At 42.7% G+C, this 144,179-nt stretch overlaps 1 long non-coding RNA gene across 1 annotated transcript; it reads left to right on the forward strand.

Moving 5' to 3' along the window:
- Nucleotides 1-60,205: 60,205 nt before the first annotated feature.
- Nucleotides 60,206-61,703, forward strand: LOC146822809 (uncharacterized). Its single transcript, XR_014961839.1, has 5 exons — nucleotides 60,206-60,309; nucleotides 60,581-60,721; nucleotides 60,842-60,930; nucleotides 61,057-61,118; nucleotides 61,451-61,703. It is a non-coding gene; the product is annotated as an uncharacterized LOC146822809 (long non-coding RNA).
- Nucleotides 61,704-144,179: the final 82,476 nt, after the last annotated feature.

Genomic DNA, 144,179 nt, shown 5'->3' on the forward strand with positions numbered 1-144,179 from the left:
TGCACATGTTAACTCAGGCCCCGTCCCCTCCCTTCACCACTGTGTGAACATGCCCTGTGGCCGTTTTTAGTTGGGAGATTAAGTTCATTTGAATCCTGAGGGTCCCTAGGGTCCAACTAGCCCACTAGGTACTTCCAGTATGCGCCACAGAGCTGCGTTGCAGAGAGGTGTAAAAAGTGGCACAGCCTGGACCACCTCTCTGCAACGCAGCTCAGTGGAACTTACTGGAAGCACCTGGTGGGCTAGTTAGCCCCCAGGGGCCCTCAGGATTGAAGGGGAATTATTTCCCCAACTTAAAACGCGCCACAGGGCTTGTTTGCACACGTTAACTCAGGCTCCGTCCCCTCCCTTCACCACTGTGTAAACACGCCCTGTGGCCGTTTTTAGTTGGGAGATTAAGTTAATTTCAATCCTGAGGGTCCCTAGGGTCCAACTAGCCCACTAGGTACCTCCAGTATGCGCCACAGAGCTGCGTTGCAGAGAGGTGTAAAAAGTGGCACGGCCTGGACCACCTCTGTGCAACGCAGCTCAGTGGCGCTTACTGGAAGCACCTGGTGGGCTAGTTAGCCCCCAGGGGCCCTCAGGATTGAAGGGGAATTATTTCCCCAACTTAAAACGCGCCACAGGGCTTGTTTGCACACGTTAACTCAGGCCCCGTCCCCTCCCTTCACCACTGTGTAAACACGCCCTGTGGCCGTTTTTAGTTGGGAGATTAAGTTAATTTCAATCCTGAGGGTCCCTAGGGTCCAACTAGCCCACTAGGTACCTCCAGTATGCGCCACAGAGCTGCGTTGCAGAGAGGTGTAAAAAGTGGCACGGCCTGGACCACCTCTCTGCAACGCAGCTCAGTGGCACTTACTGGAAGCACCTGGTGGGCTAGTTAGCCTCCAGGGGCCCTCAGGATTGAAGGGGAATTATTTCCCCAACTTAAAACGTGCCATAGGGCGTGTTTGCACACGTCACCTCAGGCCCCGTCTCCTTCCTTCCCCACTGTGTAAACATGCCCTGTGGCCGTTTTTTAAGTTGGGAGATTAAGTCCCCTTGAATCCTGAGGATCCCTAGGGGCAAAATAGCCGACTAGGTACGTCCAGTAAGTGCCATTGCAGAGAGGTGTAAAAAGGGGCACGGCCTGCACCACCTCTCTGCAACGCAGAGCAGTGACACTTACTGGAAGCACCTGGTGGGCTAGGTGGCCCCCAGGGTCCCTCAGGATTGAAAGGGAATTATTTCCCCAACTTAAATCGCGCCACAGGGCGTGTTTGCACACGTCACCTCAGGCCCCGTCCCCTCCCTTCGCCACTGTGTAAACGCGCCTTGTGGCCGTTTTAAGTTGGGAGATTAAGTCCTCTTGAATCCTGAGGGTCCCTAGGGTCCAACTAGACCACTAGGTACCTCCAGTAAGCACCACAGAGCTGCGTTGCAGAGAGATGTAAAAAGGGGCACGGCCTAGACCACCTCTCTGCAACGCAGCGGAGTGGTACTTACTGGAAGCACCTGGTGGGCTAGTTGGCCCCCAGGGTCCCTCAGGATTAAAGGGGAATTATTTCCCCAACTTAAAACGCGCCACAGGGCTTGTTTGCACACGTTAACTCAGGCCCCGTCCCCTCCCTTCACCACTGTGTGAACATGCCCTGTGGCCGTTTTTAGTTGGGAGATTAAGTTCATTTGAATCCTGAGGGTCCCTAGGGTCCAACTAGCCCACTAGGTACTTCCAGTATGCGCCACAGAGCTGCGTTGCAGAGAGGTGTAAAAAGTGGCACAGCCTGGACCACCTCTCTGCAACGCAGCTCAGTGGAACTTACTGGAAGCACCTGATGGGCTAGTTAGCCCCCAGGGGCCCTCAGGATTGAAGGGGAATTATTTCCCCAACTTAAAACGCGCCACAGGGCTTGTTTGCACACGTTAACTCAGGCCCCGTCCCCTCCCTTCACCACTGTGTAAACACGCCCTGTGGCCGTTTTTAGTTGGGAGATTAAGTTAATTTCAATCCTGAGGGTCCCTAGGGTCCAACTAGCCCACTAGGTACCTCCAGTATGCGCCACAGAGCTGCGTTGCAGAGAGGTGTAAAAAGTGGCACGGCCTGGACCACCTCTCTGCAACGCAGCTCAGTGGCACTTACTGGAAGCACCTGGTGGGCTAGTTAGCCCCCAGGGGCCCTCAGGATTGAAGGGGAATTATTTCCCCAACTTAAAACGCGCCACAGGGCTTGTTTGCACACGTTAACTCAGGCCCCGTCCCCTCCCTTCACCACTGTGTAAACACGCCCTGTGGCCGTTTTTAGTTGGGAGATTAAGTTAATTTCAATCCTGAGGGTCCCTAGGGTCCAACTAGCCCACTAGGTACCTCCAGTATGCGCCACAGAGCTGCGTTGCAGAGAGGTGTAAAAAGTGGCACGGCCTGGACCACCTCTCTGCAACGCAGCTCAGTGGCGCTTACTGGAAGCACCTGGTGGGCTAGTTAGCCTCCAGGGGCCCTCAGGATTGAAGGGGAATTATTTCCCCAACTTAAAACGTGCCATAGGGCGTGTTTGCACACGTCACCTCAGGCCCCGTCTCCTTCCTTCCCCACTGTGTAAACATGCCCTGTGGCCGTTTTTTAAGTTGGGAGATTAAGTCCCCTTGAATCCTGAGGATCCCTAGGGGCAAAATAGCTGACTAGGTACGTCCAGTAAGCGCCATTGCAGAGAGGTGTAAAAAGGGGCACGGCCTGCACCACCTCTCTGCAACGCAGAGCAGTGACACTTACTGGAAGCACCTGGTGGGCTAGGTGGCCCCCAGGGTCCCTCAGGATTGAAAGGGAATTATTTCCCCAACTTAAATCGCGCCACAGGGTGTGTTTGCACACGTCACCTCAGGCCCCGTCCCCTCCCTTCGCCACTGTGTAAACGCGCCCTGTGGCCATTCTAAGTTGAGAGATTAAGTCCCCTTGAATCCTAAGGGTCCCTAGGGTCAAACTAGCCCACTAGGTACCTCCAGTAAGCGCCACAGAGCTGTGTTGCATAGAGGTGTAAAAAGGGGCATGGCCTCAGAACACCTGTCTGCAACGCAGCTCCCTGGCGCACACTGGAGATACCTGTTGGGCTAGTTGGCCCTCAGGGACCCTCAGTATTGAAGGGGAATTAATTCCCCAACTTACAACTGGCCAGGGGGCGCGTTTGCAGAGTGCTGCAAGGAGGGGGCGTGGCCTCCAGCACAATGCCGGTCTTTTATTTATTTTATTTTTTTAAGAAGGAGGGCTGTGTGGCCCCCCTTCTTTTTCTAATTTACTGGCCCTGGGGACCCCATCCCCCAGGGCCTGCACCCTAATTTTTTTTGTTGAAAAAAATAAATTTGGCCCTCCCAAGGCCTTAATCGGCCCCAGGGACCCCAACCCCCAGGTCATGGCTTTTTTTTAATTAAAATTATTTAGGAGGGGGCTGCGTTGCCCCCCTCCTCAGGCCACTTATGGCTCCGGGGACCCCATCCCCCGGGGCCGGCCTTTGTTTTTTATTATTTTAAAAATATATATATTTAGAGAAACACCTAAGACATGCTGGACAAACAGTATGTACCTATCACCATGACGATTTGCGTGATATTCATTAAAAGGCGACTATGCATAGAATGAATCCACATGGAATGTATTTACACCGCTAGTGAAGCTCTGACATGTCTGACGCCCTACCGTGACTAATCCCGGCGCCCCCGCCGGTGGGTACTCTCCATGTAGACACCCTTGTCGTTTATTTATACAAACATGGGTGGCTATTGACGGGCACATTTAATATAGACGCACACCAAGCCATTCAAAGGGGGTTCGACAAAAATGTTACCAAACTATGCAAGAAACCCCCCTCACGGTTAATAAAAAACACATCCACCGCCGGATGTGTAATACTTTTTATTTTACTCTCTGGAAAGGAGACGAAACTCACTTGAGAGTCACAGCGTGCTCCTGGCTGAGCCCAATGCTGTGTTACACCCGCCAGTGCCCACCGACTGCCTCACACCTCTGTGTTGTATTCCACCAGCTAGTGCATATGCTATGACACTCTCTAGCCCATGTGCACTGTAACACCACCCCGTGAATATGTCATGCCACACTTGCCTTCGCATGGGTTATATTGCCCCATCTAACGTGCCTTCCTCGATTTGTATGCTATAACGCACAGCGCTATGCCATACATATTACAATCTGGGATCCATATCTTTGTCACAGTGCATATGCAACGTTACACCACCCAGCACATATTTTATATTACAACTTTAGAGACTAGTTATGTTACACACTACTTACTGCCCTGTGCATATTACACTCCAAGGCGCATATCGCATAGCACACGCTAGTGCCTGTGCTATCTCGCGCTCTCCAATGAATCTGTCATTGCGCACAATGTATTGCATATTATATTTCACGCCCCGGTTCATCTTATATCACACTTTATGGTGTATAGTTTATACCATATACTACATCTGGTTTTCATTTTCAATCGTGCTCTCAGGACTATGTTCTATATAACACTGCGTCCACCTACCCTTTTCACAGGCATTACATTTTGCGATGGGGTGGAGGGTCAGGGGGTTTTTCTGCCAAGTGAGCCCGGAGTCACAGTCACAAACGTCCTCTTCTTCCTGAATAAAAGTGAGATTATGTGCATACTTGTTCATATTTTAAGCAGTTCGCACAGACACACATTTTAAAAACAATAAAGTTCCTAATACCCACCTTCTCTGAACAGTTAGCTTGCTGCCCCATCCACCTCCTCCCTATCCTCTGTTGTCTGAATCCATGGACTAGCCTCCTCCCTCCTGCCATGCATGGTCTGATGTGCTGCCACTGCCCTCCATTTAGCATGATGTACCAGTCCACTCCTCCTGCCCTCCATTGCTCAATTCTATGGCCCATCATTGACCTCCTGCTTAGCCTCTGTGCTTAGCTTGCTGCCCCTATTCTCCTTCCCCCTGCCCTCCGATGTCTTTGTGCATGCCCCTGCTCCATCCTTTTTGCCCACTATGTTCCATGGACCTGCCACTCCTATCTACTCTGAGTGTTCTGTTGAGCTGCCACTCCCCTCCCACCTGCCTAGCATTGTCAGATGACTGTAACTTGTCCCTGCCACCTCCACCCTGCCTGTCCACATGCCATGCCCCTATCCCCTTCCTCCTGTCCTCCATGGTCCATTTTACTGCCACACCCTTCTGCCCTCCCTGATCTGTTGTGCTGCAACTGCTCGTCCTGCCTGCCCCGCGCGGTCTGTTGTGAGGCCCCTTCCCCTGAACTCTCTTGTCTGTGCCCAGGTCCTGACCCTCCCTTCTATCCTCCATGGTCCTTTGTGCATGCCCCTGCACCCTCCTTCTTGCCCATCATAGCCATTGTGCTGCCACTAACCCTCCTGCTTGCCATGCATGGACTTCTGTGCTGCCATGGCCCCTCCCACCTTCCCTGTGTGGTCAGCTAGCTGCCCCTGACCCCCTCCCACCTTCCCTCCATGGTCTGTGTATATGCCACCATAGTCTCATTGTTGCTCTCCATGGTGTGTCTTGTTTCTAGTGCCCATCCTGCCTGACCTCCATGGTCATCTTGCTGCTCCTGCCCTGCCACCTTGCCCCCAGCCCTCTGTTTCCATGTGCAGACCCTCTATTCCCTCCCTCCTGGCTTGTCTGTTCCATTGTAATGCCCCTGATCCATCCCTCCTGCCCTTTATGGTCTGTTATGCTGCAGCTTTCTCTCCTGTCTGTCCATTATGGTCAGCTAGCTACCATTGCCTCTTTCCCATCTGTTCTCTGTTGTCCATGTGCATGGTCCTGTCCCCTCCCTATTGCTTTCTATGGATTGTTGTGCTGCACTCCCGTCCTGCATGCGCTGTGTGGTGTATTGTGCTGCTGCAAACCCTGATGCCTGCCCTGTAGGGTCAGTTTGGTGCACCTCTCCATGTCCCTCCTGTCCTCTGTTATCCAAGTCCATGTCCCTACCCCAATTCCTCCTGCCTACCATGATTCAATGTACCATACTTGCGAACATTTTGAACTTGGTAAGAGGGAGATTTTGAAAAAAAAACTGGGGTATTGATTTTCCCCTTTGAGTTACATTGAAAAAGAGGAGATTGTAGACAGGAGACAGATCAAATAAAGCCCATTTGAGCTTAAAAACATTGGAGGTTTCCTGGCTGAAATGGGTCTGTTGGCATGTATGGTTGTACTACCACTGCCTCTTCCTTCTGCCCACAATGGTCTATTATATTGCCACAGCCTCTCTTGCCAGTCCTGTATTGTTGGTTTTTTGCCCCTGCCCCCCTTTCCACTGCCTTCCATAGTCTGTTGTGCTGCCACTGCCCTTCCTGCCTGCCCAGTGTGGTCAAATTGTTGCCTCTGCACTCTCCTACCTGCCTTCAATTTTCAGAGTCCGTGCCCCTGGCCTCTGCCTCTCAACAGTATCCCAATGAACAACTAGATTGCTAACATTCTATATTTATTACAAAAGTGTGGAACGCCTAACGTCATCTTGATGTAATCAAAACTGTAATACCTAGAGTATTTCCTTTAGAAATTACATATATCAGAGGGTCTTATTTATGGTTAGCGCTGTAAAAAACTAAAATGAGGACATATTTTCAGAGTTTTCAAAATAGCGACAAAGAACTTTTAAATTTTTTGTAATCTTTATGTTTTTTTATCCAGTTGACCACATGATTAAATGTTGAACCTTGGCGAGAGCATGTGGTGTTACTTCCAGAGCTGCAGACTTTGCAACTGGGGAACCAGGTTGGAGTTTCTGTTTCAGCTCAACATTCTGTGATTGTGGTCAAATCACTTAATCTCCCCATATCTACAACCAAAATGATTTTTATCTTGTGTGATGTAACCAATGCTCATGTAAAGCATTCCAATACCTGACAAGTCTGCACTATATAAAACTGCAAATACACAAAAAATAAGTGTTTTGCACACTTCTGTCATTGGGCTACATGTGGGCTACATCTGGGTGATATTTGTGCAGCATTTAGGCTCTTTTGTCTCTGGTGGCCATCTTGGGAGATTCATTTGTTATGAAATTTCCTAATTTCCTCATTTACTGCAGTCTCCTCAGTAGGAAATGCTTTCAGTTTTTTACTTTGATTCCATCAAGAAGGTATTCAGATATGTCACACATATGTCATAAATTCTGAATGTTAGCACTCTAGTTGCTCATTAGATCACTGTAGTAAAGCTACTGCTCACCACGGAAGTCTGCTGCGGGTATTCAAAGTGCATGTTTCAGTCTGCATGTCAGAATTTGTTTATGAAATAGAAGAGGATTTGAGAAGTCAAAATGTGCCCTAATTTTTCTTTCTGCAGAACTAATCATAATTTCTATGGCAACATGAACCCCCTCATTTTGTTCCTTGGTAAATTAAATGTTTTAAGTGTTACCACTTTATTCCATTCAAGATGGCTTCAGGTGTGCCATACTTTTGTCATAAGTAAGACTGTTAGCGCTCTAGTTGTTCGTTAGAACACTGTGGGACATTCTGTCATTGGGCTATACTTGGGCTACATCTGGGTGATATTTGGGCTACATTTGGGCTCTTTTGTCTCTGGTGGGCAACTTGGGAGATTTATTTGTTATGAAGTTTCCTAATTTCCTCATTTACTGCAGTCTCCTCAGTAGGAAATACTTTCAGTTTTTTACTTGGTTCCATCAAGAAGGCATTCAGATGTGTCACACATTTGCCATAAATTCTGAATGTTAGCACTCTAGTTGCTCATTAGATCACTGTAGTAAAGCTACTGCTTACCAGGGAAGTCTGCTGCTGGTATTCAAAGTGCATGTTTCAGTCTGCATGTCAGAATTTTTTTATGACACAGAAGAGGATTTGAGAAGTCAAAATGTGCCCTAATTTTTCTTTCTGCAGCACTAATCATAATTTCTATGGCAAAATGAATCCCCTCATTGTGTTCCTTTGTAAATTAAATGTTTTAAGTGTTACCACTTTATTCCATTCAAGATGGCTTCAGGTGTGCCATACTTTTGTCATAAGTAAGACTGTTAGCGCTCTAGTTGTTCGTTAGAACACTCTGGGACATTCTGTCATTGGGCTATACTTGGGCTACATCTGGGTGATATTTGGGCTACATTTGGGCTCTTTTGTCTCTGGTGGCCAACTTGGGAGATTTATTTGTTATGAAGTTTCCTAATTTCCTCATTTACTGCAGTCTCCTCAGTAGGAAATACTTTCAGTTTTTTACTTGGTTCCATCAAGAAGGCATTCAGATGTGTCACACATTTGCCATAAATTCTGAATGTTAGCACTCTAGTTGCTCATTAGATCACTGTAGTAAAGCTACTGCTCACCAGGGAAGTATGCTGCTGGTATTGAAAGTGCAATTTTCAGTCTGCATGTCAGAATTTTTTCATGAAATAGAAGAGGATTTGAGAAGTCACTCAAAATGTGCCCTAATTTTTCTTTCTGCAGCACTAATCATACTTTCTATGGCAAAATGAACCCCCTAATTTTGTTCCTTTTTGAATTAAATGTTTTAAGAATTACCACTTTATTCCAACCAAGATGGCTTCAGGTGTGCCATACGTTTGTCATAAGTAGGACTGTTAGCGCTCTAGTTGTTCTTTAGAACACTCTGGGGAGCTGTAGTAGAACACAAAGGAATCAACTGACAGTCTCTGCCCTTATTGGATGTACATGTTTTACTGAGAATGTCAGACTTCATTCTCACATGACTGAGAAAGATAATGTGAATTTACAGAAAATATGCTCTCAGTTAGCTTATAGATCACCTTCCAAACCTCTGTGGGAAAAGCATGAGAAAATAGTTTTCTCTCAAACATGATTCATGATATCACAGCAGAAGGCTTTTTCACATGGTAAAACCACCTTAGAACACACCACAATTCCTAAAATGAGTATGGTACCATCACCAAATGATTTATAATGTAACTAAAGTCTTAAAACCTTCTATTAACTGCAATGCTTTTGAATGAGGTGCTATCATGTATATTGGTCCCAAGATGGCTGCCAACACTTCTTGGATGAAGTGCTGACAGCCAATCAGATCTCACGATGAGATGTGTGGTTAGGGTCCGCCCAGATATATATGTGATTTTACTTTTGATTTACTCAGGAACTACTGAACGGATTTACACCATTTAAGCAAAAGGCACATGCCTGACCTGAGGACTACCTCTTTGCCAAATTTCAAGTAATTCCGTTCAGCCGTTCTGGCTGTACCTTCGACTAAAGGTCCTACGGGAAAATGCATGGGGAAAACGCGTTTTGGGAGCCCCCTTTTTTCTCAGCCCCCGCTTGACGAATCACCCCGAGACTTTCAGGGTAATAGCTGAGCGGAGCGCCCCATTAGTTTTGAAAATTTCACGAAGATAAGTCAACCGGCGCCAACGTTATTCAAAATAGAATTTTCAGATTTCCTATGGTACCTCGGTCCTAACTATGACTATCTACTGGCGACAGCCAGTAGATATATATATATATATATATATATATATATATATATATATATATATATAATTCACTGAAAAAGCCATAGGTTTCACACATGTTATAGTTAGCTGTACATTTTATTGATAAAAAACCATTGAAATTCCCCCGTTATAGTTACTGTAGGCAACTATAACTCACGCGACCGTAACCCTCTGCTGATGCTAATACTGTATTTAGACACTTATTTGCCCATGTCTTCTTCCATTAAATTTAAGCTATACATATATTACAAATATTTTTTTTCCATAAAGACACATATGTCATCAGAAGAGGATTACGGTCGCGTGAGTTATAGTTGCCTACAGTAACTATAACGGGGGAATTTCATTGGTTTTTTATCAATAAAATGTACAGCTAACTATAACATGTGTGAAACCTATGGTTTTTTCAGTGAATTTGCAAGGTTTTTTAAATGCTAATTCCTAACTATAACGTGTGTGAAACCTATGGTTTTTTCAGTGAATTTGTACGGTTTTTCAAATGCTAACTTACTTTACGCCATTCGTGGCGTGCGCGCCCAGTTAACGCAGTTCGTTCTGTGCGCGCACAGTGAGCACGCTGTGCGCTTCGCTCCCCGCGCGCCCACTTTACGCAGTTAGTGCCATGCACGCACGGTGGTCACGCGGTGCGCTGCGCGCACCGCGTGCCCACATTATGCGGGATGGGCCATGTACGCACGATGCGCTTCGCGCACCGTGCGCACATGGGGGACATATTATGCGCATCGTTGTGAAATGTTTTGTTTATTATTTTCATTTATTTGATATGCCATGCACAAATGGAGCCCTTAGGGCACCATTTGCACATGGGGTGTGGAAAGTGTGGATAATTTTTTTTTTTTTTTTAAATTTTTACCGTACGCGTACGGTAAGCGTAATCGGCGATTTCCGTATATCACTGCTGGGTGATTATTATCTCAATATACTGCCCCTTTACACATTTTTGGGCTTCATTTATGCTGCCCCACTCTGAGTGCGAGAGAGAAAATGGCGGCCGCCGCTTCCTGGTTTCGGCCGATTCGAATGTTTACTAAGATCTAAGAGCCAATCAGAATCGCGCTCGCGCACGCCACCGTACGCGTACGGTAAGCGCACCGTAAGCGCACCGTAAGCTGGCTCAGAGATATATATTGATTTAAAGGCTATTTTCTCAGAATCTACTGAACAGATTTACACCAAACCTACAAAAGGCACTTCCTTGACCTGAGGACTACCTCTCTGCCAAATTTCAAGTAATTCTGTTCAGCCGTTCGGGCTGTAGCTGTGTCTAAAGGTCCTATGGAAAAATGCATGGGAAAAACGCGTTTTGGGACCCCCCTTTTATCTCAGCCCCCGCTTGACGAATCCCCCCGAGACTTTCAGGGTAGGAGCGGAGCGTAGCGCCCCACCTATTTTGAAAAATTCACGAGGATTCGTCGACCGGCGCAAAAGTTATTCAAAATAGAATGTTGCGGATTTCCTATGGAAACGTGGTCCTAACTATAACTACCTACTGGCGACCGCCAGTAGGTAATATATATATATATATATATATATATATATATATATATATATTCACTGAAAAAAACCATAGGTTTCACACACGTTATAGTTAGGAATTAGCATTTAAAAAACCTTGCAAATTCACTTAAAAAACCATAGGTTTCACACATGTTATAGTTAGCTGGACATTTCACTCGTGAAAAACCATTGACATTCCCCCGTTATAGTTAGTGCAGGCAACTATAACTCACGCGACCGCAATCCTCTGCTGATGACGTCAGATATTACATCACTGTATTTAAACACTTATTTACCCATGTCTTCTTCCATTAATTTTTAGCTATCCATATATTACAAATACTTTTTTTTCAGAAAGACACATATGTCATCAGTGATGTAATATATATATATATTATCTACTGGCGGTCGCCAGTAGATAGTTATAGTTAGGACCGTGTTTCCATAGAAATTCTCAAAATTCTATTTTGAATAACTTTGGCGCCGGTTGACGAATCCTCGCGAAATTTTCAAAACGAATGGGGCGCTCTGCTCAGCTCCTACCCTGAAAGTCTAGGGGGGATTCGTCAAGCGGGGGCTGAGAAAAAAGGGGGGTCCCAAAACGCGTTTTCCCCATGCATTTTCCCATAGCATCTTTAGTCGAAGGTACAGCCCGAACGGCTGAACAGAATTACTTGAAATTTGGCAGAGAGGTAGTCCTCAGGTCAGGGCTGTGCCTTTTGCATATATGGAGTCAATCTGTTCAGTAGTTCCTGAGAAAATTGCATTTAAAAGCACATACATATGTATACCCGCGCACCGTGCGCGCACCGTGCGCGCACCTTTACGTGCGCAAGCGTAATTCTGATTTGTGGTTACATGTCAGTCAACGTTCGAATCGGTCGAAATCAGGAAGTGTCGGCCGCCATTTTGTTTGTTTTCAGTGCGAGAGTAAAAAAGGAAGGTGGCGAACGTGAAAAGGGGGCAGGGTAGAGAGTACCTGATCCCCTAGCCTTTGTCAGGGGGTCCCTGAAGGACCCCGAAGGCAGAAAAAAACATTTTAATTATTTATTTATTTTTTTATCGCGAGGGTGCGCGCACCGTGCGCACACGGTAAAAAACAATTAAAAAAAAGTTTATTGTTAAATAAATATATAAAAAAATAATAATACGCGCGAGTTATAGTTATCTGAACTAACTATAACGGGGAATTTCATTGGTTTTTTATGAGTGAAATATCCACCTAACTATAACATGCGTGAAACCTATTGTTTTTTAAGTGAATTTGCAAGGTTTTTTAAATGCTAATTCCTAACTATAACGTGTGCGAAACCTATGGTTTTTTCAGTGAATATATATATATTCACTGAAAAAACATAGGTTTCAGACCCGATATAGTTAGGAATTAGCATTTAAAAAACCTTAGAAATTCACTGAAAAAACAATAGGTTTTAGGGTTGTTATAGTTAGCTGGACATTTCACTCGAACAAAAGCATTGAAATTCCTCCGATATAGTTAGTTGTACTAACGACATCTTGCGCGCCCGCAATCCACTGCTGATGATGTCACATATTACATCATTCATGACATGGTCAGTGGCATCACTGATGACATCTCAAATGACATCACTGATGACATCATCCAGTGAATGTGGTTTGGTTCGTTATTTAAATGTGTATTATATATATATATAGCAATTTGCATTGAAGAATGAGTGGATATATAAATATAAATATCTGGATGGAGGATTTAGTGGCAGTGTGATTGACTGTTTACTTGAATAATTTATAGTGTCTCACTAAATATATTGGATAGTGACTAAACTGTGTGAATATCTGTATCACTTTCTCAGTTGTGTAAACTGCTGCACCGGTTGGTTACTAGCTATGTGAAAGTCTATATTAGTTATTGATTAGTTAACTGAGTATTTGTATGGGAGAGTGTATGTGTGTGTGGTTCGGTGGGGGGTGTGCGACTGCCCAAAGATGTGTGAATAGTTGATTTGATAGGTATATGAAGTTAAAACTACATGTTATAACAGTTGTTTGGGTGAGTGAATATCTTTATGGGTGTGGTGATGAGCCAATATATGTCTCAATGGTACATGTCCAACAAACTAGAAAAATAAAAGCCAGTGTATGTGTCAGTTGTTGTATATAAATAAGTATACATAAGACTCAGTGATTGTATGAGTGACTGTATGGATAACTGTATACTTGTAATAGTGTTTTTATAATACTCCTCTGTACCCTCGTTCGCTGCAGACACGGCCATGTCCTCCTCGAATTTCACGCTGTTGGGTGACTTCAATATCCATTTTGATGTTAGCACCGACTGCACTGCCAACAAGCTCGTCTCTAGTCTAGCCGCGATCCAATTATGACAACTGATAAAGCCACCTACTCACGACAAAGGCCACCTGCTTGACCCAGTCTTTACCAACTGCTCCACCCTAACAGTTGGTTCCGTCACTCCCCTGCCATGGACGGATCATCATCTGATCCTCCTTAACTGGTCTTCATGGAAGGCCCCGCCGCCCCCCCCCTCCCACTACACGGAAGATGAGGAATTGGTCGAAACTTCCGCCAGAGCCGTGGTTTAGCCTTCTCTCGAATTCCAAACCTACCCTTTCCGAAAACACTGAACAAAACAGCACAATTTTCAACAAATGGCTAGAGGACTCTATTGATACCTTCCTCCCCGTAAGAAAGATCAAACTAAAAAGAGCCTGAGAAACCGCCCCCTGGTTCTCGGACAAACTCAGGGAATTGAAAGGACAGTGCAGAAAAATGGAGAGAAAGTGGCGCCTGGGATACGCCCTTATCGACAAAGAAAGATACAGAGAAAAGATTAGAGCTTATAAAACAGAAATAATTTCTGCCCAATCCACCTACTACAATGAGAAAATCATGGCAGCTAGGTCCAAACCCAAAGAAATTTATCAGGTAGTCAAAACCCTTTCCAAAATCCCCTTACCTACAATCACAACTCACGTCTCTACCTCCCACTGCAACGAATTAGCTGAGTTTTTCTTTAAAAAAATAAATATAATATATTCTTCATTCACAACCCCCAACTTAGAAGTTGTCACACCACAACCCACAAGCGCCACTGAACACCCTACGCCAGTGCACCTGAATGAATTTCCATTATTAGATCTGGAATCACTCAAATCTCTTGCTCTTCAGGTAAAATCTGGCTCTCCCCTCGACCCTGCACCCCCTAAAATGATGAATATGGCCAACCCAATCATCCTTCCTACTCTCCTGGATTTACTCAACAGCTCCATTTCATCAGGGATGGTACCCCCCGCCTGGAAACAAGCAATGGTGAAAGCATTGTTAAAAAAAACGAATCTCAATCCATCAGACCCTAATAATTACCGTCCAATTTCCTTGCTACCATGGGCAAGTAAAATTTTGGAGAAGTTCATCAATCGCCATCTCACCAACTATCTTGAGGAGAACCTCCTACTGGACGCCACCCAAACTGGGTTTCGCCCTAGACACGGCACAGAATCAGCGCTGTTAGCCTTTACGGAAGAAGCTAGGAGGATTTTGGATCGAGGAGGAACAGTGGCAGTGGTCCTCCTCGATCTAAGTGCAGCATTCGACACAGTATGCCACAAAACCCTGTTATCCCGAATCTTCGACCTTGGCATCTCAGGAAACGCCCTCGACTGGCTGAGCTCATTTCTCAGCAACAGAACCTTTCAGGTCTTTGATGGCGATTCTTACTCTATAAGCCGACTCCTAAACTGCGGCGTGCCCCAGGGCTCTTCATTGAGTCCCACGCTGTTTAATGTGTACATGAGGCCACTGGCGGGGGTCGTCCAAAAATACGGTATCAAAATCATATCGTATGCGGACGACATACAACGGGTGGTCTCCCTGACACAGAAAGACAGCGTGCTTTCTCAATCCAATCTGGTAGCATGCATGGAGGACGTCAAAAGTTGGATGACAAAGTCATCCTTAAAACTCAACGGTGATAAGACCGTGATAATGATACTCGGCCCCTCTCCCCCTACCACCTACGACCAGCTATGGCCCGCAAGTTTAGGACCAATACCAACTCCGAAGGAAGATATAAAAAGCCTAGGAGTATGGCTAGATAACAAACTCACACTAAATACTCAGGCAACAAAAACAGCTGCAACCTGCTTCGGGGTTATCCGAATGTTGAAAAAAATCCTGCCAATATTACCCTTTGAAGCCAAGCAGGTCATCATTCAGGGCCTTGTACAATCTAGGTTGGATTTTAACAATGCTCTATACTTAGGAGCCCCAGAGTATGTGTTGGAAAAACTGCAGAGGACACAGAACTGTGCTGCCCGCACCCTTCTCCAGATCCCTCGCAGACAATCAGTCAAGGCAGGGATCAGATCTCTCCACTGGCTTCCAGTCAGAGAGAGAATAAAGTTCAAAGCCCTCTGCATATCGCATCAAGCATTTCATAGAGTGAGCCCAGAGATCAATCACTCACTTCTCTCCCCTTACTGTCCCGGTAAAACCCTTCGTTCCACCAATGCATTTTTCGCCGGAGTCCCAAGAATTAAAAAAGCGAGAGCAGGTGGTAGGTCCTTTTCTTTGAATGCTGCCAAACTCTTGAACTCTCTGCCTTTTTCACTTAGATCCAACCCCACCCTTCTTCATTTCCGCAAAGAACTGAAAACATTTTTATTCAGAAACTAATCCTCTCCTGCCCCCTTTCACTAATCCCCCCTGCTCCCCCCTGGCCCCTCCTCAGAGTCTCCTTTCCACTACTAGCGCTTGGACGCCCGCGGGCAGCAGACGCGCTCTATAAAAACCCTTCACTTCACTTCACTTCACTTCATAACACACTAAGTATGAGTTATTATCGATAAGAATAGATGAAGTGGTGTTTTTATAAGTGTATAGCTAAGTAAAAGTAAGTAGGATCCATTGTTTGCATAAGTGAGTAGGATGACTTCATAAGTGATTAGGATGTGTGTTGGTGTGTAATGTCGATAGGTGTATAAGTATATTTGATAGTGTACAATTGATCATTGACAGCATGTATGAGTGAATCTATAGGTAAGTGATTAGATGTGTGTATAGATCTAGGAATCACTGAGTGGATGTTTAGAAACTTGTATTGGTGTGTCAATGGTTTTAAATCTGGCACCCTGTATTTTACAGTGAGTGATAAAAGGTTGTACTAGTGTATGATGAGGTGTATCTGATTGTCACGTGGATGATGTCATCAGTGATGTCATTTGAGATGTCATCAGTGATGTCACTGACCATGTCATGAATGATGTAATATGTGACATCATCAGCAGTGGATTGCGGGCGCGCGAGATGTAGTTAGTACAACTAACTATATCGAAGGAATTTCAATGGTTTTGTTCGAGGGAAATGTCCAGCTAACTATAACACCCCTAAAACCTATTGTTTTTTCGGTGGATTTCTAAGGTTTTTTAAATGCTAATTCCTAACTATATCAGGCGTGAAACCTATGGTTTTTTCAGTGAGAAAGGTTTTTTAATGCTAATTCCTAACTATATCAGGCCTGAAACCTATGGTTTTTTCAGTGAATTTCAAAGGTTTTTTAAATGCTAATTCCCAACTATATCAGGCCTGAAACCTATGGTTTTTTCAGTGAATTTCAAAGGTTTTGTAAAGGACAATTTTTAATGTATTATTGTTATACTGATTTTTTTTATACTGATTTACTACATTTTTTTAACTATTTATTTTTAGATATTTTTTTAATTACATTATAATTACATTATACATTACAATACAAAATATACTTTCTCAGAATTAATTACTTTAGTTTAAATGCTTTGGAAATAGGCAATAGACTTTTAAGTACAGCAGTTACAGTTGTTGCAATGGGCAACACAATTTCAAACACAATGCAACATTGAGCTCAATGTGAATTTCTAGTCAAATGCAATGTGTTACTTTATGTATTACTTTTCTAACCACAGGACTGGATCCTAGATTCAGTCCTTGGACATCTCCTGTAAACAGTTGAGTAAAAGCGTTTTGGTTACAGTAGTGATTTTTAAGGAATATTATTGTATTTTAAAAGTTGACACAGAATTTTTTTCACATAGAATCACCAATGGTATCCTATGGCAGAAAATTCACTTAGCAGGTAAGTAGTGTTATTGTTACTTTTTCTTACTCAGTGGTGGATCCTTCACTGGTGAATCTCCTGTAAACAGTTGAAAGAATGTGTTTAAGTCATACAAACGATTTTTTAGGAATATTTTTAGTTTGTGAAAATAGACACTTAGAAACTTTTCGGCTGAAAGCCACACAATGGATTCCTATGGAAGGAAATACAAGTTACTGGTAAGTACGCTTAGAATTACTTTTCAGGGTCAGTGCTGGGCTAAAAGATGCAGCACCGGGTTCTCTCTTGATAACAGGCGAGTAAATCGGAATTCGTAGTTCGACTGACTTTAGAGGAATATTTGTACGTTTCAAAAATGGACACCTAGAAACTTTTCTGCTGAAAATCACACAATGGATTCCTATGGAAGGAAATACAAGTTACTGGTAAGTACTCTTAGAATTACTTTTCAGGGTCAGTGCTGGGCTAAAAGATGCAACTCTGGGTTCACTCCTGATAACACGTGAGTAAATCGGAATTTGTAGTTCGGCTGATTTTAGAGGAATATTTGCACAATGGTGAAGGAAGGGGGCGGGGCCTGAGGTGATATGTGTGCAAACACGCCCTGTGGCGCGTTTTAAGTTGGGGAAATAATTCCTCCTCAATCCTGAGGTCCCCTGGAGGCCAACTAGTCCACCAGGTACCTCCAGTATGTGCCAGGGAGCTGGGTTGCAGAGAGGTGTTCAGAGGCCACGGCCCTTTTTACAACACTCTGCAACGCAGCTCCGTGGTGCTTACTGGAGGTACCTGGTGGAAAAGCCAACAGCAGGAAATACCATCCTGCATGCAGGGAGCTGTCACCCGAGAAGTGTGGTTAACAATATTCCCCTAGGTGAACTTCTTAGGATGAAACGCAATTGTTCCACTACCTCAGAATACAACAAGGCTATCAGTCAGGCCAAATTAAGATTTCAGAAAAGAGGCTATTGCAAAGGCATATTAGATAAAGCTGAATCCCAATGCAATGCCACAGAGAGAAAACAACTACTCGTGGACAAGGAAAAAAGTAAAGATGAGAAAATCAGGATCTTCACCAATTTCACTGAGAAATCACCACAAGTGTTTCAGATTCTCAGACGGAATTGGAAGATACTTAAATCTGATAATGTAGTGGGGAAAATATTAACTGACAATCCTTTAGTAACATATAGAAGAGGGAGTTCCCTAAAAGATCATTTGGTAAGAAGTCACTATCAACCAAAAAAGAAAAAAACAGTAGCCATCAAGGGTATTTTCCCCTGTATGAAATGCAAGGCGTGCAAAAACAGCCACAAAGTAAAAGATTACCTGATACCGGGGAAAAAGGGAAAAACCCCCATCTCCAAACTTATAAATTGTAACTCAGACTATACGGTCTACTGTTTGGTGTGCCCATGTGGCAAGCAATATGTGGGCAGTACGATCCATCCCACGAAAAAGAGAGTCCTAGAGCATCTTAGGGCAATAAACAACAGAGATCCTAACTATCCTGTTGCACGCCACTTCGAGATGGAACACAACAGTAACAGTAACCTTCTCACTTTCTTCTGCCTTGATCAGATTGTGAAATCTGAGAGGAGGGGGGATCATGTGAGAAAATTGTGCATCCTAGAATCCAAATATATTATCAAGCTCAAAACAAAAATACAGAGAGGACTTAATAATGAAGAAGAGATGTGGGTGCATATAGGCTAAAGTTTGGTTCTAGTTGGAGGCAAAAGTATGCTCTTGAGGTTTAGTTATGGTATGCTAAAATTCAGGTATGGCTATTCAGTGACTAATACTAAGCGCAACAGTTGAGAAACACTAATTGGAATGAAATATGTAGATACACACAAAGGATTGTCAATGCAATTTGTGCTTACTGTTATTAATGCCCAGAAAGCAAAATATGAAAACAGAAATAAAGAGAGAAATATGATTACGAAGTGGGCCCATACAGGGCGTAATGAGGCTAAGACGGCTTGGATAAAGATTTGAAGCATGGGAGATTTAAAAAGCGGGAGTAGAATTTCCGCTTATGATAAAGTCATGTTGATTGATGACCGTGGTGAAAAACCGTGATTAGAGAAACCATTATAAAGTGCTTGGTATAGATTGATTTTGTCCTATATTAGTAATATCAATGATGAAGAATTGTATTGGCAATACTAAATATGTTTGCTTTATCAATTGAATTGAAACCGAGTCAAATAGACCGTTATAAGATGGCCGCCACAGAAATGTAATTTCTCTCTGTGTATTCTTTCGTTTATGCTTTCTTTTGTTTTTAAGAACCACGAGTCACTTTCTATGTTCATGAATTGTACAGCACATCTTTATTTAAATTCACAAGGTAAATAATGTCGAGTTGACACTGACGAAGGCGGTCACGCCGAAACGTGTTTGTCTACTTTGATGCAGTAAAGAAACAAAATAAATTGAAGATTTTGCTTGGAAAAACGCAGATGGCTCATGAGTGCGCTCTGTTGGAAAGGCTCTATGTACTAGAGAACCTGTTGTGTGGAATATATATATATATATATATATATATAAAAATATATTCAGTTTTTGTTTTTTTCAGTTGGATTCGCGCACCCAGCGCGAATTTGGCGGAAAATATTTAAAAAATGTTTTTTTTGGTCCTTGTGGGACCCCCTGAGCAGGCCTTGGGGGTTAGGGGGTTTCTACGCTGCCCCCTTCTCTTAACTTTTATATTTTTTTTAGTGTTTTCTTGTGACTCAGTTCTACTGAGTCACAAGATGGCTGCCAACACATTTTGGTTTGGAGTGTTGGCAGCCAATCAGAATGAAGCTCGTGCTCGGAAGGGGTCGCGAATCCTTCTTGGCCATCAGATATCTATATTTTTATTTTTTTAATTTCTCAGGAACTACTGAACGGATTTACACCATTTAAAAAAAGCACGCTTTCTGAACCAAGACCTACCTTTTTTCCAAATTTGGTAAATTTCCGTTCAGCTGTTCGGGCTGTAGCTTTGTCTAAAGTTTCCTATTTAAATTAACATGGAGAAAACGTGTTTTGGAACCCCCCTTTTTTCTCTGCCCCCGCTTGACGAATCACCCTGAAACTTTCAAGACAGGAGCTGACCTGAATGAACCATTAGTTTTGAAAATTTCACGAATATTCGTCAAATAGCGCCAAAGATATTGGCAAAAAAAAAACTATGGCTAGCTACTAGCAACAGCCAGTAGGTGATAGATATACAATAAATAGATATATATTTGTTGTATTATTACAGGTAAAAAAATTATTAAATTATAAAATAAATGTAAATTATTTGCTTAGTAATATTTTTAATTAGATATATGTAAATACATTTATATATATTTCATTTTTATTATAATATTGTTCTTTTTTAATATATTTAATTTCTACTATTTACATTTTTATATATTTTAAAAAACAATCTTTTAGACAACAACATTTTTTTCCAATATTTTTGTTATTTACATGATAACTTTTGTATGCCGATATTTTCAGGTTCAATGTTTTGTCATCGAATCAAGATGTCTAAACCCATGTTTGGACTGCCGGCCAGATTAGCCGTTTTATCTTGTCTGGCGGGCTGTTCTTTGAAGTTCCCAGGGTGGTGCCTATGAAATAGGCATTGCAATTGGAATCTCAAAGGCATTACCTGCATGGCCTGGACTACTGCAGTCCATACCGTGCCAGTACTGGTGTGCATGAACACAGGGTGGCACATGTTGTGCCCCCCTCTGTACATCCACATGGTGTGAGGCACCAGGAGGCCCTGTAGGGCCTCCTTTGTTTCCTCACTGCCACAGCTCCAAGGCAGTCACATTGAAAAGTCTGGCAGTAAGGAAACTCGTAATATGCTTGGCAGGGCCGCAGCAGCCCAGCTAAGCAGATTGTGGTCTCAAGACCACCGTGCCAATGCCAGGGATCTCTGATCCTTGGCATTTGCAGTGGTCCTAGGGTGACCAGACCACCCTGGTCTTGATAGGGCAGTCACAAGACCGCCACTGCTGCACCCCTTAGAGTTTGACGTTCCGTGGACTGCCAGACTAGCAATAGGCCCTAGGTATTCATAACTGTTTGACAACATCCTGCTAAACTTTGATAAGAAAACCATTATGAAAGTTCAGTGGAAAACAACTTCCTTTGTTCGGGCAAATAAAGTATTAAGACTTTCTTGTAAAAGGTTAAGAAACTGTGTTTAGGGCTCCCAGACTTTCAATTGTACTGTTGGATCTTTCAATTAAAGAATAACAGAATGCTTCTTCTATGCCCAGATAAGACATTAGTGGTTCTTATGCTTAGTACTATGCTGGCTGACCTATCAGAGGCAGGCTTTTTTTCTGAGTTTGGGGCACCTAAGTTCTTCAAGAACGTGCAAATAAAGTGCTTTCAGTCAGTTGCTAAAGTGTGGTATGGGGTCAGGTCACTCTTGGGGTTCCTGTATTAAAGAAAATTGTCACCAGAAAGTGACTCACCAGGGACGCTAGAGTGCCTACAGGTCTGTTTAGCAAAGCCCTTCAGGGTGTGCGGTATAATAAACTTGGGGAAGTTTGTAGAAAAGGGCAGGGGCCTATCCTGGGACATTTGGATGAAGTTGACAAATGGGGTACTCTCTAGGTTTAAATTTGACTGCTGAACGCATGGGTTAGTACTCAAGGCTGGACTAAGATCAAGACATGCTCCATGGAAATGGAATTTTCACACTGGTATCAGTGTCTCCTAAAGGCAGCAGAGGACAACATGAAACCCCCACATCTCGTCTGGGACGGATACTTGACGAACATGGAGATGGAGGAATTATGGCAAGTAACTGTGAGCATGCTGTATTCTGTGATTAAATCTGCTGCACTAAGGAGGAATCACTTCTTTATCCTCCACAGAGCATACTGAACTCCTTTAAGGTTGGGCAATATTAGTGGAAATGAGGATGCAAGATGCAGAAGTTGTTGTAATCCAGATGAAGATGACATCCACATGTTCACTAGCTGCCTGAGCCTGGAAGGTTTTTTGTCAGATGTGAGTAAGAAAATCTCTGATGCCCTGGGAACATCCATAGAGGTAAGACCTGTTATGATTATGTTTGGTCTGGTTCAGCAAGAGGCAGAAGTTTGAACCCCTTCAGTATTACAATGTAAGTTGAACTTTTACCTGATCCTCTTGGCAAGGAGGGAGGTCTGCAAAAAGTGGTGCCAACCCTAAGCACCCGCCTTGTATTACTGGTGGAAGTCAGTAAGGTATTTTAAGGAGCTGGATAATAAGAGCAAGAAGGGGTCAGAGGAACAAGGGTTCTGGTACTTACTTAAATCAGATGAGAAACATCATGTCCAATTATTAAACCTCTCAAGTCTGTTAACCGCTGTGGAGGCACAGGCTAAGAATTATAGCCAACGCAAGTGACTGAAGTCACCCCCGACACAGTGGACAAGGTACAATTCAGGCTTGACGTGTGCTTTTTTGAGGTGAAATGAGGACAATAAAAAGAAAAAGGCAGGGGTCCCCATGAACACAACCACCCAAATGTATGTTTGTACAATGGGAAGCAGGCTAAAATGTTAGCGCTGCACCTGCTCCCTTTTTGTTTTGTGGAAGGAGCGGTATTTGTATTATTTGCGGTGGGTATCTGCCTGAAATGGAAGGTTTCCAGCCAGATTTATTTTGCCAGAGTTGCTGTTCCAGTGCTCCATCATGATGTGCTGCAATCCTTTTGGCCAACTATGCAGTAGAGTGCTGTTCACACTATCCCCCTGACGACAGACATGTGGACCAGTTGTCAAGCAACTGATTACATGTATATCACTGCACACTGGATATCCTTTGTGGGGGTTAGGCAACAGCTCTGTGCAGGTCTCAGCACTGAAAGAAGTTTTAAGGGCTATTGGCGGCCTGCAACAGTAGCAAATTCGCCATGGAGGACCCCATACAGCTGCAAACATTTTGGAAGAGTTAACTGCAAGGCTAGTGAATGGCTTCAACTTAGAGGTCTCAGAATTTCAGTTGTTGCCACGGACAAAGGCAGTAATATAGTGAAGGCTGTGGCAGATGGTTGATATTTCAGGGTCTTGTGTTTGGTGCATTGCATCAATCTGATTGTGCAGGACTTTCTGAAAAAAGAAGACATAGCAACATACTGGCTACCTGCCGAAGAATCGGCACTCATTTCAGTCATTCTTTTAAAGCAAAGAAGCAGTTGATGATCATTCAGGATGCTAATAGAGTACCGGTTAAAGCCCTTCTACAGGAGGTGCCAACACATTGGAACTTGACCTACTGCATGCTGGAACGTCTGTTTGAGCAGTATAGACCGATCATTGTCTACGTCCTTCAAAGAAAAGGAGATGAAAAGCATGGCAATGGAAATGGATAAAGGGGGGCTAGTTAAATGCCTGACACAAATGCTACTTCCTTTTGAGGTTTCCACATAGGAAGTCAGAAAGGAGGACAGTACAATCAGCCAAGCAATCCTGTTGAATCTTTTACAGGACCAGTTGAAAAAAGGTGCGGCGCACCATGGGGCAAAAACGGCACAGATGCGTGACGCATCTGTGCCGTAAAAGTGGCGCATTGCTGAAGTTGCGTCGCAAGTGCGACGCAGCTCCAGCAATGCTCTGGGGGGCCCTATCTTGCTAATGCTGCGCCAATCCCTACGCCTGCTTCAGGCAGGCGCAGGGTTTTGACGCAGCATGGGTCTAAAAGTGACTGAGTGAAATCTTGTAGATTTCACTCAGCCACTTTTAGGAGGCGTTCCTGCGCCGGAACACCCTCCCCTGCGCAGAAACGCCTACATGTGGCGCAGGGCTTTACAACGTGACGCATCTCCCAGATGCCTCACGTTGTAAGTACCCCGCACCATGGTGCAGGATTTGCGCCGCCGCTGCGTCACAAAAGTGACGCAACAGCGGCGTAAATGAGCCGCAAGGGGCTTGTAAATCTGCCCCAATGTTTCTAACATGTCTGATTATAGCCCACGTAAGATAGCTGTACGTTCACCCATCCAATTTTTTACAGAAATGGTGGGTGTCATCAATTATATGAAGGCTTCATCTGCTCAGCATAATGCAGACGATAAGCCCTTCCAAATGTTAAACAAGCATTGGCATAGCCAATAGGTCTCGCTTTTGGAACCTTATAAGTATTTAGTTATGCAGCTGTTGCATGGCTAAACACTTATAAGGTCCCAAAAGCGAGACCTATTGGCTATGCCAATGCTTGCTAATAAAGGTTGCAGTCTACGCATAACCGCGAGTGGACAATAAAAACCAGTGACAGATTTCCGTACAAAGAGAGCAACACAAATAACTTTCACAAACGTGGCACGGAGTAAAAGAAATAAACTTTTTGTGGCACGCACTGCCCAAGGATATTGGCTTAATCAATGCTAGGTGAAAATAAAATCTAGCGTGCAGAAAACAATAGGCTTTTCAGGTACAAAAGAATTCTCGTAGGAAGTGCTGCTTGTATGCTCTAATTTCAAATGTAGAGGTGCTTGACGTACATACACCCAGGTAACAGTTGAGAAGTTGTTGGGTGCTGAATATGTGCAACGAACGACAATACTCACCTGCAAGGATTTCCAAAGAACTAGGCATGCCATGCAGATGCATGTATTGTCCAAAGCACAGCTCATCTAAAAAGACAACACGGGTGTACCCGCTTTTGCCTGATCCATGCCTACAATTGAGTTCAAATATGCTTACTCTCCAAATTAAAATGACTTCCCCTGACCACTCGACTCACTCACCAAGAGTCTGACGAGCCAGTAACAAAAGTGTATGAAGACTGCCTCCGTGAGCAATATTTCAATAATAATGTTGTTCCTTAGACTAATGGACCATAAAACATTGACCAAAAATCTAATTCATACACTGTTTTAAAAATCAACAATAACCCTTAAAATTATGCGTGCTAAATATTACCAGCGCAACTTATTTATGATTTGAATTACAATACAAATTCGCAGCTAGAGCAATTCTCTTTGGTCCCAATGTAATAAATATGTAGATGCCCTCTGCACAGACCTTATTCCAGCTTCACTTGTGGCCAGTTTAAGATAAGTCTTTCGTGAAATGTTTGCAGATGGGCAGATAATATATAAACCAGTCTTGGGGACGGCATCTTTTGTACCGGAACTGGGGATTTCTTAACCATACATTTAAATTAAAACGATTCTCATATACAACTGGGCAGAACCTTTCCACATTTCACTGCAATCAAGGATGTGGGTAGTAATACAGATTATCAGCAATTCGGGGGCCATTTCTTCTAGAATTTAAAAACAAACGCCTGTCTTATTCAGAAGCTAACAAATATATCTGTCACAAATTATCTCGAAGTAGCTAAATATTTTAAGTGATCCTTGTTAAACTGGAATGTGCTCAACTATTTTCTTGTGGTCAAAATGTGTCTCAATGTCGTGACAGTGAGGTAATCGTAGTGACTCACTGAGTTAAAGATTCAGCACCTCGCTCAGAAAGTGCAGTAGAAATAAGTTCACGGATCTATGCGGCTCGAACATGCAAACAGTACATCGATTTGTCATCATAAAAATGGTGCAGGGCAGACCAGCATGTAAGGAAAACTAAAATCTGCAAAACATTACAAAGCAGTCCCGGGCATGTTAAAAGATTAGGGCGTCTTTACGGAGTAAAAGTTGTACCACGCCCCTTTTAAAGACTCTCCTGTCTTATGCCTGGCTAATTGCAGACACAGCTCTCATTTCAAAAGTCAGTCAAGTATTCTGAAAGGTCACAGCATTAACACAGCAGCCAATGTTGGCTACACTGTGCAGCCCCAAAAGTCTGGAAGTGCACTTGCACAACTGCCAACCAATTCCTAGTTTGCTTACAACTACATTCTACTTCGTGGACTCAAGAAGAATGAGTTCCATTTAGTGGCCAATATGGACACTCTTATATACAGTTATTTACACTGTTGCACAGCACCCAAAATAGAAACCATTACTGTAAAAAAAAAAATGCCAGCTAACCTTGGAGCTCATGAACGTTTCGGGAGTGGAGTTGGGGTCTTGGTGTGCAACAAACATGGTTCAACGATTAAGAAACTATATCTGGAGTAGCAGAAATGATTGGTGTAGACAGTGTTCCAAGATGTCAAGGTCCTGGCAGCCCATTCATTTGTTAAGGGTGATGGGTAGTTAAGCCTAGCACGCACAAACAGGATTCTGAATTGTTTCCTGTCTTAAACTGTGGAGAAGCCCTCAAATTAGGGCAGACGAGTCACTTAATGCACCATACTGTGGCCATTAGTGTCTTCTGTCATACGTGCCAAGAGGGGGTGTGTTCACAGATGATCCTGAGACTATTCAGTCACAACAAAATTATTTGCAGTGCCCCATATTGAGAACTAGACAAACCAGGTGTGATCTAGGATATTTAACTTGAATTTGGTGTATAGGAACTTTTTTCTAATCATCAGCTGGACGGAGTTCCACATTCTGGGAGCTCTTAAACACAAGCGCTCGCCAGGCAGCCGCGGCACCCGCGGGTGCCGCGATTATACCAAAAGTAAAGAAATAGATGTTTTTTCGATTTCTTTACTTTTGGTATAATCGTGGCACCCGTGCTTTACTTTTAATGTTAAAAGTAAAGCGCGGGTGACGTGATTATACCCAAAATGAAGGAAAACAAGCATTGGCAACGAAAGACATCGCGATCACGTTCGCTGTGAAAGGGAAAGTGATCGCGATGACGCGCTAGTGCTGCTGGCTGGCCTAGCGCATGGCGGCGACGTAAAGCCATATGGCTGCTTTGCGCATGTGCACCCCTCGTGCACTGTAGCTCTATGCCAGCAGTAGCACTTTGAAAAGTCCCTTACAAAATGTCTCTCCGAGCCAGTCCATGCGCTGGGCTCAGTGAGACCTAAAAACCATTAGGCTTGTGATTTTTAGAAAGTATTTGGGTGTGGAAAAATTTCATAAATCTGTCAAATAAATCCTGACCCAATAATTTCCATTCACTGGATTTTTCATATCCTAAAAGGTTAGACTAAGGAAGGCAATCTTTGGTTTGCAGAGATGCATTCTGTTTGTGTCAGCATAAAATAAGCCTTATTCTATCCTCTGTTTCTAATTGTTCACCCTAATCAATTTTGGTGAAATATATCATAAACGTGTGACAATATGTCAAGATCATTCTTTAGCACTTCTATTATTCTGGCTGCAAATTACCCCGGACTGTTTTTACCCTGGTGGTACTTGTGGTACTATTATATTCCCATAAGGACTCTCATTTTCTGAGATATGTTTGTTCTTTTTAATTGTCAAGCCTGCCTCTTTCTTCTTTTTATAATGAGCTTTTGAGTCTGAAATGTTATCTTCTTTCCACAGGCTGTGCTTGGGATCCTGAGACTGCCCCTTTTCAGTTTTTTGACGTGCATATTTGTTCATTCTGTGACACTAAGGGGCATATTTAGGACCCCCTTGCGCTGCCGCACCTTTTGTGACCACCGGCAACGCAAATCACAAAATCATGTTTAAGAGCTCACACATGGAGAAAGGCAAGATAGCTCAAATTGCTGCATTGCCTTATTCTGCATTAGGGAGACGTTCCATGGGCATTGCAGTATGTTTTTCCACGCGACACCCATGGATTTTGACCCTTCCCCAGATTTACAAAACCACGTAAACCTGGGGATGCTACAAAACCATACGCATCTGCAGGGGAGACGCAACGAGGAGAAATACCTTTATTTCTCCTCGTTTTCTACTTTTTCCATGGGTGCTGCATTCTGCAGCATATATAAAAAGAGGGAAAAGACTCCAAGGATTGTTCTTGTGCAGGAAGGTGCCCCTTTCTGCAATTAAACAATCGTGCTAACAATGCAGGCACTCTTGCACCATAGTACAGTGATGTCTGCATTGGTGGTAGGCTGCCGAAACGACGCCAGCACTGGGTTAAATGAGAGGAATGCACTGTATTAGATAAATACGGAGCATTCCTGCCCTTTCATGTTGACGTAGGGCAGTGGCGCAAGGTGTCTTGCTGCACTGCCTTACGCCAAATCCCCATAAATGAGGCACTCAGTTTAGGGCTCTCCTTCCGTCAGCAGCGTATTTCTCTGAACGTCTGCTGTCCAGTGGCGTAACGAAACTTGAGGGGGCCCCACCTGCAGAGTACGTGGAGGGGCCCCTTCCGGACTCAATCTGGAGCTCTCCAGCTCAAGTGTGGTGCTGAGGGGGGCTCCCTGGAGGTTGGGGCCCCCGCACCGCGGGGGCTTTGGTGCCTGTGTTGCGCCCCTGCTGCTGTCTGGGAATCCTGTGAGGAACGTAAAGAACAGTTTTTAGGAAAGTGACACAGAACAGGCTTTTGTACTTTATCAGTCTCTTAAATTGCAGCCACCACTGGACTTCTGCTTTCTTGAGAGAAAATGGGTTTGGCAAGTAACAAAGCTAACAGACACTGTCAGGTCAGACATTTAATTTATTGTTGTAAGTTACTGGCGCCTCTTTCCCTAAATACACAGTTATATGTAAAACTTTATGTATTGCTAATTTTAGTGCAGAATATATCTAACAATATCATTGCAGGCAAGAGAACAATGGTAGCAATCGTTAATTAGAATATAAAGTTATAAACGCAGGTAACATTATGAATAATCCCTTGGTATCTAAGTATAGCTAATTAACATATTAACACCAAAGGTCTGCATTCTCTAAGGGTTAATTATATAGATATTTGTGGGGCATACCTGAACATCATTCATAGTTTTCAATCGAAATCCATATCTGCAGGACAAGGCTACATTGTGTCCATGTGGACGATTTGCATTATCTGAGATCCAGACCATGTTTTCAGTTTTTCTTTATGTTTCATTTTCATATCAGGAGCTTTTTTCTCAGCTCTCCCTTTACTCCAGCCGTAAGCTTGAGTGTCAGTGTTAATGGATGAGCACCCAAGGCATTCCATCCTTTGATGATGCATATCTCTGAAATTATTTTAGGCAGTTCAAGTTCCTGGCAATGTGGGGGCGCACGATCAAAGCACTGGACTACAGTCAACAAGCAGCTTCAACCTGAATGGCGCTAAGAACAATTGAGGAGACCTCTTACCCATTAACTTCAAACCCCAATTAACTGCGGGAGTGGCTGCGTGCTCCTTTTGTATTTATTTAAGCATATCTAGTAATACCACTGAGTAGGGTGTACCGCATGTGGGGGCACATTTACAACAAGTAGCGATAATTATCGCTAAACACGCTCAGCGCGTTTTATTCTATCGCCAGCTATCGCTGGATCTCATCGCCAATATAGCGCTGTATTAACAACGCTTTGCACATTGGTGATATGAAATCCAGCAATAGTGGCGAAATGCAGGAATATCGCTGGAAATCCAGCGATAAAACATCAGCGAGAGTAAAATCCTTGCTGATAGGTCATGGTGGACCTAGCCCCTCAATCCACATCCCATGGACGAGATGGCTAAATCAGAATTTTTGCAGGAGTTAAATCCAGCCTTGTTAATATGGAGATGCGGAGTTAGTGAGTGTTTCACATTTAGTATTGCTAAGGTACGCCCACTTTGCCTGTCATTAGTGATAATAATCGCTGACACGCAAAGTGGAGTAAAAAGGGCTGCTAACTCAAGGAAACACGCGTTAGCGTGTCCTTGCTAATTTCGCGATATATAAATAGCCGCTTTTCGGCCAAAAACGCCCACTAAAGAGGCGGAATTGAGCTTGTTATTATGCCCCGTGATGATACCTATTTTAGCAAACATGCTTCCCTATCTACCATATTCTTCATATAGATGGCACCATTCCCAGGGGAAGGCAGATAATCAATATTGTATGTTTGTCTTTGGGCCTTGTATGATGATGGACCGCCACTAACGAGTTCGTTTTCAGAGCAATCCAGAAAAGTATTTCATCTCGCTTTGCAGGGACTTTGCCAATTTATTGTCTGCGTTTTTGTCTCATGTGTAAACGGTCAATGTGAGAGAACCGTCCCAACATTTGTCCCCGCTGCCTGTAATACATGCTCTTTAAGTCATCTATATGCAGTCACTCATTTTAGCAATAACACTTTGGCTTAACTCTTAGCAGAAATATCAGTAGAACACAGATATCTCCATATTAGTAACAATTGGGTAATACTTGTGTGATGTCCATTACGGTACTTATGGGCATATCCAGCCACGGTCGGTAGTAGGAGTAACTGCAGGGCGGTGACGTGGGGAGGGGGAGGGGGAGGGGCAGGTGGGGGGCAGTAAACTATGGATTACGAAGGTTTACAGGTAAGTTATCATATAAATTAATAAAACGAATTTCGTTGCGTGCACTGCATCGCATTTGGGGATGCAGTGCACGCAACAAAATTCGTTTTAATAATTTATATGTTAACTTACCTGTAAACCTCCGTAATCCATAGTTTACTAGCCCCCATCCTGCCCCTCCCCCTCCCCACATCACCGCCCTGCAGTTACTCCTACTACCGACCGCGGCTGGGCATATCATCAAGCGGCGGTGATAATTATCGCTGGCCGCACTCAGCCTGAAAAATGTCATCGCCGGCTATCGCTGGTAATTATCGCCATGCAAGCGCTGTATTAACAACGTATAGCGCAATGACGATAATTATTCCAGCGATAGCGGTGTTTTTCATGGAACATCGCTGGTTTTTCAGCGATGTTCCATGGAAAACGGCGATAACCTTGCTGATACGTCCCTGTGGTCGTATCAGCATAATTCACCCCCAATGGTATGTATACCTAAGTCAGCATTATTGCAGATGTTAGTTTTTGGCAAAAACCGCGATTTTCGCCAAAAACCAACGTCTGCAAAAATGCGTGGGCCTCCTTCTAAATATTGCAATGTGCACATCAGCGATAATTTACAAGGAGTACTGCCCAGTGACGCTCACTTTGCACCTCATTAGAGATGCAAAGCGAGGCGTCAGGAAAACAGGTGCTAACATGCGCTTATGCATTTTAGCATGCCTTGTAGATAGGGTGATGTCATTTTCGCTGCTTTTTGGTCTTTTAAAGCCAAAAAAGCAGCGAAATAGCCCTTGATAATATGCCCCTTAGATTTCCAGCCCCATGAACTGAGTTCCATGGAATGTTATCAGAGTCTTCTCTGACCATGACCTGGTAGATCTCCCTTGGCCCTCAGGCAACACATGTGTACCAACTCACCAGCGTGAGCGGAGAGAACAGACAAGTTATTAACCTTTTATCTCTCTCGAAAATGGGGTTGGCAAGTAATGAAGCTATCAGACACTGCCAAACACTCGATTTATCATTGTAAGGCACTGGTGCCCCTTTCCCTCAAGTGCACGACCAAAATCTCCACACAGTTATGTGTAAAGCCTTATTCAAACCCAATGTTAGTGCAGAATGTATATAACAATATTATTGCAGATATGAGAGCATATGTAGCGTTCATGGATTAGAATGTAACGTTATAAAAGCAAGTAACATATTCCATTATGAATAATCCCTTGCTATCAAGTGATAGCTAATTAACATATCAGCACTAAAAGTCTGTATTCTATGAGGGTTAATTATTTAAATATTTGCTGGGAATACCTGCACATCATTTATATTTTCCAGGCAAACACCATGTCTGCAGGAAAAAGCTAGATAGGGTCTATGTGGCCGCTTTTTTTTTTTTTTAATGGCATTGGTACTTTACAGGGAGGACTGCTCTGCTGCTTTTGAAATCTGAAGCTCCTTGTAGCGGCCACTTCATGAGGGTCACGCAATCCTCTAAGGCAATCCAATGATGGAGCTGAAGCCACATTGTACTTAAAATGGACATTATTTAATGAAAAGGACCCACTGATAGGTCCAAAGAACAGCAGACGACTGGCCAAAGCATAAAGGGGCATATTATCAAGCACGGCGTTAAAATTTTCGCCGCTTTAGCGGCACAAAACTGCTGCTAAAGCGTCGAGAATGGGCTTGATAATATGCCGCAGAGAATTCCAATAGAGCCCATGTTGACACCAGAACATGGGCTTCTATGGGAATTCTCTGCGGCATATTATCAAGCCGATTATCGCCGCTTTAGCGGCAGTTTTCTGCTGCCAAAGCGGCGAAAATTTTAACGCCGTTTCTTGATGATATGCCCCATAGTTCTAGAACTCTTACAGCACTTGATGTCATCCTGGTTCCAAAAAGGAATGTGTGTGACATTAAAGGGACAGCAAATAATACATATACTTGTGGCACATGCTACACTCCTCTCTACAGAGAGAGCTGCAAACAATTGTTTTTTACCATTTTGTAGCTTTATTATGAAAAATGTAACCTAGGGATAAATGATTTAAGGTTAACAGAAAAGTATAGAAATACCCTTACATATTTACTCTTAATTCACTATGATTTACTCTGAACATCACACATGATATAAATCTATGAATATATGAAGAAGAGGGACTCAAAAGTCAAGATACATGTGCCACACATTGGTACACAAGAATGAGCATAAATGCATAAAAACTAATTAATGATTGCAAATAAATGATGACAGGCCACTGTAAATAAAAGCAAAATATAACAGATTCTTAGTAGACGTGTAAAACAAAATGCATGAAAGAAGCGGTTGAGTAGGTTATTGGAGTAAAGATAGTTAGGGGCATATCATCAACGAGGCGATAAAAAATGATCGCCGCTTTTGCGTCCATTTTCGGACGAAAAGCGTAGATAATTTTATCGCCTAATCAGCAAGGTCACGCTATCGCGGGAAATCTCGCCTGTATTCTGAACGCCCAGCTTTGCATCTCTAATGAGATGCAAAGAGGGCGTTCCTGCCCTGACATAACTGAAGAAATGTCGCTACGCGCATTTCTCCAATTATCAATGGGCACGCTAACCTGCAGAGCGACAAGCAAAGTAGCGATAACCTCTGTTATCGCTACTTTCCTTATGCCTGCTTCAAGACTGACTTAGCCATGATATCCTATGTAAGGTTAATATCATGGCTAAATATGCCTTGCCCTATCATCAAGCTATCGCCAAACTTTGTGAGAATATCGCTGGATTTCAAACGATAATCTCACATTTGGCAGTTAGCGCTTTGACTTTTATCGCTTTTGAGAAAAGCGTTGCTAATAGCACCCTATCTCAGCGATAAAATTCCACGTTACCCGGCAATAATTATCCTAGTGCTAAGTGCGCTTAGCGATAATTATCGCTGGTCCTTGATGATATGCCCCACTTAGAGAGTCAGTTGCAAATCATATATTTGAGCATTTTGAGAAGAAGAGAAGTTGATTTACTGAATAGTAATTGGTAGGAGGAGGAGGAAGTAGTACTGTTTTTAGGAGGGTTAGAACCCATTTAGATTTGAAACAAAAGAGGAAATTGCCTATGGGGATTGAAAAGTTGAACAGGTATGGGAAGCTGTGAAGGATGTTGGGAAATAGGGCTTGCTGTTTAGGGGATTAAAGAGATCTCGGGGGCAAGATGGCTTAGCTGTCTTGACGAGTCAAATTAGTTTAATTGGAGATGTGTCTGTGTGACAATGTTGCTGGGATTGAGATAGCAACTATGATGATGGAGGCCAGGTATTCTCTTCCAGTAGATTTCTTTTGAGGAGACGTAAGTAGCATAAGTGATGGGGTTCTGAAAATAAGAGGATTGTGCAATGTCTACATCATTGCAAAGTGTATGTAGGGCTAGTTTATATTCCTATAGATTTGCAAAGCTCGTCTTATTGCATCCTTTGCACATTAGTTCCCTTATTTTCCTCTGTAGGGATCCTGATTCTTGGTGTGAATCATGGGTAAGGGTTGGATATAGTGAGAAACAAGGTTTGTAGGAGGTAACACTGTTGCTGGTCTGACACCTGAATCTGCAGAACTGGAGTGAAATCCTCATGCAAATCATGTGTAAATGGTGAGAGTTGGTCTGGGGTTTGTTCCTTGTGAAACTTGGGGAGAATTTTGGAGGGGAGATGCTGGATTAAATTTGATTTACATGTTCAGTAGGTAATCATGAGATGGAGTATGAGTTACGATCGGGTGAGTGAGATCAATATAAGTGTATATAAGTATAATATCAAGACATTTTCCTTGTGGGTGTTTGTGACTTCAAGGTGAGTGTAGACAAAAGAGAGGTCTGAGAGAAGCCGTGAGAAAAAGTATATGATGGGATTGATTGTTAAATGTTAGCTTGAAATTGTCTAGAAATATTAATGATATGACAGGAATTGCTTCTGTTGAGTTGTGGAGGAGCTTTAAGGGTTGATTAATGTTTATGCGTAATGGATATGTGTTAGATACATAAAATGTAAAAGACATTGACGTGCTTGTGCACCTAAAATCATTTCATAAATTGTTGGATAAGTAGAATCCTTAGGTGATAATTCTTGGAAAATTAAAACTCTCATAAATTTAAGTGATATCACCAAGTAGTATAAGCGAAGATTTGGTAATCCCCAACCTCCTCTATAAGTAGGAAGTGAACACCATTTAAGGGATCGCCTAGCTCTCTTATACCCCTAAAAAAATCTTGAAAATATTCTATCTATTTTGGTAAATAAAGTGGAGGGAAATAATAAAGGTATAGTTCGAAAAAAATAAAGAAATTTGGGGAAAAAGAGCATCTTAATTACATTAGTACGGCCATAAAGGGAGAGATGGAGATTATTTAGCCTTTCAAGGGATCTAGTAGTTGAGGCGAGTAGTGGATCAAAATTAAGATCAACAATATCCTCGACTTTAGCAGAAAGTGTTACACCTAAATATAAGGCCGTTGTAGCATATGTCAAGTCAGTTGATAGGCTAGCATTAGAGTGAATTATTTGTGTTTTGGCTATATTTAATTTATATCCAGAATATAAACCAAATTCCCGAGCTGCCTCTATAAGTCTTTTACGTTTTTCAGAACCAAGTTATTACAAAAAAACAAGATTTAAAGTCATATTGACCGTTTATCAGGTATGGAGACAATGTAAGAAAAGATTTTGTTTTAATAACATTACCTATTATACACCATTATATAATAATCCGATTTTGCCACCAATATTTTCAGACCAGATTCTTCAGCAATGGCAAAGATTAAATATGTTTAGTCTAGGTGATCTTTATCAAGAAGGACGATTTGTTTCATTTTTGTATGTACAACAAAATTATAATGTACCTCAAAAAGATTTTTTTAAATACTTGCAAATACGTAGTTTTTTACACACCAAGAACTTATTATACACTAATAAAATTAGGAAAATTGATATACTTGAAAGTTGTAAGAAACAAAATAGAATTGGCATAATTTATCAGACTATGCTAACCCGGATGGAAGACAATCTTGATCTATTTAATTTAAAATGGCAAAAGTATTTGGGCATAGAGTCTATTAACTTATTTGATGCTTTATATCTATCTGACTTAGTCTTAATTAATGGATCCTTAAAAAGCCAATTCTTTATGAGTATTTTTGATTTATATTATACTCCAGCTAAATTGATGAAGTGGAAAGCTAATAGGGGTGATAAATGTAGTCGATGTAATCTTCTTGGTGCAAATGCTGCTCATATGTTTTTTTTCTGTCCAAATTTAACTCAATTTATTTCCGAAATTCAAATGTTTCTCAATAATATTATGAATTCATCTGTTACTCTTTCTGCTGAATTTGTTATTTGTGGTGTCCAATCAAATCCTGTTACATTGTGGACAATTGCTGAAGAAGGCTTTTTATTTATATCTATGTCTATTTTTAGATACTGTATTACTTCCCATTGGCTAGATTCTGATCCTCCTTCATTTATTCAATGGCAATCAAAATTGTTGAACATTTATCAGTTAGAGCAAGCTGTGTATAGGTTAAAAGGGAGGAAAAAGAAAGCTTTAGGTTTAAATATTTGGGCCCCTATCAGTAACTGGATTCAGTCTTAGAAGGTTAATTTTTCTTTTTGCGTTTCTTTTTTTATTCCCTTTGTATTTCAATGCTTTTGAAATGAAATCTGGTCTGATCTTATTTAATTATGTTAATTTTTTGTTTTTTGTATGTATGATTTGTAAAGCTCGATCAATTATTCTTGCTGTTGTGAAAATTTAGTAAATAAATTAAAAAAAAAAAAAAAGGATTGATTTTGGTTTTGAGGAAGTAGCCTGGTGTGCGTGAAAAAGGCATAGTAGATCTGGAATGAGACAAGTGGTCAAAGCTTAAAATAGGGTAAGGACTTGGATGTATGGGAATTTGAGGGATACAAGGTAAACAGGGAGAAGAACTAGTATGGTAGTTGGTAGCATGTTGATATTAGGGGTAAAGTTAAGGGGATGTAGTGAAATGTTCTGTCTTTACATGAGTTTTTTTTATCTAAAGTACTACAAGAGGCTCTTTGAGTTATTAAAAACTCTAACAACAAACAGGCAATTGTGTAATATGTAGGAGAACTTAGCATAATCAGGAGCCAATTTACACATGTAAACTTAAAATATGCTGTTTTAGAGTCATTCACCTCTATTCAATCTCAGAAGTACTGGAACAGTTAGATTCTCAAGAAATACTGAGGTGCTAACTGTTGAGGAGGGTAACTACTATTGACAGTGATGACTTTCATGTTATGTTATGGTATGTTACATTATGTTATGTTTCGTTATGTTTTGCTATTTGATGTTATGTTATGTTGATTTGTATAGTGCACTAATCACCAGAGAGGGTAACCAGGTGCATGTGCAAGTGTGTAGGTGTGTTATTTCCCCCAAGGTGCTTATATGAAGATCCAAGTCTTCAGCTTCTTGTAGAATTCAAGAAGTGAGGATGATGATCTGATGTGCAGAGGGAGGTCATGCCAGGATCAACACACTGCTCCCCTACCCGCCCTGACGGTGTTGAGGGTGGGCTACTTTCTTAGTCCCTTGGGCCATAAATTGCCATGGGGAGATGGGCCACATCTCATGCCCCTCCCCCAAAATAATAAAGACATGTGTGGTGAACTCCAGATATTGAATATAAATGCAGGGACCTCCATTTTCTAAAATTCGCTCCTGCTGTACTATCGAGGGACTGCTACTTGGTAATTATAGATATTTTTTAAGTTTGGCCCAATCCACCACCCACAAGGGCTAGGGGGTCAGTTTATCTCTACCCTGCACTCTTATGTCCTTTTTTGATTACAAAAAATAAGGACAGTGAGCCAAGCAAATTAAAAAAATAAACCATTCAGGCTAGCCCAGAGGTCCTTTATTTACCATTTGGTCCCTTTGGGCCAATGGGACAAGTAGCAGTCCAGCTGGACCAAGTAATTTGATTGGCTGACATCAACATCAACAGAAATATTGCTGCAGTCGTTCGAGGACTAGGGGTCTTGGGCCCCTCATCCTGAGTTTGTGGATGAACAGTATACAAGGGGGCAGGGTAAAGGTACTCTGATTCCCTAGTCCTTGTGGTGGTATACCAGAGAGACCCCCTGCAGCCAAAATGAAAAATAAATCTTGCTGTGGGTCCCACGGTACTCCAATGGGACCCAGTGTCGTTCCATGTGGTGCAGCGAGATTCCCACTGGAGAAGTGGCGCCCCAAGACCATGTAAGCATCAACAAGTGAAGCTTGCATGGTTTCACAGTAGGACAAGTGAGAATTAATCTGTTGTATTGTGAGAGTACAGCTGTACTAAAAAAGAAATCATAAAAAAATGTGCGATGTGGATCCGTGGGTGATGTTATCAATGACATTATTTGAGATGTCATCAATGATGTCACCAATGTCATGAGTGATGTGATTTGTGAGGTCATCAGCAGTGCATGATGGGAGTGCGGCTTATTGTTAGGTGTGATAAAGTATAGCTAGTGAAATTGTGTGTTAGATATGTTGCTATTACTATTGTGTGGGGCATTGTCCAGCCAGAAAGGTGTTTCTCTTCCACCTATTTACATTTGGAAGTTTACTTACTACTGCTCAAGACGTTGTGCCAGGAAACATATCTAGATGTTCATCAAAAGGAAGAGTATTCATGATCATGATCCAACTTGAATGATCCACTTGCCGAGTAACTGTTCTCATCCTGACTTTTTATCTGTGGTTATGGATGAAGGATTGGATCTAGGATAGAGCAGTCCTATCCATTTCCTATCCTTACCAGTAGTATTGCATGGTTGACAGTGTCATAGGCCACAGCTAGATAGAGAAGCATCATGGCTGTTTTATAGTCTTCATGCATTGAGAGGAGGAGCTCCTCCCTAATGTCTTCTGTGGCTTTTTCAATACCCCTTGTGTATCTGGACATAAATTTATGGTCATGGAGGAGGTGGTTTAGTTCCATGTATTCTTGGTGCTTTTTTGTCATATCTGTTTTAAAAACATCTTTTTTATTGGTAATGTCGTAATTATTTATACACTGACAACACAATTTCCCTATCAGGGAATGTGCTGAGGAATGGGAGTTTGGAGGTGGGCTTGCAATTAGCCAGGATAATGTGTTTCACATTTTTTGAAGACAGGCAAGCTTCAGGGAATCATCTATCATGTTTGCATTATCTCAGGCAAGGACAGGGGGAAATTGCTTTAGAGAAGAGGCTCATCACAGGTCCATGTTTTAGTTGGACACATTTATTTGGCAGGCAGGCTTAGCATCTCATTGCTCTTGTGGGGATCTAAACTCTCTTCATAGATCAGTTCACTGGTTCATCAGCCTCTTCCTGACTTGTGGAGTACCAGAGCATTCTTGTTTCCTAATACCAACCAGTTTGAACAAATTAAAGCGGACAAAACAATTATTTGGTTCATACCCATACATCTAATATTACACCTGGTAGACTTTATGAATGAATTGTGCTAGTCATTGCAAAACACCTGCACCCAAAGATACAGCTGCACTTTACTCATGAGTAACCTGTAATGTTCAAAAATGCTCAAGGAGAATGCCACATGTGTGCTCTAGTAATTTCATGCAAATGGTTGACATGAATCACTGGAGGGAGATCTATTTCGGATTTAATTTAGACCCCTGAAATGGTAAACCCACTCTATCTATCAAAAGAAAGTAGGTGTTAATGCCTTTTTTATGAACTAAAATGAACAAAGAGTGACTACAGCTGTGTGACACACAGCTGCCTTTGTAAATACATACACAGTGCTTTCTATTTTTAAGACAGTAAATGTACCTGTCTCCTCGATTTTAGCTTGCTTATTCTCTGATCTCACACCTGACCAGCGGCGGCCGGCACAGGTAAACAAGGTGAGCAGGGGTGGGGTTCTCACGGGGGAAGTTGGCAGACGACGGTATAGGTATAGTCAAATAAATAAAAAATACCTATTCAGTCATCTGTCGACTTCCCCCCGCTGCGCCCTGCCCCTCCCCACTGCCCCACTGTGCTTACCTGTGCCGACAGCTGCTGCACCTGACTCCTAGATGATGTTAACTATAAGCAATGTCTCACAGTTCCTGAGATGCTATGAAATTGTGCTGATAGCAATACATTTCTGTCACATCACTCTTTGTGTTGCCTACTGGTCGGGGTCCAGAAGAACTTTGAGGACCCTTGCTATAATCTGCACTTGGGATGCCCCGCCACTCCTCTTCCCTCCACCTCTTGGTATATGCCAATCTGTAGTTGGGTGAACATTCCACAGCTGATTTCAGATGACTGGAACCTGTGATGGTGAACGGAACAAATAAAGAAGTCTCTTCACATTACTGTGCTTCGTTCTCTTCTTTGCAACACTGGCGACGAACGACCGTGTGAGGACGGTTCACCATCACCCCCATTACGTAATTCAGTGACAGCTGATACATTCAACCCTGATACAGAAAATTAGTAAGTACTTGTCTTACCTGAGACTGATGCTGCCGCTTGTGAGGATCGCTTGTATCATGATTGCTGACTGTATTTTGGAGTCATAGTGCTTGCTACTCGTCTCAAAGGAGGCACTCTTATGTTGTGCATTGGTACCTATTGCTGTGAGAAAGGATCCCAGAAGATTGCAGGTCCGCAGCAGTTAAAGGGACTTCTCTCACGTTTTTAAAGTGAAGTGCAGCTTCCACGATATTTTCGATGTAAGACTGTTGTTCACGGGGCATGATTATCCTTGCCTTGTGCCACTGATGAAAAGGAGAGTGCACTGCTGTTGGGGAGCATTCTCTGAGGAAAACTGAGGCAAACAGCTGCGGTGTGTGGAAGCCCATCTCCTCTTGAAGTGCCATTGCCTGCGGGGTGTGATTGTCTTTGCCCTGTGCCGCTGCTTGAAAAGAGGAGCGCACCGCCGTTGGGGACCATTCACTGAGGCAGACTGCTGTCGGGTGTCGAGGCTTGTCTCCCCTTGAGGAGCCATTGCTGAGCTGACATCACGGTGTGAGGGGTGCCGGCCTTGGCAGCACAGTACGCAGCAGAGTGAAAGTCTACTGTCACCAACAAAGGAACGGGTCACCGTCTGGAGCGTCGCCTCCTCACAAGATTGGCAGGCTTCGGCGCTCCTACCGCCTCTGCTCTGCTGTCTTCCGTCTTCCACCACGTAAGCTTCCTGAGGTAGGGCAGCACAGGGACGGCCTCGGTAGGCATTCCTGGGCGAGGAGGTGGGTGAGCTTAACCCTTGCATATTCATCATCAAGAATTCTTCACATGCCTGTTTCCGCCTTCCACACGCTGACAGGCACAGCTGACGCTGCATTTTTTACCCTAGTTTATTAGTCGATTGGTCCCATTACAGTGCTACATCACCTCAACCATTCCACACGTCTGTGTCCGCCTTCCACACGCTGACAGGCACAGCTGACACTGCACTTTTTCTGGCTCTTCAAATCCAGCTTTACACCACTGCTTGGCAGCCTGACTCACGCTGAAAGGCACAGCTTCAACAGAAGAGTATTTTTTCACTGCGGAGTCCATCTCTCAGCACTGTTTCTACCTTACGCTGATGGGCACAGCCTGTGGTTGCATACCATCACTGTGTGGGAGCCAGTCTCTGCAGTGGTCAACCCAGTGTTCGTGTTGTTATTTCTACATTGTCCTCCCACTTACATAGTACTGGCTAGGCATAGATAAAAATGCCCACTACAAATATGTCCCAACCACCCCCTTTCCTCAATGAAGTGGGGGAGCCCTTTTTACCGTGGAAACAATGGTTTGGACTGATGGAGTCATACCTACTCGCAATTGGTAGGGAGAGATTCTCCTCCCTGCATAAACTACATACCCTACTTCATAACTTAGGGATCGGTGGGCGCAAAACCTACGATAACATTTCAGCATCTGCAGAAGCGGATAAAGATAGTGACAATGATGACAATGTGTACTTGGTCGCAGTTAACAGACTAAAAAAGCATTTTGGTAAAACTATTAATGTTGTATTAGAAAGGCACAAGTTATTTTCTAGGGTATAGGGAAAGAATGAGAAAGTTAAAACTTACATTGCAGCTTTGAAGGGTCTGGCAAATACATGTGAGTTTGAAGCCTTACAATATTCCCTCATTAGAGATTAGTTGGTAAGATGCACCAACAACACTAAAATACAGTAGAGGCTCATAGTCGCCAATCCAGATCTTAAACAGGCCATAGAGATAGCAGTTGGAATTGAGCACACTGCAGATTGCATTGTAGCAATGAAGGAGGATGGGGACAAACACGCAGAGGTTAATGCAAGTAAACCGGAGGCCAGCAAAGAGAGCAAGAGAAAGGTAACCAATGTTCTTCCCACGGGCACCAAGCTTAAATGTTCCAGGTGCGGAAGCCCCAGTCATCTGGCTAAGTATGTAGGGTGCCAAGCCAGGTCAGTCACTTGTCACCATTGCGGAAGAAGGGGTCAGTTGGGCAGGGTCTGTAGAGACCAACGTTCCAAAGCCGTACTGTCCATTGAACAAGAACCTCCCAGAAAACAAAATATGTGTTTCAACTACAAAGCTCTGATAAAACCACTGATTTCCCTTCTTGTACCATTACTTTGGATAAGAGAGAGGTTACTGTCTTTGCAGATTCTTGCTCACCCTATACTTTGGTGGCAGCTGAGATGTTCACAAAACTGTTCCCCTCATGGCAACAAGACATGCAGGCTCCCGCCATTCATCCAGGTGGTTATAATGGTAATCCCATACCCTTGACAGGTATGACCACCATGAACATAGGATTCAAAGGGAGGAGTACTGTTGGTAAAATCTACATCACGCAGAAGGGATCCAACTTGTTGGGGTGGAAACACCAAAGAGAACTGGGTATTAAGTAAGACCCAAATAGTCCCGACCAAGTTCTTTTAGTGGATCCGTCAGTAGGGGGCACAGAGGTTTGTAATGATTTCCCATAAGTCTTTACTGATAATTTAGGGCTACTAAAAAACTACCATCACTCCATCAAGTTTAAAACCAAAGCTCCACCAGGGGCCCACAAAGTCAGGCCAATACCACACATGATGCCAACACCCCTACAAGCCGAGTTAGACAGACTTTTGTCACAAGAGGTTATTGAGCCCATAGAAAGCTCACAATGGTTGTCCCCCATAGTTCTTACCACGAAAGCGTTCAGCAAGGAGATCAGATTATGTGTTGACCTGAGGGATTTAAACGAGAACATCTGGGTGGACAGGCATCCCTTGCCTCAGATACATGAGGTTCTTACCCTTATCAAAGGTGCAAGTTGTTTCAGTCGCCTACCACCATGTAGAGCTGCACCCTGACTCCCGCCACTTATCTTGTTCATAACTCCTCTTGGGGCGTTCCAGTTCATTTGCATGCCCTTTGGGTTGGCTTCAGCAGCCGCTGCCTTCCAGAGGATCATGCAACATGTAATGAAGGATCTCCCATGCATCCTATGCTTTCAGGATGATATTCTCATTTATGGGAAAGATTTGGAAGCGCATAATACCATTCTGAAAAGTGTGTTGGCCAAACTTGAGGCAGCACGCCTAACCTTGAAGAAGGACAAGTGTCGCATAGGGGTGGTATCTGTAGAATACCTAGGCCACACTATTTCTCAAGATGGAATAAAGCCCAAGGTTGACCTGGTTGATGCCATTCAGAATACTGCGGCCCCAACCGTGTGTTGAAGACCTAAAATCATTCTTGGGTTTATCCGAGTATTATGCTAAGTTTGTCCGTAACTATGATAGTATTTTCGAGCCATTGAGAGTGTTACCCAAAGCAAGAACCCCTTTTGTGTGGAACAAAGATTGCCAGGCAGCATTAATCACAGTGAAGGAGAGCATTGCATCCGCCCCATCGTTGGGCAGATTTGATCCCACCAAAACCACTGTTCTATGCACTGACACAAGGTTTAGGTGCCAGTCTTACCCAGGTTGTCAACGGCAATGAGCAGGTGGTTGCCTTTGCTTCTCACGCCCTCAAAGGAGCGGAATCTAATTACTCCCGTGGTGGAGAAAGAGGCACTTGCTTGAGCATTGGCCATTAAACATTTCCATTTCGTTTTATGGGGTATTCCCTTCACTGTGAAGACTGATCACAAGCCCCTCATATATGCATTCACCACAAAAGGGTCAGCAAGAACCACACCAAGGATCTCAAGATGGATCTGGGACTGGAGGGGTACAATTTCACTATCAAATATATGCCAGGTACTAAAAATGTTGTAGCTGATTTTCTATCTCGCTCACCATCTGATGTTGATGATTGTGCAACCTTGGTTGAATCGAATGAAATGATACTTAAACTGACTTGCCTTAACAAAGAAGAATGGGATGAGTGCTTACATACAGATGAGGAAATTAAGGCACCTAAAGGTCTTATTATCAATGTTAGACCTGGCACCATTGGCGTGGGTCTCCCTTCCATTTTTTGCTGTCTCCTCTGTTTTTGCTGGTGATAGATGCTCTGGGCGCTGTGCCACTGCCATTCAGTGCCACAGCGCGAATGCTCCCTCTGTGAAGTTGACATGTGAATTGGTATATCCATGATTGGCTTATTTGGTTTACGTGTTAGTCCCTAGTAGCGTGGCCTCTGTGTGCCCAGGGCTGGTAAACCAAATGCTGCTGGTGGGCCTGCAGCGCTGGTTTGCGCCGCCACCCCCAGAAGCAGTTTGTAAAGTGTGTCTCAGACCTGCCACTGCAGTGTCTGTGTGCAGTCTAGAACTGCCATCTTGGCTGTGAAGTGCACCCACTTCCCAGCCCCTGAACCTTCCCTTGGCATCATGTAAGCCACCCCACTTGTAGGGTGCATTGTATCTGTAAGGTAGGACCTGCTCTGATGTGTGTGGCATGTCCTGGTAGTGATTTACACCCAAATTAGTTTTTCACTACTGTAAGGCTACCTGTTCTCCATAGGCCAGAATTGGAGATTTGGCTATTACATTCTATAGTCCTAACTGACCCACAGAACATCGTAGAAAAACTAATTTAGTATGTCTGAGCTCAGAATATTAAAATACATATTTTAGTGGAGTTTATTTTTATATTCTGTGTTTGAAAATACCACTTTTAGAAAGTAGTTATTTTCTTGCCTAAGCCTTCCAGTGTGCTCTGCTGTTATGTGTATTGGCTGTCTGGTTTTGGAGGAACAGGGCAGGCTGAGTCAGACCTGGGTTGAATAGAGAGATCTTCATTGGAGTAAGGGGAGGGGTAGCTCCTGGACCTGAATAGGGCTGTGCCTGGCAAGGTGAATGCTGGCTCCACCGCCCAGTGTGCGTCTGATGGCAGAGCCCCTCTTTCTGAAAGGAAGGATGCAGCCTGGTACACACAGTGCTCCAGGGCTGGACAGAACTGGTTCTGGCTGGGTTCAGTGACTTGTAGCATCTGAGAACAAAGACTTTTGGGGTATAAATATCTGTGCCCCAACCCCTACAATTTGTATTGCTCCTGGACAACAAGAAGAACCTCTGTCCATGTAAGTGAAGGAATCTGCAGGAGAAGGACTGTCCTTGTGCTTGTGTGCTGTTTCTTGGACTGGCCTGCAGTGGTTACTACTGGACTTGGAAAGGAGGAAAAGGACTTTGAAGGAACTTTTATTTTTGCTACAGCAATCACCCAAGGGCTAGGAGAGAGCTAGCCTCCTGCAGGAGTCTCAGGCACATCAGACTCCATCACCAGCCTCCTGTTTCCTCTCAGCGAGGATTTCTATCTGCAGGTGAGGCTCCTGTGAGTTCCAGGGCCTCTAGTTCTACTGTGGAGAAGAGAGTGCTGAAAATTGTCGCTAACGCCCGTTAGCGAGCCGTGGGAGCTGAAGAGCGTAAGGAAAATCTTTGCTCTGCTGCCGCCGAGTGCTCGCTACCGGGGATCATCGCATCGCCTGTCGGCGGACTGCCAAACGCTCGCTAAACCCGAAGATTTTCGCATTTCATGTTTGCGGGCCTGAAAGCGCACGCTAACCACAGATCATCGCATCACCTATCTGCGGGCTGCCAAACGCTTGCTAACCCGAAGATTACCGCATTGTATGTTTGCGGGCCTCAAAACGCTCGCTAACCAAAGATCATCGCATCGAGTTCATCGCTTCACGACATCGCAGAGCGGTCGCCGAGCGTTCACCATTTTCATCGCATCACATCAGGATCGTCACTCCCTCGCGGAGCGCCATTTTCTTTCATCACAACAAGATCGCACACACAACAGGCTCGGCGCATCATCCTCCCTTCACGGCAAGGATTTTATCGCATTGCCGGCTTAGCATGCAGAAGTTTGTTGCTTTGTCCTGCCCACAAACCAGCGCATCATCCTCCCTTGTGGCAAGGATTCAACGCATCGCTGGTTAGCGTAAGGAAAATCATCGCTACAACTCCTTAGCGACATTTTTGTTGCTTTGCTACAGAATCCAGGTATCTTGTAAGTAAAAGGGTCGCAGAGATCACTGCCTTGAACTGAACTCCTCTTTGCACAGTTTGAACTATTTTTGCAGCCTTTCAAGAGTAACCCTATTTTCTAGTATTGTGGATTTTTACTGTTATTGGTCTTGTGTTAAGTCTATAAATAAAGATACTTATTTTTTATAACTACTTGAGTGGTGTCCCTTTGTAGTGTTCTTCACTGTGTTACTGTGTATGGTCATAAATGCTTCACACACTGCCTCTGAGATAAGCCTAGCTGCTCGTGCTACGTTACCACAGGGTCGAGCAGGGATTATTAAAGGGTGTGGTCTGCTTACTCTGACTTAGGAAGAAGGGTCCCCACTTGGACAGTGGCCAGCCACTGCCAACTAGAGACCCCCATTTCTAACAGTCAATGGTTGGCCTAGTTAGAAAAATGAGGTCGCCACACCATTGAGCAGTTACTGGGATGTGAAAATGGAACTAAGCATTCAAGAGGGAACGATTTTTAGGGGCTAGAAAATCGTTCAACCTGTAAAATTGAGACAAAAAATTGTGGACCTAGCTCATGTGGGTCACCTAGGGCGTAGCCTTACAAAAAATAAGATCAGACTGGACTACTGGTGGCCGGGGCTGGACACAATGGCTGAGCACATGGTAAGGGACTGTCTAGAATGTAGCCGCTCTGACAAAATACATCAAGCCCGGAGACCCCCTCTGTCTCCGGTGGTGGTGCCAGATCGTCAGTGGTCCAAACAAGCCTTCAACATCATTGGTCCCCTCAACCTCAAAACCTTAAATGAACGTTTCATACTGGTTATGGTGGACTACTACACTCGCTGGGTGGTTTACAAGTGTGTTCACCAGATAAACACAAAGGTACTCATCGGCTTTCTGAGGGATGCATTCTTCGATGAAGGTATTCCAGACATCCTGGTAACTGATAACGGGGTACAATTTACATCAGAAAACATGACAGATTTCCTATCAGAAATGGGCATTACTCAGCAAAAAACTGCTCTGTATTGTCTCTGTGCCAACGGGTTGGTGGAATGCATGAACCATTTAGTGAAAGAGGGTTTACAGCAAGCAGAGATCTTAGGAATCTCGGCAAAAGATGCCTTGCAAAATACATTTTGGGCCTATCACTCGACCCCAAATTTAGTCACCGGGGTTTACCCTTTTAGCTCCTTGAAGGGTAGAGTCCCCAAAACCAGACTCTCCCCTCCTTGGAGAAGGCAGAACACCTGTGTAGTAAATGAGATTAACAAAAGAGTAAGTGATCATCAATCCAAGTACAAAAACAGGTATGATGTAGCAAAACATGTTAAATCTCGTACATTCAGAGATGGTGATTGGCTTCCCATAGACCTTCCTAAACCATAAAGAAGGGAGGCTACAAGATTCTCAGAACCCATAAAGGTAACTAAAGTGGGCAGAAATGTAGTTCAACTTGCTAATGGGCAAACTTGGAGCATGGACAGAATTGTCCCACATAGGCAAGGAGCTGTTCCTCATGTTGATGCCCAAGTGGATGAGAGGGCTAGTGTTGTTCCTAGGAGATCCCTGAGAACCAGGTCCACACCTAAGTGGACAAAAGACTATTGTAACACATAAAAGCTATTGATTCTGTGTTCAATTGTTGTCCTTTATCCACTGTGTTTTTCCTTTTTAAAGATGTTCTCCCCTCATGGTATTCATAGACTTCCATATTTGGCAAGTTGAACTGTTACCACTTCGCATTCCCTGGCTCACCCCTCTCCCTCCCCTTCCTTTCCTTTCCTTCCCTATGTAAGGAGATGTGTTATAATCTGCACTTGGTATGCCCCGCCACCCCTCTTTCCTCCACCTCTTGGTATATGCCAATCTGTAATCGGATGAACATTCCACAGCTGACTCCAGCTGACTGGAACCTGTTATGGTGAAAGGAGCGAATAAAGAAGACTCTTCACTTTACTGTGCTTCGTTCTCTTCTTTGTAACAACCTTTAAATGTCCTTGCTCGAAGAATCCATAATTCTAGTGCCCTTCCTCCTAGACATCTCCAGACACACAAAAAACAGGAAAAGCAAGAGAGGGACAAGAAGTTTTACTTTCTCCTGCTGAGAAAAGGAAATCCAGCTGCATATTCACTGCCCAAGGAACATTTGTAATGGATTAACTATTCAAGTGGTGCCCCACAGTGTAAGGAGTTAGATGAGGAAAAAAGACTTCGGAGTAATTTATAATCAACAGACTGAAGGTATAGAAGCCCACCAGAATATTCATTCTGGCCAAGATATATACATTCTAAAATCATTGCACATTTACATCAGCAAAAGTAGTCATATTTGTTGCATATGCACCACTAAATATTCATGTAAAGAATATGTTTCACTGTTACTAGTATGATGCATAAGTACATGTTATTAGTCAATAATAATATTTTTTAAGAAATCTAAAGCAATTGAAAGTAACATTTTCAAATTTATTGCGTCTACAAGAGATGGCAATTACATTTCAAACATAAATATCCCAATTATAAACTGGATTCAACATGGTGGGAATGTTTGAGTGGTAATACTATGACCTGTAAACCTTTCTGGCCTATTAAACATTGGGCACAGAAATTTGGGAATTAACCAAAGAAACATTGTTTCTGGTACTAGTTCTGAAAGGTTTCTTAATCAGCAAAATGCTGCTCAAGACACATCCTATATTTTCTGTGAGATGTATTGTGTTACCAGGAGAGTTTGTGGTATTACTGCCACTTGTTAATTATTGAAGGAAAATCTACTTTTGCACAGTGAAAAAATCAATTTCAATTACACAGTTGTTTTTTGGCATTACCGACAAATTACTAATATAAAGGGTCAAAGTCTGAATTATGCGCAGTAAAAAAATCGATTTCAATTTACCAACAGTTTTTTTACATTAATGACAGATTGTTAATATTACGGCCAAAGTCTGAATTGTGCGCAGTAAAAAAATGTCAATTACACAGCTGTTTTTGGGCATTACTGACAAATTAATAATAGATGGTAATGGTACAGCGCGGCACTGCAGCAAATTTGGCTGTGCCACGCTGTGCCATTTCCACAATGCAGAGGTGTGCTGTATTTACAAGAATACGGCGCACCCCAGTGTTTTCCCTAGCACTGGCACTAAAAATAGCTGCCTAGCACCAACACAGACACCCTTGAGCCATAGTGCAAGGGTGCCTGCGTTGCAGCGATGAATATTTATGTGCAGGAAGGTGTCCCTTGCTGCACATAAATAATCAATATTGGCGATATGCTACTTTGATGTGTGCTGCAGTCTTCATGAACAAAAACAATCATTAAATAATGGCAATTTACTATTTCGATGTGTGTTGCAGAATGCAGCACACATAGAAAAAGAAAAAACAAGGAGAAATAAAAGTATTTCTCCTCGTTACCCCAATCAAACATCTGTTTTAGCATGGCGTTAGTTTTTGGCACTGCCTCAGATTTACAGATACTTGTAAATCTGGGGCAGTATCAAAAAGCAGTGGGTGTTGTGGGGGGACACCCACAGCAACACCCATTGCACCCCCCTTTCGCATAAATACTTGCATGAAAGGGTGTCATTTTTAAAAAGCAGCGCTAAGCAACAAAAAGAAACTTAACGCCCCTTTGTAAATATGGAGCAGGGCATTGCCCAACAGGAAGGTCGGTAAAAGTAGTGTACTTGTGGCGCAATCCCCTTGTACATATCCCCCCCCAAGTCTGAATAGAACTAAAATTCACTGTTTTATTTTTTATTATTAAATCATATCGTGGTGGTTAAGTGGCTCAGTATAAACATCAGCAAGGTACAGTGCAACATATTACACAGTACATTGATCCCTTATGAGCATTTAATGTTTGGTAGTTTTGCCTACAAATGCCAGAAACATATTTTATGAATTATTTACATTGTTAATTTGGTGTGTTCTTTGTCCATGATGTGTTACACTTTTCAGATGAAAGATCAGCTGGTGGGTGTCCCATTTTGCATGTTATGAAGTTGCTACAAACCTACACCTTTTTATTCAAGAGAGATAGTTTGGTGCCTCAATATGCACTAGAAAACTAGCACAAATTCCGAATTCACGAAATAGGGAAATTTATTTACCAAGTCTCCACATATAAATGCATATAAATATTGAAAATACATTTCAATTCAACATATGTTGCTGATATTTGCTAGTAAAAGTCACATGAAATGAGCAGGTTTTAAATATTGATTTTGAAACTTAATAATGTTCAAAAGTATAAAAACACAAAATTCTCAAAGCAATGCCCATTGTTCTAGAGTGCCTAACCATTGTACTTACAGAAAATACATTTGAATTTAATAACATCTGGTTCAAACAGATTCGTGGTGTCAGCATGGGAGCTACAGTAGCTCCGTCTGTAGCGAATATATACATGTCCAAATGTGAACTTAATTTCATTTACAATGAGATCGCTCCCTTTTTTGATTCAATATATCATTGGGCACGTTATAGTGATGAAATTTTTTTAATTTGGGGAGACAATGAGGACAACCTTGAAGAATTCTTAAAATGGCTCAATGTAACAGACATTAACCTTAAGTTTACAACCCACACAAGTAGACAAGAGGTAGAACTCCTAGACATCATGATCAAACAAAATTCAGGCCAGTTAGAGGTAGATCTCTTCACCAAGCCCACAGCCAGAAATACCCTGTTACATTTTAAAAGTTACCATCCGAGATCACAGAAACAAAGCATTCCCTTTGGGCAGTTTTTGCGACTTTGTCGCAACTGTACCGGTATTAATGACTTTGGGGCATATGTATGAAAGCAAAAATCAGTCGCAAACGCTGCGAATCGCAAAAAACAGCGTTTGCGACTGATTTTTCGCTATTTCATATGTATGACACACTTCCAGACAGAAAAATAAGAAATCGCTAAAATAGCGATTTCTTAGGCTGCGGAACAAGAAAACAGCGAATATCCTAGCGAATACCTAATTTGCGATTCCTTAGCGTTGCGAATTTCGCTAACAAGAAATCGCTAGCTAAGAAATCGCAAACACATGTATGAAAAAATCGCAAATTGCGATTTCACGAAATTCGCTAATTAAGAAATCGCTATTAACTCCAATTGCTTGCAGGTGGTAAACTGGTGCAAGGTACAAAAACCAGCCCACAATGCAACAAACACACCCACAATGGCTGCAATGTACGTGATAGCCAGGAGGCTGCGTATTCGGGCCCTTGCACACAGGAGAATGAGACAGGAACGTATCTTCAGGCTGCGCATCACCCTGTTCCAGAACACTGAAGAGGAGATCTATGACAAGTACAGACTGCACCCACAGACCATAATGGACCTGATTGAGGAGCTGAAACCCCACTTGGAGCACCCTACTCGCAGGACACAACCAATTCCCACACATGTGCAGGTCCTGTGCTCCCTGCACCTCCTGGCGTCAGGGAGTTTTCAACGGGTCATAGCGGAGGTTGGTGGGGTGTCACAGAGTGCACTTTCGCGCTTCTTCCATGCCTTCCTAGATGCAATGCTACTGAGGCTCTCACATCACATTTACTTCCCCACCACCCAACAGGCATTACAGCAAACGATACTGGACTTCTACCAGATTGCACGTTTTCCCCACGTCATCGGCTGCATTGACGGGACCCATGTGGCCATCACACCCCCAGCAGAAACTGAATATGTCTACAGGAATCGGAAATGCTACCATTCCCTCAACATACAGATTGTGTGCAACGCTAAGTATCACATCACAGACATCGTAGCCAAATACCCCGGCAGTACACATGACTCCTTCATCTTCCGACACAGTGGAATACACAGACGTCTGAGTGCTGGAGAGTTTGGGGAGGGGTACCTGCTCGGTAAATACATTGCACACATCAATACATCCACTACATCAGTTGAGGGGGGGGGCATTGACTCACCTATTGTGTTTTTTTCCATGCAGGTGACAGTGCCTATGCAGTGCGCGACTTCATCCTGACCCCATACCTGGATCCTGGAAATGCAAGTGAGAGGAGCTACAACAGGGCACACAGATCCACACGCTGTGTCATTGAGCGAACCTTCAGAATCCTGAAGAGCCGCTTCAGGTGCCTGCATAAGAGTGGAGGCGCACTGCAATACAGCCCTGAGACCTGCTGTAAAATCGTGGCAAGCTGTGCAATGCTACATAACATGGCAATGAGGAAAGGCACCACAATTGATGTGAGCGATACAGACACATCGGATGACGAGCGCCCTGCTCCCCCTGCCAGACCAGCACCAGGAGTTGGGGCAGCTGCTGGACGCCAGAGATGGACTGAGATCACACAAAACTACTTTTAGGTGAGTATTGAGGAAATGAGACTACAAAGCCTAATGATGTGTCAAGTGTTTAATCACACTTAACATGAAAGAAATTGTAATTGTCCCCAGCACATGTTGTACACACAGTGCAGAGAAGGCACAAGAAATAGGGAAAACAGCCTTTTGCGGGTTAATGCACCCGTGTTGCAGTCAGTGTCCCCGCAGATGATCACCTCCATCGGTGCCGTCCAGGGTGGTTGACCCCCATGGTGCGCCCTTGGCCTGCTACCTGTCTGCCACTGCGGCGTCTTTCACCTGGCAAGGTTGGAGTGATGCTGCTGCGACTCGATGTGTCCTCACTGTCAGCAGAGGCCATGAGTGCGCTGCCACCTGCATTGGCTGTCTGCAGCTGTTCCACAGCAGTGGTCACCTGCGCCAGCCCTCGTGCTATGTCCTGGCAGCAATGTGCCATGTCCACCTGCATGGTTACGCTTCTGCGTGTGAGTGCGCTGGTGGTGGTGCAGAGGCGGTTGACTGCCTTAGTATAATTGTGTAGCCGTGCATTGGCACGTCGTCCAGCCCTGTCATTGGCAGCTTGGGTGTCCCTCAAAGTGGCACAGAGCTCTTGTATTGCCGCTACCATGTTGCGATTGTCCTGATGTAGGCGGCCTAGCTGGCGATTCATTGACCGCATTGCCTTGCTTTGCAGGCGCTGTTCATGCAACATGCACTGTTCCAAGCCGGAGAACACGGTGCCTTCTCCTTCAGTTGCAGTGCTGCTCCTGGGCCTTGACCTGGAAATGGCCTGTTCCCTTTGCCTTGGTGTTGGTGCGTCATGACGGGGCATGTCTGTCACACCCTGACTCCCCTCTGTCCTGTCGGTGTCATCGCCTGTTGCTGGGACTTCATCCTCAAATGGCGGCAGTGGGGGCACATGTGCGCGCTTCCTGCGCTGAATTGGCTGCTGCTCTGTCTCATCGCTGGAGTCCGCAGGGTCTGCAGGCTCCTCTCCCTCAGCGCTGTCTTCTTGTGGCATGCCGTGTGCTGTGGATGTAAAGGGGACTATATGAGTTTGTGTTACTGTCTGCATGTGGCACTCAATAAAGTTACAAATCTTTGACGGCTAACCTCTGACACATTTCTATTCAATGATCCCCAATACACATATGTTGCATTTAATTGTGATGGTGTCATGGACACACAGTCATACACAGTACTACGAGTACCATGATGCATTGCTGGGTGTGCTGTAAGACCTGGGCTGGATTGGCATGTTGGGAGTTTACTATGCGCATTTGGGGGAGTGTGCAAGGGATGGGGAGGAGTGCAGGGTGATTTGGCATGCATCTTACCTTGTCTGCTGGATGAGGGGTCGGAGCTGTCGATTGCAGCCACACCACCAACGCTCTCAGGCAGGAGGGTAGACTCCACGAGCTCCTCATGGGGGGTTGGCTGCTCTGCAGTGGATGGTCCTCCTCCAGTCTGAGTGGCATCCTTGAGTCTGGCTGCCACCCTCTCCTTGGACCTCTGGCGCATATCATACCACCGCTTGCGCAGCTCCTCGATGCTGCGTGTGGTGACTCCAACAGCATTCACCTTGCTCTGTATTTCCAGCCAGATTTTCCTCTTCCTAGCCTCTGGGACTTTGAGTGCCTTCTTCCCAAACAGGAGCTCATGGCTGCAGACCATCTCCTCAATGAGGACATCCTGCTCCTTTTCTGAGAACTTGTGTTTTCTCTTTCTTTTTTCTGCATCTTTGCCCTGCTGGTTTTGTTTGGGATCCATTGCTGGTTGCTGTCTCCAGGAAAGCCTCCTCACACTCCACAAGCAGCCTCTGGGTGTGGCTCAGGTGAGCAGGTGCAGGCAATCACTACAGTTTCCTGTTTGTGATGTCATCAGCCTGCTCCAGGCTTGCAGATTCCCGTTTTAGCGATTTCTTAATTAGCGAATTTCGCTATTAAGAAATCGCAATACGGGATTCTGCGAATTATTTGCGATTTTTAAGGAATCGCTAATGATTAGCGATTTATTTTATACATCCCGTTTAGCGAATCTGATTTTGCGAATCGCAAAATCTCGCAAATTGAGATTCGCTAAAGGGGAGTTTGATACATATGCCCCATAGACTCTAAAGCAATAACAATGAAGGCCAAATTTCTAGCCAGAGGCTTTCCCCGTCGGCTGATACGGGAGTCCCTGAAACGAGCTTTTTCTGATAGAGATTATCTTTTACAAGCTAAAGATCCTAAAATAAGTGACCAATTAGTGTGTGTCACAAAAAACTCCACTATGTATGAGCAAGTAAAATGTATCATCAATGCCAATTGGCACATACTGAATATTGTGGGTAAAGGAGCCTGTTCATTTGTGTAGTTATCGCTCCTATCAAATGCTCGCAGTTGGAGGAAAATATGGGAGGGCGAAGGGGGGCTTTATGTCTCAAATATGTTAAATATAAGGAAAATTACAGTGAAATTTGAAGATGTGAATTATCAATTAGTGGAGATATGTATGGGGAGCAAGCAAAGTTTAATGCTGGTAAATTTTTATAACAATGCATCGTCAGATAAAATTGTGGGAATTATCACGAATCTACTAAACACCTTAGTAAAAATTGTAAAAGAAACAAGCGGGGGTATGTCTATTATCTGGGGGGGAGATTTTAATATTGCATTATGTGCAAAATTTGGCACCGATGTTTGTGGGATTGTAAATGAAATTGGTGAATGTCAATCTCACTTCACTCACACTCAATATAGGAATATTTTAAACGAATTGATGCATGAGCTTGATTTAGGCTATGCGAATGAATTAAGTAATAAGTGGGCGCTGTTTGAGAGTACATTCCACGGGAGAGGCTGCTCCACTGTGATAGATTACATCTTACTCTCTTCAAATTTGGCATCAAAAACGTATCAATTTGTTACTCACGATGTCACATTGAGTGATCATTTCCCTTAGAGTTTATCGCTGAACTTGTTGACCAGTAATTATAATCAAATTTCTAAGAATACATACCCCCCTGAACAATTGGAATTGAACAAGAGAAATGGTTACTCTCTAAAATGGCAGCTGGTAGATCCGGTAGAAATAACTCATAAAATAGTGGTGAAAAGTAAACTATCAATAGATGCACTACTAGCGGAAAATGTAACGAATTATATAATCTTGGGATCCTTTCAAGAGGTTACCAGAGTCATAAACGATGTGCTATGGAAAACCAGTAGAAGCTCAGTGAAAAAGGATAAAGGATGGTTCGATTCAAAGTGCACCAAAGCCTATTCCAAACTGAAAAGAGAGACCCATACAATCCCCCGGGACCAAATTAAATTGAGGGAGGCAAGGAAGGATTATTCAAATATAATAAAACAACGTAAAAAGGAAATTAGGGAGGGGCACTGGCAAACCTTACAGGAAGCGGCCAAGTCTGAACTGGGGTGGCGTAGTGGGCAAAAGAACGATGGATTTAACCCAGATCTCTTGACTGGGGGAGAATGTCTGCATTGTCAGCATTCCGTCCATCATTTGTTTGTTGTAACGCTTTTCGCCCTAAGTGGGATGGGTATTCCCAGACGTGGGACCCGTGCTCACTACGCCACTGGAGTCAAGCTATCCTGGCTGATGACGGCTGATAGCCAGAAACCTGTCCTAGGATGCTTGATTCCGGTCCAGGGAAGACATGGCTTGGCAGTTCGGGCTGGACTGTTCCCATGAGGCACAGGGTCAAGACTGATTTGCATATGGCCATGTCTGAACTGGGGTGGCGTAGTGGGCAAAAGAACGATGGATTTAACCCAGATCTCTTGACTGGGGGAGAATGTCTGCATTGTCAGCATTCCGTCCATCATTTGTTTGTTGTAACGCTTTTCGCCCTAAGTGGGATGGGTATTCCCAGACGTGGGACCCGTGCTCACTACGCCACTGGAGTCAAGCTATCCTGGCTGATGACGGCTGATAGCCAGAAACCGGTCCTAGGATGCTTGATTCCGGTCCAGGGAAGACATGGCTTGGCAGTTCGGGCTGGACTGTTCCCATGAGGCACAGGGTCAAGACTGATTTGCATATGGCCATGTCTGAACTGGGGTGGCGTAGTGGGCAAAAGAACGATGGATTTAACCCAGATCTCTTGACTGGGGGAGAATGTCTGCATTGTCAGCATTCCGTCCATCATTTGTTTGTTGTAACGCTTTTCGCCCTAAGTGGGATGGGTATTCCCAGACGTGGGACCCGTGCTCACTACGCCACTGGAGTCAAGCTATCCTGGCTGATGACGGCTGATAGCCAGAAACCGGTCCTAGGATGCTTGATTCCGGTCCAGGGAAGACATGGCTTGGCAGTTCGGGCTCGACTGTTCCCATGAGACACAGGGTCAAGACTGATTTGCATATGGCCATGTCTGAACTGGGGTGGCGTAGTGGGCAAAAGAACGATGGATTTAACCCAGATCTCTTGACTGGGGGAGAATGTCTGCATTGTCAGCATTCCGTCCATCATTTGTTTGTTGTAACGCTTTTCGCCCTAAGTGGGATGGGTATTCCCAGACGTGGGACCCGTGCTCACTACGCCACTGGAGTCAAGCTATCCTGGCTGATGACGGCTGATAGCCAGAAACCGGTCCTAGGATGCTTGATTCCGGTCCAGGGAAGACATGGCTTGGCAGTTCGGGCTGGACTGTTCCCATGAGGCACAGGGTCAAGACTGATTTGCATATGGCCATGTCTGAACTGGGGTGGCGTAGTGGGCAAAAGAACGATGGATTTAACCCAGATCTCTTGACTGGGGGAGAATGTCTGCATTGTCAGCATTCCGTCCATCATTTGTTTGTTGTAACGCTTTTCGCCCTAAGTGGGATGGGTATTCCCAGACGTGGGACCCGTGCTCACTACGCCACTGGAGTCAAGCTATCCTGGCTGATGACGGCTGATAGCCAGAAACCGGTCCTAGGATGCTTGATTCCGGTCCAGGGAAGACATGGCTTGGCAGTTCGGGCTGGACTGTTCCCATGAGGCACAGGGTCAAGACTGATTTGCATATGGCCATGTCTGAACTGGGGTGGCGTAGTGGGCAAAAGAACGATGGATTTAACCCAGATCTCTTGACTGGGGGAGAATGTCTGCATTGTCAGCATTCCGTCCATCATTTGTTTGTTGTAACGCAAGTCTAAGGACGGGGCGGCTTTCTGGAAAGCAGTCCGGGCAGAGGTTAATATGGCAATATTAGCATGTAAGGGGGGAAAGGCACCAGGCCCCAACGGGGTTCCTCTTGACTTGTATAGGACAAACGTAGATTTATGGGAACCCATACTGACACAAATATTAAGGGCTAACAGCCCGCCTAATTATATCGAGACCTGGAGCCAATCAACTTTGGTCCCAATATTTTAAAAGGGCAATAGACACGATCCGGCATGCTATCGCCCAATATCTTTATTAGATTCTACTGCGAAAATTGTTGGGCGGGTCATATTGGCTAGTCTACAGGAGTGGGGGGAGGAAAAGAAGATTTTGTCAGACCTGCAATACGGTTTCCGTAATGGATTGGGAACCATTGAACAGAGTCTTAATCTGAGCATTCTAATGGGGAAGTATGCTCATTTAAAAGAGGAAAGCTATATTTAGCATTCGTCGATCTAACCGCAGCGTTTGATTGTGTGGTACACAAGAAGCTGTGGGGGATCCTCGAAGGCATAGGGGTAAATCGTGACATTATAGACTTTCTGAGAGATACGTACCAGAATGCCAAGGCGAGAGTACGCTATGGTAATGATGGTGCATGTACAAGATTTTTTCCAATAAAGAAGGGGGTCAGGCAAGGTTGTGTCCTGGCCCCCTATCTTTTTAATCTTTATACAAATGGTCTGGAAAACGCTTTGCTCCAATCAGGTCACGACTTTCCAGTAATCAATGGCCGTCCCATTCCATCTTTAATGTATGCGGACGACGCAGTTTTAATGTGTCGAACCCAGGTAGGATTGCAAAGATTATTAGATAGCTATGTGGATTTTATGTCTGAGTTGGGTCTAAGGGTTAATACATCAAAAACCTTTATCATGAGATGTGGCAGAGGGAGTAAAAAGTGTAGAGACCTTTTTATAGATAATCACAAAATAAATTTTGTCAACACTTTTAGCTACCTAGGTATCTTATTTGATCATAATTTAACATGGGTTCAAGTGGTTCAAATGAGAAGACTTGTTTTTATTAAGACAACTGCTGCTTTATATAACTTCTCATTGAAATTAGGTACAAGGCCCCCGCAAATATTGTTACAAATTTATAGAGCGAAATGCATAGCATCAGCTATGTATGGCTCTGGATTATGGGGGCATTGTAATGTCCAACCACTCCAGTTAATTGAAAATCAATTTTTGAGATATTTACTGGCACTTCCCAGAAGTACATCATCGTACGTTTGCCATGCAGAATTAGGCGTCCCATTTCTAACAGATACAATTAAGACAGAGCCAGTGATGCTGTGGCACAGGCTGTGGACAAACGAGGAAACTCATGTAAATCAAGATGTTTTTAAGGATGTTATGGGAATGACTGATGTAATGAATTTTAAATGGTTAAAATATGTCCGTGACTTTTTAAATGATTTAGGACATCCTAATTTCTATAAGGACCCATGTACTATGAGAATGATATCTAGGAAGGAGCTGAAAAGAAAATGTATGGCACTTCTAGAATCACGACGGCTATCGAAAGAACTATCGAAGCCTACGGTAGTACATCACCAAATGACAATGACCACATATAACATGCAACCTTATCTTATTCTGGTTTCTAGCCAATATGAAAGACTACTGTTAGCCAGATTTAGATTAGATATCTTTCATCGCATGAAAAGCTTCCCAAAAGCGAAGGAATGGTCACAAGAGATGCAATTATGCCCCTGTGACGATACTTCAATACAATCTACAATTCACACCGTATTTTTTTGTAGATTTTATACTTTGACAAGGAAAAAATGGTTGTTATCAATTTTAAAGAAATTAGATTTTAAAAATGTCGACCAGTGTTTTTAGTACTACAATTTTTAAATAATGAATTCGTTATTTGGTGCCTGGCAAATTTTTTGAAAAACATGGTAAAATGTAGGAAATCTATTATATTATGAACGAGGTGGATTCCCTAAAAGTAGGAATACTCCTGACCACGTAAATGTGATGCGCTTTTTGTATTTGTATAAATTGTGAAAATTGTTTAGCTTACTATGTATTTATTTATGATGATGCTTGTATTATTATTGTTAATAGTAATCGAATAAAGTTTTTCATTCATTCATTCATACTGAATATTGATCAAGACCAATCTCTACAACTTAAGAAACCTCTCTTTGCGCACAGGCAAAACAAGAATTTAAAGGACATTATAGTTAGATCACACTTCAACACTCCCGTTCCATTTATACAGAAAACCATAGATGGCATATCACCGATTAGAGGTACATTCAAATGTCTACGCTCTAATTGCAAAGCATGCGATGGAGTCATAGAAGGAGATACCATCACCCACAATGGTTACACTACTCATTCAAAATCCATGACCAACTGCAAAATAGACAATGTTATTTACTTGATTATCTGTCCATGTAATTTTGGGTACGTGGGAGAGACCTCCAGACCTATGGCCACACGCCTTAACGAACATCGCTCTGCAATTCAAACTGGAAAATTGCTATCCCCCATGTTAAAACACTATCAAGAACAACAACACTCTGCCAATGAGATCAAATGGCATATACTTGAGAAAATCAACACTCTGAATGACAACTACAGTGAACAAGTGCGAAAAAAAAGAGAAGTTTTTTGGATATTCACTCTCAATACCTTTCACAAAGGATTGAATAGTGAATTACCTTGGGAGAATGCCATTATATTTAACAATCATTAAATGGCACCTCTCCCTTATCTCCCGATGTTACATCTCTCCAACTGGTACCACCATTTCAGCCATACCCATTCCCGTTGGCACAGCACACGCAGTCAGCAGTTCATTTTCATTGTGGTTCATACACGGTTTTAGCTCCTTTTTCTAGTCACATGTCTCAACAGTTTGCTTTGGGACTTTATTCCCATTCTGCATAATGGGTTAGCTGCTATACCTTGGTAGCCTTAGAAACAGCTTTAGCGTTGAGACATTTTCCGTGTCTATTCTTTATTTACCTTTCGACGTTGTCCGCTTTCTAGTCTGCCGGCTTTTCCCTTCTGTTCCGGCAGTCCACGTGACATTTCAGCTGCACTTTAAAACAGCTCATTTGCCCGGCACCGCGCCACGTATCCAGCCTGATTTTTCTTCGCAGCCCGTCGTTGAGAATATTGGGTAAGTGCCTCTTGTATGTAGCCCTCTGACGAAAATATACATTTCGAGTGCATTGTAAGCATGCCGCTCACTTTTTGAGTTTTTAAACTCTGCCGTATTTCCCACCATTGAGTGCCCCTGTCCCCAGGACTGTCCAGGCGCATTCTGGCCCTTTAGTCTTTTCTTATGTTACATTCAATAAGCTAATTTAGGAAGCACAGTATGTTTTCAATGTTTGGCTTCCACTCATACTATTTTATTATATTAAGTTCACTTTCTTTGTTTTCGACAGCCTGTTCCTATCCTGTGTAATAACCTGTGGCGTGGGGTCATTCCATTCAATTCTATCTTGACCGGGCATATAGTATCAAGACAGCGGTCATTAGGGCTCAACATTGAAATCCCATTTTCTACATCTGGAAACCTTACCCAGGTACTTTCACTTAGTCCTTGGGTTATTTCATCTGCACGCATTAGACGAAAAGTCTGCTGTTGTGTCCCGGGTCTCTCTACTTTTACTCAGGTCTTTCTTTTTCTGTGTGTCACTGTACAGCACTCCACTGAGTATTAATCAGCCCAGAGTTCCTCCACCCCGGATCTGGCGGAATTCATCCCCCGACCGCTCCTTCATTTAATTGAAATGTGAGCATCTACAGCCTACACCTCTCTGTTTCGCTATTTTTTCTGCTGGATTACATTAATCTTTTAGTGTTATCAACATTAGTATTAGAGATCCCCTGATTCTCTAATTGTTCTCTCTGCACACAGGTTATTTTAATATTTGTATCTGCTCCTCATAGCATATCGTTGTATCCCTGATCATATAGAAAGTAAGTCTATCCATTTCGTGGCTCATCTATGGCCATTAGCAAGGATTTGGGTTTTTCCTTCCCTTTTTCTATTCTTTCCTTTTTTGTTTTTAAATTTTCTTATTACCTTTTGCTATAATTGATCCTATGTTTTGGTTCCTTGATTAGTTTAGATTAGAGGCACCTCACGCTTTATTTAGCACTGACATCAAGCCCCCCTCTTTTTCTTCACAGTGGGTGACTATATCTCAACTCTTGGGTCGTTTGTGGCAGCACAGAATCACATATGTATTAGTATAAAGAAGGGAATTCAGTGTTCTTTTAGAGTTGTTTATTTGTGTTTATTTTTGTAGGAAAAAAACGTGGCTCTCCTGATGAAGGTGTCGAAACGCGCGTTGAGAAGATCTTTGTTACAGCCACCACCTTTTTCTGTCTATGTGTAATCATGTTTGTTGCATCATACAATGATCTATATTCATTTTTGTCTTTATCTGTTATGTAATGTAATTTTGCATTATTAATTGAAATCATGTTGCATCATTTGTACTATTCAAGATATATCTTTTGTAACTCTAACTAAATAAAATTTACATATGGTTTAATAAACACTGTGTACACTGAGTTCCCACTCGAACATGTTGTTGTTGTCTTATATAACCTTTAAGTGTAGCATTCAGACTGCCTAGGGTGTTTGTATTCAAATTGTTATTACCCTGCCCTAGGAGATCTATAGTCATAGCAGGGGGTCCTTGATATATGCATTGCAATGTGGATAAGCCACAGTAGTAAGTACAGCGGGATGTGCAAGTTTTCTCATATTTTTCTCAATGTGGAAATTTTTTTAAGTTTTGAAAAGTCTTACCATAAACAACACAATCAATCTGGAAGAACTCTATTTCCAGCATTGCACCGCCCGCCACAATGCTGGGAATGCATGTCGTGCATTGGCATGCACAAGGTGACAGGCACATCGCGGTGCCTGCCACTTTGTCCGTGCCCATGCAGGGGGATACCATAGGTACCCCCCCATGTGCCCACCCACCCCTAACATCCTGGGGGCCTGCAACAGGCCCCCATTTGCGAAATCCGCATGCCTTTACCACCACGGAAAGGCTGTTCCCCGCATGCATTGTAATATGGATGGCAGTGTCTAACAGACACTCCACCATATTCAAACCTTTTCTGCCCGATCGACTCATCGACCGGGCGGAAAAGCAGTGGACAGTCTTCCCATCTGCCGCGGTACCCCCACCAACATAATCAGGCGGGGGGTAAATTGCATGCGAGCAGAGAATAATGGTGGGCAGATCGCCACCACGATACGGGCGGTGGCGATCTGCCCGCTATTATAGTAGACCTCTAAATGTTGACACCTACTACATCATTTTAGGTGTGAATTTATAGTGCTAAAATTAAATAAGCAAATTGGGTATAAAAAAGCATTGGGATTGTTCACTGTGCTTATCGTGGCTAACCACCTTTAAACAACTACATACAGTATAAAGGGAGTCCAGCCCAGAGCCTCATCTGAAGACCAACACATGTGATAGACCTACTGATGAAGCAGCTCCGACACCCAAGAATGCCACAACACCCACCACCACCCACAGGACCCCCCTCTATCACCGAGGCAGCGCAGAACAAGACAGCGAACTTTCTGAAAACGGCATGGCCCCTCAGCCACACAATAGCTGAATATTGGGACAGGTGTGAACCAACTATATGTGAAGGAAGCAATTCACCCATGAATAACAATGCAAAGTGCAGTGGTGATGTGCTGGACACATCTCAGTATGCAGAACACACACCTCTCCATGTGCACAAATACTACTGGTGCTTGTAGTGTTGTGGACAGTGGACCCAACCATGTTACGTCAAACACTAGGGACGATTTCAGTCATGTAGCTGTATCGTCCCCCCCTGTAAGCATAAAGGTAATCGGAGTGGGCTGGTCCAACGTACGCCACTTCAGCGTAGGAGTGTGAATAAATAGGCCGGGGCTCTGGGCGTGGCTCACTTGTAAACTGTGAAGACCAACGACTGTGCCAGAGCGGCGGGCCTCACCCTGCCACGAGGCTGCCACCATGACCGCAGCTCTCCTCGACACAGGCCCCCTGCGAACCCAATGGCACAGTACCACAGACTTATGTCTGTACAGACTACTGTCTTCGATCTATACTGCGGACAGCAAACCTCACAATTCAGATGGAGTAGCGATTGCAGATGACGCATTGCAGTACGCAAGATACATTGCTCCCAGTGCGGCCCTCTCAGTCCACGCATCATCGCAGGGTGCCCCAGGCTGAATACTTCAGATGCCACTAACTCAGTGCACCACAAGTCATCACCACGTGGCTTTACCGGGGCAGAATTCAATAGACAAAACACAATGATCCGAGAGCGCCCCCCCGGACAATGCATCATCGCAGGGTATGTACACGCTGAGCGCCAAAGGTACTACTAACTCAGTGCACCACAAGATATCGACACATCACCTTACTGAGGCAGAATTCAATAGACAAAAGACATTGGTCCGAATGCGGCCCTCCCAAACAACGCATCATCGCAGGATTCGTACACGCTGAGCGCCAAAGGTACAACTAACTCAGTGCACCACAAGACATCGACACTTCACCTTACTGAGGCAGAATTCAATAGACAAAAGACATTGCTCTGAATGCGGCCCTCCCAAACAACGCATCATTGCAGGGTACATACACGCTGAGCGCCAAAGGTACTACTAACTCAGTGCACCACAAGACATTGACACGTTGCCTTACTGAGGCAGAATTCAATAGACAAAAGACATTGCTCCTAATGCAGCCCTCCCGGACAACGCATCATCGCAGGGTACGTACATGCAGAGCGCCAAAGGTACTACTAAGTCACTGCACCATAAGTCATCGCAAGGAAGCGTGAACAGTTTTATGTCAGCAGTGAGGCATACTATCACTCGAAAATCACCCAAAAATACTTATAATATAAAAAGAACAGAAGAATCAAAGTACATTAATGATTACAATCCAGTAATTTTGAAGATGTGGAATGCAAATATGGACATACAATGTGTTGCAGATAACTAAATTCCTGTTCCTCGCATACTATCCAAATAGAAGTCCATACCTGGAAAACATATGTCTATATGAATTACTGCAACATTATAGTTTTAGAAAAAATATTACAGAGAAAATAAATATAGGGAAATATGCTGTAATTGGATCTGATAGATGTTTTTTAAAGAATGCCAAAGGAAAATTGATTAATCACAGGAAATTAAGTTGTGATACTCCAGATAAGAGAGAGTTTCCCTATTTAGCTCTTCTCCAACTCTTCAAACCTTGGAGGACTGAAATGGAATTACTTGGAGATTTTGACTGCTATGAAGATTCTTTCAAAGCATGTAAAGACATTGCTACCAGGGAGGCCCACCCGGACCACGCATCATCGCAGGGTGCACACACATTGAGTGCTTCAGGTGCCACTAACTCACTACACCACAAGTCATCACCACGTGGACTTATTCAGGCAGAATTCAACGCAAGCCGCAACCGATGTGCCACTAACCCTGTTCATCACAAGCCAGTGACACGTTGTGCCCTAACCCTGTTCAACAGAAGCCAAACGATCCCACATGTGTAACTGTGTCCTGAGTCCTGAATGGCATTGACCCCAAGTTTATGGCAGCGACCACAGCACCAGACTCTGTCTGATTAGTTAGGCATATTTCCATATGCAAGGCCGGCAACACATGGTGCGACTAACCCTGTACAACACAAGACGCGACACGTGGTGCCACTAACCCTCTTCAACACAAGCCGATCCCACATGTGTAACTGTGTCCTGAGTCCGGAATGGCAGTGACCCCAAGTCCGGGGCAGCGGCCACAGCAGCATACTCCCTTTGATCAGTTAGGCATATTTCCATATGCAAGGCGGGCGGCACATGGTGCCACTAACCCTGTTCAACACAAGCTGATCCCACATGTGTAACTGTGTCCTGAGTCCTGAATGGCAGTGACCCCAAGTCCGTGGTAGTGACCACAGCAGCATACTCCCTTTGATCAGTTAGGCATATTTCCATATGCAAGGCCGGCAACACGTGGTGCCACTAACCCTGTTCAACACAAGCCGAACAATCCCACATGTGGAACTGTGTCCTGAGTCCTGAATGGCAGTGACCCCAAGTCCGTGGCAGCAACCACAGCAGCATACTCACTTTGGTCAGTCAGGCATATTTCCATATGCAAGGCCGGCGACACGTGGTGCCACTAACCCTGTACAACACAAGGCGCAACACGTGGTGCCACTAACCCTACTCAATGCAAGCCGATCCCACATGTGGAACTGTGTCCTAAGTCCTGAATGACAGTAACCCCAACTTCGTGGCAGCGACCACAACACCAGACTCCCTTCAGTTTTATTTGTTGTTGTATTGTTTAAATAAAATGTTTTATATGTAAATCTATACATGACTAAGATTCTTGGTTGTCCAACCACACAGGGACAATTCTGGGCCCAAGAAGGTTGTTGGGGCTATGTTGGCAATGTGGGAAGAGGGTGCGTTACCTGCTGATGTGAGGAGAGGCAGCGTGAAAGGGGTATCTCTCACAGAAAGAACTCTGATATGTTTTCAGAAATGCCTCGGACAGATGCCAGCTGAAGGACTGAATCACAAAATGGCTTTTCAATGCTTATGTAGTGTGATGTATGAACAGTTTGCACCCAGGCTCGCAGAGGGACAATTGCAGCCCGTCCGATCGGCTCACAGACGCAGTACTACGAGCCGTCCGCTCCCAAAGGAACAGCACCGTAGTAGTTTGCAGAGGTACAGGCACAGTAACATACTAGCTCGCAAAGGTAGAGAGCTACGAGCCGACAGACTGGCTTCTAACGGCATAGCTGCAAAGTGGTGATGTTGGGCACAGGCAGCGTGAAAGAGTTATCTTGCAGAAAGAGAGCTCCGGTATATTAAATTGTCCCGAGACCTTTCTGTTATATTTTCACTCGATGCGAGAAAGCTCGCTTTCTGGACCAAGAACTTGCTCCCTGCCAAATGTGGCGTAATTCCGTTCAGCAGTTTGACCTGTAGCCTTGTCTAAAGTTTCCTATGGAAAATACATTGAGAAAACACGTTTTCACACCCCCACATAGCTACCTGACGCAGGAGTACTCGCTGTTGGTGTGCAGGTCAGTGCTCTAGTTGTCAACATCGTACGGCCACTCCCTGAGGGCAGGTCTGCACAAACACCACAACCATTAGGCACATGCATCACAGGTCATGTGACTACACAAATATAATGCATCGACAACGTCACATCCTTTATTGCCGGTGGTGACTGGATGGTGGACGCTCCACAGGTCTGAATCATAAAGAGTCCATGAAGAGTTGCGCCCTGAGCTGCATGGCACGGACTTGAGGGGGATCAGTGATGTCATTTGAGATGTCATCAGTGATGTCATGAGTGATGTCACTGACCATGTCATGAGTGATGTAATATGTGACGTCATCAGCAGTGGATTGTGGGCGCACGAGTTATAGTTAACTGAACTAACTATAACGGGGGAATTTCAATGGTTTTGTACGAGGGAAATGTCCAGCTAACTATAACACCCCTAAAACCTATGTTTTTTTCAGTGAATTTCAAAGGTTTTTTAAATGCTAATTCCTATCTATAACTTATCTCTAACCTATGGTTTTTTACTGAATTTCATAGGATTTCTAAATCTTTATTTTTCAGTGTATCAATTGCTTTATTTACATTTTTTATACTGTTTTTCTTCATCTTTTAAAGTTCTTTTTTCTACATTTTTTTTTTTAGAAAAAAATATTACAAGTTTTTAATAAATTTTGTAAAAAAATATTTTTAAATTTTTTTAAACTTTTTTTTTAAACTATATTGTTAATATTTTATTATTGGTTTTTTTGGGGGGGGGAAGTCGCGCACCCAATGCGTACCGTTCTCGAACAATACGCGAAACCTAGCCGCCAATTTACCACTATTGTTCAGGCTCCGCGTAGGGTGTGCGATGAATATGTATTTACCTGCGTGATTGATATGAGATCCATATGCGACTTCAAGCACATACGTGATGCATATGTTGTACGTTTTGTGATGCTTGCGCGCTTCCACGTGACGTCATATATGTATTTGACGCGGTGGGTGCGCGATTCCCGCAAAATATTTTAAATGTCAAAAAATATATATATATGTATTTATTATAAATATTAAGGCAAGACATAATCTAAGCTACTCATAAAATGTATGTATTTTTACTTTTAATAAACCTATATTACTTTTAAATGCAATTTCGCGAAGTCGCGCAAGGTGCGTGCTGCCTATGCGCAGGGTGCGCGGATCCCATGTGACCTGAAAAAAAAAGATTTGATTGGTTCATTAGACTTTCTATTCTAACTATTGAAAGACCCCACCCATTTCAATCATTCTTCTTAGACCTTCTTTGGAGGAGCATCTCTGTGCTTAGAAGAACTTTTTTTGGCTAAGTTGACACTTAGTTCAAATTTTTTGAGACAAACAATGGCTTCAGGGCAGCAGTCATCACCACCATCTGAACATTCATCAGAAGATGAATTTTTGGCTAAACCACCACGCCCAGAAAGATATACTTCAAACGAAGACAAATGTCACCAAAGTGACATGTACAATATGTCAGAGAGTGCTGTCACGTGGAGATCCCACAAAGAAGTACTCATGTGGTACAGCCAGTATGATGAAGCATCTCAATTTGCCGGTTGCAAGAGAACCATCGTTGTTAGATTTTTTTTTTCCCTGAAGTTCTTTGTTTTGTTCCTCCAGTTCTGTTTTTTTCATTTTTGAAGAAAAACCCCAAAAATCTAAAAATTGTTCAGAAAAAAAAATATATATATATAAAACAAAAAAGAAGAAAAAAAAAGTTCTTGTCACAACTAACTTCTCTGGTTTAAAAAAAGAGCTATATTTGTATGATAGTGTGTGAAAGTTTAGATGAATGTATGTGTAGTGCATAATTGACTGAACGAATGCATTAGTAGTGTATGGTGAATGTATAAGTGCAGAACTATGAGGAAGTGCTGCAGCATCACACAGTAAGCTCTTTAACTGCAGTGTGCTGTGGTACTTCCGAAGCACAGGGATGCAACATATGTATATAAATATGTTGCAAGTCTATGCTTCTCTCTGCACGGCTGCTTAAACTGCAGCCATGTGGTGACACAGGCACCCTTGCACCATGGTGCAAGGAAATCTGTGTCATGTGGAGTTTGTTTTTGTGCAGGAAGACACACCTTCCTGCACAAATACAATCAGTAAAGGCATTTTTCTCCTTCAATGCATGCTGAGCATTGTAGCATGTATTGAAAGATAAAAAATGAGGAGAAATTAAAACAATTCTCATTGTTGTGCCTTGCTACACCAATTGGAGGATGGTGCACCATTCACACACATGTCCAGATTTATGATTTCTGATAAATCTGGAGATGTGTCTTGTTCTATGAGTGTTCTGTGCAATTATGCACAGCTACACTTATAGAACGCCCTTTCAACGCAAAGTGGTGTGTATGTTGAGGTTGTATTTACATGGAGAAGAAAAGGTACACAGAGTGCCTTTTCCTCTCTTTGTAAATATGAAAGAGTGTCTTGCGCTATAACTATGTTACAGAAAGTGACATATTTCTGTTTGGAAAATTGCTTGTGAATGATAGGAGGTAAGCACAGAGTTTTGTCTGCAAAGATGCTCAACGAAGAATGATTGAAATGATTGCGGTCCTTCAATAGGTACAATGAGAAATATTATGAACCACTCAAATCTGTTTTTTTTGCAGGTCACATGATATCCTATGACAGGGAGATCCCAAAACTACATAGGTATAAACAGGGTGTTTTGAAAAATGTATACAAACTTTGTAGCTTCTTGCAGATCTGCCCATTGTGCATATTAATACTTAGTTAAACTTACCTTCACAGTAATAGAAATAAAAAATGGTACACATTTTTTTCAGAAGTTTTTTGTAATGTAAATTGGGGTAAATTGCTTATTTTAGAATTAGGATCTGTGAAAGAAAAGAAAAAATAGTTATAACATGTAATAATACATTTTTAACAACACAGCATAATTTAAACAAAGTAATTTGTTTGACTTTTTTGCTGTTCTCAGAATATATTGAATTTCACTAGAAATAGTGATTTTAATCGTACTCATCACATAACAGCTGGCAAAAAAAACCAATCAAAAAGATTGTTTAAAATAACCCAACTATCTATCCTCAGTAAAATACCAGAAAATAGAAATCACACATATATAAAATGCTTACTGCTTAGAAAATTTTATAACTTAAATTTATAAACACTGTAAATGTTGTCGCTTTAAAATATACACCGAGACAATGTGTAAGAGAAAGTCCATAATTCTAACATATACCTTTCCTTGAGGCCAAATGGTATTTTTGCACTGTTTTTTATGTCAATTGTCCAATGGTAATCCTATTAAATTATAATAATAAATTCCTCAGAACTTTGGCATTAAAAAAATTAGGTAGGAATTTGGTAATTCACTAGGCAAACGTTGCTTGAAAACCAACGGGGCATCATTACAAAGTGTCCAGCCTTTGTCACATTTTAGATAGGCAGTGTATTGTCCAGATGTTGTTGAAGGACCATCATGGAAAATTATTGCAACTGCTACAAAAGTCCTTCCTGATATTGATAGTTGAGTTGCTGCAAAATGTTTTATTAAAGTGTCCAATTTTTTTCCATCAGCTGTACAACGTTGCATCATTAAAATTATATATTGTCCAGATCTTTGTAAAAATAATGTTGATAACATTTCGGATTTACATTGGCTTCACTCCATGTTTTGATTTGCAGCTTTAACTAATTTATTGAAAGACACTGATTTTTAGTCCGGCAATGTTAAATATAGAAATCTTTCAGTGTCTACATTATTGCTAGATGTATACATACAATTTTCACAATGATGTTCCCATTTATAACAAAGGCCAAAAATATTTTCCATTTCTACACCATCATTTTCCAAAACGGTAAGAATATACATTAGAAATTCCTGAGCATCTTGTTGGATATTTTGCGTAAATTGTGTGGAACCAGAACATATATCCAAAAGATTACGAACATCAGAAACAGTTTTTATTTTACTTGTATCAGTTCTCCATTTTTCATAAACAGAATGCAACAAGGAACAAAATCTTTTTTCCCGATTCTCCATAATTTGCTGTTGCAAACCTTCAAGATAAAAAATAACATTGACCACTACATTTGCATAGCAGTTGACACCTGAACTATTTTCAAACTGATAACCAACAATCTCTTCAGCAGTGTCCTTTTTCTTTTTGCTTGCAATGACAACATTATCTTGTTTTTTTCCTTTCTCTACAACTTTAGTACAGAAATTCTCATACTTTCTTTTTCGACCTACCACACGCTTTTAAAATACAGGATATTGACCTAAATTGGGAGCATACGCTCTTTTTAACCTATTATACTCTTTTACACAGTTTGCATCTGCAGTAACCTTTGTGTCATCAAAATCAATCAAAAACAAACCAGATAATGTTCTGACTCGCGACAATGCAACAAATGCCATACCCTCTTTAAACACGGTAGATCCAATGTTCACCAATGCACTGTCTACAGTTAATCCTTGAGATTTATGAATAGTCACTGCGTATGCCAGAGAAAATGGAAATTGTTTCCTACGGACATTTAAATCTTTAACAAGCAAAAAATGAACTGAACAACAACCAATTTCTTTAACTTCTTCAATCTGATCAAATGTAATTATTAAAAATTCAATTCCATCTTTTTTCTGATAATTAACAAAATCCACAACTTAACCCATTGCTCCATTAACTAAACCTTTTTCTACATCCAAATTACACCTTAAAATTACCCGGCAGTTTATACATGCATATAGATTATTTTCTAAACCAGCCATTTTAGATATCTTTTTTCTAAAGAATCCAGTTTTGTTTTCAATTTTCCCGTCAAAATAATAGTGATTCCTTCATGCTCTATTTTATCGATGGCTTCTATTTTTTGAATTTCTTCATTTTCCAGTTTCAATAGTTCTTCGTTGAATATAGAACACTCGCGCAGTGTTGGCATTAAGCAGATCACAGATTTATTTTCTGCAATTTTCATGTATATTTTCTCAGGAACTACATTTTCATTTGGAAACAAATTGGAAAGTAATCGACTCTGCAAAGCTTGTTTGCCATGTTCTGTCAGAAGTCCAATTCTTATATCTTGAAGAATACTTCCATATTCAGCATCATTTTCCTGTCACATATTTTTCGTCAGTTCTTTGTGTTCAAAATATGACCAAATGTTCACATTTCCAACACTACCCAGAGACTTTCTGGTGTCTTCATGGGCAAGTGTTTTAAATACTGGTTGTCCTTTTACAGGAGTCAGTTGCAGTAGATCTCCAAAAACTATAAAGTTTATTCCTCCAAATAACACGTCATACTCTGTTTTAAGAATTTGCTGCATTCTTAAATGCACAAAGTCAAGCATTAAGTTTGAGACCATGCTTACCTCATCAATATTTAGAAGTTTCATTTACTTCAGGACTCTTGAAACTTCACAACAAGCTTCTCCAGATAGCTTGTGGTATTCCAATTTGTTCTCATGCTCTACTGGTAGCATTAGTTAACAATGTAAAGTAATTCCTTTAATGTTATGTGCTGCCAACCCAGTTGGAGCAGTGACAACAGAAGACAAACGCAACTCAGTTGTTTTCTGTAGATAACCTGTAATTACTTTAATTAAGAAGCTTTTTACTGTTCCAGTCAGTCAGTCAATGAGTCTTTATTTGATTAACATCATAAAAGACATACTATACATGTTAAAAAGAATTCATATACAATACAATATCATATTACAATACAAGATAAAAATATTAAAATCATGTAAGATATTTCATAATAGTCAAATGATTGAGACATAATGACTAAACATAGTAAAAATTAGTAAAACACACGCCAGACTAACCTAAAAGTCCATAGTGATAGCGCTAGTTTAAAACAGCTGAGACCATGTGGGACACATATCAAGGATTGAGTTTCCGTACCCTAAGAATCCACGCCCAACTAATGAATTTGGCAACACCTATTACAACAGGTTTGGATGTGTCCGTTTCCAAAATTCTACTTGCAACCTGTGCAGAACGGGTGCTCATTAATCTGCAAACGGGACGAAGCCATACACGTCTAGGATGAAGGTAGGTTGGACAACAAAAGAGAAAATGATCCATAGATTCGATCATATCCACACAAAAGGGGCACTTATCACTACCAAGAGGACTCCAGCTTTTAGTGAGAGCTCGCAGTGGTAGGGCGCCCACTCTAAACTGATGGTACAGTTTACGATCAAGATGTTTCATAATGGTGTCCCAATAACCTTCATAACCAGACTCATCCTTAAGAGCAAAAAATGTAGCAGTCATGGAGGTTCCCGAAAGGGAGGCAAATCTCCTATTCTTAGTCATACACCAATAAGCGTCCCTTAAAACATTTTTCGGCGGGAGAACTGCAGTGACTGGGTTGGCCCAAAGGTCACCCATCCCAAGGTCAGTCAACAGGGTTTTAATACCAGACAACCATGATATCCTATGTGAACCCTCCAGCCCTTTAACCTCCAAGAGGGCTTTAGCATAAATAGATAATTCGGGAGTAGTCCACAGGCGTCGCCAAAACGCCAGGGGTCTATACCCTGCCAAGTCCTCTAGAGGCTGAACTCCCAAGTCATATAATAATGGAATACGCGGAGTTCAAGTCAAGTCAAGTCAAAAAGCTTTTATTCGGTTAGTATGAATACAACCATATAAGCTGAACACACATAATAATATACAATAAAAATTTATGACACATATTTGACTTAAATACAATCTAATGACAGATCACTGAACCGGGACCAGTATCTCGCACGGAGTGATAAAGTACCATACATAAATACACATCGATAAAATAAAATAAAATCCGACAGATGTCGCTAATAAGTAAATAGATGTTGCAAGGTAAACTTGGAATCAAACGAAATTATAAACTCCACTTTGCTAATAATAAAGTGATATGTGCATAGTACAAACATTTAGGCATTCATATTTACATTAGTATATTATTACTCAAGGAACAAGAATTCCGTAATTTAGGAAGCATTCCATACCAGAGATAAAGTGACGTGTGCCTAAGTATAAAATCCATGACATGGTAGAAGACACCCCCATGCCATAGTAAAAACTAATGCACAAGTTCAAACGTAACAGGATAACCTTACACATGTTATTACAACAGTGTGTAAGATGGCATGTAAAAACATAAAACTATCTAGAGCACCACCATACAATCATAGTAAACTTATACACATCTGCATGATAGCCATTATAGAACGCATTTCTCATAATCATAAAATTATGGATTTCCTGGCAGCTCTACACTTCAAAATAAAAGATGCAACATAGAAGCAGACGTCTGGGCTTTGAAGGGAACATAATAAGTTCATAGCGTCTGCTGTTAAACGGATATTATATTTTAAAAGGATAGGTTTCAAATAAAACTTCCTTAAGAAAACATAAAACTTGCAGAATAGCAGGAAATGGCAACAGCTTTGTTTGGAAACGTTGTCACAAGGGCAGTTTGAATTGGAACCTGCCCCTATTACAGGGAAGGATACTAGATGATGTACAATGCCCAGTCTTAAACGTACTAATACAAATCGGTGCGATTTATTAGTCACATCCACCAAGTACGACTGAAGCCCACTCTTAAGGCTAAGCTGCCTTTAAAATACAAAAGTTTTTTGGGTCCGAAGTTGTTGACTTCTTTCTTCCATCTTATACAATATAAAAGTGTCTTTAATTTCCTTCTTTGAAAGAGGTATTATATGCTCTGAATGAATATTAGTTCCAAACAAAGTATTATACCAAAAAATGATATAATTTAACCACGGAATACGATGACATAGATCTAACTTAAGGCAGTCTTTAATTACAGACTGTGTGAACGCAGTTTCCTTTTTATGCCATATTGCACGCCATAGTAATAGGGGGCGTACTGCAGCCAAATCAGAAATATAGTTAAGGCCAGTTTCCTGATGAATCAAGTCTGTGGAAGCTGCAGCCGGGACACATAGCAGCCGTTTAAGGAAACTGTTTTCATTTATCTGGAGTTGGGCAGTAGAGGAATAACCCCATAATCCAGCTCCATATAAAGCTGAAGAGACACATCTCGCATTATATATGGTGACCATGTCCTTAATTCTATGGTCCCCTATTTTCGTTGCAAAACGAAAAATACCATTAGAATTCCTATTTACTTTATGTCCAATATTTACTTGCTCGTTAGTCCATTTGCCGTTACCATCAAAATTAATACCTAAATAGCAGAATGTCTTGACAGCTTGGATCTTTGAACCTTCTAGAAAAAAGGAGCGTGGTGACTTCAATTTTTTGCCGCATGTCATAGTGAAAGTCTTTGATTTATTAATCAGCAATTTCCTACCATTTATAAAAAGAGTAAAAGCGTCGATGAGACGTTGTAGTCCCAAAGGGGTGCGGGAAATTAGGACAGCGTCGTCCGCGTATAACAATACCGAAACGACCATATTGTCAATTTTGGGGGCGTCGGCTGGAATGTTGTTTAAAATAGATGCAATTTGATTAATAAAAAGAGAGAATAAAAAAGGGGGTGCCATAACACATCCTTGCCTTATGCCTCTACGCACAGTAAAGAAGGGAGTTCGCTCGCCAGTGGGCCCGTAGCGTACACTGCAAGAGAGTTTTTCGTATAGCCTTGCTAGAAAGAATACAATCTCCTCCGGTGCTCCAAGGTCGAGCAGTACTGACCAAAGGAGCGAGTGGTCCACTAAATCAAATGCACTGCTCAAGTCAGCGAAGCATAAAAACAAATTACCTCCTTTCACTATAGTATATTTATTGATAAGCAAATCCAAATTAAGGCATTGCTCGATAGTCCCAATGCCTTTCCTGAACCCATATTGAACTGGGGTCAATACATTTGAATCTGCAGCCCAATCTTCCAGTCTTTTTAAAAGTACCCTACTTAGTACTTTAATTGAAGAATCTAACAATGAAATTGGACGGTAGTTACATGCTTCAGATCGTGATCCCTTCTTATGTAGGGGGACAATCAATGATTCAGCCCATGATTTTGGAAAATTCCCCTCAGATGCAGCATTAAAAATTCTTGTCAGGATTGGTGCCCAGAGATCCATTTCGTCTTTATATAAATCAATCGGGACACCATCCGGGCCTGGTGCCTTGCCCCCTTTACTGTTTACCATCCCTTCTCGCACCTCGTCGACGTCGATCATTAATGGCATAAAAGGCCAAATAGAATCATTTGATAAAAACTGATCTAAGAAAACCTTATCTGGGTTAAAAATGTTAGAAAAGTGTTCTATCCACTCCGTGCAATTGACATAGGACGTCAGCTCAGGGATATGATCATCCTTTAAAAAGGGACTATTTATAATTTCCCCAAAAAGTTTTACATTTTTAGTATCACTTGCAAAGCCTAGCTTATCCCAGGCATCTATTCTCATCGCCTTTTTGTGGGCAAGGACAGCGGAGTTGATTGTGGAAGCCCTATTGCTGACCGGAGAAATTTATTCTGGGCAGTCATCAACCTGGACAGATTAGTAAAGCCTCAAATTTTGGCACCATATAAAATGGCAGGAAGAATCTTGGAACCATAAATCTTCATTAGGGGAGCTATTGGTTTTGTTAAAGAATGTTTATGCTCTTTCAACAAAGCTCCACCTAATTGGGCGTGTTTAAGAGCGAGGAGATCCAGCTGGTTTGACCAGCTGCAAGTCTCGCTAAAGGTAACCCCTAGATAAGTAAACACAGCCGTTTGATCCAAACTGACGCCTCCCAAACATACCCGCGCATTAATGCGCCTGGGGCCTCGAAAAACCATGAACTTGGTCTTCCCAACATTTATTTCCAACTCATGTTCGCGACAAAAAACCTCAAAGCGAGACAGGGCTAACTGCAAGCCCTGTCTCGTCTTCGAAATCAGAAGAGTATCGTCTGCGAACATGAGTAGGGGAATCTTCATTCCAGCCAAAGAGGGTGCATCAGTTGAGTGGTTGGAGAAATAGCTTATAACCCTGTTAATGAATAGTGAAAACAGGGTGGGGGCAAGCACGCACCCTTGGCGAACTCCTTTGGATACTTTAAATCTATCCGTCACCTCTCCTGGTTTGCCCCATCGAACACGGGCATACGTATTGTCGTGAATAGTAACCAGGAAGGACACCAATTCTTTGGGCATGCCCATCTCCAAAAGTGCTTCCCATAACTTGACCCTCGGCACGAGATCAAACGCGGACCGTAGGTCCACGAAGGCCGCATAGAGCTTACCGCCTCCCAAAAAAGCCTCCTTCCAATAAAGGAGTACAACCCTAAAAGCTTGGTCCAGGGTCCCAATATGTGAACGAAACCCCGCCTGAAGAGGGGACAGCACATTAGAATCAGACATCCAGGTTTGTATACGTCCCAGTACAAGGCGGGCTATAATTTTTTGTACTGCGTCAATATGACTGATTGGTCGATAATTGGCCGGGGCAGAGCAATTGCCTTTCTTATAGATCGGCAATATCTCTGCCCCGAGCCACGAGTCTGGGACAGCAGCACCACCCGCAAGGCCATTTGCTAGCACAGTCAAGTACAGGATCCATACATCTTGCTCCTGGATGAATAAATCAGCAGGGATACAGTCGGGGCCCGGGGCCTTACCACTCCTAATACTTTTTAAAACAGACTTGACCTCACAGGGGGAGAATTCCAAGGGGGTTTCAATATCAAATAGACAAGTATTATTAACCACCCTATCGCTAACCTTGAACTGCTCCTCGAAATAAGCAACCCACTGCTGTGGTTCAACATAGGTGGTGGGACGCATATCCGAGGGGCAGTTGCTCCATTTCAGAAGATGCCAAAATTGGACCATATTACGGTCATGACAAGCCTGATACAGCTCCCTCCAGCGGTCCTCATCCCAGTTTTGCTTAGCCTTAAGTTGGGCAGATTTGTATGCAGCCCTACATTTTTGGATGATGGAAGGAGAACTAGATTTAATGGCCTGTATCAGAGCACTTTGGGCCAGTCTGCAGTCCTTGTTAAACCATGTGCAAGGTCTCAACTCTTTGCCTTTACCGACAGTAGAAGAAGTTCTAACAAAGAATGATTTAAGTTCGGTAAAGAGCACATTGTGAATATCCCGTATGTTATCCTTAATCAGATCTTGGGACTTCAACCGGTTGAGAGTTACCATGGTATTGCTGACCAAATTCCTGATAGCCCTCCTTGAAGCCTCACAAGTGGCGATTTTCGGCCATCTCATCCTTCTTAGATCGTTTGTAAGAATAACATCCATAGAGGTACGGGCATCAGGAGTAGAACGAGGGCCAGTAAAGCTATTATCATTAATACAGAGGACAAGTGGGTTATGATCACTCTCAACTCTACTTGCTACCACCATATCATCAATAAGCAACCACAACTCCAAATTGACTAAAATATAGTCAATTCGACTCCCAGTTCTACCATTGTCAAAGGTCATTCCCCCCAACCTATCAGATTTTGTTCGCCCATTAACTGCTCTCATTCCCTGATTTAAACATAAACCTTTCATGAACAGGGCCGCTTGTGTCCATTTTCTTACAGGTTCCAGCTCCAACTGGGGAACACCCCAAAGAGAGTCTTCATCCTCTTTAAGATCCCCACTATCAACACCCAAGGGCTCGAAGCAAACATTAAAGTCTCCAGCCACTATCTTATTGGTCGATTTCGATTCGAACCCTAAATAGTTCTCCAAAAGGAGACAAGTGGGTGAACATTTGCCACCCGGGAGGCCCCTCACATAAATGTTTATAATAGGGAGATTAAGGCCATTGAGAGATTGAACCCTAATAATCAAGATATCTGGACTATCGATTGGGACCTCTGTCACAGAGACACCCTCACATTGACGAACCCAAGTGGTCCTTAACAGCAGGTTTAAAAAAATGTAAGAAACCTATACGAAAATGGGGGACCGTTGCCCAGTCCATATCTCAAAATCGTCGATAAAAGTGGCCCAATCAGGAATATCTAGCCTGGAACCCAAACCTGCAATGTTCCATGAACCAAACTTCAGGGGCGGGTTAACAAATCAGGGGGGCAGTCAAATTAACAGAAGAGGGCTGTATAGAAACAGAGGGATTAGACATGCAAGGAGTAACACTAGGAGGCAGTAACATAGTAGTATCCGGGCTCAGATGACAAGAGGGAGCTGAGACCCCAGGATCTGTCAGTAGGGGACAAGCAAGGCTAGCCCTATGTCAATCATTGTCCTCCAGTGTTGAGAGAATATCAAAACGATTGGAGGTCAAAATGGGCTGATTAGGCCTTACTGGAAAACTCGAAAAAGCACGATTATCCCCCATAGAATGGATACACCCTGGCTTATAAAAAAAGCCTAGTGGGAGAATTTTAATCGAGTTAAATGCTGGAGGTTGGTGGGAAGCAACATCCAATATGTGTTCGACCAGTACCGGGGACCTAAAACTCAACACCACACAATCCCCAGGTAGGGACTTGTAAGACTGGCCAATCCAGTTAATACGCCTAACCATTTTAAAATCATCAAACACGGCCTTACTATTCCCTACTTTAGTACCCAAGTAATGCAGGGATTTTTTCTTAAGGGTTGACCAATGTTCGTAGGTTCCTTCTAAGAGAGGTGGGACATTAGCCAAGACTATGGAGTAGGGGGTGGCTTGGGGAGGGAGATGTAAGTTGGGAAGAGTATTAAGAGCCCCAGCTCCCACCTCCTCGTTACCAGCCCTATTACCCAGAAGAGGGCGACTTTGCTCGTCGCTATTATTGTTGCCCCTAGCAGTAGCCACTTCCAAACCTGGGTTATAACCCTTCGCTTCCCCTATAGGAGGAATAACTGGCAAGACCCCCACAGACTTAGATGGTCTAACATTACAGACCTCATTGGTCAGACCAACGGACAACACCCCGTTTGATTGTAAGGGAGGCCCTGTCACAGAGATCTTATCACCAGTGAGTCTGGCTTCTAGCATATCCAACCTTCCGGCCACAAGATCCAATTTATGAAGGACTGGTTCTAAAAGGCAAGCTAAATGGTCCTTAAGACTAACAATTAGGGAATCCAGAAGAGGCTGGATCATAACCTGATTCAAAGAATTGGTCTTACAATCAGGACACTTCCCTTTTGTGGATGTCCCACTAGGCTCAGGTTGGAGCGTCACAACAGATAGCTTACTAGTCCCTTGGCCTCTCCTATTTTTGCTAGAAACCTCTTTTGTTTTCCCTTTATGGGCCAACCTCCCTCTTGTTGTAACCCTAGGAGGACTCTGGATACTAACACAAGCCTGAGGGGTATCCAGAGACCCCGAAACAGGAGAAATAAGCATGGGGGGGTGATGGTGCCAACAACTGTACAGGGATTACCAGAAGGGAGTGGGTCTTTCTGTATCTGGGCACATGGTAGTGAAGAAGCGGGATCTAAAGAAAGTCTGCATTCCACAGCCTGGATCTCAAGATTCAGTGCTGACTCAGCCCTGATTAAATAATCATCTAATGTCCCCCCCACCTTGTCAACAGCCCTCCTCTTAGTCATGTTAAAGCAAAACCAAAATCCACCCTACACAAAAGCAGCCCACCTTCCCCAGTGCCAACACAACAACCTAAGGCGATGAGCAACAGAAAATTACAACAATAAGAGTAATCAATGATACATCAATGATGCAGTTGCTACACCGCCCACCTTCTCTAAGACACGACACTCAGTCACACCCAACAGCTTAGCTGACAGGCCCTGCCCTGCCTCTTCCTAGCAATGACAGGCTAGGACGGGCCCGCCCTTGGCCCGGGCTTTGCCCGTGCGCCGCCCGCGCGCGTTCCACGCTGCGGGGCAAGTGAGTGGCTTAAGTGGGGACCAGGCGCTGCCTTGTGACGTCAACGGCAGGCGCCCGGCGCTAGTAATGCTGGGGGATGTAGTTTTGCCCTCACGGCAGCGGAAACGATGGTAAATGATCTATTCAGGTACGGACCTGAAATGCCCCCAACGCTGGCCGTTCTCCTCACGGCTGGCTCGAAGGATAATGGCAGTGTCAAAGAGTTCTGTGCGCGTCCCGCGCTGCGGGGTGAGTGAGTGGCTTAAGTGGGGCCCAGGCGCTGCCTTGTGACGTCAACGGCAGGCGCCGGGCGCTAGTGATGCTGGGGGATGTAGTTTTTCCCAAGGACCGTTCCCCTCACGGCAGCGGAAACGATGGTAAATTATCTATTCAGGTACGGACCTGAAATGCCCCCAACTCTGGCCGTTCCCCTCACGGCTGGCTCGAAGGATAATGGCAGTGTCAAAGAGTTCTGTGGGCGTCCCCACATACAGCTTGTCCACTCACATACATTTGGAGAGGTTGAAATGATGTGCATGAGCACTCTTTCTTTTCATGAAGTAATCCATGGTCAATCTGTTGTCTCGCTGATATATTTGATTCTGTTCAACATTTAGTTGTTTTTCTAAGTTTGCTAAGTCCATTACATCTTCTTGAGCTTGATGCATTGCTGTTTCCACCTCATTCATGGCAATTGCTGCTTCATTTTCAACAATTGGTTGTCCTAGTGGATCTTGCCTCAGTGCAGCAGAACTTTGACTGTCTTGAGAACTGTCTCTTGCAATCTCAGCGGCAATTGTAGCTTTGTGATCAATTTCATCATGCAACATTTTCACATATTTTGCAAAAGCACTGCATTGTATGCTATCTTTACAAGCATTAAATGAATCTTCATTGCTCTGAAAATCATCAAGTAATTCCAGTTGTGAACGCCACAGTTTGAACAGTTGCAAAAGGGCTAAATAGTCAAATTCCCTTTTATCAGCAGTGTCGCAACTCAGCTTCTTGTGATTAATCAAATTTCCTTTCCTTTGTTTCACCAAACATCCTTCGTAACCAATGACTTCATATTTTCTATCATTTATGTTCTCTATAGTATTCCGTTTAAAAGTGTAGTTTTGCAGCACTTCATAGAGACACGTGTTCTCAAGATGATGACTTCTGTTTGGGTAATATGTGTCTAACATATTCGTTTTCAAAATATCTGTACTTTCTGGTTCTGTTTCTGCTAAATATTCAATTTCTTGAACAGATTTCAGTACCCGATTTCGCATTGCTGCAAGACCTAGACTCACCGAAATGATTCTTCTACTTTTGGAGTATAGACTTGCAGATGATAACCGATCTAAGCATTCATATGCTCCAATTTCTCTATATGATAACATCTTCAAACTGAAATTGTATAATTTCTTACTTAGAGTCTTCTCATGAGAAATCTCTTCCTACATTTCTTTCAATTCCGTCTGATTTATTAATGTAGGACGTTACATATCGAGCAACAGCAATGGAATTGTCCGCAACATACTGAATATCCATGTTAGCGTTCCACATGGATAAAATAACTGGATTGTAGTCATTTATGTATTTTGACTCTTCGCTTCTTCTTAAGTTGTAGGTATTTTTCGGAGACTTTCTTGTGCTGGTATGTTGCATAGCTGACATAAAACTGTACACTCTTCCTTTGGATAATACAGGACGTGGAAATGCAAAACGACATTTGGTATAGAACTTATCCTTAGACTTATACTTTCGTCTACAGTATTTTCCACATCTATGGCTTTGGAATCGTAAGACTTGTTGTTTTAAGATTTTATCTTCTCTGCTTTTGGGTACAGCACATGTGGCATATTCTTTAATGAAAGACAAAACAGTATCATCTGAATCTATTCCAAATTTGGGGGCGTCCTTGATCCATAATAACATATGTATATGAGGAGCACCTCTTGCTTGATACTCCTTTCTCCAAAAGAAATCCACAACTTCTCCAAGAGAAGGATTCTTTTTATTGCAGATAAAAGACATCATAGCTTCAAATCTATGATTGAAATATCTGCATACATTAACAGGATCCAAAGAGCACAATTCTCTAGGTGTCTTATATTTTTTATATTGGAATTTGCCTCTCGAAGAAATTCAAGTAAATCATCCCAAGCGTACTCAGCACAGCTTAGTGTACGGAACCATGTAGGAGTTCCTTCCTAAGTTCCATAGCATACATTTCAGTTCTCCATGACGACGGTACCAATATTCATTAGTCCCACGCTGACATGCCATCAGATTAATCAACTGAGATTCTAAATGATCATCTCTCTGATGCACTTTATCCATAAAATCCTTTGCAGATACATTTTGCAGATGCACTCCAGTTTTTAAAATGTGATTTACTGCATATGAAAGTCCATACAAGTCACTTTCAAACAGAAGATGAAACATATAAGGGATACATTGTCGAAATCTTGGATCTTCTGCATATAATCTTGCTGTCCGATATTCAGATGCAGGAATCTGCACAGGACGTTCATCATATCGTCCACCTTTTCCTGTTGGAATCAACTGCGGGAAACAACGAACTTCCAAGCTCTCTTCCCATACACTCATGGGACTTCCTTTTGCTTTTTTCAGTTGGAATAACTCAATCGTATTCCCCATCACTTCTTTGGAATGAAGTGGATGTACACTGTAATGTTCATAGATTTCTTCACATCTGGACATGTCCACTTTTTCAATTTGTCCACTTGACGTTTCAGTATCTTCTGCTAAATCTATTTCTTCTTCTCCTACAAACACATTTCTATAGTACTCATTATTTTTTTATCAGATACAATGTTGCCTTTTGTACTTTTCTAACATCCCCTAACTCTTGCCAGATTTGATTTTCTTATTCTTAGTAGGAACACCATTAACTAGAATAACTAATGGTTAATTTTCTGCACGATCTACACCAATAGTTTCAATGTTTTTCTTTAAATCTAACGGTAAATACACAACTCTTCCTTTTAATCCTCTTTGTAAATCTGAAGGAAGCAGTTTACCTGTTTTAGGCTCCACACAAACAATAGCCTGAAACGGGTGCACACATTGAATGATAATAGACTCATAGGTATTTAAATCTATCAGCTCTGGAGGAATAGCAACGAACTCTAGATTATGATGAACAGCTCTAGCAGGCATTTTATTCTCATCTAATTTGTTATAACAATATTTGCAAATATGCTGGTCAGAACCCAAATCAAAACAATCCTCTACCAACAAATAAGTTGCAAATTCCTTCCACTTATCATTATTTTCTGTTTCACTTTTTAAATACAGATTGACACTCCTAGTTTGATTTTTATAGTGAGTTCGCCGACAACAAATACAAGAAAAATGTTGTCTTTCACCTGAAATCACCTTAAACTTTGTGATTTGATCTTCAAAAATGTTTGTAATCATGGGTCCTACATTGTCTTCAACATGTTGTTCTATTAATGTGTCAGTTTCTGCACTCTCTTGCTGAGGACCAAAGTAACAAAACTCAATATTATCACAAACCTTCTTCACATCTGATACTGACCCACGCAAAAGAGCACTGTTCAACTCATTTAACTTTAGTACTGGACTTTTTGCATAATACAATCTTCTCACTAACTTCCGCATTTGAGTATGGTGTACTGCCAACATCCTGAAATGGTGCAAAACACTTTGACAAACTTTCCTAGAAAGACAAGCCAGAGAATGACCTTGCAAACCAGTATTTTTTCTCACTCTGCAAGGGTCTAGTCCTTGCAACACCTTAATCTTTTGTTTAACACTTTTTTTACTATATGCTCGTAAGAAATTGTATAATTTATCAATAGATTCTTGCCGTACACTACAAATACTACTGCAATCCCAAGTGTACACTGGGTCTTTAGGACGTCTCCCTAGAACTTCATCAGCTATCACTTCTTCTGCATTTCTGGGAACCATTTTCTCTTTGTCAATTGGACAACCATTTCTAACCTCATAAGCTCGACCACTGGTGTCAACTGCATGCAATAAATTATTGCTCTGTAAATAACTCTCTTCATTAAAGAAAGGCTCTGAACTTGAACTGTGTTTCCATTCACCCAAATAAAATCACAAAAATTTGTTCTGTTAATTACTCTTTTCCTCTTACTTTTGGCCTTCATTACAGGGATTGGTTTATCTGGTGATCGAATTCTGTTTAGTACTAAAATGAATAGTTTCCTTTTTACTTTCCACAATGGTTTCAATATGCTACTTGTTTTTATAAAATAGAGCTCTCTTTTTATATTTCTTTGTATCTTTCAGCAAATTATGTACTACACTCTTGTAAAATAATTTTTTGCGTATTTCTTTATACTGATTTTGTCTTCTTCTACCATACTTCGTGTCCTGCAACTGTCCATTTGCTTTTTTTTCCCTATTATTTTGAGTATTTTTTCTAGTTGAAGCATTCTCAGAGGTTTCAGCATTCTGTACATTCTGTCTGGTCCTACAAACATTTTTAATAAATTGCTTTGTGATCTTACCAGAAGATTTTTTCTTTTTAGTCACATTATGTTGTTTATCCAATACTTGCGGTTGATTTTTCTTCAAGTAACTGTCCTTTTTCTGTTCTTATCTTTTTCTTACTTTGTCCGGCATGATTACTTTATTATAATGGTGATAAACAGTATCTGTAAAAATTAATCATAAATGCATGTATATTAATATCTTTATAAATTATACTTTTCTATTACGATACAAACACATTTTATATAAATACTGACTAAGAAATTATAGGCCTGAAGCACAAGTGTAAAAGTGATTAGACCACTACATGCATAGTGCATAGCAGTTTGAAGCACTCCATGTCCTAAAGCCTGGCTCACTGCATGAGTAAACGCATACTGACTGTATGATTACAGTACTATAAGGAGACACACTAGGTGAATTCATAATTGGTTGAGTTTTACTTTAGAGAATGTTTAACTACATGGTACTGAAAGAGTCACTATGGGATTGCAACAGCAGTCACACTGTGTTTGCTGGAGTGTATGTATAGTAACTGGGGAATTGTAGGCCTGAAGCACACGTGTGACATTGGTTACACCACTACATGCATAGTGCACACTAGTTTGAAGCACTCCATGTCCTAAAACCTGACTCACTGCATGAGTACATGCGTACTGACTGTATGATTATAGTACTATAAGGAGACACACTGGGTGAATTAATAGTTGGTTGAGGTTTACATTACTGAATGGATTACTACATGGTGCTGAAAGACTCACTATGGGTTTGCAACAGCAGTCACAGTGTGTTTGCTGGAGTGTATGCATAGTGACTGGGGAACTGTAGGCCTGAAGCACAAGTGTGAAAGTGGTTAGACCACTACATGCATAGTGGATAGTTATTTGAAGCAGTCCTTGTGCAACGGCATGGTTCACTGCATGTGTACCTGGGTACTGACTGAAACATTAGAGTCCTGCAAGGAGAGTGCCTGGATGAATCTTTTAGGTTTTTGGGTTTTGGCGCAGTGAATAGATTAGTACATGGTGCTGGATGAGTCACTGGAGGTGTGCAAAGGGAGTGACAGGGTGTTTATTGGAGTATATAGATACTGACTGGGCAATTGAAGGTGTGAAAGACAATTGTGTAGGTGGTTAGAGGCCTGCATGCATAGTGGATAGACGTTTGAAGTAGTCCATGTGCTAAGGTCGGGTTCACTACATAAGTACCTGGGTACTAACTGAATCATTAGAGTACTACAAGGAAATTGCCTCGGTGAATTTATAAGTGGTTGGGTTTTGGTGCAGTGAATGGATTAGTACATGGTGCTGAATGGGTCACTGGAGAAGTGTAAGGGGAGTGACAGGGTGTTTGCAGTAACTGTATGAATACTGACTCGGGTATTGAAGGTGTGAAAGACAAGTGTGTAGGTGGTTAGAGGCTTGCATGCATAGTGGATAGACATTTGAAGCAGTCCATGTGCTATGGCCTGGTTCACTGCATGAGTACCTGGGTACTGACTGAATAATTAGAGTACTGCAAGGAGAGTGCCTGGGTGAATCTTTTAAGTTTTTGGGTTTTGGTGCAGTGAATAGATTAGTACATGGTGCTGGATGAGTCACTGGAGGTGTGCAAGGGGAGTGACAGGGTGTTTATTGGAGTATATAGATACTGACTGGACAATTGAAGGTGTGAAAGACAATTGTGTAGGTGGTTATAGGCCTGCATGCATAGTGGATAGATGTTTGAAGTAGTCCACGTGCTAAGGTCGGGTTCACTACATAAGTACCTGGGTACTAACTGAATCATTAGAGTACTACAAGGAAAGTGCCTCGGTGAATTTATAAGTGGTTGGGTTTTGGTGCAGTGAATGGATTAGTACATGGTGCTGAATGGGTCACTGGAGAAGTGTAAGGGGAGTGACAGGGTGTTTGCAGTAACTGTATGAATACTGACTCGGGTATTGAAGGTGTGAAAGACAAGTGTGTAGGTGGTTAGAGGCTTGCATGCATAGTGGATAGACATTTGAAGCAGTCCATGTGCTATGGCCTGGTTCACTGCATGAGTACCTGGGTACTGACTGAATCATTAGAGTACTGCAAGGAGAGTGCCTGGGTGAATCTTTTAAGTTTTTGGGTTTTGGCGCAGTGAATAGATTAGTACATGGTGCAGGATGAGTCACTGGAGGTGTGCAAGTGGAGTGACAGGGTGTTTATTGGAGTATATAGATACTGACTGGGCAATTGAAGGTGTGAAAGACAATTGTGTAGGTGGTTAAAGGCCTGCATGCATAGTGGATAGGCGTTTGAATCAATCCATGTGCTAAGGCCTGCCTCACTCCTTTAGTACTTGTGTACTGACTGAATGATTAGAGTATTGCAAGGAGAGTACCTGGGAGAATTTATAAGTGTTTGGGTTTTGGCGCAGTAAGTGGATTACTACATGGTGCTGAATGGGTCACTGGAGGAGTGTAAGGGGTGTGACGCTGTGTTTGCGGGAACTGTATGAATACTGACTGGAGTATTGAAGGTGTGAAAGACAAGTGTGTTGGTGGTTAGAGGCCTGCATGAATAGTGGATAGATATTTGAAGCAGTGCATGTGCTAAGGCCGGGTTCACTACATAAGTACCTGGCTACTGACTGAATCATTAGAGTACTACAAGGAGAGTGCCTCGGTGAATTTACAAGTGATTGGGTCTTGGTGCAGTGAATGGATTAGTACATGGTGCTGAATGCGTCACTGGAGAAGTGTAAGGGAAGTGACAGGGTGTTTGCAGGAACTGAATGAATACTGACTGGGGTATTGAAGGTGTGAAAGACAAGTGTGTAGGTGGTTAGAGGCCTGCATGCATACTGGACAGACGTTTGAAGCAGTCCATGGGCTAAGGCCTGGGTCACTGCATGAGTACCTGGGTACTGATTGAATCATTAGAGTACTGGTAGGAGAGTGCCTGGATAAAAGTTTTATGGGTTCGGCTTTTGGCGCAGTGAATAGATTAGTACATGGTGCTGGATGAGTCACTGGGGGTGTGCAAGGGGAGTGACAGGGTGTTTTTTGGAGTATCTAGATAGTGACTGGGCAATTGAAGATGTGAAATACAATTTTGTAGGTAGTTAAAGGTCTGCATACATAGTGGATAGCCATTTGAATCAATCCATGTGCTAAGGCCTGGATCAGTGCATGAGTACTTGGGTACTGACTGAATGATTCGAGTTTTTTAAGCAGTTATGTGTATGCAAAGACATAAAGTACACAAAACCTTCCCTCTGAATGGTTCCTAAATGCATACAGACTCTCAGTGTGATTCTAGACAACAAACACTATCCCATGCATATTACCAAATCACATTTTCTTGTCTGGAATGGGTAAACGGAGTACACACAATCCACATATTGTACTACTGCACATTATTGTAGAACCCTGACTCATTTTACAAATACATAACCAATGACTGGTTTCTAATTCTACCAAAGTATGAGAACAGGATAGGTTTTTAAGCAGTTATGTGTCTGCAAACACATGAAATACCCAAATCCTTCTCTCAGTACAGTTTCTAAATGCACACAGACTCACAGTGTGATTCTAGAAAACAAACAGTATCCGTTGGATTTTACAAAAACACATTTACTATTCTTGAAGAGGTAATGTGACTGCACACATTCCACATATTTTACTACTGCTCATTAGTGTATAAGCCTGACTCATTTTACAATCACATAAACAATAAATGTTTTCTATTTCTACCAAAATGTAAGAACAGGATAGGTTTTTAAGCACTTATGTGTCTGCAAAAACATGAAATACCCAAATGCTTCTCTCACATTGGTTCCCAAATGCACACATACTCACAGTGTGATACTAGACAAACAACACTATTCCTTGTATTTTACCAAACCACATTCACTAGTGTCGAAGGAGTAAAGTGACTGCACAGATTCTACATATTTCAATACTGCACACTACTGTGAAAGCCTGACTCATTTTGTGAATGCATAAGCAATGACTGGCTTCTAATGCTACTAAAACTTGACAACATGACCGATTTTAAAACAGTTATCTCTCAGCAAATACCCGATGTAACCAAATGCTTCTCTCACAATGGTTGCGCAAATGCACACAGACTCACAGTGTGATTCTAGACAAGATACACTATCCCTTGCATTTTACCAAAAACACATTTAGTGGTCTACAAGACGTAAGGTGACTGCAGACATTCCACAAAAATTTCTACTGCACATTTATATAGAGTGCTTCTGTCAGAATGATTCCTAAATGCACACATACTCACTGTGTGATTCTAAACAAACAACACTATCCCTTGCATTTTACAATAATGCATTTACTAGTCTACAAGATGTAAGGTGACTGCACCCATTGCACAAAATGTTCTATTACACATTAGTACCAAAATGTTTCTCTCAAAATAATTCCTAAATGCACACAGACTCACTTTGTGATTCTAGACAAACAGCACTATGCCTTGCATTTTCCCAAAACACATTTCATAATCTAGAAGGAGTACTGAATTTTAGTGTAGAAACCTGCCTCATTTTGCACATACATAAACAATGACTGGTTTCTAATTCTACCAAAACATGTAAACAGCACAGTTATCTGTCTGCAAACACATGAATAACACAAATGCTTATCACAGGATGGTTTCAAAATGCATACACACTGATAATAAGATTCTAGACCAAAAAAAGTACTCCCTGCACTTTAGCAGGAGAAACACATTTGTCTGATTAAAATCAAAATGGACCACAATCATCCCCTCACAATTAAATGACTCACCTTTCAAGTTGTTTTGTAGATTAAGAAGTATGTTAGTCACACACCAGATTTTCCTATACAGAATCTCTGCACTGTGCACCTGTCAGCAAAACCAAAGAATGGCAAAGTTTCCCTCTCATTTTGCACACATATACATGTAAATATCAAATCACATTCTTTCCCACATTAATTCAAAATGAAACACACACTTCTATTGGTTACACATTTCAACCCTTTCCAAATGACATACATGTGAACCCTACCCCCAATCTGCCTTCTGTCTGTTACCATAGAAACAGTTCATGGAACACTTAACTGAGCACACAGGTCACAAGTTCAGCACACAATGCTGCTAATCAAAACAGCAAGTGTGCTTGACTTTTCAACATATCAGCTTATCCTATATAATGTTCCTTTCAATCAGTTTTTGTTAACCAATAAGATTAATGCGTTTAAAAAACAGAAACATGCGCCCGAGTTTTCAGTGTAGAAAGTTGTCAAACAACCAATCATTTCTTTTCTTTTTGCAAAACTGCATCTTATCCACCATTTTAGAAAAATCTTACTTTTCAAACTGCCATTTCATTTACAGAGACCATCTGAGTGCATCCAGACCTCCCTTTAAGGTGCTTAGAGTGTGGATTGTGGGACACAGCTATATTTTCTGGAACCAAAGGTATGCAGAAAACAAAGGCATTCACAAAGACCTAGGTTTGCCAAATGTAGACATTAAATGCATTGGACAGAGAGGGTTAAAGTGGCACCAATTTATGCCATTGGTAAAATCCTTTTTGCATCTCCAACACCCTGACCTCATAATTGTGCACTGTGGTAGTTGTGACCTAGGCACTTTGACTGGGGTAGGTCTGGAAATGCTTATCAAGGACACCTTTGCAGAATTGATTTCACTTTTCCCCCAAACTGGTCCAATCATTTTTGTCCACAGATTGAGAAAGCTAGGAAACATGTGAATAAATCTGTTTCTGCTTTTCTCAGAGACTATAGAATGGGGTCCATTTACAACAACAATCTGTGTTTTAATATGCAAGGTATCTATAGGAGAGATGCTGTACATTTTACTGATGAGGATAACAGAGTCTTCCTCAACAACTTTAGACTCTGTATAGGTACTTACTTATAAGTACCAAAATCTCTCAATAAACACAACAGCTCTTTTTAGAGCCACTCAAGATCGAAACACATAAGCTTGATGTTTATCTCAAAAATATTTCATTTTTTTTGCTTGGAGTCGCGCACCCAACACGTTAGGAATCGCTCACCCTAAGTGAGAGGAATCGTGCACCCAACGCATACACACCAGGAACTGCAAGCGGAATTGTGAACCCAACACGATAGGAGTCGTGCACCCAACGCATGCACACCAGGGTGCCACGCTGAGCACCGCGCTGGATGCGTGACTCCTAATTTTACGGTAAAAAAAAAAATAGCACCTATCACTAATTTCTAATATCTCCGGGGACCCCATCCCGCGGGGCTTATAAAATACGTTGTGGACCGTGGGGGGAGCCCCAACGCCCCCACGGTCCCAGCCGGCTCCCCGTGTCCTTTGGGAGCCTGCATTGCTTTTTCCACTTGGGGAGCTGCTAACATGCAGCTCCCTGTGTGGAAAAGCAATATGGTTTGGATTTTGAAAGAGAGAGCAGGTTTGCTATGGGAGGGCGGGAGACTCCCGCCCTCTCATAGCAAACAACACTGTCCTGGGGTGGGCACCCCAGGACACTGCAGGAGCTGGTCCTGGGGGGTGGTGGTCTCCGGGGCCCTCGAGGGCTCCAGGAGGGGGGCCACGCAGCCCTCCTCCCTCAATACATAAAGCCCAGGGGGTGGTGTTCCCCGGGGCTTGGGGGGCCATTGAGACCCCCACCCATTTATTTTGTAGCCCTAGGGGGTAGTGGTCCCTGGGGCTGGGGGGCCCCCTGGGCCCCCCATTAAATTTTACGGTTTTTGCCCCGGGGATTTTTTTATTTTTACGGCCAGATCCGTGCAGCCAGCTCGCATTTTGCCATTTTCCCCCCCAAATAAGTGGGCCCTGGGAGTCCTTCTGGGACCCCCTAAGCAGGTCTAGAGTGTCAGAGTATTTCTACCCTGTCCTCTTTATATCTTTCACACACTTTTTCCCTTGTTTCTTCAGCCTCGCTTCTACCGAGGCACAAAATGGCTGCCAACAGTTCCTGGTTTCGAATGTTGACAACCACTTGACAACCAATTAGTATTCACCGCGTTATCAGGAGGGTGCGCACAGGGTGCACAGAGGGTGCGCTCAGGGTGCGCACAGGGTGCGCGGATCCTCCGAGGCCATAGATGTATATGCACTTTTAACTCTAATTTTCTCAGGAACTACTGAACGGATAGGTTTCAAGCACGTTATAGTTAGAAATTAGCATTTAAAAAAACCTTTGAAATTCACTGAAAAAAACATAGGTTTCAGGCACATTATAGTTAGACATTCTTCTCGTACAAAACCATAGAAATTCCCCCGATATAGTTAGTTCAGCTAACTATAACGCTGATGATGTCACATATTACATCATTCATGACATGGTCAGTGACATCACTGATGAAATCACTGATGACATCATCCACGTGAAAATCTGATGTACCTCTTCACACTCTAATATAACCTTTGATACACCCACTGTAAAATACAGACTACTTCATACGTACTCACTGATTCCTAGGTCTACACACACATTCACTCATTCACCCATACAATGACACATACATGCAGTCACTCATCAATACAACACTATCATAAGCTCTCATACACCTATACATGCACTCACACACCACCACCTATCCAGAGTTACTCACACACATAGTCAGTCATGCAAAGAATCAATCACATTTCCATTTACTGACCTATACAGTAATACACACACCACATCACTTATTCAGGCAGAAACAAACGCATACTTACTCTCTTATACAATCACTCATACAAGTACACACTCATCCATACATCCACTCTCACAATCACTGACTCTCACATATAGTCATTTATATACTTCAACTCTCACATATTCTGCCTTTTACATATGTAGTTACTTGGACATGTACCATTGAGATATCCATTCACTTACCATCACACCCATACACACACTCACCCACCCATACGGCTGCCACTGCCGCTACTGCCAGTAGGTAATATATATATATATATATATATATATATATATATATATATATATATATATATATATATATCACTGACCATGTCATGACTGATGTAATATGTGACATCATCAGCAGAGCATTAGCATTGCGGGGGCGCGAGTTATAGTTAGCTGAACTAACTATAACGGGGGAATTTCTATGGTTTTGTATGAGGGAAATATCCAGCTAACTATAAGACCCCTGAAACCTATGTTTTTTCAGTGAATTTCAAAGGTTTTTTAAATGCTAATTCCTAACTATAACATACCTGAAACCTATGGTTTTTTAAGTGAATTATATATATATATGTATAAATAATTTGTGTTTCAAGTGTATGTTACTTTGCTCTTTTGATATTATTTTTTCAGTCCTAGGGAAGCAGGGTACCGAAAAACACGTGTTGGCCGCATCTGTTAGTAGTGTAATGGGACACCTGAATGAAGTGAAGACGTTTTATGGAATAAAGATCAGTTGAAAATCTAATTAAAGACCCAGGAAGAAACGAAAGAAATGGATTTGTGTGAATACGTATTGACTCTAAATAAAAAACATTAATCTGAGTTTCCTTATTTATTTGAGATGTTTGTACATTGAATGACATCAGAGCATGCTGATGTTCTTGTGGGACAGAGCTGGGCCTCTCTCTGTTACTCACTTTCCATTTTCACATTATGTTTCCTGCATTCGGATGTAATTCGTTTGATGCATTTGTTTTTGCTCAGTTTGGTGTAGCTGCGTTAATATAAAAGTAAATGATAATTTTTTTATTTTATAACATAAGCCCAAGTGTGGAGCACTCATATTGATTATCTGCAGAGGGCGAATTAAAATCTGATCCCGATAGATCTTGTGGTGTTGACTGCCCGACGTTCTCTGAGTAACAAGGATGATGTGTGGATATGTAAAGACTATTTTCAACTACTGTGAGCTTGTGCTACAGGCAGGACATAGCCTAAGGTAACCAGGAATTTGAAGAAAAGTCAAAAGACTATGGCAGAAGCAATGCCCCAGAGCACCCAGGGGCATATTTACAAAAGAAGTTACGGAGCGCAGCGTTAGCCTTGTTGGCGTAATGCCTCCCCCAGCCACTTTTAAAAACGCAGGGCCGCATCAAATTTATAAGAATATGGTGCAACCCTGAGTTTCTTCCTGCGCTGGCTCTAAATGTAGTAGCCTTGAACCAATGCAGGGACCCTTTCACCATAGTGCAAGCGTGACTGCATTGAGGGAAAGGATTGTTTATGTGCAAAAAGGTGTCCCTTCCTGCATATAAACAATCTGAAAAGGTGTTTTCTAACTTCTATGCGTACTGCTTTGTGCAGCACACATAGAAGATACAGCTTGTTATTTTTTTAATGATTGTTTAAGAGTAGGAACGGACACCTTCCTGCACATAAACAATCAATAGCGTTTTGCTGTTTCTATGTGTGCTGCACAATGCAAGAGAAGAAATAAAGCATTTCTCCTCGTTTCGGCAGGGTAAGATCAGGTTTTCCCTGGTCTTAATTATGTTGTTGCCCCATATTTAAGCCACCCTTGTAAATATGCAGCAGCATCAAAATCAATGGGTGTTGCAGTGGAACGCCCACCACAACACCCATTGCTTGCCCCTTTCACGCTAAGTATAGCGTGAAAGGGTGTCTTATTAACAAGGCAGCGTTTAGCTACGTTAAGAGGGTTAACACTGCCTTGTAAAAATAAGGTGAAGCCCATATTGCCACAGGAACATCACTAAAAGAGAGAGACAGATGGAGAGAGAGAGACTAAATTTTGATGTGAGATGTAACTGAACTCCCACAAGGCCCTCACATCTGATGCATAGAGGTTAACTCATCTTTAGGAGAATTCTCCTGCTCATCCCTGGAAGCCTGGTACAAGTAACAAAGAAAATGCATGTGGTGTATGTACAACAACCAGACAAAAGAATAAAGTTATTCAGGAATAAAGAGCTACAGTGGTCCAAACTATATTTTAAAATAGAGAAATAAAATAAACAAAATGTCACACAGAGGAAGTGAAGGGGAAAAAAGGGTTAAAAAGCTACAAAATCATGAATGGTGGTCCACAGGAAATCATTGGAGACAGTGGTTCCAAGTCATGCTGTAAGGAAATCACTGGGTAAAGGACGGAGGTTATTCCTGCTGAAACTATTTACTTTTGGAACTAGGACATTTACCAAAGGTTAACAAAATACAGTATGGCAAGCTCTAACCTATAGCTGATAAGTGCTTCACAGCTAATGTTAGACCTGCAACCTTAGCATGGTCTTCCCCCAAACATTCTGCCTCCTTACCTCCTCTATTTGCTGATTCTTTTTATTTGCATTAGGACTTTGAACACGTTATCACTGATGACCAGTGCTAAAGTGAATGTGCTTTTTCCCTAACATGGCAACATTGGTTTACCCACAATTGGGATATTTAATTTTATGTAAGCCCCTAGTAGAGTGCACTACCTGTGCCCAGGACCTGTAAATTAAATACTACTAGTGGGCCTGCAGCACTGATTGTTCCACCCACAGAAGTAGCACTTTAAACATGTCTCTAGACTGTCACTGCCGAACATGTGTGTGCAGTTTTACTGCCATGTCCACTTGGTATTTACACCCCTTGCCAAGCCTTAAACTCCCCTTTTATTGTACATAAGTCACCCCTAATTAAGACCCTATGTAGCCCATAGAACAGGGTGCTGTGTAAGTAAAAGGTACAAAACATGAAATGGAGCGTGATTTTGCTCCAACTCAGGACGCACAGCATACTCCACAGTATCATAGCCAAGATACTCTAAATTCATCAATGTTTTAATCAATTTTATTCCACGTACTCAAAGATTTCATCAAGGTCATCACTTTTTTATCCAGTCACATGTGGTGCACTTATGTAGTCAAAAGTTTCTAATGCAGCAGATATGCCAATCCAGGCCTTTTCCTGGAGGATGAACAATACATAAAACATCCTTAACACTTAATTCCATTTACCCAAAGCATTTCGGGCCCTTAGTAGCCCTTCTTCAGGGGTTCACTGTAAGTGTTAAAACATTGGCATTAGATTATGATTTTAGACCTCTATAAAACAATTAATTAAATACATTCAGCTATTCATACTGTATTCTTAAACTCTCCACGTAACGGACGTTTTTCCCTCTAAATGCGCTACCATACGCGCAAAATATACCAAGAGAAACCTCTCCTTGCCTTCATTGCTCTTCTGTGTATTATTCCCATGTTCTTGTTAGAAACATCCGATGCATATTCCCCATCTCTTAATGCTGAACACTCCTCAAAGTCAAACAGTGCCCATAAGCAAAAACTCTGTGAACATTCTCCTATACCTTCATTATGTGGCATGCTAGTCTCTTTCCCTGCATGTTCTTTCCTTCCACAAAGCAACCTACTGCTTGTTTCTACCGTTACCCTTTCCAACTTTGGTGACGTGACTCCACCCCTCCACACAAACCAAGGCAAGGAGAGGTTTCTCTGGGTATATTTTGCGCGTATTGTAGCGCATTTAGAGGGAAAACCGTCGGTTACGGGGAGAGTTTAAGAATACAGTATGAATAGCTGAATGTATTTAATTAATTGTAAATCTTGGTTATGATACTGTGGAGTATGCTCTGTGTTCGGAGTTAGAGCGAAATCACGCTCCATTTCATGTTTTGTTTCAAGTGAGTGGTACTTGGGCAGACCACGTCTCCGAGCTGCACGCAAACATTCAAACAATGTTTAAACTGAACGATGGAATAAGTTGAAGAAACAGGTGTGCACTTGATCATTCTTTAATTGCTTTAAGTAAAAGGTACGACATGTACTTTTAAGTTTTGCATGTCCTGGTAGCGAAAAATACCCCAATTCATTTTTCACTACTGTGAGGCACACTCCTCTCATAGTTTAAACTTGGGAAATCCTTATTACACTTTTAATTTGTAATTGCTGATTGAGAAGGATTAGCTGTGTCCTATTTTATATCAATGGAATGGTAATGATGAATTATATTTACTGGCAAAGTTGGATTTAACATTACTATTTTAGAAATACCACTTTTAGAAAGATGGCATTGTTTTCTCTGTGTGCCTGCAGCCTGTGTCCGATACCCATCTGGGGTGGGTGAGAGCTTGACTTTGTGAATTCCCTCAGCTACACGGAAGGGAAGGTTAGGTGTGTCTGAGTGCCCATCTGCAACCTGAGGGCACATCTCAGGCAGGTTGGGAGGGAGGAGCTAAAGCTTGCACCTGAATAGGCAGTGTCCTGTCCCCACACAAAGGGATGATTACCCCCCCTGTAGTACTTATGGAGCCAGGGCTAGGAAGAAAGGACTTCTGTGCACTTCAATTCACCCCCACTTCAAAGGCACAACTGGGTATAAGTACAGGGTCTCTGACCCCTCCAAATCAGACACTTCTAGACTTGTAAATAAACTCTGTCAGGAGGAAGGGCTGCTGTGCTGCTACAATGGATGTTACTTTGCTGGATTGCTGGTCTAGAAGAACTGCTTTTCTGCTGTGCTGCCCTGCTGCCCTGCTGCCACTACCCTCTGACCCTGCTTAGTGACAACTGGACTGCTCTTAAATCCAGAGTGATCTCCAAGGGCTTGTTGGCTTGCCTCCTGTTTCTGGGACTTAGGGATATCCAAGGTCACCCCCTGCTCCATTGGAATTTGACCCAGGAGCCTCCTCTGGTCTAACCAATGCATCACCTGTCTGTTTGTAGCTGAACCAGCTCATTGTTGACATTGCCAGAGCAGGGAAGGTGCATTGCACTCAGAACCAGCGCATTGCCTTAAATAACCAACACATCGGAACTAACGCATCACTGCCGCTGAAGTAGGAGAAGATCAACACATCCCCTCGATTGAGTGGAGAAACCCAGCACATCATCTCCATAACCAATGCCACTTGACTTGTGCATCTTATTATGAACCAATGCGTCACCACCACCACTGAGTGGAGAAAATCGATCCATCACTTCGACTGCGGGATCGACACCGATGCATTGCTAGGCTGTACCCCGCATCTCATTTTTGCAACCAGGATCAAGGTACTTTGTTCTGCTAGCCTGCATGGCCCCTGTATCCAGCTCGCAATCCATCACAGTCAGTTTGAACCCTTGACTTTGGCCCGGTCCAGGGAGACCAGTGGCGCAAATTGCTTCTAATTTTGATTTTATTCTTGTATCATTGCCCCTCCTTGAGATGATCTCAGGTTTTCTCCATCGAGGCAAGTATTTACAGTGACCACAATCCCCTAAGTTTGCATATCAGTTGGCCTTCCCTGGTCTCCACCCAGGGAGTAAGGAGGACTGGGGTAATGAAAGTAACGGATGGAGGAAGAAGGTTAAAATGGGACCAGATAACCCCTGAGTCCTTTTATGGCACTTTACACGCCCTCTATGATACTGAGCTAACTCTGTGTACTGCCCCACTAACAGACCCGGATGGAATCAAAAAACCCTCTGAAGTCAACTATTCTACAATATCAAATTTTCTCAGTGTTACCGCACGGCCACCGGCTATCTTGACGCCCAGATGTTTCGATTCAGATTGTTCCTGTGCTGCTAGGAACCTGAAAGAAGCTTTGGCGAGAGTCTAAGGGATCTGGTCTTAGTCAAAACCTGTAGAAGGGAGAATTAAGCAGTATTGGCCAGACGCAAGGCAGCATTGAAGGAGGAACTATGGAGGGACCAAATTGAGGCAAGTACCATGAAGAGTAGTGCCAAGTTTTGGGGCATCATTAACATTTCTATTTTAAATAAGACCACACGCAATGTGGTGGAAGCCCATTTAACAGAGGAGGAATGCGTGCACCATTTTGAGGATGTGTTTCAATGCCCCTCAGACAGGAATAGCTCACCTGAAGTAGCAGAGGTTAAATCACTCATGGTGGTATCATTTGGAGAACTCAGGAAAGGTATCCTTGGGTTGACTAACAACAAGGCACCAGGCCCTGATAGTATTCCGCCGATGTATATAAATCCGACATAAACCTCTGGACACCTGTTCTCACTGCCGTTATTAATCTGGTCCTCCTGGCTCCTGGGCCACCTCCACTATTGCTCCAGTGTTTAAAAAGGGTAATAGGGATAGTACCCTTTGTTACAAACCCATATCTCTGTTCGACTCAGTTGTTAAGGTGGTTGGCTGGGTTATCTTAGACAGGCTAACAAATTGGGCAGATGAAAACAATTTTCTAACTGATATCCAGTACGGGTTTCGTGCTGGACGTTCAACCGTGGCCCAAGGTCTTAATTTATATCTGATCCTTAACAAGTATACAGTCTCTCGCCCCGGTACCATTTATGTGGCCTTCATGGATCAGTCTTCCGCGTTTGATCGCGTGAATAGAACTCTGCTATGGCATACCATGTTGTCCATGGGGATGGATGCCGATATTGTTCACTTTCTTGATACTCTCCACAACGATACCAAAGCTGAGGTTTGTTACTCACAAGATCTTAAGATATGTCAACAGTTTCCAATTAAAAGAGGAGTGCGCCAAGGGTGTATACTGGCTCCCTTCTTGTTTAATTCATATATCAATAAGTAAGAGCAAGTTTTGTTGGAGACCAAGATAGATTACCCCCAGGTGGGATGGCGTGGCCTGACAGTTTTGCTGTACGCGGACGACGCGGTCCTCATGGCCAGGACAGCCAGAGGGTTACAATCCCTGCTTAACTCTTTTTGTTCCTTCATGGAAGATTTGGATTTGTCTATTAATTACTGTGATGCAGGTGGGACCCCGTACAAAAAACAAACAGTATCAGTTTAGGGTTGGTGTCGCCCTGGTTGCCCGCCCAGAGGTTTTCTCCTACCTTTGGGTTATGCTAGATGATAAAATGAAATGGGGGCCTTTAAAACAGAGCAAGAAGGGAGATTTAGTATGTGATAATACTGCTGTTTTTCATTTTGCATATAAACTGAGTAGGAAACCGATTGCGGCACTTTCGCAGATATATCAGGCAAAGTGCATTGCAAAAGTTTCCTATGGAAGTTATATTTGGGGTTATATCATCATGAACGAATTACAAGTGGTTGAAAATACTTTTCCGAGACGTCTTCTATATGTTCCGCAGGGTACCTCAAGTTATATGGTTCATGAAGTGCTGGGGGTCCCTTATTTGTCGGATCTGTTTGCCCTTCAGCCTCTTTTATTTTGGCTGAAGTTATGGTTGCGCGAGGGACCAACCATAAGTAAATCAATTCTAAAAGAGTGTATGGGCTTCGAGTCATTGGAAAGAGTTGAACTCTTCTCAAACCCAGAATCCGTGCACATGAAAGTCCTGGGCTGGGTAAATGAGACCTTTTTTACTCGGAGAATTGTCGAAAGGGAAGGGTGAGAGCTGAGGAAACCCAGCGTTCGTAGGTTTGTTATTCTGAAAACCGTGAAAACTATTGAGCCATATCTATTAGGGCCTTTTAGTACCCATGATCTCTTTTTACTAACTAGGTTTCGCTTTGACCTCTTCCACCTTTTGCTGGCTCAGCCGTGTGTGTGTAGTAGAGGCCAGAGCTAAGAGTCCTGTGGCTGCGACGGTAAGCCTCCACAGGACATGCTTCATTTTTTTATGTTTTGTAATTTTTATAAGATTCCCCGTAATTTTTTTATTGTTCCAACCCTAAAATTATTGGATTTTAAGCAAGTGCGTCCAGCTTTTATATTTTTACAAATGTTATCCGGCGACATTATTCTATCTGTCCTTAGTTTTTTTAAATCTGCAGTGAGACTTAGAGCCTGTTGCGACTAATTGTTGAAGGCCCCGAGAGATTGTTAGGCGTTTCTACAACCTGGTTTTATCTTAAAAAGTTTTTTATTGTGTTCTATGCACGTATTGTAAAATGTGTCCCTCAAAATACGAGCTACCACTCATGTTATTTCTCTGTATATGTACTTTTTAAACTACTTTTATGGTTTTATGCAAAAACCGAATAAAGTGATTGATATGAATTTTCTTTTAAGTGCTATTGACGTTTTTATTCATTCAAAATTCGTAACTCAACTTCTACTCATTGAATTTTTGTTGTTTTGATCTTGTTGTATTTATAAAAATCCTATTTATTTTTCCAATTTTGATGTAGAGTCTTTTTGTGGTTTTCACTGTGTTATTCTGTGTTATGTTGCACAAATACTTTGCACATTGCCTCATAAGTTAAGCCTGCCTGCTCTGTGCCAATCTATCAGAGAGTGAGCACAGGTTAATTTAATTGTGTGTATCTGACTGACCCTGACTAGGATTGTGGTTCCTGTTGGATATGGTGCATACCTTTGCCAACCAGAAACCCAATTTCTAAGAGCAATGGATAAGATGTAGTAATGTTGATTGAATAAGATAATTGGACTTTTTATTTTATTCTACTATCATCTCTCTCTCTCTATATATATATATATATATATATATATATATATATATATATATATATATATTCACTGAAAAAACCATAGGTTTCACACATGTTATAGTTAGCTGGACATTTCACTCGTAAAAAACCATTGAAATTCCCCCATTATAGTTAGTTCAGCTAACTATAACTCGCACGACCGGCAATCCACTGCTGATGACGTCAAATATTACATCACTGTATTCACTAAGATACTGTTAATAAGTCAGTTATACAATTAATTTTACAAAAAAAACATCCATTTAGACACTTATTTACCCATTTATTCTTCCATTAACCTTTAGATATACATATATAAAAAATATTTATTTTTCAGAAAGACACATATTCACTGGATGATGTCATCAGTGATGTCATCAATGATGTCATTTGAGATGTCATCAGTGATGTCATGAGTGATGTCACTGACCATGTCATGAGTGATGTAATATGTGACGTCATCAGCAGTGGATGACGGTCGCGCGAGTTATAGTTAGCTGAACTAACTATAACGGGGGAATTTCAGTGGTTTTTACGAGTGAAATGTCCAGCTAACTATAACATGTGTGAAACCTATGGTTTTTTCAGTGAATTTGCAAGGTTTTTTAAATGCTAATTCCTAACTATAACGTGTGTGAAACCTATGGTTGTTTAAGTGAATTTGCAAGGTTTTTTAAATGCTAATTTCTAACTATAACGTGTGTGAAACCTATGTTTTTTTTTAGTGAATTTGTAAGGTTTTTTTAAATGCTAATTTATGTATGTATTATTATATGTTATATATATTTATTTTACAATAAACTACCTATGTATATAGTTATAGATTGACTGTATCCTGTAATATGGAATGGCTCAGCTCTTTTTTTTTTATTTGGATAAAGTTGAACAGCATAGTTAATATCTTATATAAACTTATAAACAGTTTAAAATGTTTAAAGTTTCGGGGTGATTTGTCAAGCGGGGGCTGAGAAAAAAGGGGGGTCCCAAAACGCATTTTCCCCATGCATTTTCCCATAGGACCTTTAGTCGAAGGTACAGCCCGAATGGCTAAACAGAAATACTTGAAATTTGGCAAAGAGGTAGTCCTTAGGTCAGGGATGTGCCTTTTGCATATATGGTGTCAATCTGTTCAGTAGTTCCTGAGAAAATTGCAGTTAAAAGTACATAAATATCTATAGGTGCGCACCGTGCGTGCACGGTGCCGTGTGCGAGCGTAATTCTGATTGGTGGTCACATGTCACTCAACATTCAAATCAGTCGAAATCAGGAAGTGTTGTCCGCCATTGTGTGTGTGACAGTGAAAAAGAAAGGTGGAGAACGTGAAACGGGGGCAGGGTAAAGAGTTCCTGACCCCCTAGCTTTTGTCAGGGGGTCCCTGAAGGACCATGAAGGGTGAAAAAAAAAATATATATTTTTTTTAAATCGCGCGGTGCGCGCATAGTACGCGCACCGTGCGTGCACCGTCGCGAGGTGCGCGCACGGCGGAAAAAAAATAGAATTAAAAATCAAATTGAAGTGTTTAGATGTTAGGTGGCTCTAAAAAGAGCCGTTGTGTTAATTGAGAAACAGAGGAACAAAAAAATGACAAAAAGTAAAGGGTGCCGCATGTGTGCTGCTGTATCTTGCTCTCTATTAGGGGAATGCTGGTGTCCCCATAAGATAGAAGAGCATTGCACGCATTGCACCGTATATGCACCCTCTTAAACAGAGGGTGTATATCCAGAGGAACAGAAGCAGGTGAAGCTGCCGCCGCAGATGAAGTGCTCGACTGAGCTGCCGATGATGTGCTCGGCTGAGCTGCTGCGGATGTGCTCGGCTGAGCTGCTGGAGGGTTTTCTCTAGCACCTCGAGCATAAGCCACAGGACGTACATCTCTAACGTGCCTGATCGTAGTGAAGGTACTAAAAGAGTATTTCTTTTTAGGATCTCCTCTTGGTAAGACACCACCACAAATAGTGCAGGTGACTTTTGGAGCATTCACCTTCTTCTGCCCCTCTGGAAAAGTGAAAAATTGCCATATAAAAGAGTTTTTCTGTTTCCTCTGTCTCTGTGGCACTAGGGTCTCCTGCTCACTCCCAGAAGATGACTGCTGCTCTGCCATTCTCAAGTACTGGAGTACTGGAAAAGCTGCTCAGCTCCTTCTCCCAGGGAATCAGAAGTAATAATGAGGGGAGTGGGTGTGGTGTTGGAAGTTTCTGGAACTGAAACTACTATAAACTAATGAAAAGTGTTGTTTCTTAATCACATGACCTGAAACTACTATAAACCAATGAAAAGTGTTGTTTCTAAATCACATGACTTGCAGTGCGCTCACGGAGCACGCACGCATACGCGTACGGAGCACGCGCATGCCGACGGAGCACGCACGCATGCATGTGCGTACGGAGCATGCGCGCATACGCGTACGGAGCACGCGCATGCCGACGGAGCACGCACGCATGCATGTGCGTACGGAGCATGCGCGCATGCGCGTACGGAGCACGCGCGCATGTGCGTACGGAGCACGCACGACGTACGCATGCACACGTGGAGCACGTACGCATGCGCACACGGAGCACGTACGCATGCGTGCACGGTGCGCACATCGTGCGCACACGGTCAAAAACACTTAAAAAAACAAAAAAATACATAAAATAAAAGTGTTTATAAGTTTATAGAAGATATTAACTATGCTGTTCAACTCTATCCAAATAAAAAAAAAAAAAAAAACTGAGCCATTCCATATTACAGGATAAAGTTAATCTATAACTATATATATAGGTAGCTTATTGTAAAATAAATATTTAAAAAATATAATAATACATTCATAAATTAGCATTTAAAAAACCTTGCAAATTCACTTAAAAAACCATAGGTTACACACGTTATAGTTAGGAATTAACATTTAAAAAACCTTGCAAATTCACTGAAAAAACCATAGGTTTCACACATGTTATAGTTAGCTGGACATTTCACTCGTAAAAAACCAATGAAATTGCCCCGTTATAGTTAGTTCAGCTAACTATAACTCGCGTGCCTGCAATCCACTGCTGATGACGTCACATATTACATCACTCATGACATGGTCAGTGACATCACTCATGATATCACTGATGACATCTCAAATGACATCACTGATGACATCACTGATGACATCATCCATTGAGTATGTGTTTCTGAACAATTTTAATATGTTTAATATATATAGGGAAAGGCCTGTTGAAGAATGAGTGGGTGTACAAGTGTGTAAATGGATGATTTTCTGTGGTGCGTAACTGACTCTATAAGTGAGTCATTAAATGTATCTTAATGCAGACTAGTGACTAAACTGTGTAAATGTTTGTATGTGTCTGTATGTTGGTGTATAAGTGGCGGCATGGTTTTGTGAATACCTATATAAGTGTCTATATGAGTTATTGATTGCTTGTCTCAGAATCTGTATGGATTCCTAAGTGTTTGTGCGGGTAGGGTGTATATATATATATATATAATCACTGAAATTGAGATAACTATAACTCGCGCGCCCGCAATCCTCTGCTCATGACGTCACATATTACATCACTCATGACATGGTCAGTGGCATCACTCATGACATCACTGATGACATCATCCTTGTGATAGAGTGGCGGTCGGCGAGTTATAGTTATCTCAACTAACTATAACGGGGGAATTTCATTGGTTTTTTACGAGTGAAATGTCCACCTAACTATAACTTATGTAAAACCTATGGTTTTTTAAGTGTATTTGCAAGGTTTTTTAAATGCTAATTCCTAACTATAACGTGTGTGAAACCTATGGTTTTTTAAGTGAATTTGTACGTTTTTTTAAATGCTAAGTTATGTATGTATTAATATTTTTTTTTTTAAGGTTTTTCACCGTGCGCGCACCATGCGCGCACGGTGCGCGCACCCCGCGATATAAAAAATAAAAAAATATTTCTTCACCCTACGGGGTCCTTCAGGGACCCCCTGACAAAGGCTAGGGGGTCAGGAACTCTCTACCCTGCCCCCTTTTCACGTTCGCCACCTCTCTTTTTCACTTTTGCACCCAAAACAACAAAATGGCGGACGACACTTCCTGATTTCGACCGATTCGAACGTTGACTGACATGTAACCACCAATCAGAATTACGCTCGCGCACGTTAGGGTGCACGCACGGTGCGCGCACGGTGCGCGCCTATAGATATTTATGTACTTTTAACTGCAATTTTCTCAGGAAATACTGAACAGATTGACTCCATATATGCAAAAGGCACATGCCTGACCTGAGGACTACCTCCTTGCCAAATTTCAAGTAATTCTGTTCAGCCGTTCGGGCTGTACCTTCGACTAAAGGTCCTATGGGAAAATGCATGGGGAAAACGCATTTTGGGACCCCCCTTTTTTCTCAGCCCCCGCTTGACGAATCACCCCGAGACTTTCAGGGTAGGAGCTGAACGCCAGTAGATAGTTATAGTTAGGACCGTGTTTCCGTAGGAAATCTGAAAATTCTATTTTGAATAACTTTGGCGCCGGTTGACGAATCCTCACGAACTTTTCAAAACTAATGGGGCGCTCCGTTCAGCTCCTCCCCTGAAAGTCTCGGGGTGATTCGTCAAGCAGGGGCCGAGAAAAAAGGGGGTCCCAAAATGCTTTTCCCCATGCATTTTTCCATAGGACCTTTAGTCGAAGGTACAGCCCGAACGGCTGAACAGAATTACTTGAAATTTGGCAGAGAGGTAGTCCTCAGGTCAGGGAAGTGCCTTTTGCAGGTCTGGTGTCAATCTGTTCAGTAGTTCCTGAGAAAATAGCATTTAAAACCATATACATATCTGTAGGCGCGCACCGTGCGTGCACCGTGCGAGCACCCTAACGTGTGCGAGCGTAATTCTGATTGGTGGTTACATGTTAGTCAACGTTCAAATCGGTCGAAATCAGGAAGTGTCGGCCGCCATTTTGTTTGTTTTCAGTGCGAGAGTGAAAAATGAAAGTGGCGAACGTGAAAAAGGGGCAGGGTAGAGAGTTCCTGACCCCCAAGCCTTTGTCAGGGAGTCTCAGAAGGACCCCGAAGGCAGAAAAAAAAAATTACTTTTTTTTTTTTAAATCGTGGGGGTGTGCGCACCGTGCACGCACCTCAGCAAAAAAATTTAAATGTTTAATACGTAGTTTATTGCAAAATAAATATATAAAAAAAATAATAATACATAAATAAATTAGCATTCAAAAAAACGTACAAATTCACTGAAAAAAAAACATAGGTTTCACACACGTTATAGTTAGGAATTAGCATTTAAAAAACCTTGCAAATTCACTGAAAAAAACATAGGTTTCACACATGTTATAGTTAGGTGGATATTTCACTCGTAAAAAACCAATGAAATTCCCCCGTTATAGTCACTTCATATAACTATAACTCGCGCGACCGCCACTCTATCACAAGGATGATGTCATCAGTGATGTCATGAGTGATGCCACTGACCATGTCATGAGTGATGTAATATGTGACGTCATGAGCAGTGGATTGCGGTTGCGCGAGTTATAGTTATCTGAACTAACTATAACAGGGGAATTTCATTGGTTTTTTACGAGTGAAATATCCACCTAACTATAACATGTGTGAAACCTATGGTTTTTTAAGTGTATATATATATATATATATGATAAAAAGTTCTCCTCGCTTCTCCTCCAAATGTCGAAGGTACGTCGTCGGTAAGAATCACAGCACCACAAAGTACTATCCAGTGATATTTATTTATAAATGGAACAGGGCACACGCAAGAGACGGTCTACGCGTTTCGGCACTCGGCCTTCGACTGGACCATAGAGTCTCGAGGCCCAGAATGTCAATTTAAAGTGTTGGTACAAATTAACAAGTAGAAAGTGAAAACATACTGGGCATTGTCGACAAAACGTTTTTTTAAAGTAAACAATGTTTTTGCTTTTGATTGCTACAATTCATCCACAATTGCAAATGGTTGATTGGAAAAATAAGTATTAGCGTTTTGCTCACGGTTTTTAGGATAACTAAAAATCAAGGTGAAGTACCGATTTAAAGAAGGGAGAGGGGGGAACATGATTACGAAAAGGAGTGATTCCAATTGATGTAGACTTCAACTCTGGCAATAAGTAATATATATATATTCATAATATTTACAGCAATTTCCTTATAGTATCTGCATATAATGTCATTTTAAATGTTGATTCTTATAAAAAGAAATATATGTATAATATAAATCATGTATTCGTAAAGTACTAGGTGGTCAAAGTTGGCACGAAAAGATGTTAATGATAGAAATCACATCAGGTAATACGTTCCCACCTTCCTAAATAAACCATTTGCAAAAAGTTTTTGATCAGTCTGATCTGTTACAGAGGAAATGAAGGGAATACAGCAGTGTGCAGTTTTATGATGTGTGTAACAAAAATCAAGGATCAACTAGTAAATTACTAGAAACCAGATTGATTCTGTCCTTTTTGAAGGGGATGTCCATGTTCTTCTTTTCCTAATTTATAAGTGTACATGTAGTTCAGCATCCAAATTATGACCCCATGGTTTATCGGTGCCAATTGACAATATTGTTCTTGACTCTGCTCTTCTTAGCTCAAGGATTCTGTTACCGCCCCTCTCTTTCTGTTTGATGATTTTGATGCCAAAATATTTTAAAAGATTACTGTCACCAGTGTGGAATTCAGAAAAATGTTTGGCCATGGGGTAGGAAAAATCTCGATTTTTGATGGCACGGAGGTGTTGGAGGATGCGGAGTTTGAGTTTATTGATCGTACTCCCTACATATAGTTTCTTGCATGGACATTCTAGGATGTAAATTGCGAATTTAGATTCACAAGTGATGTGGTCCTTGATTAATTCTTCACGACCGTTTTGTAATTGATATGAAGTTGTATTCTTTCCATGTTCACATGCTTTGCACTTTGAGCACTTCCAAAAACCCGGGGTGTTCAGCCAGGATGTTGTAGTTGTTGGTTTGATCTCATAGTGACTGTGTGTCAGTAGATCACCCAGAGACGCAGTTTTCCTGTAGGTGATCTGTGGTCTCAAAGATAAGATGTTTTTGACAGTTTCATCCAGTAACAATATTTCCCAGTGTTTTCTTACAATTTTGCGTAGGTCATCACTTTGATTGTTGAAATCAATGATTAACCTGGAGGTTGTTTCAGCATCTTTCACCAGCTTAGTTTGAAGAAGATCAGATCGTTTTTTTGTGCTGACTCTGTCTTTGGCTGTGTTGATGACTTCCATAGGGTATCCTCGTTGTAGGAAACGTTGACTCATTTCTTCGAGTTGGAAGTTTAAGTCAGAGAGCTCTGAACAATTTCTTTTTGCTCTCAACATTTCCCCATAGGGTATACTCCATTTGAGTTTTTTTGGATGTCCACTGTTGGCATGAAGAATGCTGTTGCTAGCAGTCGGTTTCCTATGCATTTTTGTGCAAATTTTGCCGTTTGAGATATAAACTTCGACATCCAAAAATACAATGTTGGTAGTGCTTATGGTAGAGGTGAAGGTCAGCTTGTATTTGTTGATGTTGAGAGAGTCAAGGAAATTCCTGAGGCCATCAAAGTCGCCTTCCCATATGATGAAAAGGTCATCGATATATCTGGACCATGATCTTATGTTCCTCGCTTTCTCTTCTTTTAAGACCTCCGTCTCCCATACAGCCATCAGGAGATTGGCATACGTTGGAGCAAATGAAGTCCCCATCGCGGTCCCTTGTCTTTGCAAAAATAGATCTCCTCTAAAAAGGAAAATATTGTGTGTCAAGCAGAATGTGAGCATGTGTATTAACATATTTGAATGTTCTAAGTAACAAATTGGTCGGGTATCAAGAAACTGTTTCACTGCAGCTATTCCGTCTGAATGATGAATGGATGTATACAGGGATGATACATCGATGGAAGCCATGATGTAATTTTCTTTCCATTCCAGTTTTTCAATTTTTTGTAAAAAATCCATTGTGTCCCTCAAATAGGATGGTAAGGCTGTGACATAGTTCATCAAGAAGATGTCAATGAAACGAGATGTAGATTCCAACAGAGAGCCGATGGAGCTGACAATGGGCCTACCTGGTGGATTAATGATAGATTTGTGGATCTTTGGGAGGAAGTAGATGGTTGCCGTTATTGGATGGTTTGTTTTTAGGTATGAATATTCTTCTGAATCAATGAGGTCTCTTTCTTTCCAGGTCAAAAGATTTCCATGGTATTCCTTAGTCCAGTCCTTAATCGGATTTGCCGTAAGCTTCTCATAATGTTCCTCAACATTCAATTGTCTGTAGGCTTCTTTAACATAGTCTTCACACGATTGGATGACTATGTTACCGCCTTTATCTGAGGCTTTGATGATTATACTTGAATCTTCACGTAATTCTTGTAATGCCGTATGTTCAGTGGGTGTGAGATTCCATGTCTTTTTCCTTTTGATTTTTTTCTTTGAATGTAACATCGGATGATTGGTTGACATTTTGTTAATTTCCTCTACCATGATTTCTTGGAAAAGATCTATTTTATTTCCTGGAGGGAGTTGTGGGCAGAAAGTTGATCATGTTTTGAGGCCACTGTTGCCACCTCTGTTGGTTTCATGACCCGTTAGTTGGCAGTATTGTAAATCAGATACTTGGGAGGATTCACTCATTACTGCTTGTGAGCTTGACTCAGTTTGTAGTGAGGTTGCTGTTCTGAGGGCTGGAATATCCTTTATGCTCAACGGTGGAATACTTTGGCTTGTGAGTATAGGTGATGGTTGAGACTTCCTTTCTTCGAAGTATTTTTTAAGTTTAATTTTACGGCAAAATTTGTAAAGATCAATGCGTATATTTGCCAGATCCACGTCTTTGTTGGGACAAAAAGATAAACCTTTGTTTAGCAGCGAGGATTGTGCTGTACTTAGAGTTTTGTTGGAGATGTTAACAATCAAATTGGTTTTCTGTAAAGCTTTCTTCAATTTTGCTTTGTTCTTCCTCTTCCTTTCTTGGGTCTTGCCACCTCTTCTAGTTCTTCGTTTTGGGGCTGTGATCGTCCTCTTCCCCGTGTTGATCCTCGACCTCGTCCTCTTTGTCGCGTTATCATCTGCATGAGGCGCATTTCCCCGGAAAAATCCAAATTTGAAGTGGTTTGATCCTCATCTGCTGAGCTCAATTCGGAGCTTTCCGCTGTTCCTGGTGTTTCATAACCACTGTGTTTGTCCATCACGACACGATTTCTGTATGTGTCGTACTTTCTGGCAAATGTGTATATCCGCCCATTGAGATAATCCAACATATACCTGTTGAATTTACTTGCTTTACGTTTTTCAATGTCATCTTCATGTTTGTTGATTTTCTTTTCCATGGATTCAATAAGTTTTCCTGTTTCTTCTTCTGAAGAGTATTGGTTTAACTCCTCCTCTAAATCCTTAATGAGTGTAGTGATGCTGGTTAATTTTCTTTCTGCATGTGATATTAGAGTAGTCATTAATCTGAAGGAACATTCATTGGTGTCAATCTGCCATTGTTTGATTAGATCAGCATCTAAATCATTGAGAGTCGGCATGATAAGGATTCTCAAGCCTCCGGGGATCCTTTTGAATTCGATGTATTTCTCCAATGTTGTCTTTTCCCACCATTTGTTCACTTCTTGAATATGTGCTTGTTGTAATTCTCTAATGATGCAGGTAACAGTTCTTTTCTTTCTTTCCCCACTACTTTCATTAATGCTAGCCTTGTTCGAGGGATTAACATCATCATTCAGCAGATCGCTTGCTCTCTGTGTTCGATTTTTATTCCTTTCAGCCATAGTGAATTGTGGGTATTGTAGTCTTGGTTCACGATGTCGACGTTAACATAAACTGAATGCGTATATGCCACGGCAGTTCCAACTTAATTAGTTCGTTCGGAGAGTGTCTTTGTTACTTGACCAACAAATAATGGTAGCCAATTCTACATATATATTTCTTCTATATATATATACATAGATGTAAATTCACACTATCTTTCTCAGCCATATGAGTATGAAGTCTGACATTCTCAGTAAATCATGTACTTTCAACAAGAGAAGCATGTCAGTTGATTCCCTTGTCTTCTACTGCAGTCTCCCAGAGGGGCATATTATCAAGAAACGGCGTTAAAATTATCACCGCATTAGCGTCAGAAAACTGTCGCTAAAGTGGCAATAATGGGCTCGATAATATGCCCTTGATAATTCTAATAGAAGCCCATGTTCTGGTGTCAACATGGGCTTCTATTGGAATTCTCCAGGGCATATTATCAAACCCATTATCGCCCCTTTAGCGGCAGTTTTCAGCCGCTAAAGCGGCGATAATTTTAATGCTGTGCTTGATAATATGACCCAGAGTGTTCTAAAGAACAACTAGAGAGCTAACACTCTTACTTTTGACAAAAGTGTGACACACCTGTTGCCATCTTGATTGAATCAAACTGGAGAAACTGGAATTCAGGTGGAAAACTGAAAGCATTTTCTACTGAGGATATTGCAGTAAATGAGGAGACTAGGGAGTTTTATAACAAATAAGTCTCCCACGATGGTTACAAAGAGAAAGCAGCCCAAATGTAGCAAAAACATCACCCAAATGTAGCCCAATGACAGAAGTGTGAACAACTTCAATAATTCAAGAATTCCCCCAAATTCTTTTTGCAGTTTTATATAGTGCAGACTTGACCTGAAGCATTGGAGTAATTTACATGAGCCTCAGTTACATCACACAGGCACACATTCCTTTTGGGTTTTAGGCATATGGAAAGTTAGGGATTTGCCCAGAATCAAAGGATGTCAAGCTGACGCAAATACTTGAACCTGGTTCCCATGTTGCAAAGTTGCAGGTCTGGGCGTATCACCACATTCTTTTCCCTAAGTGCAACATATAATCAACTTTTTTGTTTTTTAGAGCACTAACCATAATTTATATGAGATTCTCTCATTTGAGATGTCATCAGTGATGTCATGTAATGTCCCTGACTATGTCATGAGTGATATAATATGTGAGGTCATAAGCAGTGCATTGTGGGGCGTAAGTTATAGCTCGCTCTGGTAACTATAACTGCTGAAATCTGAGTCTAACTTAAACATCCCTGTAACCTTTGCTTTTTTCAGTGAACTTCCAAGGTTTTTTCAAGTCCATTTCCTAACTATAACTTCCCGGTAACCTTTGTTTTTTCAGTGAATTTCTAAGATTTTTTTAAATTGTATTTCCTAACTATATTGTTCCTGTAACCTTTGTTTTTTTCAGGGATTTGCTACATTTTGTAACATTTCAGTTTCTAACTTTAACCTGTAAACTTTGAGAGTGTGTGTGTGAGTGGCTGTATGGGGTAGTGACTGGGTGTTTGAGTGACTGTATGAGTCTCTGAGTGGGGTTGCAGGTTTAAGGAGACCATTTAGGTGAGGCCAAGCATTTATCTACCTTAATCATACTTCAGTGCAGGACCCTCACACCTCTTTGTGCCTCTGTTGTGGGTGCTCCAGGCTGGAGACAGCCCTGCTGTGAGGGGCATCACTACACAAAGGCTGTGTTTGGATCGCAGCCTGAGAGACCATTGTAATGTAAACATATTAAATTCACCTTTGTAGCTGCCGCTGTCCTCGTGTTTTTGCATATAAGGACAGTTTGAAAGGCAGGATAACAGTGTGATCATTTGAATAAGATAATGGTTCTTTGCAACGAGTATGTACTGCTGATTTTATGACACTCTTTCTTTTTATTCTGAAAGTTTCTCAGGGCAGGGCCCTTCCTGGACAAGGTATTGGCTCTACAGAAGAAGAAAACACGACTGCAATGTCTTGTTGTCATGAAGAAGAAGTAACACAAGGACATATTGGCATCGCACAGTGCCCCATGCCAAGGGACCTAGCAGCCCTGCAGTCTGCATGAATTTCCTGAACATCAGGCCCCAGGGTCCCCTGAATAAATGTTTGTTTTTTGTGTAAAAATTACCTACATCGGCTGTGTTACGCCCTCCTCTTTTTATGGGTATTTTTTTGTTTGGATAAGCCCCTGCGGATGAGCAATCCCTTCTAATCCAGACATCCCTTTAACTAAATAAAAAGTGTACATGGTCTCCTTTCTGTCTCAATAAATGACATGGATTATTATTCAGCTAAGGACATAAACTTAGGCCACCGTTAAATCAGTTTTCCTGTCCCCAAACAAATTCTATGCATGTATTTAGCCGCAAAAAGCTGAAGAGCAGTTCAGCCCGTATTGGTTAGCAGATATAACCTGCACTTTAGGCACAGTTCTTAGGAGTAGGTGCTCAACCCTTGAGCTTCCTTATCATCTGTTCAGATGAGGAGGCTCAACACATATTTAGAGGGTACCACAGGCAAGAAGGTATTTGATTTCCAGGCTGGAGTGTTAAACCACCCACATACCATGAAGTAGTTTAACATAGCATAACATAAACCTCTGTGTAACACAACACTAAAGAGTCGTGATCTGACTTCTCCGAATCATGTACTTGCCTGTTTTTTTGTATTTTATAAACATATTCAGCCCAAAGGAACTTAACCCCTTCGCTGCTAGGCCTCCCCCATGCTAAGCCTTTTTTGGGCTATTTGAGGTAGTTCGCTCTTCGGCCCCTATAACTTTTTAACCTCATAATGTATCCACACCAAATTTATGTCCTTTTTTTCAATATCATGGGGATTTAAAAGGTACCCAGGGTTTGTTGAATCCCTTTGAGGGGACTCAGAATTTAGCCAAAACACAGCAACATTTCAGCTTTCAGGGACTGATAGACTTTGTTAGAAAACCAAAATGTTTTACACAGTTTTGACATTTTACTCGGACATAGCCTATTTTTACTATTTTTTGTGCTTTCAACCTCCTTCCAGTTAATGGTAAAAATGGGTATGAAAGCAATGATGGATCCTGGGAACCTATACAATTCTGAAAGGTAGACAACATTCTGAATTCATAAAGGGGTCATATCTGTGGATCCTTCAAGGTTTTCTGATAGAAACTAACAGTTGAAAATGGGAAACATTTAAAATGAGTTGAAAAAAACAGCCATTTGTGCTAACGTTTTCACCTGTAACTTCTTCTAAGTATGACAGATGTTTGAAAGCAATATATCGTTACAACTGGTGGACCCTTCTGGTTGTGAGGATACATAGGACTTGGAGGTTCACTAAGAACCTGAAGAACCGAGTAACAATATCTGACCAGCATTTTCCAGTGGTTTTTTATTGAGTACCAGGCATATAGCAATTCATTTGGCAAAATATATATAGCAAAAAAATTGTATGAAAGACACCTATTTATTTCTGAAATAGGTAAAAGATATAGAGTTTAGAAACAGTAGCTATTTACACATCTCCAAAATTGTGGGTACCCATACTAGCATGTGAATTATGGGATGTTTTTCAAAGTGACTTCTTTTTACACATTGTCTTACATTTGGAAGGCAGAAATGCATCAAAAGTCAATAGGTAATAAACGTTTCTCCGCAATTCCGTGTTCCCCTAAGTCTCCCAATAAAAATGGTACCTCACTTTTGTGGATAGGTCTGGTGCCCATGAAAGGAAATGGCCCAAAATGCAACGTGGACATACCACATTTTTACAGTGAAAACTGACCCTTTTTTTGCAAAGGGCCTAGCTGTAGATTTTGAACCCTAGCTCTGCCAGCTCCTGGGGAAACCTAGAAAACGTATACATTTTCGAAAACTAGACACCCAGGGGAATCCAGGATGGGGTGACTTGTTTGGCTCGCACCAGGTTCTATTACCCAGAATCCCTTGCAAACATCAAATGTTGTAAAAAACACATTTTCCTCACATTTTAGGGGTGGAAAGTTCTGGAATCTGCGTCTATCCACAAAATTCTACCCAACCCGCATTCCCCAAAGTCTTCCAAGAAAAATAGTACCTCACTTGTGTGGGTAGGCCTAGAGCGAATGACAAGAAATGGCCCAAAATGCAACGTGGACACACCACATTTTTACAGTGAAAACTAACCCTTTTTTTTGCAAAGTGTCTAGCTGTAGATTTTGAACCCTAGCTCTGCCGGAACCTAAGGAAACCTAGCAAACCTATATATTTTTGAAAACTAGACACCCAGGGGAATCCAATATGGGTTGATTTGTCTGGCTTTCATCAGGTTCTATTACCCAGAATCTCTTGCAAACCTCATACTTTGTAAAAAACACATTTTCCTCACATTTTAGGGGTGGAAAGTTCTGGAATCTGCGTGTATCCACAAAATTCTACCCAACCCGCATTTCTCAAAGTCTTCTGAGAAAAATGGTACCTTACTAGAGCTGGGTAGCCCTATTGCCCGTGACAGGAAACGGCCCAAAATGCAACGTGGACACACCCCATTTTTCCAGTGAAAACTGACCCTGTTTTTGCAAAGTGCCTAGCTGTAGATTTTGAACCGTAGCTCTGCCAACACCTAGGGAAATGTAGCAAACCTATACAGTTTTGAAAACTAGACACCGAGGGAAATCGAGGACAGGGTGACTTGTCTGGCTCGCACCAGGTTCTATTACCCAGAATCTCTTGCAAACCTGAAACAATTTTAAAAAAGGCACTTTTTCCTCACATTTCTGTGGTGGAAAGTTCTGAGATATGCGTGGATACACAGAATTTCACCCACCCTGCAGTCCCCAAAGTCTTCCAAGACAAATGGTACCTCACTTGTGTGGGTAGGCCTAGTTCCCACAACAGGAAATGACCAAAAACACAACGTGGACACACCACATATTTAAAGTGAAAACTGACCCTTTTTTTTGCAAAGTTTCTAGCTGTAGATTTTGAACCCTGGCTCTGCCGGAACCTAGGGAAACCTAGAAAACCTATACATTTTTCAAAGCTAGACACCCAGGGGAATCCAGGATGGGGTGACTTGTCTAGCTCTCACAAGGTTCTGCTACCCAGAATCCCTTTTCAAACCTCAAACTTTGTAAAAAAAACACATTTTCCTTATATTTCAATGGTTGAAAGTTCTGGAATCTGCGTGGATCCACAAAATTCCATCCACCCCACATTCCCCAAAGTCTTTCAAGAACAATGGTACCTCACTTGTGTGGGTAGACCTAGTGACCGCGCTAGGAAAGGGCCCAAAACGCAACGTGGACACACCACATTTTTACAGTGAAAACTGACCCTTTTTTTGCAAAGTTTCTAGCTGTAGATTTTGAACTCTGGCTCTGCCGGAACCTAGGGAAACCTAGAAAACCTATACATTTTTCAAAGCTAGACACCCAGGGGAATCCAGGATGGGGTGACTTGTCTAGCTCTCACAAGGTTCTGCTACCCAGAATCCCTTACAAACCTCAAACTTTGTAAAAAAAACACATTTTCCTTATATTTCAATGGTTGAAATTTCTGGAATCTGCGTGGATCCACAAAATTCCATCCACCCCACATTCCCCAAAGTCTTTCAAGAACAATGGTACCTCACTTGTGTGGGTAGACCTAGTGACCGCGCTAGGAAAGGGCCCAAAACGCAACGTGGACACACCACATTTTTACAGTGAAAACTGACCCTTTTTTTGCAAAGTGTCTAGCTGTAGATTTTGAACCCTAGCTCTGCCGGCACCTAGGGAAACCTAGCAAACCTATACATTTTTGAAAACTAGACAGTAAGGGGAATCCAGGATGAGGTGACTTGTCTGACTCGCAGCAGGTTCTGATACCCACAGTCCCTTGCAAACCTCATACTTTGTCAAAAAAACACACATTTTCCGCACATTTCTGTGGTGGAAAGATCTGGAATCTGCATAGATCCACAAAATTCCACCCTCCCTGCATTCCCCAAATTGTTCCGAGAAAAACGGTACCTCACTTGTGTGGGTAGGCCTAGTGCCTGCGGCAGCAAACAACCAAAAATGCAACGTAGAAACACAACATTTTTACAGTGAAAACTGACCCTTTTGTTGCAAATTGTCTAGCTGTAGATTTTGAACCCTAGCTCTGCTGGCATATAGCGAAACCTAGCAAACCTATACATTTTTTAAAACTAGACACCCAGGGGAATCTAGGATAGGGTGACTTGTCAGGCTCGCACCAGTTTCAGTTTCCCAGAATCCCTTGCAAACCTCAAACTTTATATAAAAAACACATTTTCCTCACATTTCTATGGTGGAAAGTTCTGGAATCTGTGTGGATCCACAAAATGTCACCCACCCTGCATTTCCCTAAGTCTTCTGAGAAAAATGGTACTGCACTTGTGCTGATAGGCCTAGTGCCCGTGACAGGAAACGGCCCAAAATGCAACGTGGACACACCACATTTTTGCAAAGTGCCAAGCTGTAGACTTTAAACCCTAGCTCAGCCGGCACCTAGGGAAAGCTAGCAAACCTATAATTTTTTTTAAACTAGACACCCAGGGAAATCCAGGATGGGGTGACTTGTCTGGCTCTCACCAGGTTCTGTTACCCGGAATCCCTTGCAAACCTTGCCAAAAAAAACTAATTTTCCTCACATTTCTGTGGTGGAAAGTTCTGCAATCTGCTTGGATCCACAAAATTCCACCAAACTCTGCATTCCCCAAAGTCTTCTGGTAAAAATGATACCTCACTTGTGTGGGTGGGTCAAGTACCAGCGACAGGCAAGGTCCCAAAACGTATTGTGGAGACATCAAAATTACCTATAACAAAACGATCTTCTTTTGCAAGGAGGGCCACATGAGTTTTTGGTCCCGGGCTTTGCGGCCATCTAGGGAAACCTACCAAACACACACATTTCTGAAAAGTAGACACCCTAGGGAGTACAGGGAGGTATGGTTTGCATGGATCCCCCAACGTTTCCCTACCCAGAATCCCCTGCAAACCTCATATTTAGCTGAAAAAATCACAATCATCTCAAATTTCTGTGTGGGAAAGTTATAGGATCACCAGGCTGATGCAAATTTTCTACCACCTAGCGTTCCCCCAGGTCTCCAGATAAAAATGGTACCTCAGTTGTGTGGGTAGGCATAGTGGCTGCAACAGGAAATGGCTGAATTCGTACTGTTGAGACTTCAAAATTCCCTATCATGAAACTGCCTGGTTTTGCAGGTGGAGCTCCTGGTTTTTGGCCCCGGGCTCGTGGCCATCTAGCAAAACCTACCAAACCCAAACATTTCTGAAAACTAGACAGCCCGGGGAGTCCATTGAGGTATGTCTTGTGTGGATCCCCCAAAATTTTCCTACCCAGAATCCCCTGCAAACATCAAATATAGCTATATAAATCACTTTTTCCACTCATTTTTGTGTGGGATCACTGTGACTGCATAAATATCCTCCCACCTAGTGTTCCCCATGGTCTGCCGAGTAAAATTATACTTTACTTGCGTGGCTGTCCAATACAGAATCTGCTAAAAACTTATTTTAAAACAAATTTACTGCTTAGAATTCCCGGTGCAATAACTTTAAACCCTATGTTTTTGGCTCTTCCCAGTCACAGGCCTTTGGCCCACCCACTCAGATGAGGAATCATTTTACTCGGGAGAACAAGGGGAATGTTAGGTGGTAGGACATTTGTGTCGGCACAGTTATCCCACACAGAAATGTATGGAAAAAGGGATTTTTTTCAGCTACATTCGAGGTTTGCAGGGGTTTCTGGGTAGGGAAATGTTGGGGGATCCATGCAAGCCATATCTCATTGGACTCCCCAGGGTGTCTAGTTTTCAGAAATGTGTGGGTTTGGTAGGTTTCCATAGATGGCCGCAAGCCCAGGGCCAAAAACCTAGGTGCCACCCTCTTGCAAAACCAGGTCGTTTTATGATAGGTAATTTTGAAGTCTCCACAATACGTTTTGGGCCCTTACCTGCTGCGGGTACTTGACCCTCCCACACAAGTGAGGTACCAATTTTATTGGGAGATCTGGAGGAACGCTGGTTGGTAGGAAATTTGTGTCAGGCCGGTGATACTACAACTTTCCTACACAGAAATTTGAGAAAAATTTGATTTTTTCATCAAATTTTGAGGTTTGCTGGGGATTCTGGGTAGAGAAACGTTGGGGGATCAATACCTTCCCGGACTCCCCCGGGTCTCTAGTTTTCAGAATTGTGTGGGTTTGGTATTTGTCCTAGATGGCCGCCAAACCCAGGGCCAAAAACTCATGTGACCCCCTTGCAAAAGCAGAAGTAATTTTGATGTTTCCACAATACGTTTTGGGCCCTGGCCTGTCGCGGGTACTTGACCCAACCACAAGAGTAAGGTACCATTTTTATTGGGAGACCTGGGGGAACGCTGGGTGATAGGAAATTTGTGTCAGCCCAGTGATCCTACAACTTTACCACACAGAAATTTGAGAAAAATATGATTTTTTCAGCAAATTTGAGGTTTGCAGGGGATTCTGTGTAGGAAAGCGTTGGGGTATCCATGCAAGCCATATCTCCCTGGACTCCCCTGGGTCTAGTTTTCAGAAATATGTGGGTTTGGTAGGTTTCCCTAGATGGCCACCAAGCACGGGACCAACAACTTATATGAACCCCCTTGCAAAAGCAGATCGTTTTGTGCTAGGTAATTTTGATGTCTACACAATACGTTTTGGGCCTTTGCCTGTCACAGGTGCTTGAGCCACCCACATGAGTGAGGTATCATTATTACTGGAAGACTTTGGGGAATGCGGGGTGGGTGGAATTTTGTGGATCCATGCAGATTCCAGAACTTGAAATGAGAGAAAAATGTGTTTTTTTTTACAAAGTTTGAGGTTTGCAAGGGATTCTGGGTAACATACCTTAGTTAGAGCTGCACAAGTCACCACATCCTAGATTCCCATGAATTTCTAGTTTTAAAAAATGCATAGGTTTGCTAGGTTTCCTTGGGTGTCAGCTGTACTAGGACCTAAAATCCACAGGTAGGCACATTCTGAAAAATAGTCCATGCCTAGTGGTCTTTCTGCTGTCCTGGGGAGGGGGGAAATCAGGGGATATTGCCCCGATATGCCCCCAAGGGGGGCAAAAAGACTCTGTCTATTTTTTGGGATGGGTGGGGACATTAGGATGCCCATTCTGGGCAGCCCCCACCCCTACATATAAAAAAGCCAGCATAATCACTGGCGCCTAGTGGAGTCTCTGCCCTTCCCCCCCCCCCGGGGGGCAGATCAGGGACTACTGCCCCATCTGCCTCTGGGGGGTCAGAAAGTGATGTCACTGACCATGTCATAGGTGATGTAATATGTGACGTCATCAGCAGTGCATTGCGGGGGCGCGAGTTATAGTTAGCTGAACTAACTATAACGGGGGAATTTCTAGGGTTTTGTACGAGGGCATTGTCCAGCTAACTATAATGCCCCTGAAACCTATGGTTTTTTCAGTGAATTTCTAAGGTTTTTTAAATGCCAATTCCTAACTATAACGCCCCTGAAACCTATGTTTTTTTCAGTGAATTTCAAAGGTTTTTTAAATGCTAATTCCTAACTATATCAGGCCTGAAACCTATGGTTTTGTAAATGACAATTTTGAATGTATTAATTGTTATACTGATATTTTTGATACTGATTTACTATATTTTTTAAACTTTTTATTTTTAGATATATTTTTTTAATTACATTATAATTACATTATACACTACAATACAAAATATACTTTCTCAGACTGACAACTTTAGTTTAAATAATTGGCAAATAGGCAACAGACGTTTAAGTACAGTAGTTACAGTTGTTGCAATGGGCAACACAATTTCAAACACAAAGCAATATTGAACTCAATGTGAATTTCTAGTGAAATGCAATTAGTTACTTTATGGATTACTTTTCTAACCACAGGACTGGATCCTAGATTCAGTCCTTGGACATCTCCTGTAAACAGTTGAGTAAAAGCGCTTTGGTTACAGTAGTTATTTTTAAGGAATATTATTGTATTTTAAAAGTTGACACTTTGAATTTTTTTCACATAGAATCACCAATGTTATCAAATGGCAGAAAATTCACTTAGCAGGTAAGTAGTGTTATCATTACTTTTTCTGACTCAGTGGTGGATCCTGGATCCAGCACTGGCCAACCTCCTGTAAACAGTTGAAAGAATGTGTTTAAGTCATACAGACGATTTTTTAGGAATATTTTTAGTTTGTGAAAATAGACACTTAGAAACTTTTCTGGTGAAAACCACACAATGGATTCCTATGGAAGGAAATACAAGTTACTGGTAAGTACGCTTAGAATTACTCTTTCGGGTCAGTGCTGGGCTAAAAGATGCAGCCCTGTGTTCTCTCCTGATAACAGGTGAGTAAATCGGAATTCGTAGTTCGGCTGATTTTTGAGGAATATTTCTACGTTTCAAAAATGGACACTTTGAAAATGTTCTGGTGAAAACCACACAATGGATTCCTATGGAAGGAAATACAAGTTACTGGTAAGTACGCTTAGAATTACTCTTCAGGGTCAGTGCTGGGCTAAAAGATGCAGCCCTGGGTTCTCTCCTGATAACAGGTGAGTAGATCGGAATTCGTAGTTCGGCTGATTTTAGAGGAATATTTGTATGTTTCAAAACTGACACTTAAAAAATTTTCTGCTGAAAACCACACAATGGATTACTATGGAAGGAAATACAAGTTACTGGTAAGTACGCTTAGAATTACTTTTCAGGGTCAGTGCTGGGCTAAAAGATGCAGAACTGGGTCCTCTCCTGATTACAGGTGAGTAAATCTGAATTCGTAGTTCGGCTGATTTTAGAGGAATATTTGTACAATGCTAAAGGAAGGGGGTGGGGCGGGCCCTGTGGCGCGTTTTAAGTTGGGGAATTAATTCCTCTTCAATCCTGCGGTCCCCTGGGGGCCAACTAGCCCACCAGGTACCTCCAGTATGCGTCAGGGAGCTGCGTTGCAGAGCGGTGTTCATAGGCCACGCCCCTTTTTACAACACTCTGCAACGCAGCTCCGTGGAGCTTCCTGGAGGTACCTGGTGGGCTAGTTGCCCCTAGGGGACCTCTGGATTGAAGAGGAATTGAAGAGGATTGCGAGTCCCCCACCCATTTTCTATAAGTCCCGGGGGGGTGGTGGTTCCCGGGGCTGGGGAGGGCCGTGAGCCCCCCATATAGTATCTCTGAGCCCCGGGGGTGACGGTCCCCGGGGCAGTGTGGGGGGGATTGGGACCCCCGCACACTTCTTTATTTCTGCCCCCGGGATTTGGCCTCCCCGGGGGTCAATTACGAAAGAAGCGCGGGAGCCCCGCGCTTCTTTTTTTTTATTTTCGGCCGAAATTCGCGCTGCGTGCGCGAATCTCGCCGATTTGTTTTTTTAAAAAAAATACTTTTTTTGCCCTGGGGGTCCTTGTGGGACCCCCTGAGCAGGCCTAGGGGGTCAGGGTGTTTCTACCCTGCCCCCTTGTCGCGTTTTGCGCCTTTGTTTTTGTGCTTTCTTGTGCCTCGGTTCTACCGAGGCACAAGATGGCTGCCAACACTTCCTGATTCAGAGTGTTGGCAGCCTATTATCATTCACCTCGTGCTCGGGAGGGTTCGGGGAGGGTGTGGGGAGGATCCGCGGATAATTCCTGTCCATAGATATCATTAACTTTTAATTCTAATTTTCTCAGGAACTACTGAACGGATTTACACCATTTAAGCAAAAGGCACGAGTCTGAACTGAGGACTACCTCCTTGCCAAACTTGGTGTAATTCCGTTCAGCAGTTCGGGCTGTAGCTGCGACAACAGGTCCTATGGGAAATTGCATGGGGAAAACGCGTTTGGGGACCCCCCTTTTTTCTCGGCCCCCGCTTGACAAATCACCAAGAAACTTTCAGGGTAGGAGCGGAGCGGAGCTGGCCAAAAGTTTGGAAAATTTCGCGAAGATTCATCAACCGGCGCCAAAGATATTCCTAATAGAATGTTGTGGATTTCCTATGGAAAATAGGTCCTAACTATAACTATCTACTGGCGACCGCCAGTAGATAATATACATATATATATATATATATATATATATATATATATATATATATATATATATTACCTACTGGCGGTCGCCAGTAGGTAGTTATAGTTAGGACCACGTTTCCATAGGAAATCCGCAACATTCTATTTTGAATAACTTTGGCGCCGGTTGACGAATCCTCGCGAATTTTTCAAAATAGGTGGGGCGCTACGCTCCGCTCCTACCCTGAAAGTCTCGGGGGGATTCGTCAAGCGGGGGATGAGATAAAAGGGGGGTCCCAAAACGTGTTTTTCCCATGCATTTTTCCATAGGACCTTTAGACACAGCTACAGCCCGAACGGCTGAACAGAATTACTTGAAATTTGGCAGAGAGGTAGTCCTCAGGTCAAGGAAGTGCCTTTTGTAGGTTTGGTGTAAATCTGTTCAGTAGATTCTGAGAAAATAGCCTTTAAATCAATATATATATCTGAGCCAGCTTACGGTGCGCTTACCGTACGCGTACGGTGGCGTGCGCGAGCGCGATTCTGATTGGCCCTTAGATCTTAGTAAACATTCGAATCGGTCGAAACCAGGAAGCGGCGGCCGCCATTTTCTCTCTCGCACTTTGACAGGGGGATGAAAAAACAAGTGCAAATACATGTAAAGGGGCTGTTTACACAGCTCCCAAGCACCTAGCCATGTAGAGGGAGTCCCCAACGACCCCCCAAGTGAAAAAAGGCTATTTTTATTTTTTCGAAAATTTCGCCGATTACGCTTACCGTACGCGTACGGTAAGAAATATTAAAAAAAAAAAAAAAATTATCCACATTCTCCCCACCCCGTGTGCAAAAGGTCCTTGAAGGGCACTTTTTGTGCATGGCTTATATATGCTTAATCAAAACATATATTTTACCTGTCACAACGATGCTCATCATATGTCCTCCATGTGCGCACGGTGCGCGAAGCGCATCGTGCGTTCATGGCCCATCTAGCGTAACGTGGGCACGCGGTGCGCGAAGCGCACCGCGTGCTCACTGTGCGCGCACGGTGCGCGAAGCGCACCGTGCGCGCACGGAACGAACTGCGTTAAGTGGGCGCGCACGCCACAAATGGCGTAAAGTAACTTAGCATTTAAAAAACCGTACAAATCCACTGAAAAAACCATAGGTTTCACACACGTTATAGTTAGGAATTAGCATTTAAAAAACCTTGCAAATTCACTGAAAAAACCATAGGTTTCACACATGTTATAGTTAGCTGGACATTTTACTGATAAAAAACCAATGAAATTCCCCCGTTATAGTTACTGTAGGCAACTATAACTCACGCGACCGTAATCCTCTGCTGATGACATATGTGTCTTTATGAAAAAAAAATATTTGTAATATATGTATAGCTAAAATTTAATGGAAGAAGACATGGGCAAATAAGTGTCTAAATACAATATTAACATCAGCAGAGGATTGCGGTCGCGTGAGTTATAGTTGCCTACAGTAACTATAACGGGGGAATTTCATTGGTTTTTTATCAGTAAAATGTCCAGCTAACTATAACATGTGTGAAACCTATGGTTTTTTTCAGTGAATATATATATATATATATATATATATATATATATATATATATATATATATATATATATATTAAAAAATCTCTGGGGCCAGTGAGCTTTCTGCCTCCCCAGGGGACAGATCAGGGGCTATTGCCCCCCTTTGCCTCCTGGGGGGGGCAGAAAGTCTTAAGTCATCTTTGGGGTGTAGGGTGGGGGCATTAGCATGCCCATTCTGCCCCAAAAAGATCCCTGGCGTCTAGGGTGCTTTCTGCTCCCCCCCCCCCCGGGGGCAGAAAGGCTGTCTGGCAAAATGTAATGGAGGAGCAAATGCCCTTGCCCAAGGCGCCGCTCCCCCCTCCCTGGTGTCTAATGGGTGGATCCCTACATGGTGATCGCCCTCCTGGGTGATCCCCAAGCAGAGATCCTCTGGGGAATGGTGCCATTGGAACGGAGAGATTCTCCCCTTTCCAACGATACCTCTTCCAAGTGTTTTGATGATGGGGGGGCTGAGATATCCCCACGAGCACCGAAACATTGACACAGAAACCAAGTTTCAGTTTTTTTTTCGATGTAATGACGACAGCACACCATGCACGCGATTGTCATTACATTGGAAATCACTGAAGGGTCTCAGGAGGTTGAGGAAGCTGTTCCCCACCTCCCGAGGCCCCCCAAAAAAAGAAAATCCCTCTGCTGTCTGCAGCAGAGTAATTTAGTCCCCTGTCCTCATGATGGAATGGTTCCATCATGAGCACAGGAGCACTTATGCTCATGACCAAACCATTCCGTCATGAGCACCAAAATATTGAGCCGTTAACCATAGTTTACATAGGCAGGTATGTAGGGAAGGTGCATGAACAGAATCTTACTGGCTCCTGCAGGGATTCGAACCCAAGGTCATCGTATTGCTGCACACCTCTGCAGGAAGTGCATTAACCTACTTGGCTACCCACAAGAAGCAGCATAGCATAGCGTAACATAACATAGCAGAATATAGTGTACCTATTATAGCATGTCCTAGCCATATAGAGTAGCATAGCCTACTATAACAACAAAGCGTATTTATAATGTAACACATTTCATAGCATAACTCATCAAATGGTAGTATAATATCATATAATAAAGGTAAGAAGCATGGCATAGTATAAAAGAAAAAGCACAGCAAAACGTAATACGATACAAAAACACACCAGACAGCTACTTGAATTAATCGATTAAAGAAAAGAGCGTAGATTAAGAGGAGGGTCCAAGCTGTGTATAATGCTTTATCATGGTTCGGTGCTATGTAGATAACCATAAGATGTAACAGAATAGGGCAGCTTACCATGGAGACTGGGACTGGAGAGAAGATGTCTCTTCTGCTTGAAAAACCTTGCAGAATGCTCCTCAACCATGACCCGACAAAGAAATATTGATTCATTAACATTTTACGATCAAATTCTTTTAAGCTGTTTTGTGTTAAGAAATATAAAAAGTTAACATATGATGACTAATACCTTACATATATTTCTGTGATGAAATCTTTTTTGATGTTGCAAAATGTCAAAATCTAGCATGCAAAGTGTGCTTGTAAAATTAGCTCTTAACAAAAAACAAAAGTACTTAAGAAAAAGTTTCCTACACTACACTGGGGGGCATATTTCCAATGCACTTGGGTAGGGCAGTGCTGCAAGTCATTTTGCTGTGCTGCCCTACACCAATTCAAAGGGGGTGAAAATGCACCATATTTACAAGATACAGTGCATTCCTGTCCTTTCAGCCTGTGCCGGTGCACAATTTGCGGTCATGTGCCCACACAGGCACCCTTGCACCATTGTGCAATGGTGTCAGTGTTGTTGACATCACTGTTTTTGTGCAGGAAGGGGCATCTTCCTGCACAAAAACAATCATGAGAGGCATTTTCCTCATTCTATGTGCTCTGCAGAATGAAACACAAGTGGAAAAAACAAGAACAAATGCAAAAATTTCCCCTCATTACGACTTCTCTGTGGAGGTGGAGGTTTTTTGCGCTGCCCCAGATTTACGCTATGTTGTAAATCTGGGGCATTGTCAAAATCCATGCGTTTTGCGTGGGTACACCCACAGCAACACCCGCGGCACGCCCCCTTGCTGCAATGTAAGGCAGTGCAGTAACTTGCGCTGCATAGCCCTACACCTTATCTACAAGGCCATGACAAGCCATGCAGGCTGGCTTTCAGTGGCCTTGTTGATATGGGTCTATACAGTGCGCCACCAGAGCATCAAAAAAAGTGACACTCTGGTGGCACAAGGGGCTTGTAAATATGCCCCTGGGAACCCCTGCAGGGGACAGTGAGGCAGGTAAACATGTTTGAGCAGCCAAGAGCAAGGCCTCTTCCCCCCTCATTTGTTTTTCCGGGCAGGAAGATCGTGCTGGCCTGCCCATCCCCAGAACTCCCCAGACTGTTTACCATGCCGCTCTGCTGCTGCTATGTGGTGATTCCACAGATTTGGGCTTCTCGGCAAAAGATAAGCCTCAATGCGAGAGATGTGGCACAGCGGCCAGAGCGGCTGACTCCGTAGCACTGGGCTCACTGTTCGATCCCTGGCGCTGGTGACAACTCAGCTCAGCACTGTGTAACTCTGGGCACTAGCTCAATTAATCTCCCCGACGGACCCCAGTGCCTTGAAACCTTAAGCGGTGATTTGTTTGCACTTTACAATTATGGATATTATTTATTAAAACGCCGGCCACAAAGCTCTCATTGCAGCAACTGCTGATTGCCATACCCCCTTGCCTGCAGAAGTGCCATGCTTTGCATCCACCCTCCATGTCATAGACCCTGGTGACAAGTGGATTAGGGGCACAGGGAACCATGGGACCCATGCCCAGTAAATGTGGGCCTCCAAAAAACTCTGCAGGTCATGGGGTGGAAGAGGGTAGTTGATGATCTTTGTCATGCCCTGGGAACAATACAACATTTAGGTAGGGCATACAGAATAAGTTGCAATAGCAGGGCAAAGCAGCATTCCAAGCCCCAGCATCTCTCAGCGACCTGCTGCAACTCAACTAGAAAGCGGCCCGGTGTGAGGTGACCAACATGACAAGCATTAGTAATGCCGTTGCCTGGCCTCCTTGACATTCCCCAGTCCTCAGCAGCCAGAAGAGCTGCCAGTTAACCCTCAAGACACAGTACCGTAATCCAGCTGCTCACCTCTCTCCATGCATCAGTATACCTCCGTGATCTGGCCCACCCGGGGGCTTTCTTTGAAAACAAGTGTGGGATACCACCCTTGTTTTTTTTAAACTTTTGCTGTGGATTTGCGACTCTGTCATGATTTCAAGGCACAAAGGTAAAACAAAATGCCTTTTTCCCCTGGCGGGGTACCCCGGGGACCCCAGGACCAGTGTTAGGGGGTAAGGGTATTCCTACCCTGCCCCTATTTTTTTTTTGTGACCTTTTTTATTGGTACTCGGATGAAGTTGAGTCCCATGATGGCTGCCAACACTTCCTAGTTAAAGTGATGGCAGTCAATCTGATATCAGCCCTAGGACTGTCGGATCCTCTGAGGATCTGCGTCCCTAGATATACAAAATAGATTTTTTTGTAATAACTCTAAACCTACTGAAAGGATTTATACCAAATAACAAAAGCATTCTTTCTGGAGCAAGCGTTAGCTCTCTGCTAAATTTGGTGTAAGTCTGTCCAGTGGTTTGGGCTGCAGTTGTGTTCAAATTCCCTATGGGAATTAACATGTGAAATGCACTCAGCCTCTGCTTGACAGATCACGCCGAAACTTTCCATGCACAACTAGAATTAGCGGAACACTTTTCTAGGAAAATGTCATGAAGATTTGTCACCAGGAGTCAAAGATAAAGTTAAGTCCAAAAATGAATTTTCTAGTGAAACATGGTCCTAACTATAACTATCTACTGGCAACTGCCAGTAGGTAGTTACAGGGACGTTGTAGTTATACACATAAAACCATAGAAATTCAGCAGTTATAGTTACATTTATCTCAAGAAACTATAATTGGCGCACTAAGGTATCTATACCCCCACCAAGCACAATTTTTTCACTAATAATTTCATTGCAAATGTTGCAGTGATGTTATCACTGATGTCTTAGATCATTACTGATGTAATATGTGGGGTAATTAACAGTGCATATTGAGGGTGTGAGTTATAATTACCTTAAGGCACAAATTATGGTTTCTTGAGATAACTATAACTGTGACTGCTGAATTTCTGTGGTTTTATGTGTGCAAAACTTGGAACCTAATTATAACGTCCCTGAAACCTGTGTTTATCTAGTCAACTTCTAAGATTTGTCAAATTCTATTTGCAAACTATAACGTCCCTTAACGTAACCTTTGGTTTTTTAGTGAATTTAAAGGTTATTTTTAACTTAAAGTAACATTTAATTACCATAAACGAATTCAACCGACACTGCGCTCGGCGGGGGGTTGGTCGAATGCAACCAACCCAACTCTGAGCATGGCCTTTGGGTGTGTGCAGTGGGAGGTTGACCAAAAGGCCTGTGGCCAGCCCCTGCATGCAACAAACCCCACACTATGCATGACCTTTGACCTTTGGCTGTGCACACTGGCGGGGATGGCCACAACTCCCTCAAAGGTAGCCAAACCACAGCCTGCCTCTCCAGGAGACCTTTGGCACCCCATCCCCCGGGGCCCTCCACCATTTTTAATATGGAGGGGGCACATGACCTTCATCCTTGGACCAAGCTTAGCCCTGGGGATCCCATCCCTGGGGCTTGGCACATTTTGTGGGGAAGGGGTTCACAGGTCCCCCTCCTTGGATTGATTTTGGCCCCATAAACAAATTCCCTGGGGCCCGGTGCATTTTTTTATCAGAGGGAGGCACATGACACCCCGCTCCCAGGCTGCTTTTGGCCCCGGAACCACATCCCCCAGGATCCGCCACTCTTTTTACAGGAAGTGAGCATGCTGCACCCCTCCCCGGGCCAGTTTCAGCTCCAGGGACCCCATCTCCGGGAGACCTGGCCATATGCCAAAAAATTGGAGGGGGCATGCAGAGATCCCTTCCTGGGGTCAATATTGGCCCCAGGGACCCCATTTGTGGGGGTCTGGCCATATTCTAAAAGGGGGAGGGGGCACACAGCCCCTCCTCCCTAGGACTATTTTGGCCCCAGGGCCCTCACCCTCTGGGGGTCTGGCCAGCAAAGGGTGGGTGCCCTGATGCCCACCCAGGGCATCCACTACACTATTGTTGAGGCTGCGAGGGGGACCCTATGGCCCAAGTTGGTTCCCCACCTCCAATGGGAGCCAGCATTGCTCCTGCCCGCAGGGAGCGTCTAAAAATGCTGCTCCCTGAGGGTGGAAGTAATCTTTTCATCTGTTTTCTTGCCCGCTTCAGTGTGGGTAGGAAAACAGATGAAAAGTCCGCTCCCAGAGAGCAGGAAGATTTTTCATTCTCCCCCGCACTTGGAGTGGACTTAGTGTTTGCTCCCACTTGGTGGGAGTTTTGAAATTGCTCCCACCAAACAAGCGCAAACACAAGTTTCCCTGCTTGAGCCAGTGCAGGTAGGGAAACCGCTATGTCCCAGGGGTAGGAACCCAGGGACATAGCATATGATCCGGCACTTGGGGATCAGGTACGTAGGGCCATTAATGGTTCAGGGGGAGGGGCTGCATGCCTACCCTCCCCATTAATTATATGGCCAGGCCCCGGGGGATGGGGTCCCTGGGGCTGGAATCAGCCCAGGATGTGGGCTGTGTGGCCCCCTTCCACTTTTTCACAGCTCAGGGAAGGGGGCCAAAATTGGCCTGGGGAGGGAGGACGAAGCGGCCCCTTCTCAAAGTCGACAAGGCCTCAGGGGATAGTGTCCCTGGGGCTAAAATTAGCCTGGAGAGGGGGGCCATGCATGCCCCCTTCTCTCAAATATATATGTATTGTTTCACCCCAGGACCTGGCCCACCTGGGAGGGGCATAAAAAAAACATGCATGGGAGACCGCGCTTGCTTTTTTCTTTTAATTTTGTCACAAATGCGCAGATCCTACATGGTATTGCAGCAAAAAAGTATTTTTTAACCTTTTTGGCCACAGGCCTGAGGGGGTCAGAGTATTCCTGCCCTGCCCCCTTGTGTTTTATAAAAACTTTTTTCTTGCGACTCAGTCCCAAGTCACAAGACAGCTGCCACCACTTCCTGGTAGAAGTGGTGGCAGCCAATCAGATCACAGATCTATTGGATCCTCTGACCCTCAGCATCTCTAGATATACCTACATTTAGTTTTTTCATTACTCCAAAAATATGGAACAGCTTTACACTAAATTACAAAACGCACTCTTTCTGGACTAAGATCTACCTTTCTTACAAATCTGGTGCATGTCCTTTGGCGGTTTGTGCTGTAGTCATGTCTAAATTCCCTATTGAAAATGACATGGGGAAAACAAGTTTTAGAACCTCCCCTTTATCTCAGCCAACACCCTCCCATACAGTCAGCCCTATGCTGAGTGAGGGGTTGACCATAGGGCTTGGCCATGGGGACCTAATCTGCCAGGGCTGTTTTCTTTAAATTAACAGGCAGGGGGCAATGCGGACCCCCTTCCCAAGCTGCTATTGGCTCCAGAAGCTCCATCCCACAGAACCACTTATTTTTTTAAAAAGGGGAGGGGGTGTTTGAGGAGGAGGTAGTTGGCCCCCTTCCTCAAGCTGATTTTGACTCCAGGAACCCCATCTCCTGGAGCATCAGCAATTTTTAGGAGAAGGGACGCACAATCCCCTCCATGGACCAATTTTGTCCCCAAAACCCTATTCCTCCGTGTCCCAGTGCAATTTTAAAGGGAGGGCATACTGAACCTACTCCTGAACAAATTTTGGCCCCTGGGCCCCCAACTACAGGGGCCTGCTGCAAGAAAAGGCAGGTGGCCAGGTTCCCACTTAGGGCACCCACCACACTGTCATTTGGAGGCCCTGGGTGGAACCCTAAGGTCCCTGCAGTCCCAACCTGCTCCCAGCATGCACCAGGAGCCAGCATTGCTCCCGCCTGCACGGTGCAGCTTATAATGTTGTTCCCTGTGGGCGGGAGCAATATTTAGATCTAGTTCCCTACCCGTGTCAATGGCAGGCAGGGAAACAGTTCGAATGTGCACTCCCAGCGGGTGGGAGTATATCTGAAGATCAAGCCCGCTAGGAGTTGAATTGATGTTTGCTCCCGCTTTGCAGAAGATTTAAAAATGCTCCCACCAAGCAAAGAGCGTGCAGGGAAACTTCTATGTCCTGGGGGTGAGCTCCACGGGACATAGCAAGTGAACCGACCCGGGGGATGGGTCCCCGGGACCATTAATGGCTCCGGGTGAGGGACCACGCAGATCCCTCCCTTAGAGTAATCATCTCCTGTGGTGGTCTCCCAGGCCCTCATCACGCTTGTGGACGGGGGTTGCATGGCCCCCTCTCATAAATCATAAGATCGGCCCCCAGTGTGGGCTCCCTAAAGCGTAGTCCCCTTGGGTCCCCTCAATGGGGCCTAGGGGGTCAGGGAATTCATACCTGCCCCCATATCGCTTTTATTTTTTGCTTCAGTACAGAGGACTAAGTCCCCCCATCCTGTTATGGCTGCCAGAAACCTTTTTCTCATGTTGCTGACAACCAATCTGAGCACTCACTCTCTTGGGAGCAAGACCCCTGCAGGAGCGAGATGGCCCAAGGCCAATTAAGCTCCATGGGCCAATCAGAACCCTCTATTTTTAAATTGACACTCCTGCAATAGTCTCCTAGACTCTCGTGAGCCAAACTGTCCAAATATTTATATTTCTTGGGCCCTTAAGATCTCAAAAACCACTGAATGGATTTACACCAAATCACAAAAAGCACAGTCTGTGCCCCAATATCTAGGTTCCTGCTGAATTTGGTGTAATTACATTCAGCATTTTTGGGGAAATGGAAAATGCATGGGGACTGTGTATTTTGGGACCCCCCCTTTTCTCTGGTCCCCACTTGACGGATCACCCCAAACCTTTTCAGGAAGGAGCAAAAGTAGATGAATTTATTTGTGAAGATTTGTCAAACGTGGTCAAAGTTATTAGCAAACCAATAAATGCTCCAGCTATGGAAAAGCAGACATAACTATGAATCATGATGGCGGCCATCACATCTGAAATTACATAATCAATGACAACAATGTGCATGGCACGGGCGTAAGTTCTAGTTACTTGGGATAACTACTCATTTTTAGTTGTTTGTTAATTTAAAATGTCCATTCAACCTTCATATTTTCACTGAATATCTATCTATCTATCTATCTATCTATCTATCTATCTATCTATCTATCTATCAAGATTAAAGTTGAAAATATTGTTTCGTCAAAGCTACCATGTGCTTAGGGTTGGTACCTTTTTTCATTCCTAGTCCCACTGCTGCATTAAAAAACACCCTGATATCTTCAGAACTGGTTTTTCAGAGCCCTGACATTGGGTTTTATGAGCGAGAGACTGTCCGCAATTCCTGTTTTTTGTCTACAGCAAAATGTCCAGTTTCAACCGGTCCACAGGAAATATTCTCCCCTGGCAAGAATTCCCTTAGTCCTCAGGACTCATTACGTTGGTGCCCTGTGCACCACAGGGGACTATAAGATAAGATGGTGAAACCTAGACCTGCTAAGAGGAACTCTCTCTTATTCACCACTTCTGTCTATAACTAGGTAAGCCCTCTAAACTTCGAAGGAAATGTCTACAGGACTACTACTTGTTCCAGGCCTCACCCAGTGTCTGGCATCAGAGAGGCTAGATGTACACCTATTTTGAGAAGGAAAGGAGAGACTGAATTGGAACTTAACGTCCCACTTCCCAGTACCCTAGACTTTATCTACTATTTCTGTCCTGGCTATATTGTGACCATGCCTTTCAAGTAGCTGCTGGTGGGAAAGCTCTCAGGGGCCTGAATATAGTCTGAACACAGAAATGCCCCTGACTTTTAGAAAGCACAAATCTAACATTACTACTGCTGTTTTCATCCAGATTACTTCTGAGCTGTAGATTTGGTTTTGATAGTTTATGGTTACGTTACTAACAAAATATACAGATTTAAGGTTTGCATGCAGTTGACACATTCAGAATATGCCTTTCAGCCAGGCTACATTAAAAAAAAGCAATTTAAAGACACATCTTTTTTAGGTGAAATGCACTTTAGGAATAAGGACAGCAGTGCATGCAGATGCATTGGGAAACCATAATCAGAGGCAGATGTCTTCGCATCTAGCCCTACTGACAGCGCATATGCACCCAGGGTAAAGCTGTAAAAGTAATGCAAGTCAGATGATATGTAAGGGCTTCCATCTTTCAGATCATTTTGCTCTGTTTTGATATTGTATGTTTTTAGCACCAGACTAAAGACAGCGGGGAATATCATCAAGGGCAATATCGCCGCTTCAGCAACACTTTTTGCCCCTAAAGCGGCGATATTTTTATCGCCCTATCAGCAAGCTGTTGCTAACAGCTGTTAGCGACGGCTTACTGGCAATAGCGCCCGTGTCATTGCCGCTTTGCATGTCAGCGATAATGACATGCAAAGTAGGCGTTCCCTCTGAAAACAACCCTGGAAAAGTTGCTAACCGCACATCGCGGTATCATCAAGCGGGACCCAGATACCCATAGCGACATAAAAATCGGCACTAACCGCGGTTATCGCCATCAGCTAATGTCTGCAAAATGTCAGACTTAGCTATATTTAGAATGGGAGGTGGATTCTAAGCCTAAGTCCACATCTCCCTATTAACAAGGATTCCCTTAGCGCTGTAGTTGCTTCGCTGGATTTCCAGCGATGTTCCCTCATTACGCCGCTATAGCCGGAATTTTTATCGCAGTGGAGATAAGCGGTGATAATAACGCGTTATCTGGGCGTTTAATTCCGGCGATAGCCGGCGTTATACAAATTTGTGCTATGTGCGCTCTGCGATGTTTATCGCAGTTTGTTGTTGATATGCCCCAGCGTACTTGTCCTTTGAAGTGGCTTATATCATCCATACAGAGGCCTAGCATATTGCTGATGAAAACACGCTGTGCATGTAGTTCCTACTGTCACTTTCTATTTAAGAATTTCACTTGCATGGATTAATGGTGCTCTGTGGCTCCCTTTGTATATTTCAGATACATGTTAAAATGCAAGCCAGGCACGTTGACATTGTCAATGCTTTTTAGGTCTGACTTGATACCACAGTTGTCTGCAAAGACTATTATTACTAATGCTTGAAAATCTACATAGAGTGTTATTTTACTCCAACCATGGAAGCATTTCTGTTAGGACCGAAATATCCGCTGCATGGTGAACAGGCCCTCAGTGCCTGACTGCATGTGAAACAGATACTGTGAGTTTTTCTTTATTCCTAGTGTCAGGCTAACTTAATGTGTGCACAAAGGCCTAGGCCTCTCCCTGGTATTACAAGTCTAGAATCTGTTGTAGCCAGTATAGGACTACTGTCAATGTTCTGGGTAAACCTCATACATGGTGGTAGCAGCGTACCAGGTTTTTATGAATCAGCAGTGTGACCATAGTTTTTCTCTCTGTGCCACGAACAGTGGTCTACTAACCCTACTTAAGTAAGATTCTGTTGATCCTTGCACAGAGTTTTGCAAAGACATTATGTGTGTATGTCAAGTGTATGTAAATGTAGTGCATGTGTGATACATGTATATTAGTAGGACTATGTGTGTGGTTAGAGTCTGACTACTAGGACCGGTAGCATCCAGTTTGGAGTCTAGCATTGAATGACTATAGCTCTCCAAGACAGTGGAAGTGCATTGATTGCATTCCTGAGGATGGGGCATGGAGACCCAGACATTGAATTGAAGGAAGATGGAGACAGCGCTCCCCTTAGAAATTCAATGAGGACCTTGTTAGCAAAGGCAAAAGTAAAAATTGACAGGCAGAATGCTGAACAAAGTCAAACATTCACCCCCAGTACAGAGATAGGGGCCTAAATCCATACTATTTTTGCTCACCATGCCATTTCAGTTAGGACCCGGCCACATGCAAATCCGTATTGATCCTGCTCCTCGTGGGAACAGTCCAGCCTGAACTGGCAGGCCAGGTCCTCACTGGTCCAAAAACAAGCATCGTGAGTGATTGAGCAAACTGCAGTTGTGCCTAATCAGCAGCCTAATAAACATTAGACATTATGGAGAGCAGCTGTTGTGGAAGTTCAACAGTGGAGGAGGGCACCCTCTTTGTGCTGTTTAGAATTCATTTGTTTTATGTGTCATAAAGTACTTACATTTTTTCACAAGATACCCACTGGGCTTTACAATACTTTACTGTATCTGATGGTTGACTTGAGTTCTTAACTCTTGTCCCCTATGGCACCAATACTTGCTCGCTCTCACTACAATGCAAGTCAAGTGCAGAAAATGTTTACTTGGTCCAGTGTGCAGAACCCCTAGGACACCAGTGGCAAATGGACTCAACTACCATGGTTGGCACCCAGTAACTTGTGCTCACTACCCCCATGAATGGGGTCTGCCAATTATTTACTCAACCCATTCACAAGCTTTCACAAGGCTAGTCATGGGAAGCTGCAATTTACCTGGTATACAACATATTCATTTTACTCCTAAGGAATAAACTTTGGCCTAGATTTACTAAGCATTAGTATCACCCCTACATCACTCAAGGTGACGCAGGGCACACAAGAGCCTATTTAGAATTTACAAAGCCAGGCCTAATTTGCTTGCACTGCATTACATTACATTTCCCAGTGGTAGGCGTTGCATGGGAAGAACATGGGTGTTCCTGGGCATTCACTCATGGCGTTCACACAATTATGGTTTTACTAAGGTTTGTAAAGATGAAATTGCTTAAAATGGGTAAGACTACCACAGAGAGGCATAGGGAGGAGACAAATCTTTATATATCCTTGTATTTCCCATTCTCTGATTGATGCAGAATGCATCACACATAGAAAGAGGAAAATGCCTTTTTGGATTGTTTTCTTGTGTAGGAAAGTTGCACAAAAACTAACCTGCCATAATACAGGCACCCTTGCATCATTGTCTGCATTGTTGCAATGCAGCCTCAAGTGAGGCAGCACAGGTAGAGACCTGAAGGTAATCATATCTATAATGTGCCCTGCGAATGCCGCCATTACCATCTACAACAATGGTAATATCCTTATACAAGCCTCCGATGCTAATCTAGATACCATAGACAGGTTCTTCCCTACTCTCAAGAAAGCAGTAAACAGCATGAATAGCACACTCCCCGCATCTTATCATCTTCAGTATCTAGATGCCACCCCAACTTCACAACAATATCCCATAACAAATTCCTCCGAACCAACATCTCCTCACACCCCCAATGAGCCTACCTCCCTGCCACTGCGGTCACAACCACACTTGGGTCCCCTGACCCAGGAGGGACTGAGTTGCACGCAGCTACTAATCACATCATTGCAGACACACCCACTAATTCCCACCCCCAGTCACATTGGTCGCTTCCACACCTGGATCCCCGGCCCAGAAGGGACAGGGTTATTCTTAGCTACCGATCGCTACATTGCTAATTCATCACTGTTATCCCCGTCGACCATGAATGAAGCCACCAACCTGGACTCCACCCACGTCTTGTCTCTATCCCCACTCTCATCTAATTTAGATTACAAAGATCCCCCGGACCTACTGTCTACCACAACATCTGATCGGACACTAACACCCTCAATAATCATTCCACCCATCCGAACACAACACACAATGACCAGTCCACACACCGACTTGGACCCCACAACAAACCTCCTTCAACTTACCACTCCGATCCCTAATGAAGATATCCCCATGCAACCAGAGAACCTGTTCACGCATACAGACCCTACCTGCAGATCGCCCTCCATAAAAGAACATACACCTACACATACTACTAACCTAACCAACTCCGTTTGGTTTGCACAATTCAATGAGTTAGCCTCAGGCCTAGCCCATCTCAAGGCCGAGATGCATAACCTATCAACCATCACCAATGAACTTCTAAATGTGCACAGAGCCACCAATGCCACCGTGAACCAAATCAGTCTTCAAACTAGTAGATACTTCCCCAAGAATTCACACCACAGCAAAACTAGTCAGAGTAACCAAATCAGTCCACAAATTAGTAGATACATCCACAAGATCTAAAACCAGGACAATAATATTCAGACTAACTTACCTTCCCCCTCTTGGCCTAGGAGGGCAAACGTTGAACTATCCGACAGCGACATAGACGACCTCCTCATATCTTATGCCTTAGCAACAGATAAAAGTATGTCACAATGTGGCACTATCCAATCCATTCAAACCAACCCCTTCAGAGTACCTACCCACAACAATAGATCCGTAAATAGAGATAATCTCACAAATATCAACATATAGCAGACTACCCTAACCCATTCTATTAACAAGATGAAGTGTGCACTCATTAATTGCGGATCAGCTAGCAAACATGCACCTGACATATTCAACCTCATCCTAGAGAATGATTTAGACATTATCGTCCTCACCGAAACATGGTTAAATAGCTCCTCCTCTCCCATCCTTGATCTATTGGTTCCTCCTAGTCACAACCTAATCCACCTAGACAGAAACGTGGCGCCTGGAGGTGGGTTAGCCTGCATTTATCGTAACACAATCTCAGTCAAGCAAGAAGACTCCATCGCTCTATCCTCCTGCGAATATCTCTGTATCAATATCTCTGATGATAAGCGCCTCGCCAGCAAACTTCACTTATTCTACCACCCCCTTGAGGGATAATCTGACTTTCATTGACGAGTTAATGGAAGTCATTTCATCCAACGTCAACTCACAAGTACCACACATTTTCCTAGGAACAATGCTAATGATCATGGTGTAGGATCTCTTAAAGCGTTTCAGGCAGACCAGGATTTATCCCAATTCTGTGACAGTCAACGCACAACAAGGGAGAGACACTGGAACTCATCATAGCAAAAACGAGCATCATCTCATTAGAATCCATCACTCCCTGCGACTGGACTGACCATCACAGCATCTTCTTCTCCATCAATATCGAGGTAATTTCAAAAAGGAGTCAACCATCAAAAACAAAACAATGGAAAAGGAACTTACAGAATATCAACCCCATCACCCTGGAAAACTGATGCAACTCCGCCCTGACCCCCACAACTGGCATGGAGGATGTCCATGACCTCACAGCCTTTTACAATTCCATGATGCTTGAAATATTGGACTCTACAGCACCCCTCCATGAAAAAAATGTTTCCGCCAAAATTTCCAAGCATTGGTTCAATGACTCCCTGAACTCAGAGCAACGCAAACTAAGAGCTGCTGAACGATTATGGAAATCAGCACCCACCGATGTTCACCTACATCACCTTAGAACATTAAGGAACTCATACAGCAGGAAGATTATAAAGGCCAAGGCAGACTTTTTCAGAACCCAGCTGAGCCAAGCAATCATCCATCCCAAAAAACTCTCCGAAATAATCAAGCAACAAGCTCGCAACACGGCTAACTCTACGGATCTAAATGACCTGGCTACACCTTCCTGCGATGAACTTGCCAACTTCTTCTGTGAAAAGATAAAGGCCATCAAGCTCGACATCCCATCTAAAAAGGCCCTCCCACAACCTGTGGCCCAGGATGTTAACGGTTATTCACAACTCAAGGTCCTTTTCAGTTCTCCAGGGGAAGTCACAAAAAACAATGCCTCCTGGAACACCTTCGTGCCAATCTCTGAACAAAAAATCTATAACACTCTTCTAGCAATCAATCCCTCCAATCACTTCTCTGACTCCCTTCCTCCTGCCCTATTCAAAATGATAAAAACGTCCATCCTACCATTATGGGCAAAAATTGTAAATGCCTCTCTGAGACAAGGCTTCATACCAGACTGTCTTAAAATAGAGCAGGTTACATTTATACTAAAGAAATCCGACACCATCCCATCAGAGCTCAACAATTTCTGCCCTATATCCAACATCCCCACTTTGGCAAAACTGCTGGAGAAATGTGTACAAATACAATTATGCAATCATATTGAGAATTACAACCTCCTACACAATCACAAATCTGGTTTCCATCATGGTCACAGCACAGAATCTGCACTCACCCACATATTGGACGATATACTAAAAATGCTTGACCGCAACAAATCTTGCCTAATGATACTGCTTGACCTATCCTCCGCCTTCGACACGGTTAAACATGACAACCTACTGTCTCTATTGGAAGGAAGGATGTGCCTCTCAGGCACAGTGTTACAAAGGTTCTCCTCCTTCCTTAATAACAGAACACAAAGAATCAAGATGAAGAATTCACTCTCTCAGCCCTCCGTGGTCAACATAGGCGTTCCCCAGGGCTCAGCCCTATCACCTATTCTTTTCAACCTACTTATGGAACCCCTGGCGAACGCATTGAAATCAGCGAATATCCTATATCACCTGTATGCGGACGACACCCAACTGTATTTGAAAATCTCCACTCCAGAAGACTTCATTTCCCTCAACGCTATTCTACAGAACACGCAAAGTTGGCTCTTGAACAACCACCTCATGCCTAATACAAAAAAAACAGAATTAATTCTCATGTCCCCTTCCAATCACACACCAAAGACAGAGCAATGGTTGAAACACCTAACCTCCATTGACTGTGCTCCCCTCATCATTGACTCTGCGAAATCCCTGGGAGTCACCATAGACAAACACCTGAATATGCAGTCGCACATCACTAATGCCACCAAGGGAGCCAATCACCAGATGAGTTTACTAAGGAAACTTAAACTCCTCCCTCAAACCGACCTAAAAATGGCAGTGCAAGCCTTAGTGCTACCAAGATTAGACTATGGAAGCACCACTCTTTGCGGTCTCCCCAAATACAAGCTGGCTCTGCTGAGGGCTTCACTTAACGCTGCGGCAAGATTGGTATCAGGATCTAAAAGAAATAGCCATATTTCCCTGACCTTGAAAGCGCTGAACTGGCTGCCCTATGAGGCAAGAATAAAACTAAAGGTTGCCTGCATGACCCATAAAGCACTACATAACAACACACCCAGTTACCTAGCCCTAAAGCTAGAACGATCCAGAGGATGCAGACAACTACGAAGCGTGAGTTCTTTACTTCTGAAACCACAATCCTTTCAAAAAAAGAGAACTGGTTGCAGAGCTTTTTCAGGGATGGCTCCAAAGATTTGGAACTCTTTACCTCCAGTGGTTCGGGAATCTCTTCCTTTACCGCCTTCAAAAAGAGGTAAAAATACTCCTAATGAACAAATTCACGTCCTAAAACTTGATTCTATGCTGACATCGAGCCACCGATACGATCCTCATATCACTGGCTACCTCTTGTGGATTGAAAGAAAACATTATATGTTTGTTTATTTCCACAATACTGACCTAAGGCTCAATAACTGTATATAATGTAATGTTCTGTTGCCCTCTGGGATCATCATGTGTTGTCCACTGGTCACCTATGTTATCTTTTGTAAGTAATGACAAATATCAAATGCGTGTATACTACCTCATTTCTTATGTCTTTATAAGTATATACTGAAAAGCGCTCTGATACCCTCGTGGGTCACGTTCGCGCTATATAAAACCTTATTAATGAATATATAAATAAATAAGTAGATATGGCTATTTTCAGCTGTCTCCCATTGATGCAATGTAGCACAGCAACTTGTCTTGCTGCTCTGCGTTACATGAATTCTTAATAAATACGCCCCTTATTTCTGGAAATATTTTCCAAAATCTGAAACGTCATCTCTCCATTAGGATAAATCACTTACTCAAGAATTTAAAAAAATACCTTAAAGTCCTGTGTTCCCAACATCACTTACAGGTCTAGCCACATATGAGCCAGCTTCAATCGATGTCATGGTTTGAGTGATGAAAAAGAAATGTTAAACCTGGAACAAAATTGTTATCTTATTCATGTACTAAGGGCATTGGTGAATCTGAACTTTATTTACTATGCCCACAGGATATTGATGAATAAAAATGAAAAGATGAATAAAGCGTATAAAGTGCATCTATTACCAAATGCCACCTTAGTGCTACAACCAGAACTAGGATCTAATAAGCAGGAAAGGAAAGTCGAAGAGAAAACAGTCAAGCCTTAATGAGTTCCCTGAAGGAGTTTCTGTAATCTGAATAGCTAAAGGCAATGAGTTCCAAAGTTTTGCTGTAAAATAGAAAAATGATTTTCTGTCCCATTGAGTACATTTAAACTCTTTCTTAAGACTTGATCTCAAATGGTGAAAAGGAGAGCACCACCAAGTGAATCTTTAAATAATAAACCTAGGGCCTGAATTGTTCAATACTTTATTGGCCAGACACAGGGGCATATTATCAAGCACAGCGTTAAAATTATCGCCGCTTTAGCGGCAGAAAACTGCCGCTAAAGCGGCGATAATGGGCTTGATAATATACCGCATAGAATTCCCATAGAAGCCCATGTTGACACCAGAACATGGGCTTCTATGGGAATTCACTAGGTCATATTATCAAGCCCATTATCGCCGCTTTAGCTGCAGTTTTCTGCTGCCAAAGCGGCGATAATTTTAACGCCGTTTCTTGATAATATGCCGCACAATGCCTTAAAGATGAACCTTATGGAAACTGGGAGACAGTGTAACTTATAAAGGGGCATATTAGCAAGAACCTCGTTAAATTTATTGCCGTTTTAGCGGCAGGAAACTTCCGCTAAAACGGCGACAATGAGCTTGCTAATATGCGTTATAGAATTCCAGTAGAAGCCCAGGTTAGGTTTCCGGCCGCTAAAACGGCGATAATTTTAACGAGGTTCTTGCTAATATGCCCCAAAGTTCTATGGATGCTGACTGGTGCCAAGGTAAGTTAGGATGAGGTGAGAGAATTGCAGTAGTTTAATCTCAAAGAGATACAATCTTGTGCAATTGTTTTGTGAGACACGATCGGGATAAAGTTCAAGATATTCCTTAGTACCCAAAGAATGGGCAAACAGGTAGCTGTACCTTTGTTAACTTGAGATAAAAAAAGGTATTATCAAAGATTGACCCAAATTTCTTGCAAAATGAACATGTGTTAGTACTGCAACTAAAACATCCGGCCACCAGACATTGGATCAAAAGGTAGAAAAGCTTTCCCAAACAAAATAGCATCATTTTTTTTCCTTTGAGCTTTAGAAAGTTGGACCTCATCTTACTGCTTACACTGCACATACAGTCTCTAAAATTGGCCATAGTTGACTGTCATCCAAGATGGTAACAATGATCTGTGTGTCATCCGCATAGGAAAATAACGAAAGTAGAAAAGATCAAATTAGACTGGCCTCTGGAAACACTTAAGTGATTCCATGAATCACTCATGACACTACTCTGTCCCGATGGCTGCTGATCCCCTCTATGTTGGCCCTCTTAGGCGATTCTGCATATTGCCCAGGTTTTAACAACATTTCTCTATACTTTTACCTCTGAATTAAATTGTATTCTATACTTATATTTAAAGTGCTCTGGTTCCTTGATGGGCTGATTCATGCCATATAAAACTGAAACTATAAAAATGCTTAAAACATCTAATGCTAGTGTCTGTATGGTGTATCATTCAACCTCTTATGGTGTGCTTGAATTGCAATGCATGTGAGACTATTTCACATTTACAATTCCAATCCATCTTCACCATTTTATTATGTGTGTAATGTATGTATTGTATGCATAAAGCAATCCTTATTTGCTTTTCACTGCTTCAACCATTTCTATTGATTTTATCGGGACTCCAGTGTGAACCTGGCCTCTATTTTGTGGGAGCTGGGTTGTTCGTTGACTGGGATGTGAGCCCTGGACAAGCAAAAGCCACAATCCCTTGCAGGATGAAGCACAAAAAGTCACTAAATTAACCTGTGCTGAACCCTGGGAAGCTTAGCACAAAAAGCGGTCATGATTAACGTAAAGGAAATGTGTGAAGTATTTATGCAGCACACACACAGTAATAAAGTGAAAACATAATGCAAGATAAATCCAAAACAAATTTCGAAAAATAGAGTAAATGTATTAAATTATTTGGCAGCAAAACAACTAAAATCCAACCAGTAGGACCAGAGTTATGAATTTGGAATGGTTTTAGTAAAAGCTAGTGCCTAAAAGATCAAAGTGCCAACTGAGGACACCTAGTCGCTCGAGACCGGGTCAAAGTAAAACAAATATGGCTAACTGAGATGGAGTGCTGTTTCGATACAAGTAGTGGATTGGCCCGGTCAGTGCTTACCTTCAGACTTAGAAAATTAATGAGAAAAATATTCAGAGAAGGTAAAGTTCAGGGTCAAGGCTGCAGGAGGCATCCGAGAGGATAGACTCATAAAAGAGCCATGATGAAGATTTCTATGTTCAGACTTCGTGGTCTATTACGATGGCGGGTGGACAAAGTCCGCCCACCACCGTAACGGAATGCGGGACTGTCCGCCAGGAGTGCGGCAGTCCCGCACCTGCAATTAGGATGCCACCGCCACCGTGACAGTGGTATCCCCCATTCCCATCATTTTGGCTCAAAGAACCGCCCGCCACAATGCTGGGAATGCACGTTGTGCATTGACATGCACAAGGTGACAGGCACCGTGCGGTGCCTGCCACTTTGTCCATGCCCATGTGCACCCCCCACCCACCCAACATCCTGGGGACCCGCTACGGACTCCTGACAGTGAAGACCGCATGCTTTTCCATGGCGGCGTTGCCACCATGGGAGGGTTGCTTTCCGCTATCATCATAATATGGATGGCGGTGTCTTGCAGACACCGCCACCATATTATGCACGTTTTCAGCCCGGTCAACGAGTCGACCGGCGAAAAAGCGGCGGACGGTCTTTCCATCCGCCGCGGATCCCCCAGCCATTCTAATATGGTGGGGGGTCTTTTAGGTGCGGATGGCGGGCAGATCGCCCCCGCCGGACCAGCAGTGGCTACTGCCGGCCCGGGTGGGACGATCCGCCCGCCATCCGAATGGGCCCCTTAGTCTATGAAATGGAAGTTTAAAATCTCCAGTGGGATGAGGAAGAGGGCTGGTGTCAAAGAGAGATCTGCGAGGTGGGATACCACTTTGGCAGAGAACAGCTGAAACATATTTGCTGCTGCAGAGAAAAATGTAGCGAA

The sequence above is a fragment of the Triturus cristatus genome, chromosome 5_2 (genome assembly GCF_964204655.1).
Source record: "Triturus cristatus chromosome 5_2, aTriCri1.1, whole genome shotgun sequence".
Taxonomy (NCBI): domain Eukaryota; kingdom Metazoa; phylum Chordata; class Amphibia; order Caudata; family Salamandridae; genus Triturus; species Triturus cristatus.